Source organism: Pristiophorus japonicus, unplaced genomic scaffold (genome assembly GCF_044704955.1).
Source record: "Pristiophorus japonicus isolate sPriJap1 unplaced genomic scaffold, sPriJap1.hap1 HAP1_SCAFFOLD_477, whole genome shotgun sequence".
Taxonomy (NCBI): Eukaryota; Metazoa; Chordata; class Chondrichthyes; family Pristiophoridae; genus Pristiophorus; species Pristiophorus japonicus.
Genome location: NW_027254382.1, coordinates 156,061 through 300,239, shown reverse-complemented (window position 1 = coordinate 300,239; position 144,179 = coordinate 156,061). Strand labels below are relative to the sequence as shown.

General features: G+C 46.8%; 18 non-coding genes and 1 pseudogene across 18 annotated transcripts; 2 read left to right on the top strand and 17 right to left on the bottom strand.

Annotated features, from left to right (window-relative positions):
- Positions 1 to 16,924: 16,924 nt before the first annotated feature.
- Positions 16,925 to 17,007, top strand: trnal-uaa (transfer RNA leucine (anticodon UAA)). The gene has a single exon. It is a non-coding gene; the product is annotated as a tRNA-Leu (tRNA).
- A 45,983-nt stretch (positions 17,008 to 62,990) lies between these two features.
- Positions 62,991 to 143,704, top strand: LOC139252686 (zinc finger protein 239-like; annotated as a pseudogene).
- Positions 89,379 to 89,461, bottom strand: trnaf-gaa (transfer RNA phenylalanine (anticodon GAA)). Its single transcript has one exon. It is a non-coding gene; the product is annotated as a tRNA-Phe (tRNA).
- trnad-guc (transfer RNA aspartic acid (anticodon GUC)) lies at positions 93,345 to 93,416 on the bottom strand. The gene has a single exon. It is a non-coding gene; the product is annotated as a tRNA-Asp (tRNA).
- Positions 97,273 to 97,344, bottom strand: trnad-guc (transfer RNA aspartic acid (anticodon GUC)). Its single transcript has one exon. It is a non-coding gene; the product is annotated as a tRNA-Asp (tRNA).
- trnad-guc (transfer RNA aspartic acid (anticodon GUC)) lies at positions 99,237 to 99,308 on the bottom strand. Its single transcript has one exon. It is a non-coding gene; the product is annotated as a tRNA-Asp (tRNA).
- trnad-guc (transfer RNA aspartic acid (anticodon GUC)) lies at positions 100,208 to 100,279 on the bottom strand. Its single transcript has one exon. It is a non-coding gene; the product is annotated as a tRNA-Asp (tRNA).
- On the bottom strand, positions 101,875 to 101,955 carry trnas-aga (transfer RNA serine (anticodon AGA)). The gene has a single exon. It is a non-coding gene; the product is annotated as a tRNA-Ser (tRNA).
- On the bottom strand, positions 103,838 to 103,918 carry trnas-aga (transfer RNA serine (anticodon AGA)). The gene has a single exon. It is a non-coding gene; the product is annotated as a tRNA-Ser (tRNA).
- Positions 106,100 to 106,171, bottom strand: trnad-guc (transfer RNA aspartic acid (anticodon GUC)). The gene has a single exon. It is a non-coding gene; the product is annotated as a tRNA-Asp (tRNA).
- trnas-aga (transfer RNA serine (anticodon AGA)) lies at positions 107,758 to 107,838 on the bottom strand. Its single transcript has one exon. It is a non-coding gene; the product is annotated as a tRNA-Ser (tRNA).
- On the bottom strand, positions 113,658 to 113,738 carry trnas-aga (transfer RNA serine (anticodon AGA)). The gene has a single exon. It is a non-coding gene; the product is annotated as a tRNA-Ser (tRNA).
- On the bottom strand, positions 113,958 to 114,029 carry trnad-guc (transfer RNA aspartic acid (anticodon GUC)). The gene has a single exon. It is a non-coding gene; the product is annotated as a tRNA-Asp (tRNA).
- On the bottom strand, positions 114,927 to 114,998 carry trnad-guc (transfer RNA aspartic acid (anticodon GUC)). The gene has a single exon. It is a non-coding gene; the product is annotated as a tRNA-Asp (tRNA).
- trnas-aga (transfer RNA serine (anticodon AGA)) lies at positions 118,561 to 118,641 on the bottom strand. The gene has a single exon. It is a non-coding gene; the product is annotated as a tRNA-Ser (tRNA).
- trnad-guc (transfer RNA aspartic acid (anticodon GUC)) lies at positions 118,861 to 118,932 on the bottom strand. Its single transcript has one exon. It is a non-coding gene; the product is annotated as a tRNA-Asp (tRNA).
- Positions 119,830 to 119,901, bottom strand: trnad-guc (transfer RNA aspartic acid (anticodon GUC)). Its single transcript has one exon. It is a non-coding gene; the product is annotated as a tRNA-Asp (tRNA).
- trnas-aga (transfer RNA serine (anticodon AGA)) lies at positions 121,497 to 121,577 on the bottom strand. Its single transcript has one exon. It is a non-coding gene; the product is annotated as a tRNA-Ser (tRNA).
- Positions 121,797 to 121,868, bottom strand: trnad-guc (transfer RNA aspartic acid (anticodon GUC)). Its single transcript has one exon. It is a non-coding gene; the product is annotated as a tRNA-Asp (tRNA).
- Positions 143,705 to 144,179: the final 475 nt, after the last annotated feature.

Below are 144,179 nucleotides of genomic sequence, written 5' to 3'. Positions count from 1 at the left end.
AAAAACAAAGGTGACGTCACAGCCTAGGGGGTAAGTGATTGGCTGGTGATTGGTGAGTAGTTTTTCTTTTTCTTATATTGGTCAGTAACTTTTAACATTGTTATTACCAGTTTAAGTGTATCTAAGGGTTAAGTCATGGCAGGAGAGCTCGGTCGGGTGTTATGCTCCTCCTGTACCATGTGGGAACTCAGGGACACTTCCGGTGTCCCTGACGACTATGTGTGCGGGAAGTGTATCCGCCTCCAGCTCCTGACGGTCCGCGTTACGGAATTGGAGCTGAGGGTGGATTTACTCTGGAGCATCCACGATGCTGAGAATGACGTGAGTATCACGTGTAGTGAGTTGGTCTTACCGCAGGGAAAGGGTCCACAGCCAGATAGGGAATGGAAGACCAGCAGGAAGAGTAGAGCAAGGAAGGTAGTGCAGGGGTCCCCTGCGGTCATCCCCCTGCAAAACAGATACACCGCTTTGGGTACTGTTGAGGGGAATGACTCATCAGGGGAGGGCAGCAGCAGCCAAGTTCATGGCACCGTGGCTGGCTCTGCTGCACAGGAGGGCAAGAAAAAGAGTGGGAGAGCGATAGTGATAGGGGATTCAATTGTGAGGGGAATAGATAGGCGTTTCTGCGGCCGCAACCGAGACTCCAGGATGGTATGTTGCCTCCCTGGTGCAAGGGTCAAGGATGTCTCGGAGCGGGTGCAGGACATTCTGAAATGGGAGGGAGAACAGCCAGTTGTCGTGGTGCACATTGGTACCAACGACATAGGCAAAAAAAGGGATGAGGTCCTACGAAACGAATTTAAGGAGCTAGGAGCTAAATTAAAAAGTAGGACCTCAAAAGTAGTAATCTCGGGATTGCTACCAGTGCCACGTGATAGTCAGAGTAGGAATCGCAGAATAGCGCAGATGAATACGTGGCTTGAGCAGTGGTGCAGCAGGGAGGGATTCAAATTCCTGGGGCATTGGGACCGGTTCTGGGGGAGGTGGGACCAGTACAAACCGGACGGTCTGCACCTGGGCAGGACTGGAACCAATGTCCTCGGGGGAGTGTTTGCTAGTGCTGTTGGGGAGGATTTAAACTAATATGGCAGGGGGATGGGAACCAATGCAGGGAGACAGAGGGAAACAAAAAGGAGCCAAAAGCAAAAGACAGAAAGGAGATGAGGAAAAGTGTAGGGCAGAGAAACCCAAGGCAAAGAACAAAAAGGGCCACTGTACAGCAAAATTCTAAAAGGACAAAGGGTGTTAATAAAACAAGCCTGAAGGCTTTGTGTCTTAATGCAAGGAGTATCCGCAATAAGGTGGATGAATTAATTGTGCAAATAGATGTTAACAAATATGATTTAATTGGGATTACGGAGACGTGGCTCCAGGATGATCAGGGCTGGGAACTCAACATTCAGGGGTATTCAACATTCAGGAAGGATAGAATAAAAGGAAAAGGAGGTGGGGTAGCATTGCTGGTTAAAGAGGAGATTAATGCAATAGTTAGGAAAGACATTAGCTTGGATGATGTGGAATCTATATGGGTAGAGCTGCAGAACACCAAAGGGCAAAAAACGTTAGTAGGAGTTGTGTACAGACCTCCAAACAGTAATAGGGATGTTGGGGAGGGCATCAAACAGGAAATTAGGGGTGCATGCAATAAAGGTGTAGCAGTTATAATGGGTGACTTTAATATGCACATAGATTGGGCTAGCCAAACTGGAAGCAATACGGTGGAGGAGGATTTCCTGGAGTGCATAAGGGATGGTTTTCTAGACCAATATGTTGAGGAACCAACTAGGGGGGAGGCCATCTTAGACTGGGTGTTGTGTAATGAGAGAGGATTAATTAGCAATCTCATTGTGCGAGGCCCCTTGGGGAAGAGTGACCATAATATGGTGGAATTCTGCATTAGGATGGAGAATGAAACAGTAAATTCAGAGACCATGGTCCAAAACTTAAAGAAGGGTAACTTTGAAGGTATGAGGCGAGAATTGGCTAGGATAGATTGGCGAATGATACTTAGGGGGTTGACTGTGGATGGGCAATGGCAGACATTTAGAGACCGCATGGATGAAGTACAACAATTGTACATTCCTGTCTGGCGTAAAAATAAAAAGGGGAAGGTGGCTCAACCGTGGCTATCTAGGGAAATCAGGGATAGTATTAAAGCCAAGGAAGTGGCATACAAATTGGCCAGAAATAGCAGCGAACCTGGGGACTGGGAGAAATTTAGAACTCAGCAGAGGAGGACAAAGGGTTTGATTAGGACAGGGAAAATGGAGTACGAGAAGAAGCTTGCAGGGAACATTAAGGCGGATTGCAAAAGTTTCTATAGGTATGTAAAGAGAAAAAGGTTGGTGAAGACAAACGTAGGTCCCCTGCAGTCAGAATCAGGGGAAGTCATAACGGGGAACAAAGAAATGGCGGATCAATTGAACAAGTACTTTGGTTCGGTATTCACTAAGGAGGATACAAACAACCTTCCGGATATAAAAGGGGTCAGAGGGTCTAGTAAGGAAGAGGAACTGAGGGAAATCTTTATTAGTCGGGAAATTGTGTTGGGGAAATTGATGGGATTGAAGGCAGATAAATCCCCAGGGCCTGATGGCCTGCATCCTAGAGTACTTAAGGAGGTGGCCTTGGAAATAGCGGATGCATTGACAGTCATTTTCCAACATTCCATTGACTCTGGATCAGTTCCTATGGAGTGGAGGGTAGCCAATGTAACCCCACTTTTTAAAAAAGGAGGGAGAGAGAAAACAGGGAATTATAGACCGGTCAGCCTGACCTCAGTAGTGGGTAAAATGATGGAATCAATTATTAAGGATGTCATAGCAGTGCATCTGGAAAATGGTGACATGATAGGTCCAAGTCAGCATGGATTTGTGAAAGGGAAATCATGCTTGACAAATCTTCTGGAATTTTTTGAGGATGTTTCCAGTAAAGTGGACAAAGGAGAACCAGTTGATGTGGTATATTTGGACTTTCAGAAGGCTTTCGACAAGGTCCCACACAAGAGATTAATGTGCAAAGTTAAAGCACATGGGATTGGGGGTAGTGTGCTGACGTGGATTGAGAACTGGTTGTCAGACAGGAAGCAAAGAGTAGGAGTAAACGGGTACTTTTCAGAATGGCAGGCAGTGACTAGTGGAGTGCCGCAAGGTTCTGTGCTGGGGCCCCAGCTGTTTACATTGTACATTAATGATTTAGACGAGGGAATTAAATGCAGTATCTCCAAATTTGCGGATGATACTAAGTTGGGTGGCAGTGTGAGCTGCGAGGAGGATGCTATTAGGCTGCAGAGTGACTTGGATAGGTTAGGTGAGTGGGCAAATGCATGGCAGATGAAGTATAATGTGGATAAATGTGAGGTTATCCACTTTGGTGGTAAAAACAGAGAGACAGACTATTATCTGAATGGTGACAGATTAGGAAAAGGGAAGGTGCAACGAGACCTGGGTGTCATGGTACATCAGTCATTGAAGGTTGGCATGCAGGTACAGCAGGCGGTTAAGAAAGCAAATGGCATGTTGGCCTTCATAGCGAGGGGATTTGAATACAGGGGCAGGGAGGTGTTGCTACAGTTGTACAGGGCCTTGGTGAGGCCACACCTGGAGTATTGTGTACAGTTTTGGTCTCCTAACTTGAGGAAGGACATTCTTGCTATTGAGGGAGTGCAGCGAAGGTTCACCAGACTGATTCCCGGGATGGTGGGACTGACCTATCAAGAAAGATTGGATCAATTGGGCTTGTATTCACTGGAGTTCAGAAGAATGAGAGGGGACCTCATAGAAACGTTTAAAATTCTGACGGGTTTAGACAGGTTAGATGCAGAAAGAATGTTCCCAATGTTGGGGAAGTCCAGAACCAGGGGTCACAGTCTGAGGATAAGGGGTAAGCCATTTAGGACCGAGATGAGGAGAAACTTCTTCACCCAGAGAGTGGTGAACCTGTGGAATTCTCTACCACAGAAAGTAGTTGAGGCCAATTCACTAAATATATTCAAAAGGGAGTTAGATGAAGTCCTTACTACTCGGGGGATCAAGGGTTATGGCGAGAAAGCAGGAAGGGGGTACTGAAGTTTCATGTTCAGCCATGAACTCATTGAATGGCGGTGCAGGCTAGAAGGGCTGAATGGCCTGCTCCTGCACCTATTTTCTATGTTTCTATGTTTCTAAAGCGATCAAGGGGTATGGAGAGAAAGCAGGAAAGGGGTACTGAGGTTGAATGATCAGCCATGATCGAAGGGCCGAATGGCATATTCCTGCACCTAATTGCTCTGTCACTATCTTTCTATGTTGATACGTGTAAAGTTTTGGTTATTGTGTGTGCGTGTGTCTGTGTATGTCTATCTGTATGTATGTCTCTGTGTATGTGCAACTGTCTGTTGAAATCATCACCATGAATTTGGTATGTTTTGGAACTTTTTAAAAATCTTGGGGAAAATAATACGGTTGTGAACATTGGTATCGGTTTTGGTACAGTGGCTCCATTCTCGACTGAATCAGGAGGTTGTGTGTATAAGTCCCACTCCTGAGACTTGAACACATCATCTTGGATGACACTCAAATGCAGTATTTGGGGAATGTTGCATTGTTGAAGCTGTTGACCATCGGCTGAAATTTTAAATTGAAGCTCCATCTGCACCCTCGGGTGGATGTGAAAGTTCCCAGAGCCTTAGTCGAAAAAGCATCGGAGAGCTGCGCCCGTGTCAATATTACGAAAAATGTTCGTAAATGCTCCCTGAAATCCAATGTCTCTGTGTGTCGCTGTGGGGGTGGAGCTAAAGCCCAGATTCTCACGGAAGCAGAGTCCAACCACTGACAGGATCAAGACCAGGATGGCCGAATGGTAAAGGTGTTGGACTTGAGATGTAATGGGTTTATTGCCCCGTGGGTTCAAACCCAACTCCTGGTAATTCTTCAATTAAACAGAGTTTTTTCCCATCCTGCTCAGTGATACCCGATTTTCATCTGCTGAATCTCCAATTTTCTGTAACTCTGTGACACTCTGAGCCGATAATGAAATGAAATTGTCAAATGTATCAGTGTCGCTCTCTCTCTTTAGAGAGCTGTGTTTGTGTTTGTGTGTTTGAGTCTTTGTCTCTCTCAGTCTCCCTCTCTGACCCACTCTGTCTGTCCCTGTTTATCTGTTTGTCTATGTCTCTCAATCTGTCTCTTTCTCACGATGTCTAGTTCTGTTGCAATGGGATTCTCTCAGACTCTCTGTCTGACTGTCTCTCTCTGTGTCATTATCTCTGTCTGTCCATGTCTTTGCCTGTCTCTGTTCGTCCCTGTCTCTAACCTGATAAGTATTTCCATTATTTTCTGTTTTTGTCTCTATGTCTCTCTCTCTATCTGTCTTTCTCTCTATCTGTCGCCCTCTTTGTCTCTCTCTTTGTCCCTGTCCTTTTCTCTGTTTCTCAATGTGTCTGTCACTTTCTCACGGTGTCCAGTTCTGTTCGAATAGGATTCTCTCAGTCTCTCTGTCTGACTGTCTCTCTCTTTCCCATCATCTCTGTCTGTCTATGTTTCTGCCTATCTGTCTCTCTTTGCCTGTCGCTGGTAATTCCTGTCTCTAACCTGCTGAGTATTTCCATCATTTTCTGTTTATATATTTGCCTCTCTCTCGATCTGTCGCTCTCTCTCCATCTGTCTCTCTCCTTGTCACTGTCTTTATCACTGTCTTTCTTTCACTCTTTCCCTCTCTCTCTTTATTGATCACACACACACATCTCTGTAAATGGAGGTGTTTGAGTCTTTTTCTCAGAGTCTGCCTGACTTTTCAGTCTCACCCTTTCTGTCTCTCGTTGTCTCTCTCTCTCGCTATCTGTCTCTCCCTGTTTGTCTCTGTCTCTCAATGTGTCTGCAGACTTCTGTTCACAGCTCGATAACTGCTCTGACACAACCTGTACCCTCGTCCGTATAGTGGTGAGTATCGCCGCCTGTTACGTGGGAGAACTGGATTTAATTCCCCAACAGAAAAGCAGCTTTTTCAAAATGTCGAATTTTACTTCTGTTTCTTGGTATAGATTCATGTTAAAAAGTTTCAGAGCAATATAGAACAGTAAAGATACAGCAAGAGGAGATTGCCTCTGCCAGATTTTTTGCAAACGGAGACTTTTTCAGGATTCTGTGGCCGTCTGCTGCACAGAGATGGATGACTGAGTTTTATCTGAGTAACATTTAAAGTGCCAGAGACGCAGTAGTTGTGGCCGAGTGGTTAACGCGACGGTCGAGAAATCCTTTTGGTTTTCCCCGCGCTGGAACGAAACCTGCCGGCTCCGATTCTCAGCATTTTTCATTCCATTTTACAATTTAACCAGGTTTTTGCAAAACTGATCCTGAGAAAGGCAGAAGAACGTTCCACCCCTTTCAACACTGACCATCTATTTCACATTTTTATGCAATATCTCAATATCTGCAATATTCAAGATACATACGGATAGAAAAACGCAATAATCAGCCAAAGTAGCGACAGTGACCCTGCCTGTCTATCCATCTATTTGTCTAAGGCAACCTGTGTATATCTTCATCTGGGTGTCATGGTACATCAGTCATTGAAAGTTGGTGTGCTGGTGCAGAAGGCGATAAAGAAGGAAAATGGCATGTTCGCCTTCATAGCTAGGGGATTTGAGTATAGGAGCAGGGAGGTCTTACTGCAGTTGTACAGGGCCTTGGTGAGGCCACACCTGGAATATTGTGTTCAGTTTTGGTCTCCAAATCTGAGGAAGGACGTCCTTGCTATTGAGGGAGCACAGCGAAGGTTCACCAGCATGATTCCCGGAATGGCAGGACTGACATATGAGGAGAGACTGGATCAACTGTACTGGTATCCACTGGAGATAAGAAGAATGAGAGGGGATCTTATAGAAACATATAAAATTCTGACAAGATTGGACAGCTTAGAGGCTGGAAGAATGTTTCCGTTGCTCTGGTGTTCGAGACCAAGGATCATAGTGTAAGAATAAGGTGTAAGCGATTTAGGACCGAGATGAGGAGAAACTTCTTCACTCAGAGAGTGGATAACCTGTGAAATTTTCTACCGCAGAATGTCGTTGAGGCCAGTTCGTTAGATATATTCAAAGGGGCCCTTACGGCTAAAGGGATCAAGGGGTATGGAGAGAAAGCAGGAAAGCGGTACTTAGGTTGAATGATGAGCCATGATCTTATTGAATGGTGGTGCAGGCTCGAAGGGCCGAATGGCATATTCCTGCACAAAATGTCTATTTTTCTATGTGTCTATGTTGATATGTGTATATCTTTGGTTATTCTGCGTACGTGTGTCTGTGTTGTCTATATGTATGTATGTCTCTGTATGTGCAACTCTCTATGGAAATCATCACCATGAATTTGGTACGTCCTGGTACTTTTTAAAAAACTTGAGGAAAATAATACGGTTGTGATCTTTGATATCGGTTTTGGTTCAGTGGCTCCATTCTCGACTGAATCAGGAGGTTGTGTGTGTAAGTCCCATTCCTGAGACTTGAACACATCATCTTGCCTGACACTCAAATGCAGTACTTGGGGAATGTTGCATTGTTGACGCCAATGACCATCGGCTGAAATTTTAAATTGAAGCTCCATCTGCACCCTAGGGTGGATGTGAAAGTTCCCAGAGCCTTTGTCGAAAAAGAATAGGAGAGTTGCGCCCGTGTCAATATTAAAAAATATGTTCGTAAATGCTCCCTGAATTCCGATGTGTCTGTGTGTCGCTGTGGGGATGGAGCTGATGCCCAGATTCTCACAGGCAGAGTCCAACCTCTGACAGGATCAGGATCAGGAAGGCCGAGTGGTAAAGGCGTTGGATTTAAGATTTAATGGGTTTATACCCGCGTGGGTTTGAACCACACTCCTGGTAATTCCTTAATTAAACGTAGATTTTTGCCATCCTGCTCAGTGATACCCGATTCTCATCTGCTGAATCTGCAATTTTCTGTAACGATATGACACCCTGAGCCGATAATGAAATGAAATTGTGAAATGTATCTGTGTCGCTCGGTCTCTGCCGCTCTCTCTCTTCAGAGAGCTGTGTTTGTATTTGTGTGTTTGAGTCTTTGTCTCCCTCAGTCTGCCTCTCTCTGACACTCTCTGTCTGACTGTCTCTCTCTGTCACATTATCTCTGTCTGTCCATGATTTTGCCTGTCTCTGTTAGTCCCTGACTCTAATCTAATAAGTATTTCCATTATTTTCTGTTTTTGTCTCTATGTCACGCTCTATCTATCTGTCTTTCTCTCTATCTGTCTCCCTCTTTGTCCCTCTCTTTGTCCCTGTCCTTTTCTCTGTCATTCCATCGCTAATTGCCTCCCTCTCTTTATGGAGCACGCAAATACATCTCTGTGTATGTCTGTGTTAGAGTCTTTTTCTCATTCAGTCTGATCCTCCCTTTCAGACTCAAACTTTATGTTTCCCTTTGTCTCTATCTCACTGTCTGTCTCTCCCTGTTTCCCTGTTTGTCTCAGGTTCTCAATGTGTCTGTCTGTTTCTCACCGTGTCCAGTTCTGTTCGAATGAGATTCTCTCAGTCTCTTTGTCTGACTGTCTCACTCGTTCCCATCATCTCTGTCTCTCTATGTTTCTGCCTGTCTGTCTCTCTTTGCCTGTCGCTGGTAGTTCCTGTCTCTAACTTGCTGAGTATTTCCATCATTTTCTGTTTATATCTTTGTCTCTCTCTCTATCTGTCGCTCTCTCTCTATCTGTCTCTCAAATTGTCACTGTCTTTATCACTGTCTTTCTCTCACTCTTTCCCTCTGTTTTTATAGATCACACACACACATCTCTGTATATGTAGGTGTTTGAGTCTTTTTCTCGCTGTCTCTGACTGACTTTTCAGTCTCACCCTTTCTGTCTCTCGTTGTCTCTCTCTCACTGTCTGTCTATCCCTCTTTGTTGGTTTGTGTCTGTCGATCAATGTGTCTGTCGACTTCTGTTCACAGCTTGATTACTGCTCTGACGCAATCCGTTCCCTCGTCCGTATAATGGTGATTATGCCCTCCCTGGTACGCGGGAGAACCGGGTTCAATTTCCTGATGGAAAAGCAGCTTTATGAAATAATCGAATTGTTCTTCTGTTTCTTGGAAAAGATTAATATTAAAAAGTTCCAGAGCAATATAGAACAATAAAAATACGGCAAGAGGAGATTGCCTCTTCCAGATTTTTTGCAACGGAGACTTTTTCAGGATTTTGTGGCCGTCTGCTGCACAGAGATGGATGACTGAGTTTTTTCTGAGGAACACTTAAAGTGCCAGAGACGCAGTAGTTTTGCCGAGTGGTTAAAGAGATGGTCTGGAAATCCTTTCGGTTTTCTGCGCATTGGTTCGAAAACTGCCGACTACAATTCACAGCATTTTTCATTCCATTTTACAATTTAACCAGGTTTTTGCAAAATGGATCCTGAGATAGGCGGAATAATGTCCCACACATTTCAACACTGACACCTATTTCTCATTTTTATTAATCTGCAATATTCATGATGCATACGGATAGAAAAACGCAAAAATCAGCCAAAGTAGCGAAAGTGATTCAGCCTGTCTATCCCTCTGTATGTCTAAGGCATGTCTGTTGGTGCATGTATATTTTTGTTATGTGTGTGGGTGTTTTTGTCTCTGCGTCTGTCGTTCTGTATATATGTCTCTGTGTATGTGCAACTGTCTGTGCAAATCATCAGCATGAATTTGGTATGTGCTGAAACCTTTTAAAAAGACTTGGGGAAAATAATACGGTTGTGAACTTTGGTATCGGTTTTGGTTCAGTGGCAGTATCCTCGACTGAAAAACGCAAAAGACAGCCAAAGTTGCAACAGTGACCCTGCCTGTCTATCCATCTATTTGTCTCAGGCAATCTTTGTATTTCTTGATCTGGGTGTCATGATACATCAGTCATTGATTGTTGGTCTGCAGGTGCAACAAGCGGTGAAGAAGGCAAATGGCATGTTCCCCTTCATAGCTAGGGGATATGAGTACAGGAGCACGGAGGTCTTACTGCAGTTGTACAGGGCCTCCGTGAGGCCACAGCTGGAATATTGTGTTCAGTTTTGGTCTCCGAATCTGAGGAAGGATGTCCTTGCTATTGAGGGAGTACAGCGAAAGTTCACCAGCTTGAATCCCGGGATGGCAGGACTGACATATGAGGAGAGACTCGATGATTTGGGCTGGTATCCACTGGAGTTTCGAAGAATGAGAGGAGATTTCAAAGAAACATGTAAAATTCTGACGAGATTGGACAGCATAGAGGCTGGAAAAATGTTCTCGCTGCTGGGGAGTTCGAGTCCAAGGATCACAGTCTTTGAGTAAGGGGTAAACCATTTAGAAACGAGATGAGGAGAAACGTTTTCACTCAGAGAGTGGTTAACCTGTGAAATGTTCTACTGCAGAAAGTCGTTGTGGCCAGTTCGTTAGATATTTTCAAAAGGGAGTTAGATATTGCCCTTACGGCTAAAGGGATGAAGGGGTATGGATAGAAAGCAGGAAAGGGGTACTGAGGTTGAATGATCAGCCATGATGTTATTGAATGGTGGTGCAAGCTCGAAGGGCCGAATGGCATAATCCTGCACCTAATTTCTATGTTTCTATATTTCTATGTTGATGCGTGTATACTTTTGGTTATTTTATGTTTGTGTGTCTCTGTGTATGTCTATCTGTATGTTTATCTCTGTGTATGTGCAACTGTCTGTGGAAATCATCACCATGAATTTGGTGCGTCCTGGAACTTTTAAAACAACTTGGGGAAAATAATGCGGTTGTGAAATTGAAGCTCCGGATGTACACTCGGATGGATGTGAAAGGTCACAGAGCATGACTCGAAAAAGAATAGGAGAGTTGCCCCCGTGTCAATATCACTAAAAATGTTCGAAAATGCTCCCTGAAACCCTCTGTGTCTGTGTGTGTCTGTGGGGGTGGAGTTGAAGCCCAAATTCTGACAGAGACAATGCCCGTTTCTGCCAGGACCAGGATGACCGAGTGGTTAAGGTGTTGGACTTAAGATCCAATGGAATTATAACTGCGAGGGTTCGAACCCCACAACTGGTAATTGCTTAATTAAACAGAGATTACTTCCCATGCTGCTCAGTGATACCCGATTTTCATCTGTTGCATTTGCATGTTTCGGTGACACTCTGAGCAGATAATGAAATGTATCTGTGTCGCTCAGTCTCTGCCTCTCTCTCTCTATCTATCGAGAGCTGTGCATGTGTTTGAGTCTTTGTCTCTCTTGGTCTGCCACTTGTCCAGTTCTGTTCCAAAGGGATTCTCTCAGACTCTCTCTCTTTCCCATCATCTCTGTCTGTGTTGGTCCCTGTCTCTAACCTGATGAGTCATTCCATCATTTTCTGTTTTTGTTTCTATATCTCTCTCTCTATCTGTCTTTCTCTCTATCTGTCTCCCTTTTTGTTCTGTCTTTTTCTTGTCATTCCATCACTATTTGCCTCCCTCCCTTTATGGAGCACGCAAACACATCTCTGTGCATGTAAGTATTTGAGTGTGTGTCTCATTCAGTCTGACCCTCCCTCTGAGTCTAAAACTTTCTGTCTCTATCTCGCTGTCTCTCTCTCTCCCTGTTTCCCTGTTTGTCTCTGGTTCTCAACGTGTCTGTCTCTTTCTCACGGTGTCCAGTTCTGTTCGAATGGGATTCTCTCAATCTCATTTTCTGACTGTCTCTCTCTTTCTCATCATCTCTGTCTGTCTATGCCTCTGCCTATCTGTATCTCTTTGCCTATCGCGGTTAGTTCCTGTCTCTAACCTGCTGAGTATTTCCATCATTGTCTGTTTATATCTTTGTCTCTCTCTCTATCTGTCTCTCTCCTTGTCACTGTCATTAACACTGTCTTTGTCTCACTATGTCCCTCTCTCTCTTTATAGAGCACACACACATAACCCTGTATATGTATGTGTTTGAGTCTTTTTCTCACTGCATCTGCCTCTCCTTCTGAGTCTCACACTTTCTGTCTCTCGTTGTCTCTATCACGTTGTCTGTCTCTCCCTGTTTGTCGGTTTGCCTCTGTCTCTCAATGTGTCTCTCTACTTCTCATGGAGTCCAGTTCTCTTCACAGCTCGATTCCTCCTCTAACCAAACCCAAATTCGTTGGTTTAGTGCTCAGTATCCCGGCCTGTTATGCAGATGACAGGGTTTCAATTCCCCAACGGGCCGGAAGCTTTTTCAAAATGCAGGATTTTACTTCTGTTTCTTGGGAAAGATTCATCTTAAAAAGTTCCAGTGCAATACAGAACAGTAAAAATACAGGAAGAGGAGATTTTTTCAGAATTCTGTGTCATCTGCTGCAGATGGTGGATGACTGAGTTTTATCTGAGTAACATTTGAAAATATGACGAGTAGTCGTGGCCGAGAGGTTACAGCGATGGGCGAGAAAATCCATCGTATTTTCCCCCTGCAGGTCGAATCCTGCCGACAACGATTCTCAGCATTTTTCGTTCCATTTCACAATTTAACCAGGTCTCTGCAAAACTCATCCTGAGATAGATGGAATAAAGTCCCACACCTTTCAAAACTGTCATTTTTTAAATAATTTTTATTAAACTGCAATATTCACAATATTTACGAATAGAAAAACGCAAAAATAAGCCAAAGTTGCGACAGTGATTCAGCCTGTCTATCCCTCTATATGTCTAAGACATCTGTGCATGACCGTTGCTGCGAGTATATTTTTGCTTATGTGTGTGTGTGTCTGTGTCTGTCTATCTGTATATATATATATATATATATCTGTGTATGTGCAACTGTCTGTATAAATCATCACCATGAATTTGGTATGTCATGGAACTTTTTAAAAAACTTGAGGAAAATAATACGGTTGTGAATTTTGGTATCGGCTTTGGTTCAGTGGGGGTAATCTCGACTGAATCAAGAGTTTGTGTGTTTAAGTCGCACTCCTGAGACTTGAGCAGATAATCTTGGCAGACACTCAAGTGCAGTACTTGGGGAATTTTGCATTGTTGAAGCTGTTGACTTTCGGAAGAAATGTGAAATTAAAGCTCCATCTGCACCCTCGGGTGGATCACAGCATTACTCGAAAAAGAATAGGAGAGTTGCCACCTTGTCAATATTACTAAAAATGTTCATAAATGCTCACTGAAACCCGATGTGTATGTGTGTGTCTGTGAGGTGGAGTTGAAGCCCAGATTCTCACAGAGACAGAATCGAAACACTGGAAGGACCAGGATGGCCAAGTGGTTAAGGCGTTGGCCTTAAAATTCAATGGGATTTTCCCACGAGGGTTCGTACTCAAATCTCTTTAATTTATCACTGATTTCCTCCCATGCTGATCAGTGATACCCGATTTTTATCTGTTGAATCAACAATTTTCTGCAACTCTGTGACACTCTGAGCCAATCAGGAAATGAAATTGTGAAATGTATCTGTGTATCTCAGTCTCTGCCTTTCTGTCTTTAGAGAGCTGTGCATGTGTTTGTGTGCTTGAGTCCGAGTCTGACTCACTCTGTTTGTGCCTGTTTCTCTGTTTGTCTCTGTCTCTCAATCTGTCTCTGTCTCACGGTGCCCACGTCTGTTCCAATGGGATTCTCTCAGACGCTCTGTCTGACTGTCACTCTCTTTCCCATCATCTCTGCCCATGTCCTTGCCTGTCTCACTTTGTCCCTGTCTCTAACCTGATGAGTTTTTTCATCATTTTCTGTTTTAGCAACATTGAAACATGGAAAATATCTGCAGGAGTAGGCCATTAGGCCCTTCGAGCCTGCGCCGCCATTCAATATGTTCATGGCTGATCATTCCTTCAGTTCCCCTTTCATGCTTTCTCTCCATACCCCTTCACCCCCTTATTCGTAAGGGCCATATCTAACTCCCTCTTGAATATATCCAATGAACTGGCATCCACAACTCTCTGCGCAGGGAATTCCGCAGGTCAACAACTCTGTGAGTGAAGAAGTTTCTCCTCATCTCAGTGCTAAATGGCCTAACCCTTATCCTAAGACTATGTCCCGTGGTTCTGGACCTCCCCAATATCGAGAACATCCTTCCCGCATTTAACCTGTACAGTCCCGTCAGAATCTTATATATTTCTATGAGATCCCCTCTCATCATTCTAACCGCCAGTGAATAAAGGCCCAGTTGATCCAATCTCTCCTCATATGACAGTCCTGCCATCCCTGGAATCAGTCTGTTGACAATATCGGACCGAGTCAGCATGGATTTATGAAAGGGAAATCATGCTTGATGAATTTTCTGGAATTTTTTGAGGATGTAACGAGTAGAGTGGACAAGGGAGAAACAGTGGATGTCGTGTATTTGGACTTTCAATAGGCTTTTGAAAGGTCCCGCACAAGAGATTGGTGCACAAAGTCCAAGCGCATGGCATTGGGATTAATGTACTGACGTGAATAGAGAACTGTTTGGCAACTGGTTTGCTGCACTCCCTAAATAGCAAGAAGGTCCTTCCTCAAACTAAGAGACCAAAACTGAACACAATATACCAGTTCTGGCCTCACTAAGGCCTTGTACAACTGCAGTAAGGTCTCCCTGCTCCTATATTCAAATCCCCTAGCTATGAGGGCCAGCATACCATTTGCCTTCTTTACCGCCTGCTGTGCCTGCGTGCCCGCTTTCAGTGACTGATGTACCATGACACCCAGGTCTCGTTGCACCTCCCCTTTTTCTAGTCTGCCGCCATTCAGATAATATTCTGCCTTCGTGTTTTTGCCCCCAAAATGGATAACCTCACATTTATCCACATTATACTGCATCTACCATATATTTGCCCACTCACCTAATCTGTCCAAGTCACCCTGCAGCCTCTTAGCATCCTCCTCACAGCTCGCACCGCCACCCAGTTTAGTGTCATCCGCAAACTTGGAGATATTACACTCTATTCCTTCAACCAAATCGTTAATGTATATTTTAAAGAGCTGGGGTCCCAGCACTGAGCCGTGCGGCAACCCACTAGGAACTGCCTGCCATTCTGAAAAGGACCTGTTTATCCCGAGTCTCTGCTTCCTGTCTGCCAACCAGTTCTCTACCACGTCAGTACATTAATCCCAATACCATGCGCTTGGATTTTGTGCACCAATCTCTTGTGCGGGACCTTGTCAAAAGCCTACTGAAAGTCCAAATACACCACATCCGCTGGTTCTCCCTTGTCCACTCTACTCGTTACATCCTCAAGATTCGTCAAGCATGATTTCCCTTTCATAAATCTATGCTGAATCGGTCCGATCCTGTCACTGCTTTCCAAATGGGCTGCTATTTCATCCTTAATGATTGATTCCAACATTTTCCCCACTACTGATGTCAGGCTAACCGGTCTAGAATTACCCGCTTTCTCTCTCCCTCATTTTTTAAAAAGTGCCATCACATTAGCTACCCTCCAGTCCATAGGAACTGATCCAGAGTTGATAGATTGTTGGAAAATGATCACCAATGCATCCACTATTTCTAGGGCCACTTCCTTAAGTACTCTGGGATGCAGACTATCAGGACCCATGGATTTATCAGGCTTTAATTCCATCAATTTCCCGAACACAATTTCCCGCCAATAAGGATATATGTCAGTTCCTCATTCTCACTAGACTCACAGTCCTCTAGTACATTTGGAAGGTTTTTTGTATCTTCCTTTGTAAAGACAGAACCGAATTATTGTCTCTATCTCTCTCTATATCTGTCTTTCTCTCTATCTGTCTCCCTCTTTGTCTCTCTCTTTGTCCCTGTCTTTGTCTCTGTCATTCCATTAATATTTGCCTCCCTCTCTTTATGGAGCACACAAACACATCTCTGTGTATGTATGTGTTTGAGTCTTTCTGTCATTCAGTCTGACCCTCCCTCTCAGTCTCAAAGTTTCTGTCTCTCTTTGTCTCTATCTCGCTGTCTGTCTCTCCATGTTTCCTTGTCTCTCAACTTATCTGCCTCTTTCTCACGATGTCCAGTTCTGTTCCAATGGGATTCTCTCAGTCTCTCTGTCTGACAGTCTTTCTCATTCCCATCATCTCTGTATGTCCATGTCTCTACCTGTCTCTCTCTTTGCCTGTCTCTGTTAGTTCTTTCTCTAACCTGCTCAGTATTTCCATCATTTTCTGTTTATATCTCTGTCTATCTCTCTATCTGCCGCTCACTCTTTCTCTGTCTCTCTCTTTGTCACTGTCTTTGTCACTGTCTTTCTCTCACTCTTTCCCTCGCTCTCTTTATAGAGCACACACACACACATCTCTGTCTATCTCTCTATCTGCCGCTCACTCTTTCTCTGTCTCTCTCTTTGTCACTGTGTGTGTGTTTGAGTCTTTTTCTCACTCAGTCTGCCTCTCCTTCTCAGTCTCATACTTTCTGTCTCACGTTGTCTCTATTTCGCTGTCTCTCTCTCCCTGTTTGTCGGTTTGCCTCTGTCTCTCAATGTGCCTGTCGACTTCTCATGGTGTCTAGTTCTGTTCACAGCTCGATTCCTGCTCTGACAAAGCAAAAACCCGTCAGTTCCTCGTTAGTGTATTAGTTAGTATCCCTCCCTGTCATGTGCGAGGTCGGGCTTCAATTCCCCGACGAGGATGGAGCTTTTTTAAAATGTTGAATATTACTTCGATATGTCCTGGAACGTTGTAAAAAGACTTGGGGAAAGTAATACGGATGTGAGCTTTGGTATCGGCTTTGGTTCAGTGGCAGCATTCTCGATTGAATCAGGAGGTTGTGTGTGTAAGTCCCACTCCTGAGACTTGAGCATATCATCTTGGCTGACACTCAAATGCAGTACTTGGGAAATTTTGCATTGTTGAAGCTGTTGACTTTCGGATGAAATGTTAAATTGAAGCTCCGTCTGCACCCTCGGGTGGATGTGAAAGTTCCCAGAGCATTACTCGAAAAAGAATAGGAGAGTTGCCCCTGTGTCAATATTACTATAAATATTTGAAAATGCTCATTGAAAACCTGTGTCTGTGAGAGTGGAGCTGCAGCCCAGATTCTCACAGAGAAAAAATCCGAATACTGACAAAACCAGGATGGCCGAGTGGTTGAGGCGTTGGACGTAAAATCCAATGGGTGTATAGCTGCGTGGGTTCGAACCCCACTCCTGGTAAATCTTCAAATTCAAACCGATTTCTTCCCATCCTGTTCAGTTATACCTCAATATATTCTGTTGAATCTGCACATGTCGATAACTTTATAACGTTCTCAACTGACAAAGAAATGGGATTATGCAATGTTTCTGTGCCTCTCACTCTCTGTCTTAAGAGTGCTCTTTATGTGTTTGTGTTTGAGTCTGACTCACTCTGTCTGAGGAGTCACAAGCTGAATTTAGGGAGGTAAATTAACAAATTGGATCCCAAAGGTAGCAATTTCAGGATAGCTACCACTACCACCTGCTAGTCAGAGTAGGAATCGCAGGGTAGCTCAGATGAATGTGTGGTGCAGAAGGGAGGGATTAAATTTCCTGGGGGAGCTGGGACCAGTGCAAACCGGACGCTTTGCACCTGGGCAGAACCAATGTCCACAGGGGAGAGTTTTCTCGTGTTGTTGGGGAGGGGTTAAACTAATATGGCAGTGGGATGGGAAACTTTGCAGGGAGACAGAGGGAAGTAAAATGGGGGCTGAAAAGTAAAGGTGGAGGGCATAGAAACCCAAGGCAAAAACCAAAAAGGGCCACATTGCAGGCAAATTCTAAAGGGACAAGGTGTGTTAAGATAACAAGCCTGGAGGCACTGTGCCTCAATGCGAGGAGTATTCGTAATAAGGTGGACAAATTAACTGCACAGGCATCAATTAATGAATATGATGTAATTGACATCACGGAGAAATGGCTCCTGCGTGAGGAAGGCTAGGAACGCAACATCCACGGAGATTCACCATTCAGGAAGGATAGACAGAAAGGAAAAGGAGGTGGGGTGGCATTGCTGATTGAAGAGGAAATTAACGCAATAGTAAGGAAGGACATTTGCGTGGATTCTGTGTGGGTGGAGCTGCGGAATATCAAAGGGAAGAAAACGCTAGTGGGAGTTGTGTATCACCAAACAATCGTAGTGAGTTTGGGAACAGCATCAAACAAGAAAGTAGGGATGTGTGCAACATAGGTACAGAAGTTATCATGGGAGACTTTAATCTACATATAGATTGGGCTAACCAAACTGGTCGCAATACGGTGGACGAGGATTTGCTGGAGTGTATTCGGGATGGTTTACACGACCAATATGTCGAGGAGCCATCTAGAAGGCTGGCCATCCTCGACTGGTTGATGTGTAATGAGAAAAGACTAATTAGCAATCTTGTTGTGCGAGGCCCCTTGGGGAAGAGTAACCACAATAAGATAGAATTCTTTATTAAGGTGGAGAGTGAAACAATTAATTCTGAGACTGGGGTCCTGAACTTAAGGAAAGATAACTTCGATGGTATGAGACATGAATTGGCTAGAATAGACTGGGAAATGATACTTAAATTGTTGACGGCAGATAGGCAATGGAAAACATTTAAAATCACATGGATGAACTTCAACAATTGGACATCCCTGTCTGGAGTAAAAATAAAACGGGAAAGGTGGCTCAACCGTGACTAATAAGAGAAATTAAGAATAGCGTTAAATCCAAGGAAGAGGCATATAAATTGGTCAGAAAAAGTATCAACCCGAGGACGGGGAGAAATTTAGAATTCAGCAGAGGAGGATAAAGGGATTAATTCGGAGGGGGAAAATAGAGTATGAGAGGAAGCTTGCTGGGCACATAAAAGCTTCTATAGATATGTGAAGAGAAAAAGATTAGTGAAGGCAAACGTAGGTCCCTTGCAGTCAGATTCAGGTGAATTTATAATGGGGAACAAAGAAATGGTAGACCAGTTGAACAAATACTTTGGCTCTGCATTCACGAAGGGAGACACGCATAACCTTCTGGAAATAGTATGTGACCGAGGGGCTAGTGAGAAGGAGGAACTGAAGGAAATCCTTATTTGTGGGAAATTATGTTCGGAAAATTGATGGGACTAAAGGCCGATAAATCCCCGGGGCCTGATGGTCTGCATCCCAGAGTACTTAAGGAAGTGTCCAAGAAATAGTGGATGCATTGGTTATCATTTTCTAACAGTCCATCGACTCTAGATCAGTTCATATGGACTGGAGGGTAGCGAATGTAACACCACATTTTGAAAAATGAGGGAGAGAGAAAACAGGTAATTACAGACCAGTTAGCCTGACATCAGTGGTGGGGAAAATGTTGGAATGAATTATTAAAGATGACATAGCAGCACATTTGGAAAGCACAAACAGGATCGGTCCAAATCAGCATGGATTTATGAAAGGGAAATCATGCTTGACAAATCTTTGAGAATTTTGTGAGGATGTAACTAGTAGAGCGGACAAGGGAGAAGCAATGGATGTGGTCTAGTGTGACTTTCAAAAGACTTTTGACAAGGTCCCACACAAGAGGTTGGTGTGCAAAATTGAAGCACATGGCATTGGATGTAATGTATTGATGTGGATAGAGAACTGGTTGACAGAGTCGGGATAAACGGATCCTTTTCACAATGGCAGGCAGTGACTAGTTGGGTGCCGCAGGGCTCAGTGCTGGGACCCCAGCAATTTACAATATACATCAATGATTTAGATGAAGGAAGTGTGTATAATATCTCCAATTTTGAAGATGATAATATGCTGGATGGCGGTGTGACATGTGAGGAGGATGCTAAGAGGCTGCAGGGTGAATTAGACAGGTCAGGTGAGTGGACAATTGCGTGGCAGATGTCGTGTAATAACGATAAATGTGAGGTTATGCACTTTGGTGGCAAAAGCACGAAGGCAGAATATTATCTGAATCGCGGCAGATTAGGCAAAGGGGAAGTGCATCGAGATCTGGGTGTCATGCAACATCAGTCATTGAAGGTTGGCATGCAGGTGCAGCAGACAGAAAGAAGGCAAATAGCATGTTGGTCCCATATCTTGGGGATTTGAATATAGCAGCAGGGAGGTCTTGCTGCAGCTTTACAGGGCCTTGGTGAGGCCTCACCTGCAATACTGTGTTCAGTTTTGTTCTAATCTGAGGAAGGACGTTCTTGCTATTGAGGGAGTGCAGCGAAGGTTCACCAGACTGATTTCCGGGATGGCAGGACTGACATATGAGTATGATATGATCGATTGGGCCTGTATTCACTGGAGTTAAGAAGAATGAGAGGGAACCTCAGAAACACTCTGACGGGACTGGGAAAATAAGATGAAGGTAGAATGTTCCCGATATTGGGGAAGTCCAGAACCAGTGGTCACAGTCTAAGGACAAGGAATAAGCCATTTAGGACCGAGATGAGGAGAAACTTCTTCACTCAGAGAGTTGTTAACCTGTGGAATTCTATTCCGCAGAACGTTGTTGATGCCAGTTCATCAGATATATTCAAGAGGGAGTTGGATATGGCCCTTAAGGTAAAGGGATGAAAGGGTATGGAGCGAAAGCAGGAAAGGGGTACTGAGGTGAATGATCAGCCATGATCTTATTGAATGTTGGTGTAGGCTTGAAGGGGCGAATGGCCTATTACTGCAACCTTTTTCTATGTTTCTATGTTTCTATGTTTCAGGGTGAATGCATCTAATGGCCGAGTGTGCTGTGCCATTTCTTTCAATTGGGTACTATTTATTGAACCTGTAACTCGCCCGGTTTGTATCTGATCCATATTGTGACTCACCTGACCAATCATCCATCTCCCATAGGCGTGACATGTATCTATTTTCCTGTCCTCGGCATCGTCCTCTCAATTCCTGCTTATTTTGCTCGTTAATTGTTCGTGCATGGCCTTCCAATACGGATACACCCTGTAGCATTTTTTTGGATGTTTTAGATCCTAACTCTGAAGATTCTATCCCAATCCTGGCCTGTTTCCTGATTAGTACCTCCGTTGTTCCCCTCAAATTATCTACACGTGCCTGGATCGCCTGCATATATGGTGCATCTACTAGAGATGCCCCTGTAAAATTAATACGTCATTCGCTGTAAATCTCCTCTGTCTTCCTTCTTTGTGTCTCAGCTTCTTGTGTTACTCCCTTGCTCCTGATGTGTCACTAGCTATTCTCAGGATTGTGTCTAGCAATCGTATTTACAACGCTTTAGTCTTGTGGCTAATTTTTTCTGTCAGGTATAGGGCTGATTAATTTATGCTCACAGGTAACATTTCATGCTGCACATTGTCAAATAACAACATTACTTCTGTTCCAGGTTTAACTACCACGCAATTTCCCAAGGTTAATTCCCCTGGTTTACAATATTCAGGTAACATTTTTTACACACTTATCTTATGGCTTCAAGACAAACGCTTCTGACACTTAGATGCCGCCCTCTAGAGGCTGCTTTACGTAGTTGTTGTACCCTCCGCTGTGGTTAAATGCTTCTGGGCCCCCTAGGGGCGGCCTTGTAGCTTGTCCTTGTAGAATCGGAAGGACGGTGATGATCACGTTTACATTCTGTTGATAAAACACATCCTGGATATTCCAGGTTTTAATTAGAGTCCTACCATTTCCATTTCAACCGGATTTTCCTTTCACTAGCCACTGTATTGGTTCTGCAATTGCTGTGGTTAGGCACAAAATTCCGACAATAGCTAACGAACCCCAGTACCTTACAAACCCCTCAGACTGGTTTTGGTCGTGGCATAATCCTAATGTCCTCCTTCCTGTCATTGGACATGGTCCGAGTTCCTTGGGATATTTCGTGTCCCAGGTACTGTACCACAGCTTGTCCGATTTGTGCCTTTTTGGGATTTACTTTAAATCCTGCTTTCCGTTATCTCAAATGTATTTTTCATAACTAGAACAGAGTCTAGCACGGAGGCTTTGATAGCTGCTTTCCGTTATCTCAAATGTTCCAGTTTCAAAGCCTTTACGTCTCAGTTTCTATGGTTCTTCAACCACTGTATCTTAAGTCACAAGTTCAACTTATATTTTCCTTTGTTCTAAACTGTTAAGCCTGCCATTTTAACATTTAATTTTTTTCAAAATTCATTTTACACTTTCGCAGATAGCTCCCCACTTGCCCAGGAGTTTGACCTGATCCCTGAAGGTATTTCTACATTGTTTCCAAACATGATAGTTTTACTTATTTTTTTTAAGTGATCAGATTTAACTTTTTATTTTAAATGTATCTCATTTTGTTGTGTATTTTCTTAAACAGTGGTACTTGAAATCTTCACAACAAAATTAAGTCTTCACTGCTCCCATCCTAATTTCTGCTCCCCTTTTGTAGTATTTGTATTTATTGTTGGATTATGAAATGTCAAATATGGTAATACTGTTTTTTAATCAAACTTATCATTCATGCTTATAGTGATTCACAGATCACAGAATGCGAAGTACTTGTTTTATAATTATGTGCCTAACTTCTGTTTTAGAAGCTGAACGTCAAAAACTCTAATCTTTTGCGCTGTAACTTCAATTTTGTGCTACAGTATCTCATAAATTTAAACTTTTTAAGCTTCAGCTTCTGACGCAGTATGTTTACTTTTATTAAAAGTCTTTCAAACCCAAGATTTTCCAATACAACCAAAATGTTTATCAAGGAGAATCACCAGAAATATCTCAAAGTCCCAATTCAAATATGCCAATCTTTTATTTAAAAATCGTTTTACTGAGCTCGAAGCTTTTGCATCAAGATTTTACACAAATAAATATTTCCCAAGCCCGCAGCCTTGAGACACCCACGCAGGATTCTTTTTTTAAGGCATTACAATTTCCCTTCTCCGTTCTTTATCTCATTCCTAGACTAAATGTATTGTCTTTCAAACAAATGTAATCAATGATTACATGTTTTCTTTGAAAAGTGAGCGTGTCAAAATTTTTTTTTTAAAACCATCGGGACCACACATTTTTTATCTTTTGATCAACAAACCTATCATTTGTGCATTTTCAATCTCCATAACATATCATCTGAATAAATCCACATCTGGGTTTCTAAATTAAAATGTAATTCAATTCTAGGTTCAAACTTAATTAAAACTTCCTTCATACTGGACAACACTGCAAAGGGTTAAAAAAAATTCACTCTGACTGAAAAAGTGGGTGGGGCCATAACAACAGACAGCTCTACCACTTTCTGAAGCAGGCTTTCAGACACCTGAAACATTCATTAATTTCCACATCAAATATTCCGCAGTCAAAAATCACACAAGCACTTTCATTCAAAGACAGACATTCACAAAAATCTATTTTCATTCAACAAAGCTTATTGTTTGGCCGGCTCTATTTTTGTATCCATACTTCACTTCAGATAGTCACTAACAGTTTTTGTTATGGACTTCCGAAAAATATCTACTAAGCGAGCCTTCTGGCCCCCAATCAATACTTTATTTTCCTCAGGTCCTAATCATAACCCTGTTAGTGGGGGATACAAATTTGGGCCAAATTCCTCTGTCCATTCTCTTCTGTCATCTATATCTATTTTTATACTTACATCCTGTTGTCTTTTGTCACTTTCTCTGTCCATCTCACCTTCGGGTATCTTTCTATTCATCTTTCCGGCTGTTAAAATTAACTTTTTCCCTTCATCATATCCTGCCTTAACCATCTTCATGATCTTCTCAGATTTATCTTTCAGAAACTCTTCTGGTAGTTTATACATCAGCCCTCCAAGGGCCTTGGCAGATTCCTTTGCCATTTCATACATTGGGGCTTTTTCCCCAGTTCCCGTTTTACCATCTTTACTTAAGCAGAACTTTTTAAACCAAGGCTTTTTACCTAGTGCTGTGTTTCCGCCTTTACTTATGCGGAACTATTTACACTGAGGCTTTTTCCCCGATATCCCGTATACGTACTTATTGTCCCGACACTTACAGTATTTATTTACAGTGTCCTGACGCACCCTTCAACTGGATTTACTGGCTGCATGGACTCTACCTCAGATTCGTTGGATCTCTGGTTACTTTGCGAGGGGAATTTCTCAAGGTAATTCTCTACTCACTCGTTATTGAGTTGGTTTGGCTTTTTGAGTATAATCTGCCCGTCCAGTTGATCCTGCTGACTGCGCCACGTTGTTAGAGTTAACTTCAAACCACCACTCGGAGTCGTTCGCCTTAAAGTAAATGCAGTTTTATTAATAAAAGATACAAGGTGGCAGGTGAGCTATCCTTGACTGAATGCTCTGAGAAACTGCCAGAGACATCTTATTTTATACAGTTTCAGATTATAGCATTATGTAATTACGCAAGTTACAATTAATATGTGCTGATTAATTAATACATGATTATCTGGTAGGTTGCTTCCTCCAATCTGCCCTCTATATACTTTAATTGGTAATTCAGGATACATGTTGTTATGATTCTTTTTTATTTAACTTGTATCTTATAATAGAATTCAAATTCTATGTTATCTGTGTCTGTGCCCAGCTCCCAAGGCCTTTGGTCTATGCATTGGAACATCTGAGCCTCTGCGGAAGACATCCCACACATGCTTCCCACAGACTGAAAAACAGGCTGTGGGATCTATTTTAAAAATCTGCTAACTCCATTTTAAAACATCCCAATTATTATTATTAATTGTAATTACAATTTGTGATCTGCCCTTTCAGTCTATTATGGGGTATCTTATCGAAGGCCTTTGGAAATCTAGATAAATTACATCTACTACATTACGTTAGTTTACGCTATCTGTTACTTCTTCGAAAAATTCAAAGAATTTGGTCAATTCAAGACTTTCCCTTTTCTTATCCATGCTGACTATTCATTTTTGCATTCTAGTTGTTCTTCCACTTTCTCCTTTAGTAGGGAATCCATTATTTTTCCTCCCAACGACTTTACGTTGACTGGACTATAGTCACTCAGACACGTTTTACCTCACTTCTTATAAATAGGTATTATATTAGGTATCTGCCAATCCTCCGGCGCTGCACTTTATTCTAACGAAATATTAAATATGTTTATTAATGCCTCTGCTATCTCTTCCCTCGATGTAATTTGTCCGAAGCCGGCATTTTATCCATTTTCGGTTTGATTCGTTTTCTAATATTTTCTCTTGTTATTTTAAATGCAGTTATTTCATTTCTAATATCATCCAATGTCATGTCCACCTGTGTTTACTCCCTGATAAATACTGATGCAAAGTAATTGTTTAATATTTCTTCCTATCTCTACCTGTGGACAACCTTCTGAGCCACGTACCTTGGTATGTATTGTGGATGTCCTCCACGCAATCTTTATCCTTATCGTTGGGCAGGAGCAGTATTTCATTCTCAGCTCTCCTCTGATCTCGCTACACGGCACCCAATCAGCCACGGACTTTACTGAACCTGCGCTTTTCTGTGGGATGAGACTGTTTTCTGGATTAAATCACTTATCCTGTGTGCTTCAGAGTGTGTCGAACTCTCACTCCAGCCCAATTACCCTGAGCCAGAGCGAATAAAGCAGAGTCATTTCCTGCAGATGTGGGAATGTGGGACAGATTTGGTGTCCACAAACTCACACACATTACAGTCTCGACTCATTGCCTAACCTGCCATCTTTAGTTATTTTTTATAATTGTATTTGCTTATTTACGCACTGAATTAATTTAATTACTTAGTTTTATTCAATGGTTATTTATAATTATATTAATTAATTAGTAATTACAGTTAAATTATTAATTTAATGAAGTATTGTTATTGTTCCCAGGTCTTAGTGTGGACCAAGCTTCGAGAAAAAAGGTAATACTCACCAAACGTTCATCGACCTGCTGTATTTTGGAGGACAAAGCAGCACCTCCTTCAACCACTGTTCCCATTCAAACTCTCACCAAATTCCGTTTAATATCACTGTGCAGAACACACTGTGAATCAGCAGTTAGTGTTTAGTTTTATACCTTTGGAGCCACACACAAGTTACAAGTGCTGTCTCAGCTCCATGACCATTGCTCGCAGTAATTAGCACATATTTAAGACTAACACTTACAGCTGACTGATAGGTAACTACCACTAACAGGCAGTTTCTGCTAACTTCTGTTTTTAAAGTTCTAAGTTCAATTCAAAACGTTAATCTAAATTTCCCTTCTTAGAGCTAATACTCAGCCAGACTCACCCCGGACTTACCACTGAATCTCACCTTTCTCTACGTTCCCAAGTTTACCACTCTCTTTGTGCACTCCGTTTAAGATCAGGATGTGGTGATCGAGTAAGCTCTGACATGCTCTGCTGGGCCGAAAGAGTCGGGGTGGGGAAGGTCGCTCTGTAAATTTGCAGTCCACAGGCAGACGGGCTGCTAACTCCCAGCACCCCCAGGGAAACCTCAGGGGAACCGCCTCAGACCAGTTTGCAGCCGCGAGCACGGAATGGACTATTTCTTTGCTGCAGACATTAAGTAACTCTTTGTAAAGTGATGGGTGAAGGAGATGGGATGTCTGAAATGCGATTCTGAGTCAGCCACAGGCCAGGGCGTGGTCAAAGGTGCAGGTCTGTGATGTCACAATACTGAGGCACAGTGTCATGGGGGTTTCACCGCTTTATTACATCACACATACAGCAATACCTATTAACAAAGCTCGTTACCACCCTCCCTGAATGCTGCATATTATGGGCTATGTTTAGCACGGAGATTATTGAGAGAGTGAGGATGAGCTGAGTTTAATGTGTGTCGAGTGTGTGCGGGGAACACTTCATCCTGCAGATCACCGCATTGTTCAGGCAAACTTACAAAGGAACGTTATAGTGGTGAATGTCACTGGGATATACTCCGTCTGTAGGAGACCCTTTAATCCCAAAGGTAGATTATCTGAAACAAGGATACGTCGCTATCACCAGGCGCTGGGGCTGCTCAGGTTAAACCCCACTGGGAGAATAACACATGGAGCCTGCAAAGGGATGAAAGCACTGACCTTTGAGCCTTTGAAACCTTCCCTCTCTGGCTGTCGTTTGGTCCCAGGCCATTTCCCCCGAGCTTTCCCTGGGAGTGCTGGGGACTGAGCGGCCCTTCCGCCCGTGGACTGAAAAGTAACAGAGCCACCTTCCCCGTGCCGCTCCCTTTGGGTAAACACATCCGACACGAGCCTGGCGGTCGGGAGCTTTATAAACCCGTCCCAGGCCGCAGCAGACGTCTTAGCGGGGATAAAACCTGCAGGAGTCCAGCGGGACTGATCTCCGTGGACTTCCCCACCTCTATCATTTTTGTTAGTCGCTGAATCCGTGCGGTGAAAGATGAAAACAGGCCTCACTGTGTGTGTATCACAGAGATGAGCGGATTGGGCAGAATACACGCCCAAAACATTGTGTGATTCTTATTATTTAATACATTTAACAATTACAGTAAAGGGATATTTCACCACATTCTTCAACTCCTCTCTAAATTTCGTCTGGGTCACGGCATAAATACATGTGTTGGTGCAGCAACTCAGGAGCTGAAGCATGCATCCCATTTCCTGTACATATTGAGGTAGAGATACACGAATAACGTTTAACGAAAACAATCGTTCAACCACAGAATATAACATAAAAACTGCCCATAAGAGGATAAAATTTCCGGATATAACAAACAATAATATTATGGATTTCCTTCGCTTCTCCATCTCTGGGTCACTGGGACTCTCCCCACTGCTGTGGGTCCTGAGTCTCCTGCGGGCTCTGCTCGACACTAAAACGTGTCTGACAGTTAAAGTATTGAGCAGAAGGATCAGAACAAATGGAATAAACGGTGTTATAATATAATGAAGGAATACAATTACTGCCCATGATACTGACTCATAGACTTCCCATCGAACATAACAAAACCAGGGACTATTGGAAATCTGATACTTACCTCCATACATAAAGTACCAGAAAGTGTTCTTTACACAGAACAACGCACTCACTGTTCCCACAACCACAGTCGCCGTTTTCTCGGTGCAATATTTGGTTTTGATCTTCTGACAACAAATGGCTATACATCGATCAAAGGTAAAAGCAACTGTGAACCAGATGGAACAGTCTGTGACTGCGTAAAGCAGGATGGCATGGATATTACAAGCATTAGTCTTCCACATGAACTCAAACGCGGTTGAGTAATGAATAGGAATCTGCCTGGATATCAGGTCGAGGATAACGACCAGTAGATCCGCCGCTGCCATTGCCACCAGGTAACAGCTGACACACTTGGAGAGACCGCACCTTCCTCGAGACAGGATCATTATTGTCACTAAGTTCACTGCAAGAAAGAGAAAAACAGGGAATTTATATTTCAGATTGAGAGCATTAACAGCTGTCTCAAAGAATTATGTGTGAAATGAGTCAGGATTAAGTGAACCAACCAATGGGACTTGTGGTGTTTGGGTCAGGACTGATGAAATCATTGGATGGGACGTTTGCTGTTTGGGTCAGGACTGATTACACCAGCGGATGGGTCGTGTGATGTTTGGCACAGGTATTGAAAGAACCAATATATGGGACGTGTGGGTGTCGGGACAAGGACTGAATGTACCAATGGATGGGACGTGTGGGTGTTGGATCTGGACTGAATGTACCAGTGGATGGGGTGTTTGGGTGTTGTGACAGGGAGTGAGTGATGCGGTGGATGTGATGTGTGGTTGCTGGGTCATGACTGAAAGAATTAATGTGTTGGACTTTTTCCAGGTGTCTAAAGCTCCGAATGAGACTCTGATAGAACGCCATATCCAAGTCAGAGGAAGCAATAATTCAGCACAAGAAGCCGCGAGTTTGTGAATAACCTGTGTTCATTGAGGAGAATAAAGTCATTGTCCAGGGATGGGAATGTAGTATGGGGACAGCGAGGGGGATGAAATCTGTGTCCAGGGAGGAGAATGGAATTGGGGGCCAAGGGACGGAATGGAGTCTGTGGCCAAGGAAGGAATGGAGTCTGTGACAGGGAGGGGAATGGAGTATGTGGCCCATGAGAGGAATCGATTCTTTTTCCAGGAAGGGGAATCGAATCTGTGTACAGGGAGGGGAATGGAGTCTGTGGCCAAAGTGGGGAATGAAATCTGTGGCCAGAGAGGGGAATGGAGTCTTTGGCGAGATTACTGCGGTTGTGTCGTAGTCTGAAGAAGATGAATTGAATTGTATTATGTGTCGAAATCAGAACCTTTCCAACCATTGTTTTGAAAGTACACTTTGTAACTGGCTTAAGCTGACTTTCCAAGAATATTGCAAATAATCTTTAAAGAAGGGACTGTCGCTTTACAATAGACTAATGATAACTCATGTTTTAAGATGTCACAGAAAATTTTCGAACGTGTCTGTTTACAGCTGGAACTGTGTCAACCAACTTCCTTTCACCTGTTGTGAGAAAGTTACAGACGTCCAGTTGACAGAGAGAGTTTGAGACTGGAAATATCAAAATATTTCACAATATAGTGCTCCATTTTGAATAGTTGCTACCGTGCGGCCCACACCGAGCTCTCCTGAACTGTGGCTGAACAAGGGAAATAAATCAATTCAAACACAACTGAATAAACATTTTACTGGAAGACGTATTGCAGTTTTAACCCTGTCCTGACCATCTGGAATTAGTGACTGTGAGGCAGAGCGGGAGGCAGTGGAAATTACGACAACTGTCTATAGCTGAATCATTAGTGAATAATGTCTCATATCTCAGTGTATTCGTGAAGGATCTCTCAACGCTGATTTCCACTGGTCAGTGTCATTTACAATAACCAGAGGTCCTTAAAACACTTGTTACCGCTGAACACATATTTATTATCCAACACTGGGCATCAGTGCAGAAAGCTGACTGCAAGCTGTTCAATAATATAATCGTTCACTAACATATCTGTGTCAATAAAGTCACATTTCTGTCAAATCCTGTGAACCACTATCACTGGAAGCAAGTTGTGGAAACAACATACTTTTCATTGAACTGGGAGCAGCTAATTAACAAATGATCACACATTACATGACAGAAACCTATTTGCATTGCCAGACACAGAACAAGAGGTTTAATTGAATACAATTAATAACTAGAACTAAAGGACAAGGACAGCAAATACAGAGAAACATGGGTTACATAATTAATTGCAGATGAAGGACTCACCAGGAACACCAACAGCAGCGAGGAGCGGGTAATAAATACGTTCCACATTGAAAAGTGCCCACAGGATCCAAAGCTGAGTTGGAATCTCCCAGAACATGACTTGACTTTCTGTGAGCTACAATGAGCGCTGTTCGTTTTAGACAACAACTTCCGTCAAACATTGCTGTACAGACTGAAAAAAAATCCCTATTTATAGCCTGAGGGAACTCTCCAGTGAGACAATTAAACTAAACACTGAAGGATATTAATCACAGTCACTGAATAAACAAGTTGTCCAAACCTGTTCTTTGCATCACTTTCAATTGCAAAATATTTTAAAAGCAACGTGGCTTTCAGATCAAATAACTTTATCCAAAACCAAGCACTATTGGTCAAAGCAGAAATAGTTAATTCCACAGAATCACAGCATACATGTGAAGGGAGCAACTTTCATTTCGGCAGTTTCTGTTATTACTGAAATGTAAAATAATTCTGTCATTTCAGATTTTCAGTTCACTTCTCGGGGTAACACAAGTGAAATAAAACAAATGGAAGGATAGAGGCAGGCTAAGTAAATGTCAGTAACATACACGGGGACTGACAGTACAGTGCAAATTAAGGATACATGGGCACTGATAATACAGTGGTTATTAAGGGTACATGGGGCAGATAATATATTGGTCAGTAAGGGTACATGAGGACTGATAATACAATTGTCAGTAAGGGTACATGGGGACTGATAATACAGTGGTCAGTAAGGCTACATAAGAACTGATTATACAATCGTCAGTAAGGGTACATGGTGACTGTTAATATAATTGTGAGTAAGGATACATGGGTACAGATAATACAGAGGTCAGCAAGGATACATGGGGACAGATAATACAGTGGTCAGTAAGGGGACATGGGGCAGATAATATATTGGTCAGTAACGGTTCATGGGGACAGATAATAGAGTGGTCAGTCAGGGAACATGGGGACAGATAACATATTGGTCAGTAAGGATACGTGTGTGCTATTATTACAATGGTCAGTCCGGATTCATGGCAACCGATGCCATACTGACAGTCACACGCCATCAAATCGTTTATTCTCCTCAGAGCAGGGAATGTAGAGACTGGAGGTGAGGAATGGAGATGAAAGGAGCAGAGAGGTGAGGAGGGGAGAAGAGAGAGGACAGGAGGTGGGAGGGGAGTAGACGAGAGGAGATGAGTGTGGAGGAGAGGAGAGGAGGGGAATAGGAGAGCAGAGGTGAGGAGAGGAGATGCGTTGAGTGGAGAATACAGCAGAACAGAGTAGAGGATAGGAGGTGAGAGGAGAGGGTGGGAGAAGGAAAGAGTGAAGATGAACAGGAAGGGGAGGAGAGGTTAGTGGAGGATAGGATAGATGAGAGGGGGAGTAGAGAGGAGAGCAGAGGAGAGCAGAGCAGAGATGAGTAGAGGAAAGCAGAGGAGAGTTTATAAGATGAAAGGAGAGGAGAAGAGAGGTGAAAAGAGGGGAGAAGAGAAGATAGGAGAGGGGAAGAGAGGAGAGGAGGGGAAAGGAGATGATAGTGTAGGGGAGATGGAAGGAGAGGAGAGTGGAATAGAGGTGAGGAAAAGGTAGGGGAGAGGAGTGGGATGAGGGGAGTGGAGAGGCGAGGGGAGTGGAGATGAGAGTGTAGGGGAGAGGGGTGGAGAGGAGAGTGGAGTAGAGATGGGGAGAAGGTAGGGGACAGAAGAGAGATGAGAGGAGCGGGGAGAGGAGGAGAGGAGCGTAGCAGAGAAGGGAGGAATGGAGAGAAGTGGAGAGGTGAGAGGATGAGAGAGAAGGAGAGTAGAGCAGAGGAGAGGGGAAGGGCAGTGGGAGAGCAGAGGAGAGACCATCAGAGGAGAGGAGAGGAAGAGAGCGGGGAGAGCAGGGGCGAGAAGAGATGAGAAGGGAGGGGAGGAGAGGGGAGAAGAGAGGGGAAGTGGAGAGGAGAGTGGAGAAGAGAAGAGCTATGGAGTTTCGAGCAATGGAGAGGAGAATAGAAGAGATGAGAGGATAGCAGAGAAAAGATGAAAGCAGAGTAGAGAGAGGAGGTAGTAGATTAGAGGAGAGGAGAGGACAAGAGAGGGGACAAGGGAGGAGATTAGAAGAGAGTGCAGGAGAGGATAGAAGAGTGGGTAACGGAGAGAGGAGTAGAGGTGAGTGGAGAAGAGGGGGGGAAGTTAGGGGAGAGAAGAGGAGAGAGAAGACAGTGCATGAGAGGAGGAGGTGAAAAGAGGGTAGAGGAAAGGAGAGCAGAGGGGAGGAGAGGGTAGGAGGGGGAGGAGAGGAGTGGAGAAAAGAGGACTGGAGAGGGTACAGGAGAGCAGAGGGAAGGAGAGGAGCGGGGAGGAGAGGAGAGGGGAGAACATCAGACGACACAAGTGAGGAGAGGAGTTAAAATGAAAAGGGAGAAGAGGTGAGGTGGAGAGGAGAGGGGTGAGGAGAGGAGGGGAGAATTTATGGGAGAGGAGTCGAGATGATTGGAGTGGAGACGAGTGGAGAGGAGAGAGGAGAGTGGAGTGAGAAGCGACCTGAAAACAGGAGAGAGGAGAGGATAGGAGTGGATCGGGGAAGACGGGAGATGAGTGGAGATGAGACAGCAGAGGAGATGAGAGGAGAATGGAGGAGAGGGAAAGGGAGGAGAATAGTGTAGGGGAGAGGAGAGAATGGAGTAGAGGCGTGGAAAAGGTAGGCAAGACGGCGGAAAATGAGGCACAACAGAGTTGATGAGAACAGCTAAAAGGGGAGGAGAGTTGAGGAGAGGGGAGAGGAGAGAGGAGAGCAGACAGGAGAGAACGGGAAGACAGGTGAGAAGAGAAGTGGAGAGGAGAGAGGACGAGATGGGAGAAGGGATGAGCCGAGTGGAGAGGATGGGGGAGGAGAGGGGAGAGGAGAGATGATGAAAGGATAAGGAGGTGAGCAGAGGGGAGAGGAGAGGAGTGTGAAGGAGAGGAGAGGTGAAAGGAGGAGAGTAGTGGAGAGGCGAGGAAAAGAGAGACGAGGGGAGAGAGGAGGGTAGAGATGAGCAGGGAGGGGACGAGTGTGTAGGGGAGGAGAGGGGAGAAGAAAGCAGAGCAGGGGAGAGTAGTGGAACGGAGAGTGGATGTGTTGAGAGGAGAGGAGAGGAAAGCGGAGTGAAGAGGGGAGGGGATTAGAGGAGAGGACTGGGGAGAGGAGAGGGTAGAGGCTAGGGTGGGAGAGGAGAATAGAGTAGAGGAGGGTAGAATGTAGGGGAGAGGAGAGGAGATGAGCATTGGAGAGAGGTGAGGAGAGGAGGGGTGAGGAGGGAAGGTGTTGTGGTAAAAAGGAGGCTTCTCTCCTTCAAGGTGGACTAACTGATGTAGTTAATCGACACCTGCCCTTCCGTTGGGATAAAACTAGGCTTCTCTCCCTCGGGGTGTACTAACTGATATAGTTAATCGACACCTCGTCCAGCTTCCCACTGTTTGACGAACACGGAAGTAAACAAACGAAACCTCAGGTTTATCGTTTTTTTTACGAGCAATGCACGGGAAGGTTCAGTATTGGAACCTCCGAAATAGGAGAGTTTTGAAGCATAATTTATACAGGTGTTGGAGAGGAGCTATCCTCCTACAAAATCATCGATAGGTCTATTGCTATCACCGAAGTTACAGTGATTTGTCGACTCTTATCAGACGGGCTCCGAGTGGTACATGAAACTGTCCATCTCTCATCATTGTTTTATTCCATTTTGCCCTCTACCCCAGTCTATCCGACGCCTGGTGTGGTTGTCCTGGCTTCTTTATCTCTTGATCAGCGACTTTTAAACAAAACTGCTGACTTTGGCTGTTTAAGTGTTACTCAGGTTAAGCTATGATATAATGCGTATAAGTGTGTCATACCTATATAAGCAAGTGTTACATACATCGACAATTGATAAGTTCACTACCTTCGGCATAATTCTGACCCCCTATCTAGAACCTTACTATTTATCCCTTACAATTACCCACTAATGGCCCTTGACTATATGCCCAAGATAGGCCATTTCACAATTAATTCCACATGGGTGAGATTCCAGGGTTGTCCTTTCACTTGGGTAGTGCTACTTCCCGAGCTCCTGGAGCTATCTGTTGGCTTTCCCATCAAGATTATACTATGTATGTCCTTTCTGCCGGACTATCTGATTTCCCTTTCTTCAATGTTTTAACTATAGTACGGGCTCGGGCTTGCCTCTTACGTCGGTTACAGCTTTCTGAAGGATAATACTAGCAAGGTGAGCACCCTTGCACCACAACCAGTACATTGAGTCTAGCTTAGTTCATGTATAAGTCCTTTGTAGCCAACATTTTCTCGGTGTTTGAATTATGCCACGCCTGGAGTATCTGCTGTTTCATCTATCTTCCCTCCACTTGGGGTCTTCACTGTTCTGCCGAATTTCTGCCCCGCCTGGAGTATCCTATATGTTGTCGAATGGTGTCCAATTCAGTCGAGTTTGTTTCTCTTTCAATTCGAGTATCAGTTTTAATTTTGGCCCGCTGGTCTTCGCATAATCTCCTCAGGCAATGTCCATCATTGTCCCATCGATCATTCCTCCTTTAGCTCAGGGGTTATAATAAACCCATTTATATCTGTCTCATCAAGTGGAGTAAAGCAGAAGTCAATATCCATAATGGTGCATGAGGTGTTGCTTTCTTCATTTCAGTTGCCATGGTGGTCACACATCAATCTCCATATCCTCGTGAAACAGCGATAATTTTGTAGTCCTGTGTTAGTGGAGGTGATGCTCAAGGTTAACGCGTCCACGTGGTTATATCCACAGTCATCTTTGATCATTCGTCGTGGATCTCGACATAAAGCAACTTGGTTATTTTTATAACAATCTACATATGCTGAGATTCTTAGTACTGTTGTTCTCCTCAGTTACATTTCTGGTTTGTCATCATACCACACGCGAGTTTGATTCCTTATTTCTCCTGCATTGTTTAGTATAGAGGATCTCCTGTTGTCACATCATACTGTGGTAGAGATAATAAAAAATCTATTTCAATGTCCGGTAACACAGCTGGCCTTTGAAACCCAATCATGACTGTTTCTCTGCACCTCGCAGGCATGAGTCATGTTTTTTCTAAGGTCCACTTGGTAAATATATCGAGTGTTATCCAATCCGGCACCTTTCTATTCTGAAGCTACTCCATGTTATGTTGTATTCCATTGAGCAACCATGCTCCATATCCTGCACGTACTAGTTCTGTCTGTATGGTTTTACTTAAGTTGCGTTATGCTCTATTCATTTATAGTTCTGCTGTGGTCTCGCAATGTGTGCGCCACTGTAATAATTCGCTTTCTGCGCCATTACCCAGCTGTGCCTGTATCTTTTCATTATCCTTATCTCTTTACAGCAATCCCTGTCAGGTTCATGCGAAGGCGTTAACTCAATCATCTATCGTGTGCAGGTCTATAGTTTCGCAACTCCCGCCACATACACGTATCCCGCCGTGTATTCTGCAGTGTATCCTGCCACGTATCCTGCCGTGTATCCTGCCTCGTACCATTTCTAGTATCCCTCTTTTTCCCCTGACCCGTTTTTTTTTTACCTGACCCTCTTTCCACATTAAACTTCATGGTTTTGGATTCAGCGCCTTTAAGTGCTCGAAGGATCATGTTTCTATACAGGCTTATACTGTTTAACCCGCAGATGTTGGGGTAGCTTTATTTTTTAAATTTAGGAATACAGTAATTATTCGCTGACGTACCCTGAAGTGTATCTTATCCTTGGTCTGCCTTATCAATTTCTCTTTTGCCCCAGTGTTCACAGTTGGACAGGTTTGTGGCGCTGGGGGTGTGATGGTCGAGGCCCTGGTCATGCTCACTGTTGCGAAACGAGTGGATGGGGCCGTGTTGGTGGGTCTATCTCTGGAGATATCCCTCCACCACCATTCATAGATGTTAGTGAAATCTGCACCCCCTTCCCCGGGTGCAGTATGTTTGTCCCTCCTGATTAAAAACACACCGCGGTCTTATTCCCACTAATTATGGTTCTATATTATTGACTCATCCCCAATGTTGTTTTGTTTCCTTGTAACGTTGTTTTATGCCCGTTATTTAACTCGACTATTGTTCCGTCCGTCACAATCAGTGTTTTTGATGTTTTATTAAACTAATGTCGCCCAAGTCCCTGTAGTACTGGCCTTGCCATCCCTCAGTCTGTTGTCCCTGATATGAGGCTGCCTTACTCCACGTTATTTCCACGAGCTCTCGAGTCCTGCAAAAAGCAATATTTTCCGGTCGTCACTGGTTAGTTAGTGACCATGCTTTTTTAACTGGATCCAGTGTTTCCACTTGCCGATACTCCTTATAAGTACCATAACTTACCATGATTACCTGATAGAGACCGATCCATTTGGATGCGATACCGAACCTCTCTGGGGTAATCTCTTGACTGCCTATTTGGGGTGTTTGGAACTTCTGTTTCTTAGTGTCGTTCTCTAAATCCTTGATTTGCTGATCTCGAACCTTTGACTCTAAATCATGTAACTGCTTACAGAGTTCCATTACAGATTTCCATATTTTTTTCGTTCAAAGGTATCATTCCTGTCGTTCGACTAGGGGTTGCCTTGAGCTTTATTTATACTCGGGGTATCCTGTCTACCCATAACTTTCCAGTCTCGTTGATGTGGGATAGTTTTTGCCTAATCCCTAAGCGCACGCCTGTTTCATTATCTTCTCTGTGAAGTGTGTACCTTGATATGAGTTCAGCTGCAATGCCATTATTTTGTTTGCTAGGATCCTGGCCATGGTTTCTACTGAACAATTCCAAGTGGCGAAAGCTTCTACCCACTTCATAAACGTGTCTATTATGACTAAGCAGTATGTTTTCCCCTTGTTGCTGGATAAAGGTCCAATAAAATCTACCTGCAAATTTTCCCAGAGTCCCTTCGGTCGGGGCTGATGTCCCATTCTGACCTTTACTTTCCCCCCTGGGTTGTATTTTGCGCATATCACGCACCTTCTGCAGAGGTCCTTTATATCTCTAGATATTCCCTTCCACCACCAGCATCTGGACATCAAGCTTATCATGTTGGTTCGACCTGTATGCACATACCCGTGGTATAAATTTAATAGGCTCCCCTGGATGCATTCCGGGGCCACAACATTCCCATCTTTTCTCCATATCCCGTTGGTCCCTTGTTTGGCCCATCTCTGCTTCCACTCCTCCTGTTCCTGCGGAGTGGCCTCTCCCTGTACCTCAAGCATATTTACTTCCTCAGGCCCAATTGTACATGCTCTGCCTTGGGCTTCCCCGGTCAGTGTACCTGCCACTCGCTTGGCTGCTTCATCTGTCCATGCATTCCCCTGTTCATACTGATCATTATTTTTTACGTGTGCTTTGATCTTTATTATCGCACACTCCTGGGGTAGGAAGGAGGCTTCCACTAGATGTTTCCCAATCTCCTCATGTTTAATCGGTCCTCCTCCTGAGGTCGTGTATCACCGTCTGCTCCAGGCTATCATATAATCATGCTCTACTCCGAAAGCATATCGACTGTCTGTATAGATATTTACTCATTTTCCCCTCGCAAGCCTCAGAGCCTCAGTGAGAACCACAAATTCAACCACTTGAGCTGATAGATTCTCTTCTAACCGTCCTTCCCCTTTGACCTGACCGCTGCTATCTACCACGGCCCATCCCGTCTGTGGTGTCCCATTGATATAGCGCCGAAACTCATCTACATATAGATCCATGTCTGCCTCCTCAAGCAGGGTTTCACTTGCCTGACTACTTCCCTCATCTTCTGTTGTGCTACAATGATGCTCCTCTCCCTTTGTAATGATCCACCCTGCAGGCGTCTTTTATTATTGTTACCGTCCCGTTGAGTGGGGCGGGGGGCGGGGTGGGGTGGTGGGGGGGGAGGAGGGGGGAGAACATTATTTACCTCCTCGCCATTTGTGCATCGAATACATTTTTAGCCTTCCAGTGTTAAGTAATTCTACTAAGGTACGCTGGGTTTGTAGAATAATGCACCCTGACATTATTATTGGTTCGTTAACTCTGATGGCCCAAGCCGCACAGTCGAGGGCAGCAACGCACCTGGACAGTCCTGCAGCTACAGGTTGCGGTTTGTCTGAGTAATATGCCACGGTCTATGCCTGTCTCCATGTAATTGAATCATCACCGCGTTATAATGATGGTTAATGTGGTAGGTATAGACGTGAAAGGGCCTATTCTGGTCTGGTAGTCCCAGGGCTGGAGCACTTGTGAGAGTTTGTTTTAACCGCACACATGCAGTTTCTTGATCTAGGCCCCAGTTTACTGGCTCTTAGGAGGGTTCCCACCCTTTGACCTGTTTCTGTAGAGGTTAGTCCACCTTGGCATATTCGGGAATAACATTTCTGCAGTAGTTGAATAGCCCTAGTACCTGCCTGACCCCTTTCACGGTTCCTGGTCTGGGGATTGATTGAATTGCTTCCTTACTGTCCTCGGGCATCTGTCTCTTCCCTTACGATATTATGTATCCCAGATATGTTACTTCGCTCCATCTTTCTCCTAAGTCTACTGGTTCCAAACTCCCTGACAATATTCGATGAAATATGCTCCAGCTGTTATTGAATCCCAGTGGTACCTTCGCCCATGTGTTTTGTTATCCATTTACCGTGAAGACAAATTTTCCTTGAGACTCTTTGGCTAAGGGAATGGTCCAAGTTCCATTCACTATATCCAGCATGGTGAATATCTTATGATCTGGATCCAGGCCATTAAAAATTGTGGCTGGACTTGCCACTATTGGGTGTTCTCCGGAAGTCACCTTATTCAGGGTGGTATAATCGATAGTCAATCGGTAAGACCTGTCGGGTTTCTTCATCAGCCACACAGGTGAATTAATGGAGGCTATTACATGTTTAAATATACTTTGCTCCTCTAATTCATGCACTATCTGACAGACCGCTACCTCAGCTTCGGGTGTTAATTGGAACTGTCGGTGAGCTTTGTGTTAGGGTCCAGGAATTTTGATGGGTGATATCTCTGCTAATCCATAATCTTGTTTGCATTGTGCCCACAGAGTCGGGTATAATTGGCACACGCTACCCCATACACCCTTTGTTTCCCACTCGGGTTGGATTATGGTTGTTCCTATCACTCGTTGCTGCTGGTGTCCCGGGTTTTCGAACTTAATTCGGTTTTCGTGCTTATCCCCCAAAATTATCCGATTACGCTGAAGAGCTATCAGTACCCTTATCTCCCTTAATGTATCGCTGCCTTCTGTATGCCTTCTTTATGTTGTCTTCTGTATTCTGACAGCACCAAAACTGAACAGGTAGCATTACCCCTGTACTTCGACAACACCATCTCACTTCGGGTTGCTTTCTGATATCCCCCACTCTCTCCTTGTATGTTGATGGTCCTATGGGTCAGGGGCAAATCTAAGTTGGCTATTGGGTGTTCTCTGGTTGGGGCGGTGGTGGCCGTGGTACTGATACCTGTCTGAGCATGTCCATCAGATCTTCCCTGATTAATGGTATTCCCTTCTTTGCCTGTTTGTGGTCTCGCCATCCAGCGCCTTCCTCATAACTCCAGCAATATTTGGCCAAATGTCCAAGTTTACCACAATTATGACATTTCCCTTTAGAATTGCCGTAATGTCTGCTTTTCTGCAGGCAATCCCTACTGAAGTTGCCTTCCTGATTGCAGTTTAAACATATCAGTGGAGATGCGCGGGAGTCTGTCTCTTCCTCCTTCATCTCTGCTGCTAACGCTGTTGCTGCTATTTTTGCTCTTTTATCCCTTGTTCTAACTTTAACCCCTCTTCATGTTCTGACCATTCCAAAGTTTCATCATAATCATCTCCTAACTTAAATACTCACGTAATTATCTGTTGATGTGCCTTTCCTAGTCCATCCTTAAACATTTTCAAGAATGCTGCATCATTTCTGTTGCGGTCATCAGCCCCAGAGTGGTTTTTGTATTCAATCCACTTTCGTTCCCCGTACTCCCCACCCCTTTTCCCTGCCTTTTGAGTGACAGTATTCTACTCCAGTCTTTTGTCAAAGATCTGTATCTCTACTATTTTGCTTTAGCGGGTGGTAACTTATTCATTAGAATTTGTCTCCTGTGGGCTGAGGGACACCTCCTGCATGGTAATGTGGGCTGCTCTACATCCGCTGGAGCGAATGGTGGTCGTGCGTATCAGTGCCACTGATAAATAGCCATTATCAGGTGCTGGGGCCACCTCTACTCCAAACTCATTATCCCTCTCTGGTTGACTGTTAGGTTGGGGTTGTGGACTGCACTTACCCACCTTGGGGTACATTATCTCTATTACCGTAGGTGATGGTGCTATGGCTGTGCTCTGCACTATCCATCTGGTCCTGTCTTTTTCTCTGCCAGCTTATTTATCTTAGCTTCTAACTCTTGAATTTGATGTGTTTAAGTATCTATCTGTCCTCTGTAGGAGGTGAGTAAACATAGAAATATAGAAACAGAGAAACATAGAAAATAGGTGCAGGAGTAGGCCATTCGGCCCTTCTAGCCTTCACCGCCATTCAATGAGTTCATGGCTGAACATGCAACTTCAGTACCCCATTCCTGCTTTCTCACCATACCCCTTGATTCCCGTTAGTAGTAAGGACTTCATCCAACTCCTTTTTGAATATATTTCGTGAATTGGCCTCAACAACTTTTTGTGGTAGAGAATTCCACAGGTTCACCACTCTCTGGGTGAAGAAATTCCTCCTCATCTCGGTCCTAAATGGCTTCCCCCTTATCCTTAGACTGTGTCCCCTGGTTCTGGACTTCCCCAACATTGGGAACATTCTTCCTGTATCTAACCTGTCTAACCCCGTCAGAATTTTAAACGTTTCTATGAGGTCCCCTCTCATTCTTCTGAACTCCAGTGAATACAAGCTCAGTTGATCCAGTCTTTCTTCATAGGTCAGTCCCGCCATCCCGGGAATCAGTCTGGTGAACATTCGCTGCACTCCCTCAATAGCAAGAATGTCCTTCCTCAGGGTAGGAGACAAAAATTGTACACAATACTCCAGGTGTGGCCTCACCAAGGCCCTGTACAATTGTAACAACACCTCCCTGACCCTGTACTCAAATCCCCACGCTATGAAGGCCAACATGCCTTATTACATAGGCTTTCTTCGTTTTGTTTTCATTCTGAATATCCCCACATTTCTTCTGTCTGTCAGGTGAGTCTTTTTTCTTTTATTAAGAAATCCAAACTAATAATGTCCAGTATAAAACATCTTTCAATGGAAAGGGTTAACTCCACTACAGGTTTGTAAGAAGGTCTGGCGTCATTACGTGACTTCGGGTATCCATCTGAAAATATTTCCCCAAGTCTTTGTGCTTTCAAAACTTGATAAGAAATTAGGAATCCGTTCAAATAGCAGAAATTATTGGTAAAGTTGTCAAAATAAAACCTTCTCAGCGGGAAAGGCAGCATTTTAGATAAAACTCCAATTTCTCTACACACCCAATTCAAATACGTGCCAACGAGTTTTTCATTGATTTAAAGCGAGACCACACATTTTAATTGCTATTTTGTTTACAGAAATCCAATTTCCACGCAAGCTATATACATTCCAGTATTTTGTTTTTTTATGGTCCCGTTCACTGAGCAAATCTTGTGTTTTATTTTCTCTCGGCACAAAATCTAAACTTCGGTGCCGGTCCATCTTTTTAAGAATCCTGTAATTCCCAGTTTTTTCTTTCTGTGCTGAGTTCACATAGCTGAGATCTTTTCCCCCTTTTGAATCTGAACTTAATCATTTTTTGATGACCTTACTCCAGTCCATAGTTAAACATCTTTGTTTCTCTTCCTCGGCACAAAGCGCTGTCGGGTTTAACTCATAAGTTTTTATATTTCAACCAATATCCTTTTCACAGCCAATTTAAATCTCGTTTCTTCAAATTAGGTTTAGTATTTTGATGATCTTCCTCCAGTCCATTTTGCTCAACATCTTTGTTTCTCTGCAGCTTTCAAGGTCAAATTTCTATCTTTTGATAAAAACAAACTGTCCTTTGTAAATTCAATTTGATATCCAACATTTTTCTTTTCTTTTATTAATTTTCCATTTATCTCAGCGAGCATTTTATCCCACTGGCCAGTTTTCCTAGGATCCTGGGGTCCCATCCCACAGTTTAGGTTGTATCCCTTCTTGTTTGCACCGCACACGATCAATACCAGCTTCACTGTGTTATTACCACGTCATGCTTCAGGACATATGCCTTATATTTCCCATAACGATCGCTGGGGTCCACTCCCCATGCGGTTGCATTCCTTCTTTCTCAGGCATACACCTATCCCACCCTTGGTTTTCAGCCATCTGTGGTTCGTTATAAGTTGTCCTACAGCTGACCCCTTCTAATTCTTTATACAAATTAGCTCCTTCCCCGTCAATGCTACAGCTGCATGTGGTAAAAAAACATGCTCACTCCCATTTAGCTGTCACGTGATCCAGGTCGGAAGGTCTGCATCCGGTTCATGACGCCAAACGTTGGGGTTAAATGGAGGCTTCTCTTCTTCGACGTGGACTAACTGATATAGTTCATCGACACCTCTCCTTTCTCCCACTGTATAACGACCACGGATGTGAACACACGAAATCCCAGGATCAACTGGCTTTTATTACGAGCAATTGCAAGGGAAGGTTCAGTTGTGGAACCTCCGAAATACAAGAGTTTCCAAGCATAACTTATACAGGTTTTGGAGAGGAGCTATCCTCCTGCAAAATCATTGATACGTCTATTGATATCAGCGAAGTTACATTGATTTGTCGAATCATATCCGACGGGCTCTGAGTGGTAAATGCAACAGTCCATCTCTCATCATTGTTTTGTTCCATTTTTCCCTCTACCCCAGTCTATCCGACGGTTAGAGTGGCTGTACTTGCTTATTTATCTCTTCCTCAGGGACGTAAAAAAACTACTGACCGGCTGTTTAAGTATTACAGAGGTTACGGATTCAGTTCAATGCGTTATACATTTGCGCTGTACCTAAATAAGCAAGTGTTACCTACGTAGCAATTATAAGTTCAAGACCTTCATCATAATTCTGAGCTCCTATTTGCACCTTATAATTTATCCCTTGAAGGGGTCGATGCAAAGCCTCCATCATTGTTCCCCATGAGTCCTCTAATTGTTTGGTGAGACGTTTATTCTCTCTGCTTAGATCTTCTTTTTAAATCTCAAGATTTCCTAATTGTTTACATTGCAGCCCCTACGTGAATTGCATTGATACTCTGCTGTTGCATTACTGCAGTAGCTGAGGCAAATTGACTGCAAATTCACAATTTTCTGTTTCATGTCTGAATCTATTTTCTGCAATTCTTCATTCTTAGCCGAATTTTTTTTCCAGTTCTGATATTTTATCCTCTAATTCTTTCTTGACCTTTGATTGACGTCCTGCGAAGTACGAAGCTGCACAGGTGACTAGACTCATCGCCTTACCCAGCTTCCATTACTTAGCTTTAATCTGTTCATCAATAAAAGTGACCATATCCTTAAGGGATACATTCGGATTCTTCCCTAGGCAATCTAGCAACAGTGTCTGCACTTGAGTTTCGTCACATCTTTTTTCTAACTTTTTCTGATACTCTTCCAAGAGACACTCCTCCGGCATCTGAAAATTAATTATTTTTAAGTAAGCTTCATTAATGAAGATAACAGTCACTAGCAGTTGACGTAAATCAACCTTACACAAGATTTGATCGGTGATCAAATGAAATGCCTTGCATCTGCTGGTGATACACAACAAATTGTTTTCAAATAGACAGAAAGTATTACAAGAGTTCCCAATTAACTTGATTATTGAGTATATTGCATTTTGTTCAATATCTCTTTGTTTTGTTCCTTCGTGGTCGCCAGATGTAGTTTTTAACCAATGAGCAGCTTTTTGCCGCTTTGCTAACTGTAGCAATTCAGCTATTTCCAGGGTATATATTTAATTCAAACTGGGAGACTCTTGTTCAGATCATACCAAATACTTTTAATACAGGTATAGTGAGTAAAACAGTGTTTTATCAAGTAAATTACATTCTGTTACAAAAAGTAATACTTAACAAATTATAGTCACAGTCTAATTCTCGATAGCGTCCTCTCGAGCTGACCGTGGTGCGGACTCCTTATCTCCTGTTCGCTTGATTCGCACTGCCTTCTGAGTAGAAGAGCTGTTACTTTATTACATTTTTCTCCCATTCAAAAACTGTGAAAATTTACAGCTGTTGTAGCCTTACAGTAGAGCATATTATCTACTGCCTTTGACTTTCTATTTTATCTCTATCTCCCTCCCTCTCTGTGGCAGGAATCACTTCTCTGAGAACAATTATACAGACCATGGTCGCACAGAATTAATTACTGAGCTTGGCTTTACAAAAATATGACAAGAACTGGTACGCAATGTATAACTTTATGTTATTGATTAATAATTTTGGCCTTGATCGTTCTATTTCTAAATGAAGCTTTATCAGCAGTTAAAAAAAGGATAAAATAATAATGACTCAATTTTAAAATGATGCTTTGTTCATGTGTGTAAATGTGTATGTATGGTTATGTCGAAATGTTTGTTTATGTTGAGGTGTAAGTGTGTGTGAGTTTTCGTGTAACATTGTGTTCACATGTAAGTGTGTGTGTGTGTGTTTTGTGTTAGTTTGTGTTTGGATTTATAGGCATGTTCATGCTTGTGTAAGTGTGTTGAGGTGTGTGTTTTCCTGTAAGTGTATGGTTATGTCTCAATGTTGTCCATATTTAGGTGTAAGTCTGTGTGTGTTTGTGTGTGTATGTTTCGTGTAAGTGTGTGTTTTGATTGATGTGTGTGTATAAGTGCAATAGTGTGTTTGCATGTAAGCGTGTGTGTGTTTTGTGTAAATCTGTATTTGGATTGATGCGTTTGTTTACGAGTGTGTGTGTGTTTTATGCAAGTCTGTGTGTGGATTGACGTGTGTATTTACCTGTGTGTAAGTCTGTTTGTGTGTTTTGTGTAAGTGTGTGTGTGGATTGATGTGTGTGTTTATGTGTGTGTAAGTGTGTTTTTGCAAGTGTGTGTGTGGATAGATGTGTGTGTTTATGTGTGTGTAAGTGTGTATAAGTGTGTTTTGTGTAAGTGTGTGTGTGTGGATTGATGCGTGTGTTTATGTGTGTGTAAGTGTGTGTGTGCTTTGTGTAAATGTGTGTGTGGATTGATGTATGTGTTGATATGTGTGTAAATGTGTGTAAGTGTGTTTTGTGTAAGTGTGTGTCTGGATTGATATGTGTGTCTATGTTTGTGTAAGTGGGTATAAGTTTCCGTTGTGTTAGTGTACGTTTCGAATGACGTGTATTATTGTTTTGTTCAAAGTTTCAGAGAGTACCAATAACTGGATTTGACAATGATGGTTTTCATTATATTCTAGTTATGTATAATATTATGTTTCAGGTTGTTAGTATGTCTTTATATGTAAGTCTTTGTGTGTTCATGAGTAATTGTGCACTTACACAAAAACACAAACTTATACAAAATCATCAAAACACTTACATGTGAACACACACAAACTCACTTTCACATGTATTCTCCTCCGCTCTGTGTAAATGTGTTCTGTGTGAGGCGCAATGTGACATCAGCCGAACGATTGCAACAATTCAACCGATGGGCTTCAGCAACATCAGGGACACAACTGTGAGAAACCCGCAGAGGATTCAGTCACCAGTTTAGACATGGCCCATTAGAATTCAACATGTTAGTTTACAATTAACAGGGACTGTTGCACCCCCAACTCTATTTAAAAATATTATGTGGAATAAATAGTTATTTCAGAATATAATACTCATATGGCAAGTTTAAAATCTTTAGATCATGGGTTAGAATGTACGATGGCAACGTAGTGCATTTAAAAGAGGGTAGTTCACTTCCCATTGCCTGCGGGTGCGTGTGAGAGGTACAGTGAGTTAAAATTACCCTTTACTCCCTCTCAGCTGAAGTTACCTTCAGGAATCCTGTAATGAGAGAACTCCACCCAGTTTCTAACTCATGCTGTATCTGAGCTGGGAGCGCTGGCTGTACAAGCCTTGGGACCGAGATCCGCAAACACCCTACTTCAGATAAAAAGCCCTCACATTGGTCAAAATACGCAACATAATTAATTGAGTGGCTGTGTGTTCAACTCACGATGGCAGAAAAGCCCTTTATTGTTTTTTATTTAAGAACTGAAATGCAATCGAGACATTCTCATCGACAAGAATGACTAAGAAAGCTGTAAAGAAAGGAAAGATACATTTCAAAGGTAAACTTGCGCAAAACATGAAAAAGGATAGTAAAAGCTTTTACAGATATGTAAAACGGATAAGAGTGACTAAAATAAATGTTGGTCCCATAGAGATGAGAAGGGGGATTTAATAATGGGAAATGTGGAAATTGCTGAGAGCTTAAACAATTATTTTGCTTCGGTCTTCACAATGGAAGACACAAAAACCATGCCAGAAATTGCTGGTCAAAGGAATGTGGGAAGGGAGGACCTTGAGACAATCACTATCACTTGGGGGGTCGTGCTGGACAGGCTAATGGGACTCAAGGTAGAGAAGTCCCCCGGTCCTGATGAAATGCATCCCAGGGTATTAAAAGAGATGGCGGAAGTTATAGCAGATGCATTCGTTATAATCCACCAAAACTCTCTGGACTCTGGGGAGGTACCAGCGGATTGGAAAGTAGCTAATGTAAGGCCTCTGTTTAAAAAAGAGGGCAGATAAAAGGCAGGTAACTATAGGCCGGTTAGTTTAACATCTGTAGTGGGGAAAATGCTTGAAACTATCATTAAGGAAGAAAGTGCGGAACATCTAGATTGGAATAGTGCAATCAAGCAGACGCAGCATGGATTCATGAAGGGGAAATCATGTTTAACTAATTTACTGGAATTCTTTGAGGATATAACGAGCATGGTGGATACAGGTGTACCGATGGATGTGCTATATTTAGATTTTCAAAAGGCATTCGATTAGGTGCCACACAAAAGGTTACTGCAGAAGATAAAGGTACGCGGAGTCAGAGGAAATGTATTAGCATGGATAGAGAATTGGCTGGCTAACAGAAAGCAGAGTCGCGATAAATGGGTCCTTTTTGGGTTGGAAATCGGTGGTTAGTGGTGTGCCACAGGGATCGGTGCTGGGACTACAACTGTTTACAATATATATAGATGACCTGGAAGAGGGGACAGAGTGTAGTGTAACAAAATTTGCAGATGAAACAAAGTTTAGTGGAAAAGCGGGTTGTGCAGAGAACACAGAGAGGCTGCAAAGAGATTTAGATAGGTTAGAGAATGGGCTAATATTTGGCAAATGGAATACAATGTCGGAAAGTGTGAGGTCATCCACCTTGAGGGAAAAAAAACAGTAAAAGGGAATATTATTTGAATGGGGAGAAATTATAACATGCTGCGATGCAGAGGGACCTGGGGGTCCTTGTGCATGAAACTCTTTTAGGAGCAAACAAAAAACATTAAACCGTGCCCCCCGATCTGGGGGAAACACCAACATTTACAAGGTTTTTTTTTGGCACAAAAACATATTTTTTCTCCAAGTGCCCCCTATAAAAAGGGAGGGGGACACTAAAAGCACCGGCAATTAAAACAAATTAACTTAAAAACATAAAATCAAATTAAAATATGGTTGCCGGGCGTGATGATGCACTCCAGTCCCTCCGGTGCCCATCTCTTGCGGAAGGCCGCGAGCGTACCGGTGGACACCGCGTGCTCCATCTCCAAGGATACCCTGGACCGGATGTATACGCGGAAGAGAGGCAGGCAGTCTGGCTGAACGACCCGCTCGACCGCCCGCTGCCTGGACCGGCTGATGGCCCCCTTGGTCGTGCCCAGGAGCAGTCCTTCGAGGAGGCCCTCGGACCCAGCCGCTCCCCTCCGCACAGGGTGCCCGAAGATCAGGAGTGTGGGACTGAAGTGCAGCCAGAATTTCAGTAGCAGCCCCATTAAATAACAAAACAGGGGCTGCAACCTCGTGCACTCAATAAAAACATGGAACACGGACTGTTCGAGACCACAGAAATTGCAGGCGGCCTGGGAGCCCGTGAACCGGCTTAAAAATTTATTCAACGGCACTGCTCAGTGCACCACCCTCCAGGCCAAGTCCCCGACAAATAGTGGGAGGACCCCTGCGTAGAGTGCCCTCCATCGAGGACCCCCGCCTCCTCCGGACGGCAAGATGGTATGCCATGACGTGTCCGGATTGCAGGCGAGGATGGCAAAGTTGAGAGTGTGCAGGAGCAGCCCGTATAGGAAAACCCTCCACGCAGAACTGAAAGGCACGGAGGGGATTTCTCCGAGTCGGCTCAAGTTGTGAGGCGCCGGCCCCCGAGGGAGGTTCCGGGGTTTGGCGCCGATGAGGAATTCCGTCCCGACGGGATCTCCCCGCGTGCTTGAGCCTCCTCAATGCACCTAATGGAGTCGGGGCCCAGAGCTGTTTTTAGCGACTCGATGGCATCGGCCGCGAGGTGGACGTTGGCGGAAATTAAGCGCCGCGCCAGCGTGTCTGGCGCCATCCAGCCCGCTCCTCCGCCATCGAGCAGGTCCCTGGCCCTGGTCACCTCACCAGCCACAGCCTTCTCGTCCGACCGCCACCTAAAACCTCGGTCGTGGAGGTACGGATTCCCGAGCAGCGGCTCCTGCAGGACAGCCGCCACTCCAGTCGGTGGAGAGCTGCGCTTGGTGGAGACTTTGTTCCAGACCCTGGTGAGTTCCTTGTAAAAGACAGGCAGCTCCTGAAAGGCGGTCCTGACGCCCGCCACACTCACAAACAGGAGCTGCGTGTCGTAGTTGAGGCCGGGCTGCAGGCGGAAGAAGTACATCGCCAGAGCACGCCACCTAGGAGGGGGTTCGACGTAAAGGTATCTCTGCAGGGTCTGAAGACGGAAAGTCACGAGCTGGGTGCTGACGCACACCAACGACTGACCGCCCTCCCCAAGCGGGAGACTCAAGACCGCGGCAGAGATCCAGTGCTTCCTGTTGTTCCAGAAGAAGTCCACCAGCTTCTTCTGTATCTTGGTTAAAAACGCAGGGGGAGGGGTCAAAGTGACCAGCCGGTACCACAACATTGCGGCCACCAGCTGGTTTATGACTAGCGCTCGACCCCTGTAGGACAGCATTCGGAGCAGTCCTGTCCAGCGCCCAAGGCGAGCGGCGACCTTGGCCTCCAGCTCGTGCCAGTTCGCCGGCCAGGCTTCCTCGTCGGGGCTAAGGTAGACTCCCAGATAGAGGATATGGGTCGTGCTCCAGGCAAAAGGCCTGAGCTCCTCCGGCAGGGACTCCACCCGCCACTGACCCACCAGGAGTCCGGAACATTTCTCCCAGTTGATCCTGGCGGAGGATGCGGCCGAGTAAATCAACTGGCACTCACGCATCCTCCGCAGGTCAGTGGGATCCTCTACCGCGAGGAGCACGTCATAGGCGTAAGACGAGAGGACGACCTCCACGCCCGGCCCTTGCAGAGCCAGTCGCGTCAACCTCGTCCGCAGGAGGCGCAGGAAGGGCTCCACGCAACCAGCATATAACTGGCCGGACATGGGGCATTCCTGGCGCAGCCCTCTCCCAAAGCGAAGGGGCGCTGTCAAGGACCCGTTAACCGTAATCTGACACTCCGCGGTGGCGTACAAACGTCGGATCCGGGATACGAAATGCGTCCCAAACCCGAAAGCGCGCAGAGTTCCGAACAGATAGTCGTGATCCACCCTGTCGAACGCTTTCTCTTGGTCGAGGGATAGGAAGGCGACCGAAAGACCAGCCTCCTGGGAATAATGGATGAGGTCCCGGACCAGATGGATGTTATCGTGGATTGTCCGGTCCGGGACCGTGTAGGACTGGTCGGGGTGGATCATGTGGTCCAGCACGGCACCAAGGCGAGCAGACATCGCCCTTGCTAAGATTTTGTAGTCCGTGCTGAGGAGGGAGACCGGGCGCCAGTTCTTAAGGAGGCGGAGATCGCCCTTCTTATGCAGCAGGACAATGACTGCCCTGCGCCAACAGAGCGGCATCTCCCCGGTCACCAGACTTTCCCACAGGACCCACGCCTAGTCGCCCCCCAGGACTTCCCAGAATGCCCTGTGGAACTCAACGGTCAGGCCGTCCAGCCCTGGGGCTTTTCCCCTCGAGAGCCGGTCGAGGGCGCCGGTCAGCTCTGCAAGGCTAAGCGGAGCTTCCAGATTATCGGCGCCCTCCGGGCTGACCTTCGGCAGGTCCTCCCACAAAACTCTACGCGCTTCCTCGCTGGACGACTCCGGAGAGAACAGGGCCCCGTAATATTCACGGGCCCTGTTGTTGACGCCCTCCGGATCCGAGACTAGAGAACCGTCGTCGGCCAGCAGTGTCAAGAGCTGCTTATGGACACTCTGTCTTTTTTCCAGCGAGTAGAAGAAGGGGGAGCCGTGGTCCAGATCCCGCAGGAACCGGATCCGCAACCTCACTAACGCGCCTCGGGACCCGGCGAGCTGTAGGTCTTTCAGCGTGGCCTTATTCGCTTCGTACACCGTCCGCAGGGCCGGGTCCCCGATGACTTCACCGAGATGGGATTCCAGGTCGAGCACCTCTTTTTCTAGGCGCCCGACCCTTGCCGCCCGCCTCTTGGTCGACCCCCTCGCGTACTCTTGACAGAAGACGTGGACGTGAGCCTTGCCAACATCCCACCATAGCCTCAAGGAGGGGAAGCCCCCCTGCTTCCTTCTCCAGTCGGCCCAGAAATGACGGAACGAGTCCTGGAACCGTACATCTTCCAGCAGCCGGTTGTTAAAATGCCAGTACGTGGACCCCGTCCTCGTGCGGAGCAAAGCGAGCTCCGCTCACACAAGGTGGTGGTCCGAACACGGCAACGGTCGCATGGAGGCCGCCGGGACGCAGGAAACGTACGCCCGAGACACGTAAAGGTGGTCGACTCTGGACCATCCTACTCCAGGCCTCACCCAAGTAAAGGCGCTGGAGTCGGGACGAAGATTTCACCAGACGTCCACCAAGTCGAAGGACCCGACCAGGTCCCTCAACTTCTCCATCGCCGTCATGCTCTGCGGGGCACCGGAGCGGTCCCTCGCCTCGAGGGTGCAGTTAAAATCCCCCCCGAGGACAATGCAGTCGCCGACGTCGACGGAGCGAAGAAGAGCGGACACATCTTCGAAGAAGCGCGATTGCTGCGGGCCGGGCTGAGGGGCATACACGTTCACGAGATGGAGCGGCACGTCCCCCAGGCGAACCGTTACGTGAAGCAAGCGGCCTGGCACAGGCTCCTCGACCCCCAAGATCTCCGGCTGAAAATGCGGGGCCAGCATGATGGCCACCCCACTAGAAGTGGCGGTGAAGTGGCTCATGCGGACCTCTCCTTGCCATTCCAGGCGCCACGTGGCTTCATCTCCCGGGACGGTGTGGGTTTCTTGCAGGAAGCACACCACATATTTCCCCTCCCGCAGGAGCGAAAAATTGTTAAATCTACGGCGTGCCCCTCTGCCGCCGTTGATGTTGAGGCTGGCTATGGTTATCTTCATGACTAGAGCATAGTGCAACCTCTACCTAACCTATTGTGATGGGGGGAGTGGAGTCGTTTGTTGACCTCCACTCTTTCAGCAGCCCAGCGAGGAACTTTTTGAGCCGACGCAGCTCAAGGCCTTGCACCTTTGATAAGGGCCCGCCCGCAGCCATGGTTTTAGCGGCGGCGTGGATGGAAGCGACGAGCAACACCGGCTCAGATCATCTTTCCAGGGCCAGACGGGCTTGGTCGCAGCGACCCCGGCACTGGACCAAAAAGGCCCCCACACACACTTCCACACACACACACACACCCCGCGATGTTCCGGCCCTCGAAAAATCTTCTTTCCTCCCCCCACCGATACAACAATGTCTTTCGGGGAAATGCACCAACACCCACCTGTAGAATGGTAGAGTCTCCCTCCTTCCACACTGGATGTTGTTGTTGGTCTCTCTCTCCTTCCACACTGGATGTTGTTTTTGGTCTTTCCCCCTCTCTCCAACTCTTTGTAGAAATGGTAAAGTTGTTCAAGTTTTCTGCTTTCCTCCTCTCCCTCTGGGTGAATGTTGGTGGTGACGCCCCTTCCTTCCTTCTCTTCCTGGGCTGATTCATAGGCCCAGCCAGGAGCTACAACAGGAGCTGCTCTCCTCACTGCTCACTCAGCCAACTGAGCAGGACACGCCTCCAAAGCTCCACGATTGGTCCTTGTGCATGAAACTCTTTTTGGAGTTTATGTGCAAAACAAAAAACATTAAACCGTGCCACCCGACCTGGATGACACACCAGATATTTATAAGGCCCTCTTTTTTTTCTTTTTTTGGTTTTTTTTTGGGCACTAAATCACTTTCTTTTTCCAGTGCCCCCTATAAAAGGGGAGGGGGACAATAAAAGCACCAGCAGTTAAAACGAATTAAACTTTAAAACGTAAAATCAAATTAAAATTTGGTTGCCGGGCGTGATGATGCACTCCAGTCCCTCCGTTGCCCACCTATCACGGAAGGCCGCGAGCGTACCGGCGGACACCGCGTCCTCCATCTCCAAGGACACGCTGGACCGGATGTAAGAGCGGAAGAGAGGCAGGCAGTCAGGTTGAACGACCCCCTCGACCGCCCGCTGCCTGGACTGGCTGATGGCACCCTTGGCCGTGCCCAGGAGCAGTCCTACGAGGAGGCCCTCGGACCTACCCGCTCCCCTTCGCACAGGGTGCCCAAAGATCAGGAGAGTGGGACTGAAGTGCAGCCAGAATTTCAGGAGCAGCCCCTTCAGATAATGGAACAGGGGCTGCAACCTTGTGCACTCAATAAAAACATGGAACACGGACTCCTCCAGACCACAGAAATTGCAGGCGGCCTGGGAGTCCGTGAACCGTCTTAAAAATTTATTGCACGGCACTGCTCCGTGCACCACCCTCTAGGCCAAGTCCCCGACAAATAGTGGGAGGACCCCTGCGTAGAGCGCCCTCCATCGGTGATCCTCGCCTCCTCCGGACGGCAAGATGGTATGCCATGGCGTGTCCGGACGGCCGGCGAGGATGGCAAAGTTGAGAGTGAGCAGGAGCAGCCCGTACAGGAAACCCCTCCGCGTGGAACTGAAAGGCACGGAGGGGATTTCCTCGAGGCTGCTCAAGTTGTGAGGCGCCGGCCCCCGATGGAGATTCCGGGGTTTGGCGCCGATGAGGAATCCCGTCCGGACGGGGGTCAGTTCGGACGGGATCTCCCCACGTGATTGAGCCTCCTCGATGAACCTAACGGAGGCGGGGCCCAGAGCTCTTTTCAGCGACTCGATGGCATCGGCCGCGTGGCGGACGTTGACAGAATTTAGGCGCCGCGCCAGCGTGTCTGGCACCATCCAGCCCGCTCCTCCGCCATCGAGCAGGTCACTGACGCTGGTCACCTCACCAGCCACAGCCCTCTCGTCCGACCGCCACAACAAACCTCGGTCGTGGAGGTACGGATTCCCGAGCAGCGGCTCCTGCAGGACAGCCGCCAATCCAGCCGGTGGAGAGCTGCGCTTGGTGGAGACTTTATTCCAGAACTTGATGAGTTCCTTGTAAAAGACAGGCAGCTCCTGGAGGGCGGTCCTGGCGCCCCCCACACTCACAAAAAGAAGCTGCGTGTCGTAGTGGAGGCCATGCTGCTGGCGGAAGAAATACATCGCCAGAGCACACCACCGAGGAGGTGGCTCAACGTAAAGGTATCTCTGCAGTGTCTGAAGTCGGAAAGTCGCGAGCTGGGCGCTGACGCACACCAACGACTGACCGCCCTCCCCAAGCGGGAGGCTAAAGACCGCGGCAGAGACCCAGTGCTTCCTGTTGTTCCAGAAGAAGTCCACCAGCTTCTTCTGTATCTTGGCGACAAACGCAGGGGGAGGGGTCAAAGTGACCAGCCGGTACCACAACATGGCGGCCACCAGCTGGTTTATGACTAGAGCTCGACCCCTGTAGGACCGCACTCGGAGCAGTCCTGTCCAGCGCCCTAGGCGAGCGGCGACCTTGGCCTCCAGCTCCTGCCAGTTCGCCGGCCAGGCTTCCTCTTCGGGGCTAAGGTAGACTCCCAGATAGAGGAGATGGGTCGTGCTCCAGGCAAAAGGCCTGAGCTCCTCGGGCAGGGAATCCACCCGCCACTGACCCACCAGGAATCCGGAACATTTCTCCCAGTTGATTCTGGCGGAGGATGCGGCCGAGTAAATCTCCTGGCACTCACGCACCCTCCGCAGGTCAGCGGGATCCTCAACTGCGAGGAGCACGTCATCGGCGTAAGCCGAGAGGACGACCTCCACGCCCGGCCCTTGCAGAGCCAGTCCCGTCAACCACGTCCGCAGGAGGCGCATGAAAGGCTCCACGCAGACGGCATATAACTGGCCAGACATGGGGCATCCCTGGCGCACCCCTCTCCCAAAACGAAGGGGCGCCATCAAGGACCTGTTAACGTTAATCAGACACTCCGCAGCGGCGTACAGAAGTCGGATCCGCACGACGAAATGCGTCCCGAACCCAAAAGCGTGCAGAGTTCCGAGCAGATAGTCGTGATCCACCCTGTCGAACGCCTTCTCTTGGTCGAGGGATAGGAAGGCGACCGAAAGACCAGCCTCCTGGGAATGATGGATGAGGTCCCGGACCAGATGGATGTTGTCGTAGATTGTCCGGCCCGGGACCGTGTAGGACTGGTCGGGGTGGATCATGTGGTCCAGCACGGCACCAAGGCAAGCAGACATCGCCCTGGCGATGCTTTTGTAGTCCGTGCTGAGGAGGGAGACCGGGCGCCAGTTCTTAAGAAGGCGGAGATCGCCCTTCTTAGGCAGCAGGACGATGACTGCCCTGCGCCAAGAGAGGGGCATCTCCCCGGTCGCCAGACTTTCCCCCAGGACCCGCGAATAGTCGCCTCCCGGGACGTCCCAGAACGCCCTGTGGAACTCCACGGTCATCCCGTCCAGCCCCGGGGTTTTTCCCCTCGAGAGCCGGTCGAGGGCGCCGGTCAGCTCCGCCAGGCTTAGCGGAGCTTCCAGATTTTCGTTGCCCTCCGGGCTGACCTTCGGCAGGTCCTCCCACAAAACGCTACGCGCTTCCTCGCTGGACGGCGCCGGAGAGAACAGAGCCCCGTAATATTCACGGGCCCTGTTGTTGACGCCCTCCGGATCCGAGAGAGAGCCGTCGTCGGCCAGCAGTGTCAACAGCTGCTTACGGACACTCTGCCTTTTTTCCAGCGAGTAGAAGAAGGGGGAGCCACGGTCCAGATCCCGCAGGAACCGGATCCGTGACCTCACGAACGCGCCTCGGGACCCGACGAACTGCAGGTCCTTCAGCGCGGCCTTCTTCGCTTCGTACACCGTCTGCAGTGCCGGGTCCCCAACGACTTGACCGAGACGGGACTCCAGGTCGAGCACCCCTTTTTCTAGGCGCCCGACACTGGTCGCCCGCCTCTTGGTCGACCCTCTCGCGTACTCTTGACAGAAGACGCGGACGTGAGCCTTGCCCACATCCCACCATAGCCTCAAGGAGGGGATGCCCCCTGCTTCCATCTCCAGTCAGCCCAGAAACGACGGAACGAGTCCTGGAACCGCTCGTCCTCCAGCAGCCGGTTGTTAAAATGCCAGTACGTGGACCCCGTCCTCGCGCGGAGCGAGGCGAGCTCCGCCCGCACCAGGTGTTGGTCCGAACACGGCACTGGCCGCATGGAGGCCGCCGGGACACAGGAAATATACGCCCGAGACACGTAAAGGTGGTCGATTCTGGACCATCCCTCCTCAGGCCTCACCCATGTAAAGGTGCTGGAGTCGGGATGGAGATTTGGCCAGACGTCCACCAAGTCGAACGACCCGACCAGGTCCCTCAACTTCTCCATCGCCGTCAAGCACTGCGGGGCACCGGAGCGGTCCCTCGCCTCGAGGGTGCAGTTAAAATACCCCCCCGAGGACAATGCAGTCACCGACGTCGACGGAGCCAAGAAGAGCGGATACCTCTTCGAAGAAGCACGTTTGCTGCGGGCCGGGCTCAGGGGCGTACACGTTCACGAGATGGAGCGGCACGTCCCCCACACGAACCGTGATGTGCAGCAAGCGGCCTGGCACGGGCTCCTCGACCCCCAAAATCTCCGGCTGAAAATGCGGGGCCAGCATGATGGCCACCGCACAAGAAGTGGCGGTGAGGTGGCTCATGCGGACCTCTCCTTGCCTTTCCAGGAGCCACGTGGCTTCGTCTCCCGGAACGGTGTGGGTTTCTTGCAGGAAGCACACCGAATATTTCCCCTCCCGCTGTAGCGAAAAATTGTTAAATCTACGGTGTGCCTCTCTGCTGCCGTTGATGTTGAGGCTGGCTATGGTTATCTTCATGACAAAAGCATAGTGCAACCTCTACCTAACCTATTGTGGGGGAGGGGGGAGTGGAGTCATTTGTTGACCTCCACTCCTTCAGCAGTCCAGCGAGGAACTTTTTGTGCCAGCGCAGCTCAAGGCCTTGCGCCTTTGATAAGGGCCCGCCCGCAGCCATGGTTTTAGCAGTTGGCGCGGACGGACGCGACGAGCAGCCCCGGCTCGGACCATTTTTCCCTGGCCAGATGGGCTCGGTTGCTGCGACCCTGGCTCTGGGCCAAAATGTCCCGGAGTTCCTTTACAGGAATGAGGGGGGACTCAGCGGCGGGCACGAGGAGATCCACCACCTCACTGGTGATGGACTCAAGATCTTCTCCCTCGTCCCCCACCGAATCCACATCCCCCTCCGGGAGGTCACTGCCAGCAGCCGGCCCGTCGACCACACAAGGTACGGCAAATGACCCGGCCGCTCCAACCGGCCCTGGCTCTGCCCCGATTCCACCCCCAGGATCGTCGGCAGAGGAGTCCCCACTGGGCTCTTTTAAAATTGGTGCTGTGTCAGGAAGCGACAGCGGAAGGGCTTCCTCCTCCGCCCCAGGAACCGGGGAACACGGAGAGACCTGGCCAAAGTAGTTCTCCAGGTCCTCCAAGTACCCCTGCTCCAAAGTAGGGGACGAGGGTTGGTGGTCTTCCCACTCCCCGCCGCCACCCCCCTGCCCAGCGTGTGGATGTTCTGTAAAATTATTAAAATTTTCAGTTTCTGCCGAGTCGAGCAAATCCCGGGGGCAGTTGACTAAAGGCTGGGTGGGTTCAGGTTCGGACTTTTCGGCCCCGCCCGCCTCAGTCCCCGGGACGCTCGACCCGGCGGCAACGCATTCCTCCGCTGGCCCCACGCCCCCCACGACAGGCAGATCTTCCACGCCACCCCTGGGAGGCAGAGGCTGGGCAGCCTCGACTGCCTCACCCTCCCCGGGGACAGATTCCTCCTGCCTACGGCGCAGTTTTGGGGGCGCCGGTGGGGGACGCCGGACACGCGGCGGGCACCGACTCCTCCGCAGAGGGATGTTGTTCCCCCTCCGCCTCATTGGAGCGGCGCCTCCTTTTGTTCCTGGGGGGGCGCGGAGGCAGGGAGACCTCCATGTCTGCCGAGGCCTCCCGCTCCACTCCCCCCTTTTTCTTATGTTGCCCGCACCTGAACCCCTCTGCGGTATTGTTCAAGAGCTCGGGCACGGGCTCAGGGCACCCCGCGCTCGCCGGTGACGGGGTTGGGCTGAGCGCGGTAAACAAATTGTCTGGCGCACTGAGGGGACCCGCCTCAAGATGTTTCGCCGCCTTCCGCGCCTTCCTTCCGATCGGACGCTCTCCCTCCCCCCCGCCGGATGCCGTGAAAACAAAGGCCCCCGACGATGCCCACGCACCTACGGCTCCCGGCACGCAGACGCAACAACAGGGAGGGGTGGTGGCGGTGCCAGCCTTGGTCGCCTTCGGTGGTTTGGCGGCCTTGGAGGCTGGGCAGTTCTTACGAACATGCCCCACCTCCCTACATGCATGGCACCGCACGCCGTCCGACGTCCAGAAGATGTGGTAGGCAGTCCCCTCGTGCACCACAGTAAAATTGCCCTCTGTCATCTCCTCCCGCGCCAGCCGGATAAAAAGCTGGCGGCGGAAGGAGAACCCATGGCGCAGGCTGTTCTCCCTGAGGCCGAGCGGTATGGGGTTGATCCCTGACCCTACCTCCCCCAATTGTTGTAGGTGAGGGAGGAGGAGTCCAGCGGGAACAAAGGGCGGAACGTTTGAAATGATGACCCTCTGCGCGGTGGCCTCGAGAGGGTTCACCGGCAGGAACGTCCCGCCCATAGTGAGCCACTTTTCGAGGGCCAGGGACACCGCCTGCTCCGACCCCAGGAAGAATACAGCCTTCCCAGACATCCTAGAGTCCGCGACAATGGCCGAGGGGCCGACTACCCCAGCCATCGCCCGCACGCACTCCTCGATGCTTATTGTGGGGTGAGTGTTGCTCTTGACCCCGTGTTTTTTTGTTATAAGTCTAAATGGTGGCAGGGCAGCAGGAAGCGCAGGAGGCGCCGTGAATGTGGATGCCGCCTGCGCGTACGTCTTAGCTGGCCCTGCCACCGGCGTGGATGGGGTCGCCATCACGGGGTCCCTTTAAGGGCTACACCCACACCAAAGTCAGAGGCCTTAATCGTCTTTAATTGGCCTCGTTGGTGTTTTGAGCAGAGGGAGCTCTTAATGCGGCACACCTCTCCCTTAGTTAACGAATGGGGAGGGGCCTTGCTCCCTCTGCTCAGTAGTCTTAATTAACTTTAATTTAAGGAGGAAAGGGGCTCTCAGAGATAGAGGGGAGAGACAGATGGAGTGACAGAGAGAGAGAAAGGGGGGTGGGAAAGAGCGAAGCTGCGAGGGCAGGTCTCCCCTCACAGCGATGGGTGCGCGTTTTTCTGGGGTGCACTCCCCAGATGATGGAAAAAAAACAAGATACAGTCCTTGTAGATGGTCTTCGGGTTGGGGGAGAAGATGTCTTCAACTGGGGCAGCTGGAGCCACCAAGGCACACACTCCCAACGATGTTAAATAGGGTGATTAGTAATACTTCAGCCAGGTAGCTCCAGCTATCCAAGGCTAGGCAATGGGGGAGGGGTGCTTCAGTGGTGTGTGGGGCCTACCTGTAAGCAAGACCCCCACACACACTTCCACACACACACACACCCCGCGATGTTCCGGCCCTCGAGATGGTCTTCTCTCCTCCCCCCACCGATACAACAAAGTCTTTCAGGGAAGGCACCAAAACAAACCCACTTGTCGAAGATTGTAGAAATGTCTCTTAGTCCTTCCACACTGGCTGGTGTTTTCTCAGGATGTTCTTTTCCCCCTCTCTCCAACTCTCTGTAGTAGTAATAAGTGATACATTTTCTGCTCTCCTCCTCTCCCTCTGGACGTTGAATTGTAGTAAGCCAGCCCCCTCCTCCTCTTCCTGGGCTGGTCTCAGGGTTCACTCTCGGCCTTCCAGGCAGGAGCAAAGCAGCAAGCTCCTTCTTTCACCACAGCACAGCTCCAACTGAATAGGCCACGCCTCCAAAGCTCCACCATTTGTCCACAGAACTCTTTTGGGAGGAAACAAAAACATTAAATCGTGGCCCCCCGATCTGGGGGCCGCACCAAACATTTACAAGGCTCTTTTTTTTGTTTTTTATTGTATTTTCTTTTGTGCACTAAAATCATATATGTTCTCCAAGTGCCCCCGATAAAAGGAGAGGGGGACACTAAAAACATCGGCAATTAAAAGAAATTAAACTTTAAAACATAAAATCAAATTAAAATTTGGTTGCCGGGTGTGACGATGCACTCCAGTCCCTCCGGTGCCCACCTCTCGTGGAAGGCCGCGAGCGTACCGGTGGACACCACGTGCTCCATCTACAAGGATACCCTGGGGCGGATGTACGCACGGAAGAGAGGCAGACAGTCCGGTTGAACTACCCCCTCGACCGCCCACTGCCTGGACCGGCTGATGGCACCTTTGGCCGTGCCAAGGAACAGTCCTACGAGGAGGCCCTCGGACCTACCAGCTCCCCTCCGCACAGGGTGCCCAAAGATCAGGAGTGTGGGACTGAAGTGCAGACAGAATTTCAGGAGCAGCCCCTTTAAATAATAAAACACGGGCTGCAACCTTGTGCATTCGATAAAAACATGGAACACGGACTCTTCCAGAACGCAGAAATTGCAGGCAACCTGCGAGTCCATGAACCGGCTTAAAAATTTATTGCACAGCACTGCTCCGTGCACCAACCCTCTAGGACAAGTCCCCAATAAATACTGGGAGGACTCCCGCGTAGAGTGCCCTCCATCGGGGACCCCCACCTCCTCCGGAAGGCAAGATGGTACGCTATGGCGTGTCCGGACGGCAGGCGAGGATAGCAAAATTGAGGGTGCGCAGGAGCAGCCCGTACAGAAAAACCCTCTGCGCGGAACTGAAAGGCACAGAGGGGATTTCCTCGAGGCGGCTCAAGTTGTGATGCGCTGGCTCCCGAGGGCGGTTCCGGGGTTTGGCGCCGATGAGGAATTCTGTCCGGACGGGGGTCAGTTCGGACGGGATCAACCACGTCCTTGAGCCTCCTCGATGCACCTAACGGAGTCGGGGCCCAGAGCTCTTTATAGCGACTCGATGGCATCGGCCACGTGGCGGACGTTGGCAGAATTTAGGTGCCGCGCCAGCGTGTCTGGCGCTATCCAGCCCGCTCCTCCGCCATCGAGCAGGTCCCTGACCCTGCTCACCTCACCAGCCACAGCCCTCTCGTCCGACCGCCACAAAAAACCTTGGTCGTGGAGGTAAGGATTCCCGAGCAGCGGCTACTGCAGGACGGCCGCCACTCCAGCTGGTGGAGAGCTGCGCTTGGTGGAGACTTTGTTCCAGACCCTGATGAGCTCCTTGTAAAAGAGAGGCAGCTCCCGGATAGCGGTCCTGACGCCCCCCACACTCACAAACAGGAGCTGCATGTCGTAATTGAGGTCGCGCTGCTGGCGGAAGAAATACATCGCCAGAGCACGCCACCTAGGAGGGGGATCGACATAAAGGTATCTCTGCAGTGTCTGAAGATGGAAAGTCGCAAGCTGGGTGCTGACGCACACCAACGACTGACCGCCCTCCCCAAGCGGGAGTCTCAAGACCGCAGCAGAGACCCAGTGCTTCCTGTTGTTCCAGAAGAAGTCCAGAAGCTTCTTCTGTACCTTGGCGACAAACGCAGGGGGAGGGGTCAAAGTGACCCGCCGGTACCACAACATGGCGGCCACCAGCTGGTTTATGACTAGCGCTCGACCCCTATAGGACAGCACTCGGAGCAGTCCTGTCCAGCGCCCTAGGCGAGCGGCGACCTTGGCCTCCAGCTCTTGCCAGTTCGCCGGCCAGGCTTCCTCGTCGGGGCTAAGGTCGACTCCCAGATAGAGGAGATGGGTCGTGCTCAAGGCAAAAGGCCTGAGCTCCTCCGGCAGGGAGTCCACCTGCCACTGACCCACCAGGAGTCCGGAACATTTATCCCAGTTGATTCTGGCGGAGGATGCGGCCGAGTAAATCTCCTGGCACTCACGCATCCTCCGCAGGTCAGTGGGATCCTCTACCGCGAGGAGCACGTCATCGGCGTAAGCCGAGAGGACGACCTCCACGCCCGGCCCTTGCAGAGCCAGTCCCGTCAACCTCGTCCGCAAGATGCGCAGGAAAGGCTCCACGCAAACGGTGTATAACTGGCCGGACATGGGGCATCCCTGGCACACCCCTCTCCCAAACCGAAGGGGCGCCATCAAGGACCTGTTAACGTTAATCAGACACTCCGCGGCGGTGTACAAAAGTCAGATCCGGGCGACGAAATGCGTCCCGAACCCAAAAGCGCGCAGAGTTCCGAGCAGATAGTCGTGATCCACCCTGTGGAACGCCTTCTCTTGGTCGAGGGATCGGAAGGCGACCGACAGACCAGCCTCCTGGGAATAATGGAAGAGGTCCCGGACCAGATGGATGTTATCGTGGATAGTCCGGCCCGGGACCGTGTAGGACTGGTCGGGGTGGATCATGTGGTCCAGCACTGCACCAAGGCAAGCAGACATCGCCCTGGCGAAGATTTTGTAGTCCGTGCTGACGAGGGAGACCGGGCGCCAGTTCTTAAGGAGGCGGAGATCGCCCTTCTTAGGCAGCAGGACGATGACTGCCCTGCGCCAAGAGAGGGGCATCTCCCCAGTCACCAGACTTTCCCCCAGAACCCTCGAGTAGTCGCCCCCCAGGACGTCCCAGAACGCCCTGTGGAACTCCATGGTCAGCCCGTCCAACCCCGGGGCTTTTCCCCTCGAGAGCCGGTCGAGGGCGCCGGTCAGCTGCGCCAGGCTTAGCGGAGCTTCCAGATTTTCGGCGCTCTCCGGGCTGACCTTCGGCAGGTCCTCCCACAAAACTCTACGCGCTTCCTCGCTGGATGGCTCTGGAGAGAACAGAGCCCCGTAATATTCACGGGCCGTGTTGGTGACGCCCTCCGGATCTGAGACGAGAGAGCCGTCGTTGGCCAGCAGCGTCAAGAGCTGCTTACGGACACTCTGTCTTTTTTCCAGCGAGTAGAAGAAGGGGGAGCCGCGAACCAGATCCCGCAGGAACCGGATCCGCGACCTCACGAACGCGCGTCGCGACCCGACGAGCTGCAGGTCCTTCAGTGCGGCCGTCTTCACTTCGTACACCGTACGCAGGGCTGGGTCCCCGATGACTTCACCGAGACGGGACTCCAGGTCGAGCACCTCTTTTTCTAGGCGTCCGAACTTGGCCGCCCGCCTCTTGGTCGACCCCCTCGCGTACTCTTGAAAGAAGACGCGGATGTGAGCCTTGCCCACGTCCCACCATAGCCTCAAGGAGGGGAAGCTCCCCTGCTTCCTTGTCCAGTCGGCCCAGAATCGACGGAACGAGTCCTGGAACCGCTCGTCCTCCAGCAGCCGGTTGTTAAAGTGCCAGTACGCGGACCCCATCCTCGTGCGGAGAGAAGCGAGCTCCGCCCACACCAGGTGGTGGTCCGAACACGGCACCGGCCGCATGGAGGCCGCCGGGACGCAGGAAACGTACGGCCGAGACACGTAAAGGCGGTCGACTCTGGACCATCCTACTCCAGGCCTCACCCAAGTAAAGGAGTCGGGACGGAGATTTTGCCAGACGTCCACCAACTCGAAGGACCCGACCAGGTCCCTCAACTTCTCCATCGCCGTCATGCTCTGCGGGGCACCGGAGCGGTCCCACGCCACGAGGGTGCAGTTAAAATCCCCCCCGAGGACAATGCAGTCACCGACCTCGACGGAGCCAAGAAGAGCGGACACCTCTTCAAAGAAGCGCGTTTGCTGCGGGCCGGGATGAGGGACGTACACGTTCACGAGATGGAGCAGCACGTCCCCCAGGCGAACCGTTATGTGCAGCAAGCTGCCTGGCACGGGCTTCTCGACCCCCAAGATCTCCGGCTGAAAATGCGGTGCCAGCAAGATGGCCACCCTACTAGAAGTGGCAGTGAGGTGGCTCATGCTGACCTCTCCTTGCTATTCCAGGAGCCACGTGGTTTCGTCTCCTGGAATGGTGTGGGTTTCTTGCAGGAAGCACGCCACATATTTCCCCTCCCGCAGGAGCGAAAAATTGTTAAATCTACGGCGTGCCTCTCTGCTGCCGTTGATGTTGAGGCTGGCTATGGTTATCTTCATGACAAAAGCATAGTGCAACCTCTACCTAACCTATTGTGGGGGGGGGGGGCGGGGAGTAGAGTCGTTTGTTGACCTCCACTCCTTCAGCAGACCAGCGAGGAACTTTTTGAGCCGGTGCAGCTCAAGGCCTTGCGCCTTTGATAAGGGCCCGCCCACGGCCATGGCTTTAGTGGCGGCGCGGACGGAAGCAATGAGCAACACCGCCTCAGACCATCTTTCCCGGGCCAAATGGGTTCAGTTGCAGCGACCCTGGCTCTCGACCAAAATGTTCCCGGAGTTCCTCTACGGGAATGACGGGGGAATCAGCGGCGGGCACGAGGAGATCCACCGCCTCACTGGCGATGGACTCGAGATCTTCACCCGCGTCCTCCACCGAGTCCCCGTCCTCCTCCGGGAGGTCGCCGTCAGCAGCCGGCCCGTCGACCGCACGAGGTATGGCAAACGGCCCGGCCGCTCCATCTGGCACTGGCGCTGCCCCAATCCCACCCCCAGGATCATCGGCAGAGGAGTCCCCACTGGGCTCTATTAAAATTGGTGCTGGGACGGGAAGCGACAGCGGAAGGGGTTCCTCCTCCGCCCCAGGAACCGGGGAACACGGAGAGACCTGGTCAAAGTAATGTTCCAGGTCCACCAAGTCCCTCAGCTCCAAAGTAGGGGGCGAGGGTTGTTGTTCTTCCCCCTCCCCGCTGCCACCCCGCGGCCCAGTGTTTACAGAATCTTTAAAATTATTCATAATTTCGGTTTCTGCCAGGTCGAGCGACTCTCGGGGAAAGTTGGTTAATAGCTGGGCGGGCTCAGGTTCGGCCTTTTCGGCCCCGCCCGCCTCAGTCCCCGGGACGCTCGGCCCGGCGGCAATGCATTCCTCCGCTGGCCCCACGCCCCCCACCACAGGCTGATCTTCCACGCCATCCCCGGGAGGCAGCGGCTGGGCAGCCTCGACTGCCCCTCCCTCCCCGGGGATTGATTCCTCCCGTCTACGGCGCAGTTTGGGGGCGCTGGTGGGGGACACGGGACACGCGGCGGGCACCGACTCCTCCACGGAGGGATGTTGTTCCCCCTCCGCCTCATTGTAGCGGCGCCTCCTTTTTCTCCTGGGGGTGTGCGGAGGCAGGGAGACCTCAATGTCTGCCGAGGCCTCCCGCTCCACCCCCTCATTATTTCCTGCCCGCGCCCGAGACTCTCTGTGCTACTGGTCAAGGGCTCGGGCACGGGCTCAGGGCACCCCGTGCTCGCCGGTGACGGGGTTGGGCCGAGCGCGGTAAACAGATTGTCTGGCGCACCGAGGGGACCCGCCTCTAGATGTCTCGTCTTCTTCCGCCCTTTCCTTCCGGTCGGACGCTCTTCCTCCCCCCCGCCGGAGGCCGTGAAAACAATGGCCTCCGACGATTCCCGCGCACCTGCGGCTCCCGGCACGTGGACGCTACTAGGGGGAGGAGTGGCGGCGGCACCAGCCTTTGCCGCCTTCAGTGGTTTGGCGGCTTTGGAGGCGGGGCAGTTCTTGCGAACGTGCCCCACCTCCCTATAGGCATGGCACCGCACGCAGTCCGACGTCCAGAAGTCGCGGTAGGCAGTCCCCTCGTGCACCACATTAAAATTTCCCTCCGTCGTCTCCTCCCGCGCCAGCCGGACAAAGAGCTGGCGGCGGAAGGAGAACACATGGCGCAGGCTGTTCTCCCTGAGGCCGAGCGGCATGGGGTTGATCCCCGACCTTACCTCCCCCAGTTGGTATAGGTGAGGGAGGAGGAGCTCAGCGGCAACAAAGGGCGGGACGTTCGATAGAATGACCCTGTGCGCGGTGGCCTCGAGAGGGTCCACCGGAAGGAACGCCCCGCCCATCGTGAGCCCCCTTTTCAATGGCCAGGGACACCGCTCGCTTCGACCCCAGGAAGAACACGGCCTTCCCAGACATCTTGGAGGCTGTGACAATGGCCGAGGGGCCGACTACCCCAGCCATCGCCCGCACGCACTCCTCAATTCTCATTGTGGGGTGAGTGTAGCTCTTGACCCCGTGTTTCTTGGTAATTAGTCTGAATGTGGGCAGGGCAGCAGGAGGCGCAGGAGGCGCCGTGGATGTTGACGCCGCCTGCGCATATGTCTTAGCTGGCCCTGCCACCGGCGTGGATGGGAATGCCATCACGGGGTCCCTTTAAGGACTACACCCACCCCAAAGTCACAGGCCTTAATGGTCTTAAATTGGCCTCGTTTGAATGTATGAGCAGAGGAGCTCTGAAAGAGGGACACCTCTCCCCTAGTTGGCAATTGGGGAGGGGCCTTGCTCCCTCTGCTCAGTTGTCTTGATTGTGTTTTTTTTTTAAGAAATTAGGAAGAATGGGCTCTCAGAGAGAGAGGGGAGAGACAGAGAGAGAGAGGGAGATAGAAGGAGGGGTTGAGAAGGAGGGAAGCTGCGAGGGCAGGTCTCCCCTCACAGCGGTAGGTGGGTGTTTTTTGGGGTGCACTCCCCAGATGGCAAAAAACAGTCTTTGTAGAGTTGTCTTCGGGTGGGGGGAGAAGATGTCTTCACCTGGGGTAGCTGGAGACACCCAGACACACACTCCCAACGATGTTTAATAGGGTGAATAAAGATGCTTCAGCCAGGTAGCTCCAGCTATCCCAGGCTAGGCAATGGGGGAGGGGTGCTTCAGTGTTGTGTGGGGCCCAGCTGTAAGCAAGACCCCCACACACACTTCCACACACACACACACCCCACGATGTTCCGGCCCTCAAGTTGTCTTCTTTCCTCCCCCCACCGATACAACAAAGTCTTTTGGGGAATGCACCAAAACACACCCACCAGTCAAACATGTGGAAATGACTCTCCCTCCTTCCACACTGGATGGTGTTTCCTCAGGTTGTTATTTTCCCCCTCTCTCCAACTCTCTGTAGTTGTAGTAAAATTTTTCAGCTCTCCTGCTCTCCCTCCGGATGTTGTATTGTAGCAAGCCAGCCCTATCCTCCTCTTCCTGGGCTGGTCTTAGGGCTCACTCCAGGCCTTCCAGACAGGCCTTCCTTCTCTCACTGCTCCAGGCTCCAAGTGCATAGGCCACGCCTCCAAAGCTCCACCATTGATCCTTGTGCATGAAACTCTTTTCGGACTAAATTTTGAAACAACTGCCTCCCCGTCGGGGAATTGAACACCGGTCTCCCGCGTGACAGGCGGGGATACTCACCACTATATAATCGAGGAACTGACCGGTCCCAAAAAGTTAGTTTGCAGGTGCAGCAGGTAATCAGGAAGGCAAATGGAATGTTGGCCTTCATTGCGAGAGGGATGGAGTACAAAAGCAGGGAGGTCCTGCTGCAACTGTACAGGGTATTGGTGAGGCCGCACCTGGAGTACTGCGTGCAGTTTTGGTCATCTTACTTAAGGAAGGATAGACTGGCTTTGGAGGGGGTACAGAGTCGATTCACGAGGCTGATTCCCGAGATGAGGGGGTTAACTTATGATGATAGATTGAGTAGACTGGGTCTTTACTCGTTGGAGTTCAGAAGGATGAGGGGTGATCTTATAGAAACATTTAAAATAATAAAGTAATAGACAAGATAGAGGCAGAGAGGTTGTTTCCACTGGTCGGGGAGACTAGAACGAGAGGGCACAGCGTCAAAATACGGGGGAGCCAATTTAAAACCGAGTTGAGAAGGAATTTCTTCTCCAAGACATTGGTGAATCTGTGGAATTCTCTGCCCAAGGAAGCAGTTGAGGCTAGCTCATTGAATGTATTCAAATCACAGATATATAGATTTTTAACCAATAAGGGAATTAAGGGTTATGGGGAGCGGGCGGGTAAGTGGAGCTGAGTCCACGGCCAGATCAGCCGTGATCTTTTTGAATGGAAGATCAGGCTCGAGGGGCTAGATGGCCTACTCCTGTTCCTAATTCAAATGTTATGAAACAGCCTTCCAGTCACAAATACACCCATGTACCATTACCTTTTGCTTCCAGCCTGAGCCAATTTTGGATCCAACTTGCCACTTAGCCCTGGATCCCATGGGCTTTTACTTTTGTGACCATTCTGCCATGTGGGACTTTATCCAAAGCATTGCTAAAATCCATATACACTACATCATACACACTAGCCTCATCGACCCTCACGGTTACCTCCTCTCAAAATTCAATCAATTTAGTCAGACATGACCTTCACTTAACTAATCCATGCTGACTCTCCTTAATTAATCCATGTCTTTCCAAATGAAGATTTATCCTGTCCCTCAGGATTTGTTTCCAATAATTTTCCCACCACTGAGGTTCCGGGGTGATGTCAGGAAGCACTTCCTCACACAAATGGTGAGAATCTGTTTCTCTTGGCTCGAGAGTCGAGAACGAAGGGTTATTGTCTCAGGATACGGGCTCGGCCATTTAGGACTGAGCTGATGAGAAATTTCTGCACTCAGAGGGTCGTGAGTCTTTAGAATTCTCTCCCCCAGAGGACAGTGAATGCTGAGTCATTGAGTATATTCAGAGCTGAGATAGAAAGCTGTTTGGACACTAAAGGAATGGAGGGATACGGGGATAGTGCGGGAAAGTGGAGCTGAAGTACAAGATCATCCTGAATCTTATTGAATGGTGCAGCAGGCTCAAGGGGCCATATTGCCTACTCCTGCTCCTGTTTCTTATGTTCTTAAAGGTTGTGGAAATCTGGAACTCTGTTCCCCATAAAACTCAGGCTGGGGCCCAATTGAAAATTCCAAAACTGTGCTTGATAGATTCTTCTTGGGCAAGGGTATTAAGAGTAATGCAACCAAGGCAGGTAGACGGAGTTAAGATACTGATCAGTCACGATCTAATTGAATGGTGGAACTATGACTCAGTCACACTGGGTGGTGCCTGTGAGAGATTCGGTAAACCATCACCAACAGTTCTTGACTTCAGGATTTATAAGAACAAAATACACTCGGCACAGGGTTTTGGCTCAACCTTAAACTTGTATGTTTATTGAACTTGCGTTATTCCCCAGCACACAACCTCCCTGAGATTCTGACCGGAATAACACCGAACCCATAATACAAACCCCCTCCACAAGGTTACCTGAAACCTAACAGGAAATATCACAGTTTAACACCCTTCCACGATTCGACTGCGATTATAAAACGACTGGGACAAATTCCCCGACGGTTTGACTGAAACTTATAATCACCCACACAGCTGGTGGTTGTGGTGTGGATTGTAGGCCGGGACCAGGTGACCACCCTGCATCCTCCTTCACTGCACTGTCCTCGCTCCGAAGTGGTCCTCTTTTTATGGGGCTTCATAATCACAGCATCAAACATATTTCCTGCTGTTCCCCTGTCGACTCTTCCGATGGTTAATAACCTCTTGATCATCAGTGTATTCCACTCCCTGGCCCAGACAGGGGCACGATCAGCTCTCCTGCTGTGTAGTACAATGCAAACCTTCCTTGGGAACAGGTCTGGCTCCACAGTTGAGGAATGTATGAATGTCCCTCTTCCTTCTTGACAGGGACCAGGGACCATTGAAGGTGTGCATGGCCGGCGTCTGGTGCTATTGTCTGTGTTGATTAGATCGATGGCAGGTGTCCTGTATCATTGTCAATGAATCATCATTTCGCTGCAATGTTTGAATGAACCCCTTACTGTATAGCCCACCCTTTGGGTGTTTGTACTGAGGTTTGTTTTTTATTAACCCGTCCCACCGCCCGTGGGTTTTATATTCCATTCGACAATCCATTTTACAGTTGGGGTGAGGGTGGGTGGGGAACAGATCCGACAAGCCTTTATCCACTGAGCCATTGGGAGGAGGGTCCGGTGGCCCTACTGGAAAATGCACGTGTGAGGCCTCAGGTGAGAACAGTGGAATAGCCAGTCGACACTCACTGTCGAGGTTCACACATGGAGTTTGGGCACATGGGTCACATATTGGAGAGAAACTGGTGAGTGTAGAACTGAACCCAGCCAGAGTCAGCACCTTCAGGGGAGGGGAACCAGTGAGTGTAGAACTGAACCCAGCCAGAGTCAGTACCTTCAGGGGAGGAGAGGGAAGGGAACCAGTGAGTGTAGAACTGAACCCAGCCAGAGTCAGCACCTTCAGGGGAGGAGAAGGAGGGGAACCAGTGAGTGTGGAGCTAAACCCAGCATAGGATATTAAGGGAATCAAGGGATATGGGGATAGTGCTGGAAAGTAGAGTTGTGGTAGAAAATCAGCCGTGATCTTATTGAATGGCGGAGCAGGCTCGAGGGGCCGTATGACCTACTCCTGCTCCTGCTTGTTATGTGTGTTCTTGTGTTCATTCACGACTGGATGTGGGAGGACTGCAGAGCTTTGATCTGATTCATTGATTGTGGGATTGCTTAGCCCTGTTTATACCATGCTGCTCTCGCTGCTTAGTATACATGTAGTCCTGTGTTGCAGCTTCCCCAGGCTGGCACCTCATTTCTCAGTACGCCTGGTGCTGCTCCTGGCATGCTCTTCTGCACTTCTAATTGAACCAGGCTTGATGGTAATGTTAGAGTGAGGGATATGCCAGACCATGAGGTTACAGATTGTGGTGGAATACAATGCTGCTGCTGCTGATGGCCCACAGTACCCTGAGGATGCCCCGTTTTCAGCTGCTAGATCTGTTCTGCATCTATCCCGTTTAGCACGGTGATGGTGCCACACAACACATTTGAGAGTGTGTTCGGTGTGACTTTGTCTCCACAATGACTGTGTGCGGTGGTCACTGCTACCAATGCTGTCATAGACAGAGGCAGCTCCATGTGGGACAGGCTGGATGTACCCGATGGTCTTTACCTGTCCGTCATTGTTCGTATCTGTGACAGGTAGATTGGTGAGGATCAGGTCAAGTAGGTTTTTTCCTCGTGTTGGTTCTCTCACCATCTGCTGCAGGCCTAGTCTGGCAGATATGTCCTTCAGGACTCGACCAGCTCAGTCAGTAGTGGTACTACCGAGTCACTCTTGGTGATGGACATTGAAGTTCGCCACCCAGAGTACATTCTGTGCCCTTGCTCCCCTCAGTGCTTCTTCCAAGCTTAAACCAGTGTGAGTAATAGAATAGATTAGATTATAATGTGAGATGTTTCCAACTATAATTGTGAAACTATAAGAACTAACAGCAGGCAGGGTAGTTTAGGCATAATGAGAAAATTACTGAAGAAAAGTAAGTGCTGGGAACCAGGGAAAGTGTCCTTGTAAATCACATATTAGAGAAGTTCCAGCTGTCATTTCCTCACTTCCTGACCAAACACAGCAGAGAAGACAAAGAAGAGTCCGGTGCCAGAGGTGGATCAGTGCCGGGTATAAAAGTGAGGGGAGACTGATGTAAGGGGGCAGTGGGTACTGGAGACACTGGAGATCAAGCTCAGGGCACCCGAGGTTCCATCCAGCGGGCTGACCTGGTGTCAGTTACTGTGGACACGCGGGACTTGCATCTTTACTCTGATTGGTGGATCAGTATAAGATACGGTGGATGACGGAGAAACTGCTCATCTTATAGAAACATAGAAAATAGGTGCAGGAGCAGACCATTCAGCCCTTCTAGCCTGCACCGCCATTCAATGAGTTCATGGCTGAACATGAAACTTCAGTACCCTCTTCCTGCTTTCTCGCCATACCCCTTGATCCCCCGAGTAGTAAGGACTTCATCTAACTCCATTTTGAATATATTTAGTGAATTGGCCTCAACTACTTTCTGTGGTAGAGAATTCCACAGGTTCACCACTCTCTGGGTGAAGAGGTTTCTCCTCATCTCGGTCCGAAATGGCTTACCCCTTTTCCTTAGACTGTGACCCCTGGTTCTGGACTTCCCCAACATTGGGAACATTCTTCCTCCATCTAACCTGTCTAAACCCGTCAGAATGTTGAACGTTTCTATGAGGTACCCTCTCATTCTTCTGAACTCCAGTGAATACGAGCCCAGTTGATCCAGTCTTTCTTGATAGGTCAGTCCTACCATCCCGGGAATCAGTCTGGTGAATCTTCGCTGCACTCCCTCAATAGCAAGAATGTCCTTCCTCAAGTTAGGAGACCAAAACTGTACACAATACTCCAGGTGTGGCGTCACCAAGGCCCTGTACAACTGTAGCAACACGTCCCTGCCCCTGTACTCAAATTCCCTCGCTATGAAGGCCAACATGCCATTTGCTTTCTTAACCGCCTGCTGTACCTGCATGCCAACCTTCAATGACTGATGTACCATGACACCCTGGTCTCGTTGCACCTCCCCTTTTCCTAATCTGTCACCATTCAGATAATAGTCTGTCTCTCTGTTTTTACCACCAAAGTGGATAACCTCACATTTATCCACATTATACTTCATCTGCCATGCATTTGCCCACTCACCTAACCTATCCAATTCACTCTGCAGCCTCATAACATCCTCCTCGCAGCTCACACTGCCACCTAACTTAGTGTCATCCGAAATTTTGGAGATACTACATTTAATCACCTCGTCTAAATCATTAATGTACAGTGTAAACAGCTGGGGCCCCAGCAGAGAACCTTGCGGTACCCCACTAGTCACTGCCTGCCATTCTGAAAAGCACCCATTTACTGCTACTCTTTGCTTCCTGTCTGACAACCAGTTCTCAATCCACGTCAGCACACTACCCCGAATCCCATGTGCTTTAACTTTGCACATTAATCTCTTGTGTGGGACCTTCTCGAAAGCCTTCTGAAAGTCCAAATATACCACATCAACTGGTTCTCCTTTGTCCACTTTACTGGAAACATCCTCAAAAAATTCCAGAAGATTTGTCAAGCATGATTTCCCTTTCACTAATCCATGCTGACTTGGACCTATCATGTCACCATTTTCCAAATGCGCTACTATGACTTGCTTAATAATTGATTCCATCATTTTACCAACTACTGAGGTCAGGCTGACCGGTCTATAATTCGCTGTTTTCTCTCTCCCTCCTTTTTTAAATATTGGGGTGACAATAGGAACTGATCCAGAGTCAATGGAATGTTGGAAATTGACTGTCAATGCATCCGCTATTAACAAGGCCACCTCCTTAAGTACTCTGGGATGCAGTCCATCAGGCCCTGGGGAATTATCGGCCTTCAATCCCATCAATTTCCCCAACACAATTTCCCGACTAATAAAGATTTCCCTCAATTCCTCCTGCTTACTGGACCCTCTGACCCCTTTTATATCCGGAAGGTTGTTTGTGTCCTCCTTAGTGAATACCGAACCAAAGTACTTGTTCAATTGGTCTGCCATTTCTTTGTTCCCCGTTATGACTTCCCCTGATTCTGACTGCAGGAAACCTACGTTTGTCTTTACTAACCTTTTTCTCTTTACATACCTATAGAAACTTTTGCAATCCAGCTTAATGTTCCTTGCAAGCTTCTTCTCCCACTCTATTTTCCCTTCCCTATTCAAACCCTTTGTTCTCCTCTGCTGCGTTCTAAATTTCTCCCAGTCCCCGGGTTCGCTGCTATTTCTGGCCAATTTGTATGCCACTTCATTGGCTTTAATACTATCCCTGATTTCCCTAGATAGCCACGGTTGAGCCACCTTCCCTTTTTTTATTTTTACGCCAGACAGGAATGTTCATCCATGCGGTCTCTAAATGTCTGCCATTGCCCATCCACAGTCAACCCCTTAAGTATCATTCGCCAATCTATCCAAGCCAATTCACGCCTCATACCTTCAAAGTTACCCTTCTTTAAGTTCTGGACCATGGTCTCTGAATTAACTGTTTCATTCTCCATCCTAATGCAGAAATCCACCATATTATGTTCACTCTTTCCCAAGGGGCCTCGCACAACGAGATTGCTAATTAATCCTCTCTCATTACACAACACCCAGTCTAAGCGGGCCTCCCTCCTAGTTGGTTCCTCGACATATTGGTCTAGAAAACCATCCCTTATGCACTCCAGGAAATCCTCCTCCACCGTATTGCTTCCAGTTTGGCAAGCCCAATCTATGTGCATATTAAAGTCACCCATTATAACTGCTGCACCTTTATTGCATACACCCCTAATTTCCTGTTTGATGCCCTCCCCAACATCACTACTACTGTTTGGAGGTCTGTACACAACTCCCACTAACGTTTTTTGCCCTTTGGTGTTCTGCAGCTCTACCCATATAGATTCCACATCATCCAAGCTAATGTCTTTCCTAACTATTGCATTAATCTCCTCTTTAACCAGCAATGCTACCCCACCTCCTTTTCCTTTTATTCTATCCTTCCTTGTTTCTTATTAAGGTATTAAAGTTGCTGACACTGGACTCTGGAACTTGCTAATTAATAAGGAAAGGGACTTTTACATCCCCAAATCTCTCTACCCCTCCACTCCTTTTAAAATGTTACCATTTAATGTACATTTCCTCCATTTTTCTTCCAAAATGTTTTGCATCAGATTTCTCTGCACTAAATTTCATCTGCCATTCATCCAGCCCATTTACAAACCTATGCATTCAGACTGAGCTCACTTACAGTCCTCTTCACAGAGCCCCACGCTCCCCAATTTTGGCGTCAGCTGGAGATTTTGATCATACTGCAGGTCTGATCACCGATTTTTAAAATAATGTATTTATTATTATTTATTGTCCCTCTGGCCCCAATCTCGATAGCATGACAAAATAAGATTCAGTTACCCCAGTTTGGACTTTCAATTATTGGAAAAAATTCTGAGGGACAGGATAAATCTTCATTCAGGAAGACCGGGATTAATCAGGGACATTCAGTACGGATTTGTTGATGGAAGGTCGTGTCTGACTAACCTGATTGCATTTTTTGAGGAGGTCACACGGAGGGTCGATGACGGTGTTGTGTTTGACGTTATGTATATGGATTTTAACAAGGCTTTTGATAAGATCCCACATGGCAGACTGGTCATGAAAGTAATAGCCCATGTGATACAAGGCAAAGTGGCAACTTGGATCCAAAATTGGCTGAGGTCGGAAGCAAAGGTTAATGGTCAATGGGTGTTTTTGTGACTGGAAGGATGTTTCTGGTATACATCAATGATTTAGACTTGAATGTCAGGGTTATGACTACGAAGTTTGCAGATGAGACGAAAATTGTCCGTGTGGTTGATAATGAAGAAGAAAGCTGTAGACTGCAGGAAGGTATTAATGGACCTGTCAGGTGGGCAGAGCAGGGGCAAATGGAATTCAATCTGCAGAAGTGTGAGGTAATGCATTTGGTGAGGGCGAACAAGGAAAATGAATACACAATAAATAGTCGGACACTGAGAAGTGTAGAGGAACAGGGGGACCTTGGAGTGTTTGTCCACTGATCCCTGAAGGTAGCAGAACAGGTCGATAAGGTGGTTAAGAAGGCGTACGGGGTACTAGACTTTATTAGCCGAGGCATAGAATACAAGAGCTTGAACTGTATAAAACACTAGTTAGGCTACAGCTAGAATACTGCGTGCAATTCTGGTCATCACATTACAGAAAAGACAAGGTATAGAAGAGTTTACCAGGGTGATGCCGGGACTGGAGAATTTTAGGTATGAGGAAAGATTGGATCGGCTGGGGTTATTTTCTTTGGAACAGAGGAGGCTGAGGGGAGAACTTATTGAGGTTTCTAAAATTATGAGGGGCCGAGATGGAGTCGTTAGGAGGGACCTATTCCTCTTAGCAGATGGGTCAATAACTAGGGGCATAGATTTAAAGTAATTGGTAGAAACTTAGAAATTTACAGCGCAGGAGGCCATTTCGGCCCATCGTGTCCACGGCGACCGATAAAGAGCCGCACGGTCCTCGGTCAGCAGCCCTGAAGGTTACATATAAACCTGCGAGCAATGAGCAATGGTGGAAAGGTAAAGAGCACCGAGCCAACCAGTCCGCCTCACACAACTGCGACACCCCTTACACTGAAACATTCTACACTCCACCCCAACCGGAGCCATGTGATCTCCTGGGAGACGCAAAAACCAGATAAAAACCCAGGCCAATTGGGGGAAAAAATCTGTGAAAATTCCTCTCTGACCCATCCAGGCGATCGAAACGAGCCCAGGAGATCACTCTGGCCATATTCGATTTGCTGCAGTACTTACCATCGTATCTGCGCCAGCCAACAGGAGGTTATCCAGTCTAATCCTAATTACCAGCTCTAGGTCCGTAACCCTGCAGATTACACCACTTCAAGTGCCCATCCAAGCACCTTTTAAATGTGGTGAGCGCTTTTGCATCCACCATCCTTCCAGGCAGTGAGTTCCAGATCCCCACAACCCTCTGCGTGAAGAAGCCTCCCCTCAAATCCCCTCTGAGCCTTCCACCAACCACCTTAAAACCATGCCCCCTCGTAATTGATCCTTCCACCAAGGGAAATAGACCCTTGCTATCCACTATATCCATGCCTCTCAAAATGTTGTCACCTCAATGAGGTCTCCTCTCAGCCTCCACTGTTCCAATGAGAGCAAACCCAGCCTATCCAATCTGCCCTCACAGCTAAGATGCTGCATTCCAGCCAGCATCCAAGTAAATCTCTGTACCCTCTCTCGTGTAATCACATCCTTCCTATAATACTTCAACCAGAACTCCAGCTGTGGCCTAACCAGAGTGTTATACAATTGAAGCATAACCTGTGTGCTCTTGTATTCTATGCTTCGGCCAGTAAAGGCAAGCATTCTGTATGCCTTCTTAACCACCTGATCCACCTGACCTGCTACCTTCAGGGATCTGTGGACCAATGGTGGAGCTTTGGAGGCGTGGCCTATTCAGTTGGAGCTGTGCTGCTGAGAGAGAAGGAACTCCCTGCTGAAGCTCCTGTCTGGAAGGCCGAGAGTGAGCCCTGAGACCAGCCCAGGAGTAGGAGCAAAGGGCTGGCTTGCTACAATACAACGTCCGGAGGGAGAGGAGGAGAGCTGAAAATTTCAACAACTTTATTTACTTCTACAGAGAGTTGGAGAGAGTGGGAAAAGAGCAACAACCTGTGTGGAAGGAGGGAGATTCTACAACATTCTACAGGTGGGTGTTGGTGCATTCCCCGAAATACATTGTTTTATTGGTGGGGGGAGAAAAGAAGATTTTCTTCGAGGCCCGGAACATCGCGGGGGCTGTGTGTGTGGAAGTGTGTGGGGGTCTTGCTCACAGCTAGGCCCCACACACCACTGAAGCACCCCTCCCCCATTGCCTAGCCTGGGATAGCTGGAGCAACCTTGCTGAAGATTTACTAATCACCCTATTAAACATCGTTGGGCGTGTGTGCCTGGGTGGCTCCAGCTGTCCTAGATGAAGACATCTTCTCCTCCCACCCGAAGACCATCCCATAAGACTGTGCCTTGCTTTGTTTTCCATCATCTAGGGAGTGAGCCCCAGAAAAACACCCACCAATCACTGTGAGGGGAGACCTGCCCTCTTTCCCACCCCCCACTCTCTCTCTGTCTCTCCCGTCTCTCTCTGAGAGCTCCTTTCCTCCTTAATTGGAAAAACAATTAAGACAACTGAGCAGAGGGAGCAAGGCCCCTCCCCAATTGTCAACTAGGGGAGAGGTGTACCTCATTGAGAGCTCCTCTGCTCATAAATTCAAACGAGGCCAATTTAAGACCATTAAGGCCTGTGACTCTGGGGTGGGTGTTGCCATTAAAGGGACCCCGTGATGGCGACTCCATCCACGCCGGTGGCAGGGCCAGCTAAGACTTATGCGCAGGTGGCGTCCACATTCACGGCGCCTCCTGCGCCACCTGCTGCCCTGCCACCATTCAGACTAATTTCTAAGAAAAACGGGGTCAAGAGCTACACCCACCCCACAATGAGCATTGAGGAGTGCGTGCGTGTGATGGCTGGGGTAGTCGGCCCCTCGGCCATTGTCGCAGCCTCCAAGATGACTGGGAAGGCCGTATTCTTCCTGGGGTCGGAGTTGGCGGTGTCCCTGGCCCTTGAAAAGGGGCTCACTATGGGCGGGACATTCCTGCCGGTGGACCCTCTCGAGGCCACCGCGCACAGGGTCATCATTTCAAACGTCCCGCCCTTTGTTCCCGCTGAGCTCCTCCTCCCTCACCTGCACCAACTGGGGGAGGAAAGGTCAGGGCTCAACCCCATACCGCTCGGCCTCAGGGAGAACAGTCTGCGCCATGTGTTCTCCTTCCGCCATCAGCTCTTTGTCCGGCTGGCGCGGGAGGAGACAACAGAGGGCAATTTTAATGTGGTGCACGAGGGGACTGCCTACCGCGTCTTCTGGACGTCGGATGGCGTGCGGTGCCATGCCTGTAGGGAGATGGGGCACGTTCGCAAGAACTGCCCCGCCTCCAAGACAACCAAACGACCGAAGGCAGCCAAGGCTGGCGCCGCCGCCACCCCTCCCCCTAGTAGCGTCCGCGTGCCGGGAGCCATAGGTGCGCGGGCATCGTCGGAGGCCTTTGTTTTCACGGCCTCTGGCGGGGGGGAGGGAGAGCGTTCGACCGGAAAGAAGGCGCGGAGGAAGGCGAAACATCTCGAGGCGGGTCCCCTCGGTGCGCCAGAAAGTTTGACCACGGCGCTCAGCCCAACCCCGTCACCGGCGAGCGCGGGGTGCCCTGAGCCCTTGCATGAGCCCTTGACCAATACCGCAGAGGGGCTCGGGCGCGGGCAAGATAAGAAAAAGGGGGGGGCGGAGCGGGAGGCCTCGGCAGACACGGAGGTCTCCCTGCCTCCGCGCACCCCCAGGAACAAAAGGAGGCGCCGCTCCAATGAGGCGGAGGGGGAACAACATCCCTCCGCGGAGGAGTCGGTGCCCGCCGCCTGTCCCGCGTCCCCCACCAGCGCCCCCAAACTGCGCCGTAGACGGGAGGAATCTGTCCCCGGGGAGGGAGGGGCAATCGAGGCTGCCCAGCCTCTGCCTCCCGTGGATGGCGTGGAAGATCTGCCTGTCGTGGGGGGCGTGGGGCCAGCGGAGGAATACGATGCCGCCGGGTCGAGCGTCCCGGGGACTGAGGCGGGTGGGGCCGAAAAGGCCGAACCTGAGCCCGCCCAGCTATTAACCAACTTCCCCGGGATTTTCTCGACTCAGCAGAAATACACAGTATTAACAATTTTAATCAATCTGTAGACGCTGACCGGAGGGTGGCGTCGGGGAGGAGGAAGAACAACAATCCTCGCCCCCTACTTTGGAGCTGGGGTACTTGGAGGACCTGGAACATTTCTTTGACCAGGTCTCTCCGTGTTGCCCGGTTCCTGGGGCGGAGGAGGAACCCCTTCTGCTGTCGCTTCCTGACCCAGCACCACTTTTAAAAGAGCCCAGTGCGGACTGCTCGGCCGACGATCCTGGGGGTGGGGTCGGGGCAGAGCCAGGGTCGGATGGAGCGGCCGGGCCGTTTGCTGTACCTCGTGCGGTCGACGGGTCGGCTGCTGGCAGCGACCTCCGGAGGGGGACGGGGACTCGATGGGGGACTCGGGAGAAGATCTAGAGTCCATCGCCAGTGAGGCGGTGGATCTCCTCGTGCCCGCCGCTGAGACCCTCCTCATTCCTGCAAAGGAACTCCGGGACTTTTTGGTCGAGAGCCAGGGTCGCCGCAACCGAACCCATCTGTCCCGGGAAAGATGGTCCGAGCCGGGGCTGCTCGTCGCGTCCATCCGCGCCGCCACTAAAACCATGGCCGCAGGCGGGCCCTTATCAAAAGCGCAAGGCCTTGAGCTGCGCCGGCTCAAAGGGTTCCCCGCTGGGCTGCTGAAGGAGTGGAGGTCAACAAAAGACTCCACTCCCCCCCCCAAAATAGGTTAGGTAGAGGTTACACTATGCTTTTGTCATGAAGATAACCATAGCCAGCCTCAACATCAACGGCGGCAGAGAAGCACACCGTAGATTTTACAATTTTTCACTCCTGCGGGAGGGGAAATATGCGGTGTGCTTCCTGCAAGAAACCCACACCGTTCCGGGAGACGAAGCCACGTGTCTCCTGGAATGGCAAGGAGAGGTCCGCATGAGCCACCTCACCGCCACTTCTAGTGGGGTGGCCATCTTGTTGGCCCCGCATTTTCAGCCGGAGATCTTGGGGGTCGAGGAGCCCGTGCCAGCCGCTTGCTGCACGTCACGGTTTGCCTGGGGGACGTGCAGCTCCATCTCGTGAACGTGTACGCCCCTCAGCCCGGCCTGCAGCAAATGCGCTTCTTTGAAGAGGTGTCCGCTCTTCTTGGCTCCGTCGACGTCGGCGACTGCATTGTCCTCGGGGGAGATTTTAACTGCACCCTCGAGGCGAGGGACCGCTCCGGTGCCCCGCAGAGCATGACGGCGATGGAGAAGTTGAGGGACTTCTTGAGGCTATGGTGGGACGTGGGCAAGGCTCACTTCCACGTCTTCTTGTGCTGAAGTATTGCTTCCTCTGACTTGGATATGGCGTTATATTAGAGTCTCATTCAGCGCTTTACCCACCCGGCAAAAGTCCAATCCATTAAATATTTCGGTCATGACCCAGCACCCTCACATAAGATCCACCGCTTCACTCACTCCCTGTCACAACACCCAAACATCCCTTCCACTGGTACATTCAGTTCCTGTCCCACCATCCACACGTCCCATACATTGGTTCTTTCTGTACCTGTGCCAAACAGCACACGTCCCATCCGATGATTTCATCAGTCCTGACCCACACACCACAAGTCCCATTGGCTAGTTCATTTCATCCTGACACATTTCACACGTAATTGTTTGAGACAGCTGTTATTGCTCTCAATCTGAAATATAAATTCCCTGTTTTTCTCTTCCCTGCAGTGAACTTAGTGACAATAATGATCCTGTCTCGACGAAGGTGCGGTCTCTCCAAGTGTGTCTGCCGTTACCTGGTGGCAATGGCAGCGGTGGATCTACTGGTCGTTATTCTCGACCTGATATCCAGGCAGATTCCTATTGGTTATTCAACCGCTTTTGAGTTCATGTGGGCCATTAAAGTGTGTAATATCCATGCCATCCTGCTTTACGCAGTCACAGACTGTTCCGTCTGGTTCACAGTTGATTTTACCTTTGATCGATGTATAGCCATTTGTTGTCAGAAGCTCAAACCCAAATATTGCACCGAGAAAACGGTGACTGGGGTTGTGGGAACAGTGAGTGCGCTGTTCTGTGCACAGAACACTTTCTGGTAGTTTATGTTTGGAGGTATGTATCAGATTTCCAATAATCCCTGGTTTTGTTTTGTTATATGGGATGTCTATGCGTCACTAGCATGGGCAGTAATTGAATTCCTTCATTATATTATTACACCGTTTTTCCATTTGTTCTGATTCTTCTGCTCAATGCTTTAGCTGTCAAACACTTTTAGTATCGAGCAGAGCTCGTAGGCGACTCCGGGCCCACATTAGTGGGGAGGGTCCCAGTGACCCAGAGATGGAGATGCGAAGGAAATCCATCATTTTACTCTTTGTTATATCCGGCAATTTTATCCTCTTGTGGGCAGTGTTTCTGTGCTCTTCTGTGGTTAATCGATTGTATTCGTTAAAATTTCTTTCTGCATATCTACCTGATTATATACAAGAATTGGGATTTATGCTTCAGCTCCTGAGTTGATGCATCAACACATGTATTTATGCTGTGAAATTCAGAGAGGAGTTGAAGAATGTGGTGAAATATCCCTTTACTGTAATTTTTAAATGTATTAATTAATAAGAATCACACAATGTGTTGGGCGGGTGTTCTGCTCAATCCGCTCATCTCTGTGATACACACACAGTGAGGCCTGTTTTCATCTTTCACCGCCCGGATTCAGCGACTAACAGAAATGATAGAGGTGGGGAAGTCCACGGGGATCAGTGCAGCTGGGCCCCTGCAGGTTTTAACGCCGCTATGACCTCTGGTGCGGCCTGGGACAGGTTTATAAAGCTCCCAACCGCCAGGCTCGGGTCTGATGTGGTTACCCAAAGGCGTGGGGAATGTGTCTCTGTTACTGTACCGTCCACGGGCGGAAGGGCCGCTCAGTCCCAGCACTCCCAGGGAAACCACGGTGGAAATGGCCTGGGACCAAACAACAGCCAGGGAGGGAGGCTTTCAAAGGCTCAAAGCTCAGTGCTTTCAGCCTTTTACAGGCTCCTTATGTTTTTCTCCCAGTGGGGTTTAACCTGAGCAGCCCCAGCGCCTGCTGATAGCGACGAATCCTTCTTTCAGATAATCTACCTTTGGGATTAAAGGGTCTCCTGCAGACGGAGTATGTCCCAGTGACATTCACCACTGTAACGTTCCTTTGTAAATCTGCCTGAACAATGCAGTGATCTGCAGGATGAAGTGATGCCCGCAAATTGAACTCAGCTCCTCCTCACTCTCTGTAAATTCTCCTTGCTAAACATAGCCCATAATATACAGTGTTCAAAGAGGGTGGAAACGAGTTTGTTGCTAGGTATTGCTGTACCTGTGAAGTAATACAGCGGTGAAACCCCCATGACACTGTGCCTGAGCATTGTGACATCACAGACCTGCCCTTCTGACCAAGCCCTGGTCTGTTGTTGACCCACAATCGGATTTCAGACATCCCTTCTCCTTCACCCATCACCTTACATAGAGTTACATAACGTCTGCAACATAGAAAGAGGTCATTTGGTGGCCACCGCTGCACGTTGGTCTGAGCCTGTTTCTTGTGGTTTCCCTGGGGGCTCGTGGAGTCAGCAGCCCGACTGCCTGTAGACGGCAAATTTACAGAGCGACCTTCCCCACCCCGTCCCCTTTCGGCCCAGCACACCATGCCAGAGTTTACTGTATCACCACATCCTGATCTTAAACGGAGGGCACAAAGAGAGTGTTAAACTTGGGAATGGGGAGCGAGTGGGATTCAATGGTAAGTCCTGGGTGAGTCTGGCTGATTATTAGCTGTAAGAAGGGAAATTTAGTTTAAGGTTTTGAATTGAACTTAGAACTTTAACAAATGTAGTTAGCAGAAACTGCCTGTTAGTGGTAGTTAAATATCAGTCAGCATGTAAGTGTTAGTCCTCAATATGTGCTAATTCCTGCGAGCAATGGGCATGGAGCTGAGACAACTTGTGTGTGGCTCCAAAGGTAAGAATAAACACTAACTGCTGATGCACAATGTGTTCAGCACAGTGATATTAAACGGAATTTGGAGAGAATTGGAATGGGAACAGTGGTGGAAGGAGGTGCTGCTTTGGTCTCCAAAATACAGCAGGTAGATGAATGTTTGGTGAGTATTGCCTTTTTCTCGAAGCTTGGTCTAAACTAAGACCTGGGAGCAATAACAACACTTAATTAAAATAATAATTTAACTATATAACCTAATTAATTAATAGAATTATAAATAACCGTTTGAATAAAAACTAACTATTTAAATTAATTCAGTGTGTAAATAAGCAAATACATTTTAAAAAAATAACTAAAGATGGCAGGGTAGGCAATGAGTCAAGACTGCAGTGTGTGAGAGTTTGTGGACAGCAAATCTGTCCCGCATTTCCACATCTGCAGGAAATGTCTCTGCTTTATTCTCTCTGGCTCAGGGTAATTGGGCTGGAGTGCGAGTTCGACACATTCTGAAACACACAGGAGAAGTGATTTCTGGATAGTTTAATCCAGAAAACATTCACACCCCACAGAAAAGCGCAGGTTCAGGAAAGTCCGTGGCTGGATGGGTGCCATGTAGCGAGAACTGAGGAGAGGCTGAGAATGAGACACTGCTCCTGTCCAACAGGTAAGATAGACTCGTTACCTTTAACGAGAAGGATACAGATTGAGTGGAGGACAGCCACAATACATACCAAGGTACGTGGCTCAGAAGGTTGTCCACAGGCAGAGATAGGTAGAAATATTAAACAATTACTTTGCATCAGTATTTATCGGGGAGACAAAAAGGTGGACATGACATCGGATGATATTAGAAATGAAATAACTGCATTTAATAAGAACAAAAGGAAAATATTATTTAAACTAATCAAACCGAAAAAGGATAAAATGCTTGCTTCGGACGAATTACATCTTGGGAAGAGATAGCAGAGGCATTAATAAACATATTTAATATTTCGTTAGAATAAGGTGCAGTGCCGGAGGATTGGCAGATACCTAATGTAATACCTATTTTTAAGAAGGGAGATGGAACGTGTCTGAGGAACTATAGCCCAGTCAACTTAACATCCTTGGTAGGAAAAATAATGGAATCCCTACTAAAGGAGAAAGTGGAAGAACAACTAGAAACCAAAAATGAATAGTCAGCATGGATTATAAAAGGGAAAGTCTTGAATTGACCAAATTCTTTGAATTTTTCGAAGAAGTAACAGATAGCGTAAACTAACGTAATGTAGTAGATGTAATTTATCTAGATTTTCCAAAGGCCTTCGATAGGATACCCCATAATCGACTGAAAGGGCAGATCACAAATCGTAATTACAATTAATAATAATAATTGGGATGTTTTGAAATGGAGTTAACAGATTTTTAAATGGATTCCACAGCCTGATTATCAGACTGTGAAAAGCATGTGTGGGAAGCCTTCCGCACAGGGTCAGATGTTCCAATTCATAGACCAAAGGCCTTGGGAGCTGGGCACAGACACAGATAACATAGGATTTGAATTCTATAACAAAATACAAGTTAAATAAAAAGAATCATAACAACATGTATCCTGAATTACCAATTAAACATATAGAGGCCAGATTGGAGGAAGCAACCTACCAGATAATCATGTATTAATTAATCAGCACGTATTAATTGTAACTTGCATAATTATGTAATGCTATAATCTGAAACTGTATAAAATAAGATGTCTCTGGCAGTTTCTCTGAGCATTCCTTCAAGGATAGCTCCCCTGTTGGCTTGTATCTTTTATTAATAAAAATTGCATTTACTTTAAGGCTAACGGACTCCGAGTGGTGATTTGAAGTTAACCCTAACAACTTGACGCAGTCAGCAGGATCTACTGGACGGGCAGATTAGACTCAAAAAGCCCACCAACCTAACAACGAATGAGTAGAGAATTACCTTGAGGAATTCTCCTCGCAAAGTAACCAGATCCAACGAATCTGAAGCAGAGTCTGTGCAGCCAGTAAATCCAGTTGAGGGGTGCGTCAGGACAAAATAAGTAAATACATGTGTCGGGAGAATAAGTACGTATACGGGATATCGGGGTAAAAGCCTCGGTGTAAATGGTTCCGCTTAAGTAAAGATGTTAAAACAGGAACTGGGGAAAAAGCCCCTGTGTAAGAAATGGCAAAGGAATCTGCTAAGGCATTTGGAGGGGTGATGTATAAACCACCAGAAGAGTTTCTGAGAGATAAATCTGAAAAGCTTAAGAAGATGGTTAAGGCAGGATATGATGAAGCGAAAAAGAGCAGTTTAACAGCCGGAAAGATGAATAGAAAGATACCCGAAGGTGAGATGGACAGAAAAAGTGACAAAAGACAAGAGGATGTAAGTATAAAAATAGATATAGATGACAGAAGGGAATGGACAGAGGAATTTGCCCCAAATTTGTATCCCCACACTAACAGGGTTATGATTAGGAGCAGAGGAAAATAAAGGATTCATTGGGGCCAGAAGACTAGCTTAGTAGATATTTTTCCGAAGACCATAATAAAAACTGTTACTGACTACCTTAAGTGAAGTATTGATCCGAAATTAGAGCCGGCCAAACAATAAGCTTTGTTGAATGAAGAGAGAACTTTGTGAATGTCTGTCTTTGAATGAAAGTGATTGAGTGATTTTTGACTGCGGAATATTTGAGGTGGGAATTAATGAATTTTTCATGTGTCTGAAAGCCTGCTTCAGAAAGTGGTGGAGCTGTCTGTTGTTTTGGCTCCACCCACTTTTTCAGACAGAGTGAAAGTTTTTTTTAACCCTGTGCAGTGTTGTCCTGTATGAGGGAAGTTTTAAGAAAGTATGAACCTAGAATTGAATTACATTTTAATTTAGAAACCCACTTGTGTATTTATTCGGAAGATATGTTCTGGAGCTCGGAAATGCACAAAGGACAGATTTGTCAAGCAAAAGATAAAAAATGCATGTTGGTTTAAAAAAAAATTACTGGGGAAGTACGCCCCATATTCCTTTGTGTAAACACTTGATGAAAAAGCTTCTAGCTCAGTAAAAATATTTTTAAATAAATTGTGTAAAAAATGTTACCTGAATATTGTAAACCAGGGGAATAAACCTTGGGAAATTGCGTGGTAGTTAAACCTGGAACAGAAGTAATGTTGTTATTTGACAATGTCCAGCATGAAATGTGACCTGTGAGCATAAATTGAACAGCCAGAAAAAATTAGCCACAAGACGAAAGCATTGTAAACATGATTGCTAGACCCAATCCTGAGAATAGCTAGTGACACATCAGGAGCAAGGGAGTAACACAAGCAGCTGAGACACAAAGAAGGAAGAAAGAGGAGATCTATAGCAAATGACGTATTAACTGTACAGGGACATCTCGAGTAGGTGCACCAGATATACAGGTGATCCAGGCAAGTGTAGATAGTTTGAGGGGAACAACGGATTTACTAATCAGGAAACAGACCAGGATTGGGATAGAATCTTCACAGTTAGAATCCAAAACATCCAAAAAAATGCTACAGGGTGTATCCGTATTGGAAGGCCATGCACGAACAATTAACGAGCTAAATAAGCAGGAATTGAGAGGACGATGCCGAGGACAGGAAAAGAGACACATGTCATGCCTATGGGAGGTGGATGATTGGTCAGGTGAGACACAATGTGGATCAGATACAAACCGGGCAAGTTACAGATTCAATAAATAGCACCCAGTTAAAAGAAATGGCACAGCACACTGGGCCATTAGATGCATGCACCCTGAAACATAGAAACATAGAAACATCGAAAAAGTTTGCAAGAATAGACCATTCGCCCCTTCAAGCCTGCACCAACATTCAATAAGATCATGGCTGATCATTCACCTCAGTACCCCTTGACAGCTTTCGCACCACACCCCTTGATCCCATTAACTTAACGGCCATATCCAACTCCCTCTTGAATATATCTAATGAACTGGCATCAACAACGTTCTGCGGAAGAGAATTCCACATGTTAACAACTCTCTGAGTGAAGAAGTTTCTCCTCATCTCGGTCCTAAATGGCTTATCCCTTGTCCTCAGACTATGACCACTGGTTCTGGACTTCCCCAACATCGGGAACATTCTTCGTGCATCTAACCTGCCCAGTCCCGTCAGAATGTTTCTGAGGTCCCCTCTCATTCTTCTAAACACCAGTGAATACAGACTCAGTCGATCCTATCTCTCCTCATATGTCAGTCCTCCCATCCCGGAAATCAGTCTGGTGAACCTTTGCTGCACTCCCTCAATAGCATGAACGTCCTTCCTCAGATTAGAACAAAACTGAACACAGTATTCCAGGTGAGGTTTCACCAAGGCCCAGTACAGCTGCTCTATTAAAATCCCCAAGATATGGGGCCAACATGCTATTTGCCTTCTTTCTGTCTCCTGCACCTGCATGACAATCTTCAATGACTGATGTACCATGACACCCGGATCTCGTTGCACTTCCCCTTTTCCTCTTCTGCCGCCATTCAAATAATATTCTGCCTTCGTGTTTCTGCCACCAAAGTGCATAACCTCACATCTATCCACATTACACTACATCTGCCATGCAATTGCCCACTCACCTAACCTGTCCAAATCACCCTGCAGCCTCTTAGCATCCTCCTCACATTTCACACCGCCATCCAGCATATTGTCATCTGCAAACTTGGAGATATTATTCAAAATTTCTTCATCTAAATCATTGATGTATATTGTAAATTGCTGGCGTCCCAGCACTGAGCCCTGCGGCACCCAACTAGTCACTGTCTGCCATTATGAAAATTACCCGTTTATCCCGACTCTCTGCTTCCTGTCTGCCAATGAGTTCTCTATCCACGTCAATACATTACCCCCAATACCATGTGCTTTAATTTTGCACACCAACCTCTTGTGTGGGACCTTGTCAAAATTATTTTGCTAGTCCCACTACACCATATCCACTGGTTCTCCCTTGTCGGCTCTACTAGTTACATCCTCACACAATTCTAGAAGATTTGTCATGCTTGATTTTCCATTCATAAATCCATGCTGACTTGGACCAATCCTGTCACTGCTTTCCAAATGGGCTGCTATTTCATCTTTAAAAATTAATTACGACATTTTCCCCACCACTGATGTCAGGCTAACTGGTCTATAATTACCCGTTTTCTCTCTCCCTCCTTTTTCAAAATGTGCTGTTAGATTAGCTACCCTCCAGTCCATACAAACTGATCGAGAATCGATGGACTGTTGGAAAATAATCACCAATGCATCCACTATTTCTAGGGCCACTTCCTTAAGTACTCTGGGATGCAGACCATCAGGCCCCGGGGATTTATTGGCCTTTAGTCCCATCAATTTCCCTAACACAATTTCCCACAAATAAGGATTTTCTTCAGTTTCTCCTTCTCACTAGCCCCTCGGTCACGTACCATTTCCAAAAGATTATGCGCGTCTTCCTTCGTGAAGGCAGAACCAAAGTATTTGTTCAACTGGTCTACCATTTCTTTGTTCCCTATTATAAATTCACCTGAATCTGACTGCAAGGGACCTACGTTTGCCTTCACTACTCTTTTTCTCTTCAAATATTTATAGAAGTGTTTATGTTCCCAGCAAGCTTCCTCTCATACTCTATTTTCCCCCTCCTAATTAAACCCTTTGTCCTCCTCTGCTGTATTCTAAATTTCTCCCCGTCCTCGGATTGATGCTTTTTCTGACCAATTTATATGCCTCTTCCTTGGATTTAACGCTATCCTTAATTTACCTTGTTAGCCACGGTTGAGCCACCTTTCCCATTTTATTTTTACTCCAGACAGGGATGTCCAATTGTTGAAGTTCATCCATGTGATCTTTATATGTTTTCCATTGCCTATCTGCCGTCAACCCTTTATGTATCATTTCCCAGTCTATGCTAGCCAATTCATGTCTCATACCATCGAAGTTACCTTTCCTTAAGTTCACGACCCCAGTCTCAGAATTAATTTTTCACTCTCCACCTTAACAAAGAATTCTACCTTATTGTGGTTACTCTTCCCCAAGGGGCCTCGCACAACAAGATTGCTAATTAGTCCTTTCTCATTACACATCAAGCAGTCGAGGATGGCCAGCCCTCTAGATGGTCCCTCGACATATTGGTCGAGAAAACCATCCCTAATACACTCCAGAAAATCCTTCTCCACCGTATTACTACCAGTTTGGTTAGCCCAATCTATGTGTAGATTAAAGTCGCCCATGATAACTGATGTACCTTTATTGCACACATCCCTACTTTCTTGTTGGATGCTGTCAGCAAACTCACTACGATAGTTTGGTGGTACACAACGCCCACTAGCGTTTTTTCCCCTTTGATATTCCACAGATCCACCCACGTGGAATCCACACGAATGTCCTTCCTGACTATTGCATTCATTTCCTCTTCAACCAGCAATGCCACCCACCTCCTTTTCCTTTGTGTCTATCCTTCCTGACTGGTGAATACCCCTGGATGTTGCATTCCCGGCCTTCGTCAACCTGGAGCCATTTCTCCATGATGCCAATTGCATCATATTCATTAATTGCTGCCTGTGCAGTTAATTTGTCCACCTTATTACGAATACTCCTCGCATTGAGGCACAGTGCCTTCAGGCTTGTTATCTTAACACACCTTGTCCCTTAGAAGTTTGCTGCAATATGGCCCTTTTTGATTTTTTCCTTTGGGTTTATCTGCCCTCCACCCTTACATTTCTGCCCCCAACGGTTCCATCCCGCTGCCATATCAGTTTAACCCCTCCCCAACAACATGAGCAAACTCTCCCTCGTGGACATTGGTTCTGCTGAGGTGCAGACCGTCCGGTTTGCACAGGTCCCAGCTCCCACAGAACGGTTCCAATGTCCCAAGAAATTGAATCCCTCCCTTCTGCAAAACACAGTCATCTGAACTATCCTGCGATTCCTACTCTGAAAAGTGGTAGCTCTCCCTGAGATTGCTACCTTTGAGGTCCGATTTTTTAATTTAGCTCCCAGCTCCCTAAATTCAGCTTCTAATTCCTCAGACACAGAGAGTCAGACTCAAACACATAAAGAGCACTCTAAAGACAGAGAGTGAGAGGCACAGATACATTGCACAATTCCATTTGTTTGAATGTTACAAAGTTAACGACAAATGCAGATTCAACAGAATAGATTTTGGTATAACTGAGCAGGATGGCAGGAAATCGGTTTGAATTTAAAGATTTACCAGGAGTGGGGTTCGAACCCATGCAGGTATAAACCCTTTGGATTTTCCGTCCAACGCCTTAACAACTCGGCCATCCTGGTTTCGTCAGTATTCGGATTTTGTCTTTGTGAGAATCTGGGCTGCAGCTCCACTCTCACAGACACAGGTTTTCAATGAGCATTTTCGAATATTTATAGTAATATTGACACAGGGGCAACTCTCCTGTTCTTTTTCGAGTAATGCTCTGGGAGCTTTCACATCCACCCGAGGGTGCAGACAGAACTTCAATTTAACATTTTATCCGAAAGTCAACAGCTTCAACAATGCAAAATCCCCCAAGTACTGCATTTGAATGTCAGCCAAGATTATATGTTCAAGTCTCAGGAGTGGGACTTACACACACAACCTCCTTATTCAGTCGAGAATGCTGCCACTGAACCAAAGCCGATACCAAAGTTCACATCCGTATTATTTTCCCCAAGTCTTTTTATAAAGTTTCAGGACATACAGAAGTAATATTCAACATTTTAAAAAAGCTTCATTGTCGTCGGGGTATTGAACGCCTACCTCGCGCGTGAAAGAGAGGGATATTAACTAAGACACGAATGAGGAGCTGACGGGTGTGGATTCTGTCAGTGCAGGAATCGAGCTGAGAACAGAAATGGACACCATGAGAAGTAGACAGACACATTGAGAGACAGAGACAAACCGACAAACAGGGAGAGACAGACAGCGAGATAGAGACAACGTGAGACAGAAAGTGTGAGACTGAGAAGGAGAGGCAGACTGAGTGAGAAAAAGACACAAACACACACACATACAGATATAAAGAGAGAGAGGGAAACAGTGAGAGAAAGACAGTGATAAAGACAGTAACAAGGAGAGAGACAGATGAAGAGTGAGCGACAGATAGAGAGATATAGAGAGATATAAACAGAAAATGATGGAAATACTCAGCAGGTTAGAGACAGGAACTAACAGAGACAGGCAAATAGAGACAGACAGGTCGAGACATAGACAGACAGAGATGATGGGAATGAGAGAGACAGTCAGACAGAGAGACTGAGAGAATCCCACTGGAACAGAACTGGACATCGTGAGAAAGAGACAGACACGTTGAGAGACAGACAAAGAGGGAAACAGGAAGAGACAGACAGCGAGATAGAGGCAAAGAGAGACAGAATGTTTGAGATTGAGAGGGAGGGTCAGTCTGAATGAGAAAACGACTCAAACACATACATACAGAGAGATGTGTTTGTGTGCTCCATAAAGAGAAGGAGGCAAATATGATGCAATGACAGAGACAAAGACAGGGACAATGAAAGAGACAAAGAGGGAGACAGATAGAGAGAAAGACAGATAGAGACAATAATTCGGTTCTGTCTTTACAAAGGAAGATACAAAAAACCTTCCGAATGTACGAGGGGACTGTGCATCTCGTGAGAATGAGGAACTGAGAGATATCCTTATTGGCGGGAAATTGTGTTGGAGAAATTGTTGGGATTAAAAGCCGATAAATCCCCGGCTCCTGATAGTCTACATCCCAGAGAACTTAAGGAAGTGGCCCTAGAAATAGTGGATGCATTGTTGATCATTTTCCAACAATCTATCGACTCTGGATCAGTTCCTATGGACTGGAGGGTAGCTAAGGTGATGGCACTTTTTAAAAAAGGAGGGAGAGAGAAAGCAGCTAATTATAGACCAGTTAGCCTGGCATCAGTCGTGGGGAAAATATTGGAATCAATCATTAAGGATGAAATAGCAGCCCATTTGGAAAGCAGTGACAGGATCGGACCGAGTCAGCATGGATTTATGAAAGTGAAATCACGCTTGACGAATCTTCTGGAATTTTTTGAGGATGTAATGAGTAGAGTGGAAAAGGGAGAACCAGTGGATGTGGTGTATTTGGACTTTCAATAGGCTTTTGACAAGGTCCCGCACTAGAGATTGGTGCACAAAATCATAGCGCATGGTATTGGGATTAATGTACTGACATGGATAGAGAACTGGTTGGCAGACAGGATGCAGAGAATCGGGATAAACGGGTCCTTTTCAAACTGGCAGGAAGTGACTAGTGGGGTGCCGCAGGGCTCAGTGCTGGGACTCCAGCTCTTTACAATATACATGAACGATTTGGTTGAAGGAATAGAGTGTAATTTCTCCAAGTTTGCGGATGACACTAAACTGGGTGGCGGTCCGAGCTGTGAAGAGGATGCTAAGAGGCTGCAGGGTGAATTGGACAGATTAGGTGAGTGGGCAAATACATGGCAGATGCTGTATAATGTGGATAAATGTGAGGTTATCCATTTTGGGGGCAACAACACGAAGGCAGAATATTATCTGAATGGCGGAAAACTAGAAAAAGGGGAGGTGCAGTGAGACCTTGGTGTTATGGTTCATCAGTCACTGAAAATGGGCATGCAGGTACAGCAGGCGGAAAAGAAGGCAAATGGTATGTTGGCCTTCGTAGCTAGAGGATTTGAATATAGGAGCCAGGAGATCTTTCTGCAGTTGTACAAGGCCTTAGTGAGGACACACCTGGAATATTGTGTTCAGTTTTCGTCTCCTAGTCTGAGGAAGGACGTTCCTGCTGTTGAGGGAGTGCAGCGAAGGTTCACCAGACTGATTCCAGGGATGGCAGGACTGTCATATGAGGAGAGATTGGATCAACTAGGCCTTTAATCACTGGCGTTTAGAATGATGAGAGGGGATCTCATAGAATCATATAAGATTCTGACGGGAATGCACAGGTTAGATTCGGGAAGAATGTTCTCGATGTTGGGGAAGCCAGAACCAGGGGACATAGTCTTAGGATAAGATGCAGGCCATTTAGCAGTGAGATGAGTAGAAACTTCTTCACTCAGAGAGTTGTTGACCGGTGGAATTCCCTGCCACAGAGAGCTGTTGAAGCCAGTTTATTGGATATATTCAAGAGAGAGTTAGATATGGTCCTTACGGTTAAGTGGATGAAGTGGGATGGAGAGGAAAACAGGAAAGGGTAACTGAAAGAATGATCAGCCATGATAATATTGAATGGCGGTGCAGGGTCGAAGGGCCTAATGGCCTACTCCTGCAGCTTTTTTCTATGTTTCTATGTTTCAAAAACAGAAAATGATGGAAATGTTCATCAGATTAGATACAGGGACAACATGAGACAGCAAAGACACGGACAGGGAGTGCTGCACTTGAGTGTTTGCCAAGATGATAATGCTCAAGTCTCAGAAGTGCGACTTGAACACACAAACTCCCGATTCAGTCGAGAATGCTGCCACTGAAACAAAGCCAATACAAAAGTTCACAACCTTATTATTTCCCCCAAGTCTGTTTTATAAGTTCCAGGACATACCAAATTCATGGTGATGATTTCCACAGACAGGTGAACATACACAGAGACATATATAGAGATAGACAGACACAGAGACACAGATAACCAAACATGTGCACGCACCAACGGGCATGCACAGATGCCTTCTTCATCTCGAGGGATAGACAGGCTGAATCACTGTCGCAACTTTGACTGATGTTTGCGATTTTTGAAACGGATGTATCGTGAATATTGCAGATTAATAAAAATGAGAAAAAAATGTCAGTGTTGAAAGGTGTGGGACGTTATTCCATCGATCTTAGGAGCAGTTTGGCAGAGAACCGGTTAAATTGTGAAATGGAATGAAAAATGCTGAGAATGGTAGTCGGCAGGATTCGAACATGCGCGGGATAACCCAATGGATTTCTAGGCCATCGCCTTAACCACTCGGCCACGACTACTGTGTCACTGCCTTTTCAAACGTTACTCAGAAAAAACTCAGTCATCCATCTCTGTGCAGCAGACGGCCAAAGACGCCTGAAAGATTCTCCGTTTGCTAAAAATCTGGACCAGGCAATCTCCTCTATCTGTATTTTTACAGTTCGATATTGCTCTGGAACTTTTTAATCTGAATCTCTTCCAAGAAACAGAAGTAAAATTCTACATTTTGAAACAACTGCCTCCCCGTCGGGGAATTGAACCCCGGTCTCCCGCGTGACAGGCGGGGATACTCACCACTATACTAACGAGGAACTGACGTGTACTAGTTCTGCCAGAGCAGTAATCGAGCCACTGTGAACAGAATTGGACACCATGAGAAGTCAACAGACACATTGAGAGACAGAGACAAACCGACAAACAGGGAGAGACAGACAGCGAGATAGAGACAACGAGAGACAGAAAGTGTGAGACTGAGAAGGAGAGGCAGACTGAGTGAGAAAAAGACTCAAACATATACATATACAGAGATATGTGTGTGTTTGATCTATCAAGAGAGAGAGAGGGAAAGAGTGATAGAAAGACAATGATAAAGACAGTTACAAGGAAAGAGACAGATGGAGAGAGAGCGATAGAGACTGAAACAGAAAATGATGGACATACTTCTCAGCTTACAGGCAGGGACTAACAGAGACAGGCAAAGACATGGACAGACCGAAATGATGGGAAAGAGAGAGCCAGTCAGACAAACAATCTGAGAGAATCCCATTGGAACAGACGTGGCACCGTGAGAAAGAGACAGATTGAGAGACAGAGACAAACAGAGAAACAGGGACATCCAGAGTGAGTCAGACTGAGAGAGACAAAGACTCAAACATACAAACACATACACAACTCTCTGAAGAGAGAGAGAGGGAGAGACCGAGCGACGCAGATACATTTCACAATTTCATTTCATTATCGGTTCAGAGTGTCACATTGTTACAGAAAATTGCTGATTCAACCGATGAAAATCCGGTCTCACTGATCAGAATGGGAGGAAATCCGTGTTAAATTAAAGAGATACCAGGAGTGGTGTGCGAACCCACGCGGGAAAAATCCATTAAAATTCAAGGCCAACGCCTCAACCACTCGGCGATCCTCGTCCTATGAGAACCTGCATTCCGTCTCTGTGAGAATCTGGGCTTCAACCCCGACCCCACATACAAACACATACACATCGGCTTTCAGTGAGCATTTAGGAACATTTTTAGAAATATTGAGACGGGGGCAACTCTCCTATTCTTTTTCGAGTAATGCACTGGGAACTTTCATATCCACCCGAGGGTGCAGACGGAGATTCAATTTAACATTTCATCCGAAAGTCAACAGCTTCAACATTGCAAATTCCCCAAGTGCTGCACTTGAGTGTTTGCCAGGATGATAATGCTCAAGTCTCAGAAGTGCGACTTGAACACACAAACTCCCGATTCAGTCGAGAATGCTGCCACTGAACCAAAGCCGATACAAAAGTTCACAACCTTATTATTTCCCCCAAGTCTTTTTTATAAATTCCAGGACATACCAAATTCATGGTGATGATTTCCACAGACAGTTGCACATACACAGAGACATATAGAGAGATAGACAGAAACAAAGACACGCACACACATAACCAAAAATGTGCACGCACCAACGGGCATGCACAGATGCCTTCGTCATCTCGAGGGATAGACAGGCTGAATCACTGTCGCAACTTTGACTGATGTTTGCGATTTTTGAAACGGATGTATCGTGAATATTGCAGATGAATAAAAATGAGAAAAAAATGTCAGTGTTGAAAGGTGTGGGACGTTATTCCATCTATCTCAGGATCAGTTTGGCAGAGAACCGGTTAAATTGTGAAATGGAATGAAAAATGCTGAGAATGGTATTCGGCAGGATTCGAACATGCGCGGGATAACCCAATGGATTTCTAGTCCATCGCCTTAACCACTCGGCCACGACTACTGTGTCGCTGCCTTTTCAAACGTTACTCAGAAAAAACTCAGTCATCAATCTCTGTGCAGCAGACGGCCAAAGACTCCTGAAAAATTCTCCGTTTGCTAAAAATCTGGACGAGGCAATCTCCTCTATCTGTATTTTTACAGTTCGATATTGCTCTGGAACTTTTTAATATTAATCTCTTCCAAGAAACAGAAGTAAAACTCTACGATTTGAAATAACTGCCTCCCCGTCGGGGAATTGAACCACAGTCTCCCGCATGACAGGCGGGGATACTCACCACTATACTAACGAGGAACTGACGTGCACCACTTCTGTCAGAGCAGTAATCGAGCCACTGTGAACAGAACTGGGCACCATGAGAAGTCGACAGACTCATTGAGAGACAGAGACAAACCGACAAACAGGGAGAGACAGACAGCGAGATAGAGACAACGAGAGTCAGAAAGTGTGAGACTGAGAAGGAGAGGCAGACTGAGTGAGAAAAAGACTCAAACATTTCCATATACAGAGATGTGTGTGTGTGATCTATTATGAGAGAGAGAGGGAAAGAGTGATAGAAAGACAATGATAAAGACAGTTACAAGGAGAGAGACAGATGGAGAGAGAGCGATAGAGACTAAAACAGAAAATGATGGAAATACTTCTCAGCTTACAGGCAGGGACTCACAGAGACAGGCAAAGACATGGACAGACCGAAATGATGGGAAGGAGAGAGCCAGTCAGACAAAGATTCTGAGAGAATCCCATTGGAACAGACGTGGCACCGTGAGAAAGAGTCAGATTGAGAGACAGAGACAAACAGAGAAACAGGGACAGCCAGAGTAGTCAGACTGAGAGAGACAAAGACTCAAACACACAAACACATGCACAAATCTCTGAAGAGAGAGAGAGGTGGAGACCGAGCGAACGCAGATGCATTTCACAATTTCATTTCATTATCGGTTCAGAGTGTCACATTGTTACAGAAAATTGCTGATTCAACCGATGAAAATCCGGTTCACTGATCAGAATGGGAGGAAATCCGTGTTAAATTAATGAGATACCAGGAGTGGGGTACGAACCCACGCGGTAAACAACCATTAAAATTCAAGGCCAACGCCTCAACCATTCGGCTATCCTGGTCCTGTGAGAGCCTGCATTCTGTCTCTGTGAGAATCTGGGCTTCAACCCCAACCCCACATACAAACACATACACATCGGCTTTCAGTGAGCATTTACGTACATTTTTAGTGATATTGAGACGGGGGCAACTCTCTAATTCTTTTTCGAGTAATGCACTGGGAACTTTCATATCCACGCGAGGGTGCAGACGGAGCTTCAATTTAACATTTCATCCGAAAGACAACAGCTTCAACATTGCAAAATTCCCCAAGTGCTGCACTTGAGTGTTAGCCAAGATGATAATGCTCACGTCTCAGAAGTGCGACTTGAACACACAAACTCCCGATTCAGTCGAGAATGCTGCCACTGAAACAAAGCCGATACAAAAGTTCACAACCTTATAATTTCCACCAAGTCTGTTTTATAAGTTCCAGGACATACCAAATTCATGGTGATGATTTCCACAGACAGGTGCACATACACAGAGACATATATAGAGATAGACAGACACAGAGACACACACACACATAACCAAAAATTTGCACTCACCAACGGGCATGCACAAATGCCTTCGTCATCTCGAGGGATAGACAGGCTGAATCACTGTCGCAGCTTTGACTGTTTGCGATTTTTGAAACGGATGTATCGCGAATATTGCAGATTAATAAAAATGAGAAAAAAATGTCAGTGTTGAAAGGTGTGGGACGTTATTCAATCTATCTCAGGATCAGTTTGGCAGAGAACCGGTTAAATTGTGAGATGGAATGAAAAATGCTGAGAATCGTAGTCGGCAGGATTCGAACCTGCGCAGGATAACCCAATGCATTTCTAGTCCATCGCCTTAACCACTCGGCCACGACTACTATGTTGCTTCCTTTTTTTAACGTTACTCAGAAAAAACTCAGTCATCCATCTCTGTGCAGCAGACGGCCAAAGACTCCTGAAAAATTCTCCGTTTGCTAAAAATCTGGACGAGGCAATCTCCTCTACCTGTATTTTTACAGTTCGATATTGCTCTGGAACTTTTTAATATTCTTCTCTTCCAAGAAACAGAAGTAAAACTCTACGATTTGAAATAACTGCCTCCCCGTCGGGGAATTGAACCCCGGGCTCCCGCGTGACAGGCAGGGATACTTCCCACTATACTAACGAGGAACTGACGTGCACCAGTTCTGCCAGAGCAGTAATCGAGCCACTGTGAACAGAACTGGACACCATGAGAAGTCGACAGACACATTGAGAGACAGAGACAAACCGACAAACAGGGAGAGACAGGCAGCGAGATAGAGACAACGAGAGACAGAATGTGTGAGACTGAGAAGGAGAGGCAGACTGAATGAGAAAAAGACTCAAACATATACATATACAGAGATGTGTGTGTGTTTGATCTATTAAGAGAGAGAGAGGGAAAGAGTGATAGAAAGACAATGATAAAGACAGTTACAAGGAAAGAGACAGATGGAGAGAGAGCGATAGAGACTAAAACAGAAAATGATGGAAATACTTCTCAGCTAACAGGCAGGGACTAACAGAGACAGGCAAAGACATGGACAGACCGAAATGATGGGAAAGAGAGAGCCAGTCAGACTAAGAATCTGAGAGAATCCCATCGGAACAGACGTGACACCGTGAGAAAGAGACAGATTGAGAGACAGAGACAAACAGAGAAACAGGGACAGCCAGAGTGAGTCAGACTGAGAGAGACAAAGACACATACATACAAACACATACACAACTCTCTGAAGAGAGAGAGAGGGAGAGACCGAGCGACGCAGATACATTTCACAATTTCATTTCATTATCGGTTCAGAGTGTCACATTGTTACAGAAAATTGCTGATTCAACCGATGAAAATCCGGTCTCACTGATCAGAATGGGAGGAAATCCGTGTTAAATTAAAGAGATACCAGGAGTGGTGTGCGAACCCACGCGGGAAAAATCCATTAAAATTCAAGGCCAACGCCTCAACCACTCGGCTATCCTCGTCCTGTGAGAACCTGCATTCCGTCTCTGTGAGAATCTGGGCTTCAACCCCAACCCCACATACAAACACATACACATCGGCTTTCAGTGAGCATTTACGAACATTTTTAGGAATATTGAGACGGGGGCAAATCTCCTATTCTTTTTCGAGTAATGCACTGGGAACTTTCATATCCACCCGAGGGTGCAGACGGAGCTTCAATTTAACATTTCATCCGAAGGTCAACAGCTTCAACATTGCAAAATTCCCCAAGTGCTGCACTTGAGTGTTTGACAGGATGATAAAGCTCAAGTCTCAGAAGTGCGACTTGAACACACAAACTCCCGATTCAGTCGAGAGTGCTGCCACTGAACCAAAGCCGATACAAATGTTCACAATCTTATTATTTCCCCCAAGTCTTTTTTATAAGTTCCAGGACATACTAAATTCATGGTGATGATTTCCACAGACAGTTGCACATACACAGAGACATATATAGAGATAGACAGACACAAAGACACGCACACACATAACCAACAATGTGCACGCACCAACGGGCATGCACAGATGCCTTCGTCATCTCGAAGGATAGACAGGCTGAATCACTGTCGCAACTTTGACTGATGTTTGCGATTTTTGAAACGGATGTATCGTGAATATTGCAGATTAATAAAAATGAGAAAAAAATGTCAGTGTTGAAAGGTGTGGGACGTTATTCCATCTATCTCAGGATCAGTTTGGCAGAGAACCGGTTAAATTGTGAGATGGAATGAAAAATGCTGAGAATCGTAGTCGGCAGGATTCGAACATCCGCGGGATAACCCAATGGATTTCTAGTCCATCGCCTTAACCACTCGGCCACGACTACTGTGCCGCTGCCCTTTCAAACGTTACTCAGAAAAAACTCAGTCATCCATCTCTGTGCAGCAGACGGCCAAAGACGGCTGAAAAATTCTCCGTTTGCTAAAAATCTGGACGAGGCAATCTCCTCTGTCTGTATTTTTACAGTTCGATATTGCTCTGGAACCTTTTATGAATCTCTTCCAAGAAACAGAAGTAAAATTTTACAATTTGAAACACCTGCCTCCCCGTCGGGGAATTGAACCCCGGGCTCCCGCGTGACAGGCAGGGATACTTCCCACTATACTAACGAGGAACTGACGTGCACCAGTTCTGCCAGAGCAGTAATCGAGCCACTGTGAACAGAACTGGACACCATGAGAAGTCGACAGACACATTGAGAGACAGAGACAAGCCGACAAACAGGGAGAGACAGACAGCGAGATAGAGACAACGAGAGACAGAAAGTGTGAGACTGAGAAGGAGAGGCAGACTGAGTGAGAAAAAGAATCAAACATATACATATACAGAGATGTGTGTGTGTGTTTGATCTCTTAAGAGAGAGAGAGGGAAAGAGTGATAGAAAGACAATGATAAAGACAGTTACAAGGAAAGAGGCAGATGGAGAGAGAGCGATAGAGACTGAAATAGAAAATGATGGACATACTTCTCAGCTTACAGGCAGGGACTAACAGAGACAGGCAAAGACATGGACAGACCGAAATGATGGGGAAGAGAGAGCCAGTCAGACAAAGAATCTGAGAGAATCCCATTGGAACAGACGTGGCACCGTGAGAAAGAGACAGATTGAGAGACAGAGACAAACAGAGAAACAGGGACAGCCAGAATGAGTCAGACTGAGAGAGACAAAGACTCAAACATACAAACACATACACAACTCTCTGAAGAGAGAGAGAGAGGGAGAGACCGAGCGACGCTGATACATTTCACAATTTCATTTCATTATCGGTTCAGAGTGTCACATTGTTACAGAAAATTGCTGATTCAACCGATGAAAATCCGGTCTCACTGATCAGTCATCCATCTCTGTGCAGCAGACGGCCAAAGACGGCTGAAAAATTCTCCGTTTGCTAAAAATCTGGACGAGGCAATCTCCTCTGTCTGTATTTTTACAGTTCGATATTGCTCTGGAACTTTTTAATATGAATCTCTTCCAAGAAACAGAAGTAAAATTCAACATTTTGAAACACCTGCCTCCCCGTCGGGGAATTGAACCCCGGGCTCCCGCGTGACAGGCAGGGATACTTCCCACTATACTAACGAGGAACTGACGTGCACCAGTTCTGCCAGAGCAGTAATCGAGCCACTGTGAACAGAACTGGACACCATGAGACGTCGACAGACACATTGAGAGACAGAGACAAACCGACAAACAGGGAGAGACAGACAGCGAGATAGAGACAACGAGAGACAGAATGTGTGAGACTGAGAAGGAGAGGCAGACTGAGTGAGAAAAAGACTCAAACATATACATATACAGAGATGTGTGTGTGTTTGATCTATTAAGAGAGAGAGAGGGAAAGAGTGATAGAAAGACAATGATAAAGACAGTTACAAGGAAAGAGACAGATGGAGAGAGAGCGATAGAGACTAAAACAGAAAATGATGGAAATACTTCTCAGCTAACAGGCAGGGACTAACAGAGACAGGCAAAGACATGGACAGACCGAAATGATGGGAAAGAGAGAGCCAGTCAGACAAAGAATCTGAGAGAATCCCATTGGAACAGACGTGACACCGTGAGAAAGAGACAGATTGAGAGACAGAGACAAACAGAGAAACAGGGACAGCCAGAGTGAGTCAGACTGAGAGAGACAAAGACACATACATACAAACACATACACAACTCTCTGAAGAGAGAGAGAGGGAGAGACCGAGCGACGCAGATACATTTCACAATTTCATTTCATTATCGGTTCAGAGTGTCACATTGTTACAGAAAATTGCTGATTCAACCGATGAAAATCCGGTCTCACTGATCAGAATGGGAGGAAATCCGTGTTAAATAAAAGAGATACCAGGAGTGGTGTGCGAACCCACGCGGGAAAAATCCATTAAAATTCAAGGCCAACGCCTCAACCACTCGGCGATCCTCGTCCTGTGAGAACCTGCATTCCGTCTCTGTGAGAATCTGGGCTTCAACCCCAACCCCACATACAAACACATACACATCGGCTTTCAGTGAGCATTTACGAACATTTTTAGGAATATTGAGACGGGGGCAAATCTCCTATTCTTTTTCGAGTAATGCACTGGGAACTTTCATATCCACCCGAGGTTGCAGACGGAGCTTCAATTTAACATTTCATCCGAAAGTCAACAGCTTCAACATTGCAAAATTCCCCAAGTGCTGCACTTGAGTGTTAGCCAAGATGATAAAGCTCAAGTCTCAGAAGTGCGACTTGAACACACAAACTCCCGATTCAGTCGAGAGTGCTGCCACTGAACCAAAGCCGATACAAATGTTCACAATCTTATTATTTCCCCCAAGTCTTTTTTATAAGTTCCAGGACATACTAAATTCATGGTGATGATTTCCACAGACAGTTGCACATACACAGAGACATATATAGAGATAGACAGACACAAAGACACGCACACACATAACCAAAAATGTGCACGCACCAACGGGCATGCACAGATGCCTTCGTCATCTCGAAGGATAGACAGGCTGAATCACTGTCGCAACTTTGACTGATGTTTGCGATTTTTGAAACGGATGTATCGTGAATATTGCAGATTAATAAAAATGAGAAAAAAATGTCAGTGTTGAAAGGTGTGGGACGTTATTCCATCTATCTCAGGATCAGTTTGGCAGAGAACCGGTTAAATTGTGAGATGGAATGAAAAATGCTGAGAATCGTAGTCGGCAGGATTCGAACATGCGCGGGATAACCCAATGGATTTCTAGTCCATCGCCTTAACCACTCGGCCACGACTACTGTGCCGCTGCCCTTTCAAACGTTACTCAGAAAAAACTCAGTCATCCATCTCTGTGCAGCAGACGGCCAAAGACGGCTGAAAAATTCTCCGTTTGCTAAAAATCTGGACGAGGCAATCTCCTCTATCTGTATTTTTACAGTTCGATATTGCTCTGGAACTTTTTAATATTAATCTCTTCCAAGAAACAGAAGTAAAACTCTACGATTTGAAATAACTGCCTCCCCGTCGGGGAATTGAACCACAGTCTCCCGCATGACAGGCGGGGATACTAACCACTATACTAACGAGGAACTGACGTGCACCTATTCTGTCAGAGCAGTAATCGAGCCACTGTGAACAGAACTGGGCACCATGAGAAGTCGACAGACTCATTGAGAGACAGAGACAAACCGACAAACAGGGAGAGACAGACAGCGAGATAGAGACAACGAGAGATAGAAAGTGTGAGACTGAGAAGGAGAGGCAGACTGAGTGAGAAAAAGACTCAAACATTTCCATATACAGAGATGTGTGTGTGTGATCTATTATGAGAGAGAGAGGGAAAGAGTGATAGAAAGACAATGATAAAGACAGTTACAAGGAGAGAGACAGATGGAGAGAGAGCGATAGAGACTAAAACAGAAAATGATGGAAATACTTCTCAGCTTACAGGCAGGGACTCACAGAGACAGGCAAAGACATGGACAGACCGAAATGATGGGAAGGAGAGAGCCAGTCAGACAAAGAGTCTGAGAGATTCCCATTGGAACAGACGTGGCACCGTGAGAAAGAGTCAGATTGAGAGACAGAGACAAACAGAGAAACAGGGACAGCCAGAGTAGTCAGACTGAGAGAGACAAAGACTCAAACACACAAACACATGCACAAATCTCTGAAGAGAGAGAGAGGTGGAGACCGAGCGAACGCAGATGCATTTCACAATTTCATTTCATTATCGGTTCAGAGTGTCACATTGTTACAGAAAATTGCTGATTCAACCGATGAAAATCCGGTTCACTGATCAGAATGGGAGGAAATCCGTGTTAAATTAATGAGATACCAGGAGTGGGGTACGAACCCACGCGGTAAACAACCATTAAAATTCAAGGCCAACGCCTCAACCATTCGGCTATCCTGGTCCTGTGAGAGCCTGCATTCTGTCTCTGTGAGAATCTGGGCTTCAACCCCAACCCCACATACAAACACATACACATCGGCTTTCAGTGAGCATTTACGTACATTTTTAGTGATATTGAGACGGGGGCAACTCTCCTATTCTTTTTCGAGTAATGCACTGGGAACTTTCATATCCACCCGAGGTTGCAGACGGAGCTTCAATTTAACATTTCATCCGAAAGTCAACAGCTTCAACATTGCAAAATTCCCCAAGTGCTGCACTTGAGTGTTAGCCAAGATGATAAAGCTCAAGTCTCAGAAATGCGACTTGAACACACAAACTCCCGATTCAGTCGAGAGTGCTGCCACTGAACCAAAGCCGATACAAATGTTCACAATCTTATTATTTCCCCCAAGTCTTTTTTTAAGTTCCAGGACATACTAAATTCATGGTGATGATTTCCACAGACAGTTTCACATACACAGAGACATATATAGAGATAGACAGACACAAAGACACGCACACACATAACCAAAAATGTGCACGCACCAACGGGCATGCACAGATGCCTTCGTCATCTCGAAGGATAGACAGGCTGAATCACTGTCGCAACTTTGACTGATGTTTGCGATTTTTGAAACGGATGTATCGTGAATATTGCAGATTAATAAAAATGAGAAAAAAATGTCAGTGTTGAAAGGTGTGGGACGTTATTCCTTCTATCTCAGGATCAGTTTGGCAGAGAACCGGTTAAATTGTGAGATGGAATGAAAAATGCTGAGAATCGTAGTCGGCAGGATTCGAACATGCGCGGGATAACCCAATGGATTTCTAGTCCATCGCCTTAACCACTCGGCCACGACTACTGTGCCGCTGCCCTTTCAAACGTTACTCAGAAAAAACTCAGTCATCCATCTCTGTGCAGCAGACGGCCAAAGACGGCTGAAAAATTCTCCGTTTGCTAAAAATCTGGACGAGGCAATCTCCTCTATCTGTATTTTTACAGTTCGATATTGCTCTGGAACTTTTTAATATTAATCTCTTCCAAGAAACAGAAGTAAAACTCTACGATTTGAAATAACTGCCTCCCCGTCGGGGAATTGAACCACAGTCTCCCGCATGACAGGCGGGGATACTCACCACTATACTAACGAGGAACTGACGTGCACCAATTCTGTCAGAGCAGTAATCGAGCCACTGTGAACAGAACTGGGCACCATGAGAAGTCGACAGACTCATTGAGAGACAGAGACAAACCGACAAACAGGGAGAGACAGACAGCGAGATAGAGACAACGAGAGACAGAAAGTGTGAGACTGAGAAGGAGAGGCAGACTGAGTGAGAAAAAGACTCAAACATTTCCATATACAGAGATGTGTGTGTGTGATCTATTATGAGAGAGAGAGGGAAAGAGTGATAGAAAGACAATGATAAAGACAGTTACAAGGAGAGAGACAGATAGAGAGAGAGCGATAGAGACTAAAACAGAAAATGATGGAAATACTTCTCAGCTTACAGGCAGGGACTCACAGAGACAGGCAAAGACATGGACAGACCGAAATGATGGGAAGGAGAGAGCCAGTCAGACAAAGAGTCTGAGAGATTCCCATTGGAACAGACGTGGCACCGTGAGAAAGAGTCAGATTGAGAGACAGAGACAAACAGAGAAACAGGGACAGCCAGAGTAGTCAGACTGAGAGAGACAAAGACTCAAACACACAAACACATGCACAAATCTCTGAAGAGAGAGAGAGGTGGAGACCGAGCGAACGCAGATGCATTTCACAATTTCATTTCATTATCGGTTCAGAGTGTCACATTGTTACAGAAAATTGCTGATTCAACCGATGAAAATCCGGTTCACTGATCAGAATGGGAGGAAATCCGTGTTAAATTAATGAGATACCAGGAGTGGGGTACGAACCCACGCGGTAAACAACCATTAAAATTCAAGGCCAACGCCTCAACCATTCGGCTATCCTGGTCCTGTGAGAGCCTGCATTCTGTCTCTGTGAGAATTTGGGCTTCAACCCCAACCCCACATACAAACACATACACATCGGCTTTCAGTGAGCATTTACGTACATTTTTAGTGATATTGAGACGGGGGCAACTCTCCTATTCTTTTTCGAGTAATGCACTGGGAACTTTCATATCCACCCGAGGGTGCAGACGGAGCTTCAATTTAACATTTCATCCGAAAGACAACAGCTTCAACATTGCAAAATTCCCCAAGTGCTGCACTTGAGTGTTAGCCAAGATGATAATGCTCACGTCTCAGAAGTGCGACTTGAACACACAAACTCCCGATTCAGTCGAGAATGCTGCCACTGAAACAAAGCCGATACAAAAGTTCACAACCTTATAATTTCCACCAAGTCTGTTTTATAAGTTCCAGGACATACCAAATTCATGGTGATGATTTCCACAGACAGGTGCACATACACAGAGACATATATAGAGATAGACAGACACAGAGACACACACACACATAACCAAAAATTTGCACTCACCAACGGGCATGCACAAATGCCTTCGTCATCTCGAGGGATAGACAGGCTGAATCACTGTCGCAGCTTTGACTGTTTGCGATTTTTGAAACGGATGTATCGCGAATATTGCAGATTAATAAAAATGAGAAAAAAATGTCAGTGTTGAAAGGTGTGGGACGTTATTCAATCTATCTCAGGATCAGTTTGGCAGAGAACCGGTTAAATTGTGAAATGGAATGAAAAATGCTGAGAATCGTAGTCGGCAGGATTCGAACCTGCGCAGGATAACCCAATGCATTTCTAGTCCATCGCCTTAACCACTCGGCCACGACTACTATGTTACTTCCTTTTTTTAACGTTACTCAGAAAAAACTCAGTCATCCATCTCTGTGCAGCAGACGGCCAAAGACTCCTGAAAAATTCTCCGTTTGCTAAAAATCTGCACGAGGCAATCTCCTCTACCTGTATTTTTACAGTTCGATATTGCTCTGGAACTTTTTAATATTCTTCTCTTCCAAGAAACAGAAGTAAAACTCTACAATATGAAATAACTGCCTCCCCGTCGGGGAATTGAACCCCAGTCTCCCGCATGACAGGCGGGGATACTCACCACTATACTAACGAGGAACTGACGTGTACCAATTCTGTCAGAGCAGTAATCGAGCCACTGTTAACAGAACTGGGCACCATGAGAAGTCGACAGACACATTGAGAGACAGAGACAAACCGACAAACAGGGAGAGACAGACAGCGAGATAGAGACAACGAGAGACAGAAAGTGTGAGACTGAGAAGGGGAGGCAGACTGAGTGAGAAAAAGACTCAAACATTTCCATATACAGAGATGTGTGTGTGTGATCTATTATGAGAGAGAGAGGGAAAGAGTGATAGAAAGACAATGATAAAGACAGTTACAAGGAGAGAGACAGATGGAGAGAGAGCGATAGAGACTAAAACAGAAAATGATGGAAATACTTCTCAGCTTGCAGGCAGGGACTCACAGAGACAGGCAAAGACATGGACAGACCGAAATGATGGGAAAGAGAGAGACAGTCAGACAAAGAGTCTGAGAGAATCCCATTGGAGCAGACGTGGCACCGTGAGAAAGAGACAGATTGAGAAACAGAGACAAACAGAGAAACAGAGACAGACAGAGTAGTCAGACTGAGAGAGACAAAGACTCAAACACATGCACAAATCTCTGAAGAGAGAGAGAGAGAGGTGGAGACCGAGCGACGCAGATGCATTTCACAATTTCATTTCATTATCGGTTCAGAGTGTCACATTGTTACAGAAATTTGCTGATTCAACTGATGAAAATCCGGTCTCACTGATCAGAATTGGAGGAAATCCGTGTTAAATTAAAGAGGTACCAGGAGTGGGGTACGAACCCACGCGGTAAACAACCATTAAAATTCAAGGCCAACGCCTCAACCACTCGGCTATCCTGGTCCTGTGAAAACCTGCATTCTGTCTCTGTGAGAATCTGGGCTTCAACCCCAACCCCACATACAAACACAGACACATCGACTTTCAGTGAGCATTTACGAACATTTTTAGTGATATTGAGACGGGGGCAACTCTCCTATTCTTTTTCGAGTAATGCACTGGGAACTTTCATTTCCACCCGAGGGTACAGACGGAGCTTCAATTTAACATTTCATCCGAAAGACAACAGCTTCAACATTGCAAAATTCCCCAAGTACTGCACTTGAGTGTTCGCCAAGATGATATGCTCAAGTCTCAGAAATGCGACTTGAACACACAAACTCCCGATTCAGTCGAGAGTGCTGCCACTGAACCAAAGCCGATACAAAAGTTCACAACGTTATAATTTCCCCCAGTCTGTTTTATAAGTTCCAGGACATACCAAATTCATGGTGATGATTTCCACAGACAGGTGCACATACACAGAGACATATATAGAGATAGACAGACACAGAGACACACACACACATAACCAAAAATTAGCACGCACCAACGGGCATGCACAGATGCCTTCGTCATCTCGAGGGATAGACAGGCTGAATCACTGTCGCAGCTTTGACTGATGTTTGCGATTTTTGAAACGGATGTATCGTGAATATTGCAGATTAATAAAAATGAGAAAAAAATGTCAGTGTTGAAAGGTGTGGGACGTTATTCCATCGATCTCAGGATCAGTTTGGCAGAGAACCGGTTAAATTGTGAAATGGAATGAAAAATGCTGCGAATCGTAGTCGGCAGGATTCGAACATGCGCGGGATAACCCAATGGATTTCTAGTCCATCGCCTTAACCACTCGGCCACGACTACTGTGCTGCTGCCTTTCTAACGTTACTCAGAAAAAATTCAGTCATCAATCTCTGTGCAGCAGACGGCCAAAGACGGCTGAAAAATTCTCCGTTTGCTAAAAATCTGGACGAGGCAATCTCCTCTGTCTGTATTTTTACAGTTCGATATTGCTCTGGAATTTTTAATATGAATCTCTTCCAAGAAACAGAAGTAAAATTCTACATTTTGAAACACCTGCCTCACTGTCGGGGAATTGAACCCCGGGCTCCCGCGTGACAGGCAGGGATACTTCCCACTATACTAACGAGGAACTGACGTGCACCAGTTCTTCCAGAGCAGCAATCGAGCCACTTTGAACAGAACTGGACACCATGAGAAGTCGACAGACACATTGAGAGACAGAGACAAACCGACAAACAGGGAGAGACAGACAGCGAGATAGAGACAACGAGAGACAGAAAGTGTGAGACTGAGAAGGAGAGGCAGACTGAGTGAGAAAAAGACTCAAACATATACATATACAGAGATGTGTGTGTGTTTGATCTCTTAAAAGAGAGAGAGGGAAAGAGTGATAGAAAGACAATCATAAAGACAGTTACAAGGAAAGAGGCAGATGGAGAGAGAGCGATAGAGACTGAAATAGAAAATGATGGACATACTTCTCAGCTAACAGGCAGGGACTAACAGAGACAGGCAAAGACATGGACAGACCGAAATGATGGGAAAGAGAGAGCCAGTCAGACAAAGAATCTGAGAGAATCCCATTGGAACAGACGTGGCACCGTGAGAAAGAGACAGATTGAGAGACAGAGACAAACAGAGAAACAGGGACAGACAGAATGAGTCAGACTGAGAGAGACAAAGACTCAAACATACAAACACATACACAACTCTCTGAAGAGAGAGAGAGGGAGAGACCGAGCGACGCTGATACATTTCACAATTTCATTTCATTATCGGTTCAGAGTGTCACATTGTTACAGAAAATTGCTGATTCAACCGATGAAAATCCGGTCTCACTGATCAGAATGGGAGGAAATCCGTGTTAAATTAAAGAGATACCAGGAGTGGTGTGCGAACCCACGCGGGAAAAATCCATTAAAATTCAAGGCCAACGCCTCAACCACTCGGCGATCCTCGTCCTGTGAGAGCCTGCATTCCGTCTCTGTGATAATCTGGGCTTCAACCCCGACCCCACATACAAACACATACACATCGGCTTTCAGTGAGCATTTAGGAACATTTTTAGGAATATTGAGACGGGGGCAACTCTCCTATTCTTTTTCGAGTAATGCACTGGGAACTTTCATATCCACCCGAGGGTGCAGACGGAGATTCAATTTAACATTTCATCCGAAAGTCAACAGCTTCAACATTGCAAAATTCCCCAAGTGCTGCACTTGAGTGTTAGCCAAGATGATAATGCTCAAGTCTCAGAAGTGCGACTTGAACACACAAACTCCCGATTCAGTCGAGAGCGCTGCCACTGAACCAAAGCCGATACAAAAGTTCACAACCTTATTATTTCCCCCAATTCTTTTTTATAAGTTCCAGGACATACCAAATTCATGGTGATGATTTCCACAGACAGTTGCACATACACAGAGACATATATAGAGATAGACAGACACAAAGACACGCACATACATAACCAGAAATGTGCACGCACCAACGGGCATGCACAGATGCCTTCGTCATCTCGAGGGATAGACAGGCTGAATCACTGTCGCAACTTTGACTGATGTTTGCGATTTTTGAAACGGATGTATCGTGAATATTGCAGATTAATAAAAATGAGAAAAAAATGTCAGTGTTGAAAGGTGTGGGACGTTATTCCATCTGTCTCAGGATCAGTTTGGCAGAGAACCGGTCAAATTGTGACATGGAATGAAAAATGCTGAGAATCGTAGTGGGCAGGATTCGAAAATGCGCGGGATAACCCAATGGATTTCTAGGCCATCGCATTAACTACTCGGCCACGACTACTGTGCCGCTGTCCTTTTCAAACGTTACTCAGAAAAAACTCAGTCATCAATCTCTGTGCAGCAGACGGCCAAAGACGGCTGAAAAATTCTCCGTTTGCTAAAAATCTGGACGAGGCAATCTCCTCTGTCTGTATTTTTACAGTTCGATATTGCTCTGGAACTTTTTAATATGAATCTCTTCCAAGAAACAGAAGTAAAATTCAACATTTTGAAACACCTGCCTCCCCGTCGGGGAATTGAACCCCGGGCTCCCGCGTGACAGGCAGGGATACTTCCCACTATACTAACGAGAAACTGACGTGCACCAGTTCTGCCAGAGCAGTAATCGAGCCACTGTGAACAGAACTGGACACCATGAGAAGTCGACAGACACATTGAGAGACAGAGACAAACCGACAAACAGGGAGAGACAGGCAGCGAGATAGAGACAACGAGAGACAGAATGTGTGAGACTGAGAAGGAGAGGCAGACTGAATGAGAAAAAGACTCAAACATATACATATACAGAGATGTGTGTGTGTTTGATCTATTAAGAGAGAGAGAGGGAAAGAGTGATAGAAAGACAATGATAAAGACAGTTACAAGGAAAGAGACAGATGGAGAGAGAGCGATAGAGACTAAAACAGAAAATGATGGAAATACTTCTCAGCTAATAGGCAGGGACTAACAGAGACAGGCAAAGACATGGACAGACCGAAATGATGGGAAAGAGAGAGCCAGTCAGACTAAGAATCTGAGAGAATCCCATTGGAACAGACGTGACACCGTGAGAAAGAGACAGATTGAGAGACAGAGACAAACAGAGAAACAGGGACAGCCAGAGTGAGTCAGACTGAGAGAGACAAAGACACATACATACAAACACATACACAACTCTCTGAAGAGAGAGAGAGGGAGAGACCGAGCGACGCAGATACATTTCACAATTTCATTTCATTATCGGTTCAGAGTGTCACATTGTTACAGAAAATTGCTGATTCAACCGATGAAAATCCGGTCTCACTGATCAGAATGGGATGAAATCCGTGTTAAATTAAAGAGATACCAGGAGTGGTGTGCGAACCCACGCGGGAAAAATCCATTAAAATTCAAGGCCAACGCCTCAACCACTCGGCTATCCTCGTCCTGTGAGAACCTGCATTCCGTCTCTGTGAGAATCTGGGCTTCAACCCCAACCCCACATACAAACACATACACATCGGCTTTCAGTGAGCATTTACGAACATTTTTAGGAATATTGAGACGGGGGCAAATCTCCGATTCTTTTTCGAGTAATGCACTGGGAACTTTCATATCCACCCGAGGGTGCAGACGGAGATTCAATTTAACATTTCATCCGAAAGTCAACAGCTTCAACATTGCAAAATTCCCCAAGTGCTGCACTTGAGTGTTAGCCAAGATGATCATGCTCAAGTCTCAGAAGTGCGACTTGAATACACAAACTCCCGATTCAGTCGAGAGCGCTGCCACTGAACCAAAGCCGATACAAAAGTTCACAACCTTATTATTTCCCCCAATTCTTTTTTATAAGTTCCAGGACATACCAAATTCATGGTGATGATTTCCACAGACAGTTGCACATACACAGAGACATATATAGAGATAGACAGACACAAAGACACGCACACACATGACCAAAAATGTGCACGCACCAACGGGCATGCACAGATGCCTTCGTCATCTCGAAGGATAGACAGGCTGAATCACTGTCGCAACTTTGACTGATGTTTGCGATTTTTGAAACGGATGTATCGTGAATATTGCAGATTAATAAAAATGAGAAAAAAATGTCAGTGTTGAAAGGTGTGGGACGTTATTCCATCTGTCTCAGGATCAGTTTGGCAGAGAACCGGTCAAATTGTGACATGGAATGAAAAATGCTGAGAATCGTAGTGGGCAGGATTCGAAAATGCGCGGGATAACCCAATGGATTCCTAGGCCATCGCATTAACTACTCGGCCACGACTACTGTGCCGCTGCCTTTTCAAACGTTACTCAGAAAAAACTCAGTCATCAATCTCTGTGCAGCAGACGGCCAAAGACGGCTGAAAAATTCTCCGTTTGCTGAAAATCTGGACGAGGCAATCTCCTCTGTCTGTATTTTTACAGTTCGATATTGCTCTGGAACTTTTTAATATGAATCTCTTCCAAGAAACAGAAGTAAAATTCAACATTTTGAAACACCTGCCTCCCCGTCGGGGAATTGAACCCCGGGCTCCCGCGTGACAGGCAGGGATACTTCCCACTATACTAACGAGAAACTGACGTGCACCAGTTCTGCCAGAGCAGTAATCGAGCCACTGTGAACAGAACTGGACACCATGAGAAGTCGACAGACACATTGAGAGACAGAGACAAACCGACAAACAGGGAGAGACAGGCAGCGAGATAGAGACAACGAGAGACAGAATGTGTGAGACTGAGAAGGAGAGGCAGACTGAATGAGAAAAAGACTCAAACATATACATATACAGAGATGTGTGTGTGTTTGATCTATTAAGAGAGAGAGAGGGAAAGAGTGATAGAAAGACAATGATAAAGACAGTTACAAGGAAAGAGACAGATGGAGAGAGAGCGATAGAGACTAAAACAGAAAATGATGGAAATACTTCTCAGCTAATAGGCAGGGACTAACAGAGACAGGCAAAGACATGGACAGACCGAAATGATGGGAAAGAGAGAGCCAGTCAGACTAAGAATCTGAGAGAATCCCATTGGAACAGACGTGACACCGTGAGAAAGAGACAGATTGAGAGACAGAGACAAACAGAGAAACAGGGACAGCCAGAGTGAGTCAGACTGAGAGAGACAAAGACACATACATACAAACACATACACAACTCTCTGAAGAGAGAGAGAGGGAGAGACCGAGCGACGCAGATACATTTCACAATTTCATTTCATTATCGGTTCAGAGTGTCACATTGTTACAGAAAATTGCTGATTCAACCGATGAAAATCCGGTCTCACTGATCAGAATGGGAGGAAATCCGTGTTAAATTAAAGAGATACCAGGAGTGGTGTGCGAACCCACGCGGGAAAAATCCATTAAAATTCAAGGCCAACGCCTCAACCACTCGGCTATCCTCGTCCTGTGAGAACCTGCATTCCGTCTCTGTGAGAATCTGGGCTTCAACCCCAACCCCACATACAAACACATACACATCGGCTTTCAGTGAGCATTTACGAACATTTTTAGGAATATTGAGACGGGGGCAAATCTCCGATTCTTTTTCGAGTAATGCACTGGGAACTTTCATATCCACCCGAGGGTGCAGACGGAGATTCAATTTAACATTTCATCCGAAAGTCAACAGCTTCAACATTGCAAAATTCCCCAAGTGCTGCACTTGAGTGTTAGCCAAGATGATAATGCTCAAGTCTCAGAAGTGCGACTTGAATACACAAACTCCCGATTCAGTCGAGAGCGCTGCCACTGAACCAAAGCCGATACAAAAGTTCACAACCTTATTATTTCCCCCAATTCTTTTTTATAAGTTCCAGGACATACCAAATTCATGGTGATGATTTCCACAGACAGTTGCACATACACAGAGACATATATAGAGATAGACAGACACAAAGACACGCACATACATAACCAGAAATGTGCACGCACCAACGGGCATGCACAGATGCCTTCGTCATCTCGAGGGATAGACAGGCTGAATCACTGTCGCAACTTTGACTGATGTTTGCGATTTTTGAAACGGATGTATCGTGAATATTGCAGATTAATAAAAATGAGAAAAAAATGTCAGTGTTGAAAGGTGTGGGACGTTATTCCATCTATCTCAGGATCAGTTTGGCAGAGAACCGGTTAAATTGTGAGATGGAATGAAAAATGCTGAGAATCGTAGTCGGCAGGATTCGAACATGCGCGGGATAACCCAATGGATTTCTAGTCCATCGCCTTAACCACTCGGCCACGACTACTGTGCCGCTGCCCTTTCAAACGTTACTCAGAAAAAACTCAGTCATCCATCTCTGTGCAGCAGACGGCCAAAGACGGCTGAAAAATTCTCCGTTTGCTAAAAATCTGGACGAGGCAATCTCCTCTGTCTGTATTTTTACAGTTCGATATTGCTCTGGAACTTTTTAATATGAATCTCTTCCAAGAAACAGAAGTAAAATTCAACATTTTGAAACACCTGCCTCCCCGTCGGGGAATTGAACCCCGGGCTCCCGCGTGACAGGCAGGGATACTTCCCACTATACTAACGAGGAACTGACGTGCACCAGTTCTGCCAGAGCAGTAATCGAGCCACTGTGAACAGAACTGGACACCATGAGAAGTCGACAGACACATTGAGAGACAGAGACAAGCCGACAAACAGGGAGAGACAGACAGCGAGATAGAGACAACGAGAGACAGAAAGTGTGAGACTGAGAAGGAGAGGCAGACTGAGTGAGAAAAAGAATCAAACATATACATATACAGAGATGTGTGTGTGTGTTTGATCTCTTAAGAGAGAGAGAGGGAAAGAGTGATAGAAAGACAATGATAAAGACAGTTACAAGGAAAGAGGCAGATGGAGAGAGAGCGATAGAGACTGAAATAGAAAATGATGGACATACTTCTCAGCTTACAGGCAGGGACTAACAGAGACAGGCAAAGACATGGACAGACCGAAATGATGGGAAAGAGAGAGCCAGTCAGACAAAGAATCTGAGAGAATCCCATTGGAACAGACGTGGCACCGTGAGAAAGAGACAAATTGAGAGACAGAGACAAACAGAGAAACAGGGACAGCCAGAATGAGTCAGACTGAAAGAGACAAAGACTCAAACATACAAACACATACACAACTCTCTGAAGAGAGAGAGAGGGAGAGACCGAGCGACGCTGATACATTTCACAATTTCATTTCATTATCGGTTCAGAGTGTCACATTGTTACAGAAAATTGCTGATTCAACCGATGAAAATCCGGTCTCACTGATCAGTCATCCATCTCTGTGCAGCAGACGGCCAAAGACGGCTGAAAAATTCTCCGTTTGCTAAAAATCTGGACGAGGCAATCTCCTCTGTCTGTATTTTTACAGTTCGATATTGCTCTGGAACTTTTTAATATGAATCTCTTCCAAGAAACAGAAGTAAAATTCAACATTTTGAAACACCTGCCTCCCCGTCGGGGAATTGAACCCCGGGCTCCCGCGTGACAGGCAGGGATACTTCCCACTATACTAACGAGGAACTGACGTGCACCAGTTCTGCCAGAGCAGTAATCGAGCCACTGTGAACAGAACTGGACACCATGAGACGTCGACAGACACATTGAGAGACAAAGATAAACCGACAAACAGGGAGAGACAGACAGCGAGATAGAGACAACGAGAGACAGAATGTGTGAGACTGAGAAGGAGAGGCAGACTGAGTGAGAAAAAGACTCAAACATATACATATACAGAGATGTGTGTGTGTTTGATCTATTAAGAGAGAGAGAGGGAAAGAGTGATAGAAAGACAATGATAAAGACAGTTACAAGGAAAGAGACAGATGGAGAGAGAGCGATAGAGACTAAAACAGAAAATGATGGAAATACTTCTCAGCTAACAGGCAGGGACTAACAGAGACAGGCAAAGACATGGACAGACCGAAATGATGGGAAAGAGAGAGCCAGTCAGACAAAGAATCTGAGAGAATCCCATTGGAACAGACGTGACACCGTGAGAAAGAGACAGATTGAGAGACAGAGACAAACAGAGAAACAGGGACAGCCAGAGTGAGTCAGACTGAGAGAGACAAAGACACATACACACAAACACATACACAACTCTCTGAAGAGAGAGAGAGGGAGAGACCGAGCGACGCAGATACATTTCACAATTTCATTTCATTATCGGTTCAGAGTGTCACATTGTTACAGAAAATTGCTGATTCAACCGATGAAAATCCGGTCTCACTGATCAGAATGGGAGGAAATCCGTGTTAAATAAAAGAGATACCAGGAGTGGTGTGCGAACCCACGCGGGAAAAATCCATTAAAATTCAAGGCCAACGCCTCAACCACTCGGCGATCCTCGTCCTGTGAGAACCTGCATTCCGTCTCTGTGAGAATCTGGGCTTCAACCCCAACCCCACATACAAACACATACACATCGGCTTTCAGTGAGCATTTACGAACATTTTTAGGAATATTGAGACGGGGGCAAATCTCCTATTCTTTTTCGAGTAATGCACTGGGAACTTTCATATCCACCCGAGGTTGCAGACGGAGCTTCAATTTAACATTTCATCCGAAAGTCAACAGCTTCAACATTGCAAAATTCCCCAAGTGCTGCACTTGAGTGTTAGCCAAGATGATAAAGCTCAAGTCTCAGAAGTGCGACTTGAACACACAAACTCCCGATTCAGTCGAGAGTGCTGCCACTGAACCAAAGCCGATACAAATGTTCACAATCTTATTATTTCCCCCAAGTCTTTTTTATAAGTTCCAGGACATACTAAATTCATGGTGATGATTTCCACAGACAGTTGCACATACACAGAGACATATATAGAGATAGACAGACACAAAGACACGCACACACATGACCAAAAATGTGCACGCACCAACGGGCATGCACAGATGCCTTCGTCATCTCGAAGGATAGACAGGCTGAATCACTGTCGCAACTTTGACTGATGTTTGCGATTTTTGAAACGGATGTATCGTGAATATTGCAGATTAATAAAAATGAGAAAAAAATGTCAGTGTTGAAAGGTGTGGGACGTTATTCCATCTGTCTCAGGATCAGTTTGGCAGAGAACCGGTCAAATTGTGACATGGAATGAAAAATGCTGAGAATCGTAGTGGGCAGGATTCGAAAATGCGCGGGATAACCCAATGGATTCCTAGGCCATCGCATTAACTACTCGGCCACGACTACTGTGCCGCTGCCTTTTCAAACGTTACTCAGAAAAAACTCAGTCATCAATCTCTGTGCAGCAGACGGCCAAAGACGGCTGAAAAATTCTCCGTTTGCTGAAAATCTGGACGAGGCAATCTCCTCTGTCTGTATTTTTACAGTTCGATATTGCTCTGGAACTTTTTAATATGAATCTCTTCCAAGAAACAGAAGTAAAATTCAACATTTTGAAACACCTGCCTCCCCGTCGGGGAATTGAACCCCGGGCTCCCGCGTGACAGGCAGGGATACTTCCCACTATACTAACGAGAAACTGACGTGCACCAGTTCTGCCAGAGCAGTAATCGAGCCACTGTGAACAGAACTGGACACCATGAGAAGTCGACAGACACATTGAGAGACAGAGACAAACCGACAAACAGGGAGAGACAGGCAGCGAGATAGAGACAACGAGAGACAGAATGTGTGAGACTGAGAAGGAGAGGCAGACTGAATGAGAAAAAGACTCAAACATATACATATACAGAGATGTGTGTGTGTTTGATCTATTAAGAGAGAGAGAGGGAAAGAGTGATAGAAAGACAATGATAAAGACAGTTACAAGGAAAGAGACAGATGGAGAGAGAGCGATAGAGACTAAAACAGAAAATGATGGAAATACTTCTCAGCTAATAGGCAGGGACTAACAGAGACAGGCAAAGACATGGACAGACCGAAATGATGGGAAAGAGAGAGCCAGTCAGACTAAGAATCTGAGAGAATCCCATTGGAACAGACGTGACACCGTGAGAAAGAGACAGATTGAGAGACAGAGACAAACAGAGAAACAGGGACAGCCAGAGTGAGTCAGACTGAGAGAGACAAAGACACATACATACAAACACATACACAACTCTCTGAAGAGAGAGAGAGGGAGAGACCGAGCGACGCAGATACATTTCACAATTTCATTTCATTATCGGTTCAGAGTGTCACATTGTTACAGAAAATTGCTGATTCAACCGATGAAAATCCGGTCTCACTGATCAGAATGGGAGGAAATCCGTGTTAAATTAAAGAGATACCAGGAGTGGTGTGCGAACCCACGCGGGAAAAATCCATTAAAATTCAAGGCCAACGCCTCAACCACTCGGCTATCCTCGTCCTGTGAGAACCTGCATTCCGTCTCTGTGAGAATCTGGGCTTCAACCCCAACCCCACATACAAACACATACACATCGGCTTTCAGTGAGCATTTACGAACATTTTTAGGAATATTGAGACGGGGGCAAATCTCCGATTCTTTTTCGAGTAATGCACTGGGAACTTTCATATCCACCCGAGGGTGCAGACGGAGATTCAATTTAACATTTCATCCGAAAGTCAACAGCTTCAACATTGCAAAATTCCCCAAGTGCTGCACTTGAGTGTTAGCCAAGATGATAATGCTCAAGTCTCAGAAGTGCGACTTGAATACACAAACTCCCGATTCAGTCGAGAGCGCTGCCACTGAACCAAAGCCGATACAAAAGTTCACAACCTTATTATTTCCCCCAATTCTTTTTTATAAGTTCCAGGACATACCAAATTCATGGTGATGATTTCCACAGACAGTTGCACATACACAGAGACATATATAGAGATAGACAGACACAAAGACACGCACATACATAACCAGAAATGTGCACGCACCAACGGGCATGCACAGATGCCTTCGTCATCTCGAGGGATAGACAGGCTGAATCACTGTCGCAACTTTGACTGATGTTTGCGATTTTTGAAACGGATGTATTGTGAATATTGCAGATTAATAAAAATGAGAAAAAAATGTCAGTGTTGAAAGGTGTGGGACGTTATTCCATCTATCTCAGGATCAGTTTGACAGAGAACCGGTTAAATTGTGAGATGGAATGAAAAATGCTGAGAATCGTAGTCGGCAGGATTCGAACATGCGCGGGATAACCCAATGGATTTCTAGTCCATCGCCTTAACCACTCGGCCACGACTACTGTGCCGCTGCCCTTTCAAACGTTACTCAGAAAAAACTCAGTCATCCATCTCTGTGCAGCAGACGGCCAAAGACGGCTGAAAAATTCTCCGTTTGCTAAAAATCTGGACGAGGCAATCTCCTCTGTCTGTATTTTTACAGTTCGATATTGCTCTGGAACTTTTTAATATGAATCTCTTCCAAGAAACAGAAGTAAAATTTTACAATTTGAAACACCTGCCTCCCCGTCGGGGAATTGAACCCCGGGCTCCCGCGTGACAGGCAGGGATACTTCCCACTATACTAACGAGGAACTGACGTGCACCAGTTCTGCCAGAGCAGTAATCGAGCCACTGTGAACAGAACTGGACACCATGAGAAGTCGACAGACACATTGAGAGACAGAGACAAGCCGACAAACAGGGAGAGACAGACAGCGAGATAGAGACAACGAGAGACAGAAAGTGTGAGACTGATAAGGAGAGGCAGACTGAGTGAGAAAAAGAATCAAACATATACATATACAGAGATGTGTGTGTGTGTTTGATCTCTTAAGAGAGAGAGAGGGAAAGAGTGATAGAAAGACAATGATAAAGACAGTTACAAGGAAAGAGGCAGATGGAGAGAGAGCGATAGAGACTGAAATAGAAAATGATGGACATACTTCTCAGCTTACAGGCAGGGACTAACAGAGACAGGCAAAGACATGGACAGACCGAAATGATGGGAAAGAGAGAGCCAGTCAGACAAAGAATCTGAGAGAATCCCATTGGAACAGACGTGGCACCGTGAGAAAGAGACAAATTGAGAGACAGAGACAAACAGAGAAACAGGGACAGCCAGAATGAGTCAGACTGAGAGAGACAAAGACTCAAACATACAAACACATACACAACTCTCTGAAGAGAGAGAGAGGGAGAGACCGAGCGACGCTGATACATTTCACAATTTCATTTCATTATCGGTTCAGAGTGTCACATTGTTACAGAAAATTGCTGATTCAACCGATGAAAATCCGGTCTCACTGATCAGTCATCCATCTCTGTGCAGCAGACGGCCAAAGACGGCTGAAAAATTCTCCGTTTGCTAAAAATCTGGACGAGGCAATCTCCTCTGTCTGTATTTTTACAGTTCGATATTGCTCTGGAACTTTTTAATATGAATCTCTTCCAAGAAACAGAAGTAAAATTCTACATTTTGAAACACCTGCCTCCCCGTCGGGGAATTGAACCCCGGGCTCCCGCGTGACAGGCAGGGATACTTCCCACTATACTAACGAGGAACTGACGTGCACCAGTTCTGCCAGAGCAGTAATCGAGCCACTGTGAACAGAACTGGACACCATGAGACGTCGACAGACACATTGAGAGACAAAGATAAACCGACAAACAGGGAGAGACAGACAGCGAGATAGAGACAACGAGAGACAGAATGTGTGAGACTGAGAAGGAGAGGCAGACTGAGTGAGAAAAAGACTCAAACATATACATATACAGAGATGTGTGTGTGTTTGATCTATTAAGAGAGAGAGAGGGAAAGAGTGATAGAAAGACAATGATAAAGACAGTTACAAGGAAAGAGACAGATGGAGAGAGAGCGATAGAGACTAAAACAGAAAATGATGGAAATACTTCTCAGCTAACAGGCAGGGACTAACAGAGACAGGCAAAGACATGGACAGACCGAAATGATGGGAAAGAGAGAGCCAGTCAGACAAAGAATCTGAGAGAATCCCATTGGAACAGACGTGACACCGTGAGAAAGAGACAGATTGAGAGACAGAGACAAACAGAGAAACAGGGACAGCCAGAGTGAGTCAGACTGAGAGAGACAAAGACACATACACACAAACACATACACAACTCTCTGAAGAGAGAGTGAGGGAGAGACCGAGCGACGCAGATACATTTCACAATTTCATTTCATTATCGGTTCAGAGTGTCACATTGTTACAGAAAATTGCTGATTCAACCGATGAAAATCCGGTCTCACTGATCAGAATGGGAGGAAATCCGTGTTAAATAAAAGAGATACCAGGAGTGGTGTGCGAACCCACGCGGGAAAAATCCATTAAAATTCAAGGCCAACGCCTCAACCACTCGGCGATCCTCGTCCTGTGAGAACCTGCATTCCGTCTCTGTGAGAATCTGGGCTTCAACCCCAACCCCACATACAAACACATACACATCGGCTTTCAGTGAGCATTTACGAACATTTTTAGGAATATTGAGACGGGGGCAAATCTCCTACTCTGTTTCGAGTAATGCACTGGGAACTTTCATATCCACCCGAGGTTGCAGACGGAGCTTCAATTTAACATTTCATCCGAAAGTCAACAGCTTCAACATTGCAAAATTCCCCAAGTGCTGCACTTGAGTGTTAGCCAAGATGATAAAGCTCAAGTCTCAGAAGTGCGACTTGAACACACAAACTCCCGATTCAGTCGAGAGTGCTGCCACTGAACCAAAGCCGATACAAATGTTCACAATCTTATTATTTCCCCCAAGTCTTTTTTATAAGTTCCAGGACATACTAAATGCATGGTGATGATTTCCACAGACAGTTGCACATACACAGAGACATATATAGAGATAGACAGACACAAAGACACGCACACACATAACCAAAAATGTGCACGCACCAACGGGCATGCACAGATGCCTTCGTCATCTCGAAGGATAGACAGGCTGAATCACTGTCGCAACTTTGACTGATGTTTGCGATTTTTGAAACGGATATATCGTGAATATTGCAGATTAATAAAAATGAGAAAAAAATGTCAGTGTTGAAAGGTGTGGGACGTTATTCCATCTATCTCAGGATCAGTTTGGCAGAGAACCGGTTAAATTGTGAGATGGAATGAAAAATGCTGAGAATCGTAGTCGGCAGGATTCGAACATGCGCGGGATAACCCAATGGATTTCTAGTCCATCGCCTTAACCACTCGGCCACGACTACTGTGCCGCTGCCCTTTCAAACGTTACTCAGAAAAAACTCAGTCATCCATCTCTGTGCAGCAGACGGCCAAAGACGGCTGAAAAATTCTCCGTTTGCTAAAAATCTGGACGAGGCAATCTCCTCTGTCTGTATTTTTACAGTTCGATATTGCTCTGGAACTTTTTAATATGAATCTCTTCCAAGAAACAGAAGTAAAATTCTACATTTTGAAACAACTGCCTCCCCGTCGGGGAATTGAACCCCGGGCTCCCGCGTGACAGGCAGGGATACTTCCCACTATACTAACGAGGAACTGACGTGCACCAGCTCTGCCAGAGCAGTAATCGAGCCACTGTGAACAGAACTGGACACCATGAGAAGTCGACAGACACATTGAGAGACAGAGACAAGCCGACAAACAGGGAGAGACAGACAGCGAGATAGAGACAACGAGAGACAACGAGGTGGACAAGTCCCTGGACCTGATGACATGCATCCCAGGGTCTTCAGAGAAGTGGCTGCAGAGATAGTGGATGCACTGGTTGTTATCTACCAATATTCCCTGAACTCTGGAGAAGTCCCAGTGGACTGGAAAACAGCAAATGTAACACCCCTATTTCAGAAAGGAGGGAGACAGAAAGCAGGAAACTATAGACCAGTTAGTCTACCATCTGTCAGTGGGATAATACTGGAGTCCATCATTAAGGAAAAGTAGCAGGACATTTTGAAAATCATATTGCAGTCAAGCAGATTCAACATGGTTTTATGAAAGGGAAATCATGTTTGACAAATTTGCTGGAGTTGATTGAGGATGTAACAAGCAGAGTGGATGAAGTAGAACCAGTTGATGTCGTATATGTGGATTTCCAGAAAGCATTTGATAAGTTGCCACACAAAGGTTTACTGCAGAAGCTAAGAGCTCATGGAGGTAATATATTAGCATGGATAGAGCATTGGCTAACTAACATAAAACAGAAAGTCAGGATAAATGGGTCATTTTTAGATTTGCCAAACTGTAACTAATGGGGTGACACAGGGATCAGTGCTGGGGCCTCAACTAATTACAATTTATATTAATGACTTGAATGAAGGGACCGACAGTAACGCAGCCACATTTGCTGATGATACAAAGATAGGTGGGAAAGCAAGTTGTGAGGAGGAGGCAACAAATCTACAAAGGGATATAGACAGGCTCAGTGAGTGGGCAAAAATCTGGCAGATGGACTATAATGTGGCAAAAGTCAGGTTATCCCCTTTGGTAGGAAAAATAAAAACGTGAATTATTATTTAAATGGGGTTGATTACAAAATGCTGTAGTACAGAGGGATCTGGGTGTTCTTGTACAAGAATCTCAATAGGTTAACATGCAGGTACAGCAAATAATCAGGAAAGCAAATGGAATGCTGGGCTTTATTGCAAGGGGGTGGAGTATAAAAGTCGGTAAGTCCTGCTACAACTGTACAGGCCATTGGTAAGACCACAGCTGGAGTACTGCACACAGTTTTGGTCTGGACTTGTCTCCATTCCCGTGCCGAGGGGATTGTTACACCAGACGGGAGGGGCAACTATGGGGACACTGATTCCGCACCAATTCCCATTCTCCTCCTTTCTGGTGGATAATGGAGGGGCCACTGTCTGTAATGTGCAAGTCAGTAAGCATTGTCAGCAAGCTCTTTTTAGAGATTATATTCAGTGGAAAGTTTGACACTATTGTAGATTTTGTACCAAAGATCAATGTAGGATTCAAGTAAAAATGCATAATTTTATTGCAAACTAAATTTCTGTTGAGAGTCGCTGAATTAAGCGGGAAGATAACACACAGCGTTTCTTAAATGGACACTGCAGCCTCGAGAACACAATCAGCAATATATCCAGAGTATTAAAGTCCAGCCCAGTTATAGGGTTATTATCAGCAGAAACAAACCCCAACTGTCAGAATGAACATGGTTCAGTCGGGATGTGATTAACAGCAGATTCCAACACCTGCAGTCACTTGTGAACTGCTGGTGTTTCAGCAGGTGGGATGACCCTGAGAATCCCTGCACACACATGGGGCAGGTGAACGGCCTCTGCCCAGTGTGAATGCGTCGATGAATTTCCAGCACAGACGGCGATCTGAATACCTTCCCATAGTCCCCACAGTTTCTCCATGGTGCTGGTATCCTTGTGACTCTGGATGGTTGGACGATCAGTTGAAGCCTCGCCCACACTCACAACACGTTTACAGTTTCACCCCGCTGTTAATGGTGCGATGTTTCTTCAGGCTGTGTGATTGGTTAAAGCTTTTTCCACAGGCAGAGCACTGGATCAATCACTCGGGTGTGTGTGTCTCTGTGCTTTTCCAGTCACACTGATGTTTGAAATCTTTTCCCACAGGCAGGACAGACAAACATTTCTCCTTCCACTTTCAAAGGACGATGATATTCGGGTCCTGATGAATCGATTGAGTCCGTCAGATCTTGACATGATGTTTGGTTTGTGTTTCCTGTCTGAAAATCTCCCCTTCTAATACGCTGTAAAAGGAGATAACAAAACTCATCACTGTCAGTACAAGACAGAAATTCAGGATAGACACATCTAGTTTCCATGGAACATTCTTTCCTCTCTTGTTCTTCCAAAGCTTTAAATCCCTGTCCAACACATTGTCCCTCCTGCTGTGCTGAAATCCAAATCAACACACATTTCTAAACTGTTGCTCCTCCACTCCCAGTTTTCAACACCAATTCTGGTTGGGTTCAGTTCGACACTCACTGGTTCTCCTCCCCTTAAGGTACTGACTCTGGCTGGGTTCAGTTCTACACTCACTGGTTCTCCTCCCCTTAAGGTACTGACTCTGGCTGGGTTCAGTTCTATACTCACTGGTTCCCCTCCCCTTAGAGTACTGACTCTGGCTGGGTTCAGTTCTACATTCACTGGTTCCCTTCCCCTGAAGGTACTGATTCTGGCTGGGTTCAGTTCTACACTCACTGGTTCCCCTCCCCTGAAGGTACTGACTCTGGCTGGGTTCAGTTCTACAATCACTGGTTCCCCTCCCCTGAAGCTACTGACTCTGGCTGGGTTCAGTTTTACACTCACTGGTTCCCTTCCCTTGAAGGTACTGACTCTGGCTGGATTCAGTTCTACACTCACTGGTTCCCCTCCCCTGAAGGTACTGACTCTGGCTGGGTTCAGTTCTACACTCACTGGTTCCCCTCCCCTGAAATTACTGACTCTGGCTGGGTTCAGTTCTACACTCACTGGTTCCCCTCCCCTGAAGGTACTGACTCTGGCTGGGTTCAGTTCTACACTCACTGGTTCCCCTCCCCTGAAGGTACTGACTCTGGCTGGGTTCAGTTCTACACTGACTGGTTCCCTTCCCCTGAAGGTACTGACACTGGCTGGGTTCAGTTCTACACTCACTGGTTCCCCTCCCCTGAAGGTACTGACTCTGGCTGGGTTCAGTTCTACACTGACTGGTTCCCTTCCCCTGAAGGTACTGACACTGGCTGGGTTCAGTTCTACACTCACTGATTCCCCTCCCCTGAAGGTACTGACTCTGGCTGGGTTCAGTTCTATACTCACTGGTTCGCCTCCCCTTAAGGTACTGACTCTGGCTGGGTTCAGTTCTACACTGACTGGTTCCCTTCCCCTGAAGGTACTGACTCTGGCTGGGTTCAGTTCTACACACACTGGTTCCCCTCCCCTGAAGGTACTGACTCTGGCTGGGTTCAGTTCTGCACTCACTGGTTCCCCTCCCCTGAAGGTACTGACTCTGGCTGGGTTCAGTTCTACACTCACTGTTTCCCTTCCACTGAAGGTACTGACTCTGTCTGGGTTCAGTTCTATACTCACTGGTTCCCCTCCCCTTAAGTACTGACTCTGGCTGGGTTCAGGTCTACACTCACTGGTTCCCCTCCCCTGAAGGTACTGACTCTGGCTGGCTTCAGTTCTACACTCACTGTTTCCCTTCCACTGAAGGTACTGACTCTGGCTGGGTTCAGTTCTATACTCACTGGTTCCCCTCCCCTTAAGTACTGACTCTGGCTGGGTTCAGTTCCACACTCACTGGTCCCCTTCCCCTGAAGGTACTGACTCTGGCTGGGTTCAGTTCTGCACTCACTGGTTCCCTTCCGCTGAAGGTGCTGACTCTGACTGGGTTCAGTTCTACACTCACTGGTTCCCCTCCCCTGAGGTTATGACTCTGGTTGGGTTCAGTTCTACACTCACTGGTTCCCTTCCCCTAAAGGTGCTGACTCTCGTTGGGTTGTGTTCTACACTCACTGGTTCCCCTCCCCTGAAGGTGCTTACTCTGACTGGGTTCAGTTCTACACTCACTGGTTCCCCTCCCCTGAAGGTACTGACTCTGGTTCGGTTCAGTTCTGCACTTACTGGTTCCCTTCCCCTGAAGGTGCTGACTCTGGCTGGGTTCAGTTCTACAATCACTGGTTCCCCTCCCCTGAAGGTGCTGATTCTGGTTGGGTTCAGATCCGCACTCATTGGTTCCCCTCCCCTGAAGGTGCTGATTCTTGTTGGGTTCAGTTCCACACTCACTGGTTCCCCTCTCTCTCCTCCCCTGAAGTTTTTTTTTTCTGTTAAGTTAGTATTTAGTCTTTAAATAAAGGTTAATTAAATCAGCGGATTGCTGAGTCGTTGCTGGGTATATTTCTCTAAGATTTAGAGTTTAGTTCTACTTGATAATTGCGAGTGTAACTGGAGGGATGACAGGACAGCTCAGTTCCGTGGATTACACATCCTGTGGCATGTGAGCAATCCTGGAAGCTTCACATAGCCGGGACGACCACATGTGCAGGAGGTGTCTCCAGCTGCACCAACTCCAGCTCCGCGGTTTGGAGCTTGAGCGGCGGCTGGAGTCACTGCGGTGCATCCATGAGACTGAGAGCTACGGGGATCTCACGTTTCTAGAGGTGGTCACCCCGCAGCTTAAGAATGTGCAGGCAGAGGGGGATTGGGTGACCCCTGGACAGAAGAGGAGGACCAGACAGGTAGTGCTGGAGTCCCCTGAGTCCATCTCGCTCTCCAACCGGTTCTCTGTTCTGAGTACTGGTGAGGGCGATGGTGGCTCTGGGAGTGAGCCAGAGCCACATTCACAGCACCTTGGGTGTCTCAGCTGTGCGGGGGGGAGGAAGAAGAATGGAAGAGCTCTAGTGATAGGGGATTCAATAGTCAGGGGAGCAGACAGGCGTTTCTGCAGCCGCAGACGTGACTCCAGGATGGTATGTTGCCTCCCTGGTGCCAGGATGTCACTGAGCGGCTGCAGGGCATTCTGGGGGGAGAGGGTGAACAGCCGGAGGTTGTGGTCCACATCGGGACCAATGACACAGGTAGAAGGAGGGGTGAGGTCCTGCAGGCAGCATTTAAGGAGCTAGGAGAGAGATTAAAAAGCAGGCTCTCAAAGCTAGTAATCTCCGGATGACTCCCGATGCCACGAGCTCGTGAGTACAGAAATAGGAGGATAGAACAGATGAATACGTGGCTGGAGAGATGGTGCAGGCGGGAGGGCTTTAGTTTACGGAGGCATTGGGACCGTTTCTGGGGGAGGTGGGACCGGTACAAGCTGAACAGATTGCACCTCAACAGAGCCGGGACCAATATCCTCACGGGGGGGTTGCTAGTGCTGTTGGAGAGAGTTTAAACTCGCTTGGCAGGGCGACGGGAACCTGAAAATAGATTCAGTAGGGAGGGGAGTAAAGCTGGAATTAGAAAGCAAAATAAAATTAAAGAAAGTGAGTTTGAAGGAGAGAGGAAATAAGCAGGAAAAAAGTGTAAAAAAAACAAACTTAAAGCCACTTTGTCTAAATGCACGTATCATTTATAACAAAATAGATGAGTTGACGGCACAAATAGATACAAATGGGTATGATCTGATAGGCATTACAGAGACATGGTTGCAAGGTGACCAGGTCTGGGAATGAAATATTCAGGGGTATTTCACAATCCAGAAGGACAGACAGAAAGGAAAAGGAGGTGGGGTAGCTCTATTGATAAAGGATGGAATCACTGCAATAAGAAGAAACAATATTGGCTCAAATGATCAGGATGTTGAACCAGTTTGGGTGGAGATAAGGAATAATAAAGGGAAAAAGTCACTGGTGGACATAGTCTACAGGCCACCTAACAGTAGCAACTGTGTTGGTCGGAGCATAAACCAGGAAATAGTGGGGGCTTGTAAAAAGGGAACAGCAATAATCATTAGTGATTTTAACCTCCATATTGATTAGACATATCAAATTGGTCAGGGTAGGCTTGAGTAGGAGTTCATAGAGTACATAAGGGGCGGGTTCATTCAGCAGTATGTAACGGAACCAACCAGGGGGCAGGCTAACTCAGATCTGGTCCTGTGTAATGAGATAGGATTAAAAAACAATCTCCAAAGTAAAGGATCTCCTTGGAATGAGTGATCATAGCATGGTTGAATTTCAAATTCAGATGGTGGGTGAGAAAGTTAGCTCTCTAACCAGCGTACTAAGCTTAAATGAAGGAGACTATGTAGGTATGAGGGCAGAGTTGGCTCAAGTGGACTGGGAAAATAGATTAAAGTGTAGGACGGTTGTTGAACAGTGGTGTACATTTAAGGAGATATTGCACAACTCTCGAGAGGAATATATTCCAGTGAGGAGAAAAGGGTGTAAAAGAAAAGATAGCCATCCATGGCTAACTAACGAAATAAAGGACGGTGTCCAATTTAAAAACGAGGTGAGACAAAGTGGCCAAAACTAGTGGGAGGACAGAAGATTGGGAATCTTTTAAAAGCCAGCAAAGAAAGACTAAAAAAATGAAGAAAGGGAAGTTAGACTATGAAAGTAAACTAGCACAAAATATAAAAACAGATAGCAAGAGTTTCTATAGGTATCTTAAAAGAAAAAGAGTGGCTAAAGTAAATGTTGCTCCCTTGGAGGACGAGACCGGGAATTAGTAATGGGGAACATGGAGATGGCAGAAACTCTACAAATATTTTGTATCTGTCTTTACGGTAGAGGACACAAACAATATCCCAACAGTGGATAGTCAAGGGGCGATACGGGGGGGAGGGGGGGCGGAGGAACCTAACACAATCACTAAGAAGGTGTTACTCAGTAAGGTAATGGGACTAAAGGCAGATAAATCCCCTGGACCTGGTGGCTTGCATCCTAGGGTCTTCAGAGAAGTAACGGCAGGGATAGTGAATGCATTGATTGTAAATTTAACATAATTCCCTGGATTCAGATTGGAAACCTGCAAATGTAACACCTCTATTTAAAAAAGGAGGCAGACAAAAAACAGGAAACTATAGACCAATTAGCCTAACATCGGTGGTTGGGAAAATGTTGGAGTCCATTATTAAAGAAGCAGTAGCAGGACATTTGGAAAAGCACTTTTTGTGTCAGGCAGAGTCACCACGGATTTATGAAGGGGAAGTCATGTTTGACAAATTTGTTGGAATTCTTTGAGGATGCAACAGACAGGGTGGATAAAGGGGAACCATTGGATGTGGTATATTTGGACTTCCAGAAGGCATTTGACAAGGTGCCACATAAAAGGTTACTGCATAAGATAAAATATCATGGGGTTGGGGGTAATATATTAGCATGGATAAAGGATTGATTAGTAAAAGAAAACAGAGTCAGGATAAATGGTTCATTCTCGGGTTGGCAATCAGTAACTAGTGGGGTGTCGCAGGGATCAGTGCTGGGACCCCTACTATTTACAATCTATATTAACGATGTGGAAGAAAGGGCCGAGGGTAACGTAGCCACATTTGCTGACGATGCAAAGATAGGAGGAAAATCAATGTGTGAGGAGGACACAAAAAATCTGCAAAAGGACATAGACAGGCTAAATGAGTGTGCAAAAATTTGGTAGATGGAGTATAATGTTGGAAAGTGTGAGGTCATGTGCTTTGGCAGAAAAATTCAAAGAGCAAGTTATTAATTAAATGGAGAAAAATTGCAGAGGTTAGTATGCAGGTTCTGCAAGTGATCAGGAAGGCCAATGAAATCTTGGCCTTTATTGCAAAGGGGATGGAGTATAAAAGCAGGGAAGTCTTGCTACAGTTATACAGGGTATTGGTGAGGGCACACCTGGAATACTGTGTACAGTTTTGGTTTCCATATTTACGAAAGGATATACTTGCTTTGGTGGCAGTTTCTTGTCTTGGAGGGTTGTAGTAAATCTGTGGAATTCGCTGCCTCAGAGAGCTGTGGAAGCTGGGTCATTGAATAAATTTAAGACAGAGATAGGCAGGTTTTTAACCAATAAGGGGTTATGGGGCGAAGACAGGGAAGTGGTCCAGAGTCCATGATCGGATCAGCCATGATCGTGTTGCGTTGTGAAGTAGGCTCGAGTATGGCTGCTCCTGCTCCTATTCCTTATGTCTATTTGTTCTTATGTTTACCACTCCCTCATCAGACACTTCCAGGGCAAGTACAGCAAGGGTTAGATACAGAGTAAAGCTCCCTCTGCACTGTCCCATCAAATGCTAAACCTTGCCCATAATGAGCAGGGCTCAGGGAGGTTGGTTGCTGGGCACTGCAGTGATGTCATTAAGCTAGTTTGAATAGCTAATAGTTACTCCAAACTAACTTAGGCCAGCATATCTGGCCACACAGAAAGACAGGAAAGCACCAAGCACTTAACAAAGCACAAAAATAAGAATTCAATAACAAATAAAAAATACAAGGAAGCTGAGAGAACCTGCATCAAGCACCAAGATTTACAAAGCACGAAACAAAACACAAAAAGTAACAAGCAATTAATTAACAAATAAAAAATAAAAGGAACCCTGCATCGAAAGCACCAAGACCAAAGTAATTGATGGGATTGAAGGCCAATAAACCCCCGGGGCCTGATAGTCTGCATCCCAGATTACTTAAGGAAGTGGCCCTAGAAAGAGTGGATGCATTGGTGATCATTTTCCAACAGTCTATCGACTCTGGATCAGTTCCTATGGCCTGGAGGGTAGCTAATGTAGCACCACTTTTTAAAAAATGAGAGAGAAAACGGGTAATTATAGACCAGTTAGCCTGACATCAGTAGTGAGGAAAATGTTGGAATCAATCATTAAGGTTGAGAGAGCAATGGCAGGATCGGACCAAATCAACATGGATTTATGAAAGGGAAATCATGCTTGACAAATCTTCTAGAATTTTATGAGGATGTAACTAGTAGAGTGGACAAGGGAGAACCAGTGGATGTGGTGTATTTGGACTTTGAAAAGGCTTTTGACAAGGTCCCACACAAGAGATTCGTGTGCAAAATTAAAGCACATGGTACTGGGGCTAATGTACTGACGTGGATAGAGAACTGGTTGGCAGACAGGAAGCAGTGAGTCGGGAAAGACGAGTCCTTTTCAGAAAGGCAAGCAGTGACTAGTGGGGTGCCGAAGAGCTCAGTGCTGGGACCCCAGCTATTTACATTATACATTAATGATTTAGATGGAGGAATTGTTGTAATATCTCCAAGTCTGCAGATGAAACTAGACTGGGTGGCGGTGTGAGCTGTGTGGAGGACGCTAAGAGGCTGAAGGGTGACTTAGACAGGTAGGGTGATTGGGCAAACGCATGGCAGATGCAGCATAATGTGGATAAATGTGAGGTTATTCACTTTAGTGGCAAAAACACAAATGCAGAATATTATCTGAATGGCAGCAGATAAGGAAAAGAGAAAGTGCAACGAGATGGTGTCATGGTACATCAGTCATTGAAAGATAGCATGCAGGTACAGCAGGCGGTGAAGTAGGCAAATGGTATGTTGGCCTTCACAGCAAGGGGATTTGAGTAGAGGGGCAGGGAGGTCTTACTGAAGTTGTAGAGGTCCTTAGTGAGGTCTCACCTGGAATATTGTGTTCAGTTTTTATCTCCTAATCTGAGGAAGGACATTCTTGTTATTTAGGGAGTGCAGCGGAGGTTCACCAGACTGATTCCCAGGATGGCAGGACTGACATATGAGGAGAGACTGGATCGACTGGGCCTGTATTCACTGAAGTTAAGAAGGATGAGAGGGAATCTCATCGAAACATATATACAATTCTGACGGGTCTGGACAGGTTTGATGCAGGAAGAATGTTCCCGATGTTGGGGAAGTCCAGAAATAGGGGACATAGTTTAAGGATAAGGGGTAAGCCAGTTAGGACTGAGATGAGGAGAAACTTCTTCATTCAGAGTTGTTAAGCTGTGGAATTCCCTGCCTCAGAGAGTTGTTGATGCTAGTTCATTGGATATATTCAAGAGGGAGTTAGATATGGCCCTTACGGCTAAAGGAATCAAAGGTTATGGAGAGAAACGAGGAAAGGGGTACTGAGGTGAATGATCAGCCATGATCTTATTGAATGGTGGTGCAGGCTCGAAGGGCCGAATGGCCTACTCCTGCATCTATTTTCTATGTTTCTATGTAATAATCAATCAATAACAAATAAAAAGGTCGGCGAATCGGTTCTTTCTCACTGTGCAGATCTGCTCCTGGTGATATACCCTCAACCTCCTACTGACTGCAACTCAACTTGCATGTATGTGCAGTAAAAACTCAGAGAAAGCTCAGAATCTCTTCAGTCAACTTAAACTGGGGTCTCGAGATCTCTTGCAACCCAAAAAGCAAAATGAAAAATGGACCACAATCAATTAATAAATAAATAAACACACAAAAAGTAGAAGTCCTACCTTCAGCGGGCCGCCGATGAGGGAGCCCATTGGGCTGCAGAGCACACACAGAGATTCTGGGGGCGAGGAGCTACTGCACATGCGTGCACACTCTAGCGCGCATGTGCAGAGGTCCCGGCACTGTTTTCAGCCCCGGGACCTGGCTGCGCCTCCATCGAGGCGAGGCTGGGGAGCGGCCAAACTCGGCCTGAAGACTTTTGGTGCCCTAATCGGTATAGAAAAGCGTCGCACCTCTGGTGAGTTCGTCAGAAACCTCCACTGGTCAAATTTGGGCCCCAAGAGTGGGACTGTTTCAAATTTACCAATTTAGCACTTTGTTCTCACCAATGTGCGCGGTCCCTTTAAATCTGCTGCACGGTGTCTCTTCTAGCGGTGGGTGCTGGTGAGTGGTCCCTTTAAATCTGCTGCACGGTGTCTCTTCCAGCGGTGGGAGCTGGTGAGCGGTCCCTTTAAATCTGCTGCACGGTGTCTCTTCCAGCGGTGGAATGAACATGGTTCAGTTCTGGATGTAACTAACAGCAGAATCCAAACCCTGCAGTCACTTGTGAACTCGCTGGTGTCTCAGCAGGCTGAATGATCGAGTGGACCCCTTCCCACACATGGAGCAAGTGAACGGCCTCTCCCCGGTATGATCTCGCTGGTGTCTCGGAAGGTGCTAATTGTTGTGCATGTATACACCCTGTACACTCAATGTACAGTTACATAAGATCTATGAATGTACCTTTACACTGTATAAAATATGCCTGTACCACCAGAGGGTGCAACAGGTGGAGACCTATAGGTCACCTGCACACCGCAGGTATAAAAGGGAGCCCACCTTACTGTCACATCATTCAGGAGCTGCAATAAAAGGACTAAGGTCACAACAGTGCAAGTGCAATACCTTACCTCGTGGAGTCATTACTCGAGTGCTGGCAAACACGACAGTAATTACTGTTGAATGTGTTTCCACACACGGAGCAGGTGAACGGCCACATCCCATTGTGAGTGCGCTGGTGTGTCAGCAGTTCCTTTTTGCTATTAAAGCTCTTCTCACAGGCAGAACATTTAAACGGTCTCACATTGGTGTGAACAAGTTGGTGTCTCAGTCGGTGGGTTGAAGAAATGAATCCTGACCCACACACGGAGAAGGTGAAGGTCTCTCCCGAGTGTGAGCTCGCTGGTGTGTTAGCAGCTCACATGACCGAGTGAATCTCTTCCCACACACGGAGCAGCTGAACAGCCTCACCCCAGTGTGGGTGTGTTGATGAGTTTCCAGCTCAGATGGGTAATTGAATCCTTTCCCACAGGCCCCGCATTTTCATGGTATCTCCCCAGTGTGGCTGCGTTTGTGTTTCGCCAGGCCACAGGATCAGCTGAATCCTCGTCTACACACACAACACGTGTACGGTTTCTCCCCGCTGTCAACTCTGCTTTTTGCTTCCATGTTATGTTTGATGATATTCAGGTCCCGATGAATAGACTGATCGATCTTGATGTGACATTGGAGTTAAATCTCCCGTGTACAAGTCCTCCCCTTCAAATACATTGAATATAAAACAGATAAAAGGGAGTGAGAGAGAACCCAGAAAAACACACAGGCTGATTGTAAAATTGAGCTTAATAAATCGGGGAATTTGTGGTGCGGGCTCTAGAAAAACAGTCACCATGAAAGCTGCCGGATTGTCACTAAAATCCCAACTGGCACACTAATGTCCTCCAGCGATATGGGGATCGGGCGGGAGAGTCAAGTTGAGATCGAAGATCAGCCATGGTCGTATTGACTGGTGCAGAAGGCTCGAAGGACCATATGGCTGACTCCTACTCCTAATCCTTATGTTCTGATGGAAGGGAACCTGCCACCCAACCTGTCCCACGGCTTTTACCACCCAGAAGGAAAAGGGCAGCAGGTGAATGGGAACACCATCATCTGCAAGTTCCCCTCCAAGTCACACACCATCCGGATTGGTCATATACCGCCGTTCCTTCATCGTCACTGGGTCAAAATCCTGGAACTGGCTCCCTAACAGCACTGTGGGAGCACCTTCACCACACGGACTGCAGCGGTTCAAGTAGGTGACTCCCCACCACGTTCTCCAGTGTAATTAGGAATGGCCAATAAATGCCGGCCTTGGCAGCGACGGCCACAGCCCGGAACACATTTAAAAATCTGTAAATGTTCAATGGATTAAAAGTCTCTCCAGAAATACTTGTTCCTCAAACACTTTTCCATTGTGTGGACAGGGGGTGCTTAACAATCTAATCTCCCCTAGAGCCCAGCTCCCCGGGAGCCCCGCACGGGCCCAGAGCCCACCTCCCCGGGAACCCCGCACGGGCCCAGAGCCCACCTCCCTGCACGGGCCCAGAGCCCACCTCCCCGGAGGCCCCGCACGGGCCCAGTGCCTACCTCCCCGGGGGCCCCGCATGGGCCCAGAGCCCACCTCCCCGGGGGCCCCGCACGGGCCCAGAGCCCACCTCCCCAGGGGCCCCGCACGGGCCCAGAGCCCACCTTCCCGGGGGCCCCGCACGGGCCCAGAGCCCACCTCCCCAGGGGCCCTGCACGGGCCCAGAGCCCACCTCCTCGGGGGCCCCGCTCGGGGAAAGGCCGGAGCCGCAGGTTGTTGTTCGGGTCCTGAGGCCCACAGTGGGTGTGTGTGAAGCGGATAATGCGGAGTGTTGTCTCTCGGGCAGGCGGGGCCTGTCCCCGCACTCGGTGTGTGTGAAGCCCGCGCCCCCTGGCGTTTATTAACCCGCTCCCTCCCTCCGCCCATCTCTCAGCCGCTGCGTCAGACACAGCCGCCCTACCGCGCATGCTCAGCTCACACTGCCCGGGTGATTGACGGCAGCTCCGGGCCAATAGGAAGAGCGGGGGCGGGGCCGGAGGACCGAGTGGGCAATGGGTCATCCAACGAATCAGACTGTGCTCGGGGCGGGGCTGGAGGACCGAGCGGGCGGAGGGTCCTCCAACCAATCGGAGTGTGCGAGAGGCAGGGCTGAGCCCGGATCTCCCGCACTGAGCATGTGCGGACGGCGGCGGCGACAGTTGGTGGAGCCCGGATGATGTCGGTTGTCGGCGCGGGGCTGGAAGTGGAGCCGTGTGTGGAGCTGGTGAGCGTCATAAACACCTGGTGTCGGGCCCAGGGCCAATCACAGCCCAGAGGCTGACCCCGGGCTTGACCCGCGGTGACAGGCCCGGGGTCAGCGGGGTCACCGGCCGCCAGCTGGGATTTGGGAAAGAGGAAAAATGGGAGATATTCTAAAGCAAATGGTGCAATTTGCAGGTGAACACAAAGCTGTGAAGGGCAGGGTCCGCTGATCAATCTGTTCCAGCATTAATAGCAGTATAGAGTACAACAAGCAAGTTATGGTCAACCTTTATCACTCACGAGTTCGACTCAGATATTGAGGGTTGGCCTCAATTCTGGGACATCAATAATAACTTTCAAAACCAGCAATGTTCAAAGGGAACATTTTCTGGTGTTTTGGGGCAGGTGCAGAGAGTGGGTCTTTCAGTGAATTGGACAGGCTCGATGGGCCGAATGGTCTCATTCTGTGCTGTGTGATTCCCTGAAATGGTGAGAGTCAGGGAGCGAGTGGTCAGGGAGAGCCCATCACCAAAACAGGGAGATATTACAGATATATAGGGAGGGTCAGAGTGTATAAAGAGGTGACGAGAGCACAGACACCCAGAGTCAGTACCTTCAGGGGAGGGGAATCAGTGAGTGCAGAACTGAACCCAGCCAGAGTCAGTGCTTTCAGGGGAGGGAAACCAGTGAGGGTCGAACTGAACAAAGCCAGAGTCAGTACTTTCAGGGAGGAGGTACAGAGGTTTCGTGAGAGTGTTCCAGAGCTTGGGGCCTCGGCAACAGAAGACAAAGCCACCAATAGTTGAGCGATTATAATCAGGGATGCTCAGCAGTGAGTCACATTCTGCACTGGGGGAGTCGGGTGGTGGCTTCAGGCTTTAAAATTCTCATCCTCTTGTTCAAATCCCTCCAAGGCCTCGCCCCTCCCTATCTCTGTAACCTCCTCCAGCCCGCCAATCCTCTTAATAAGGAGAAACAATTTTCAGTGTCAGAAAGTTCAGTAACCAGAGGCACAGATTGAATGTGATTGGTAAATGAACCAGATGCTACATGAGGGGACTAATGAAGCAGCGAGATGTTCTGGCCTGGAACGCACTGCTTGTTCGGGTGGTGGAAGCAGATTCACTTGTAACTTTCGAAAGAGATAAACATGACTTGAAAAAATTTTCAGCGTTATGGGGCAAGAGTAGGACAGGAGTCCCCTGAGTGCATCTCACTCGCTAACCGGTTTCCAGTTCTGGATACTGATGAGGGCGATGATTTATCTGGGGAGTACAGCCAGAAACATGTCCACGACACCGTGGGTGGCTCAGCTGCACAGGGCGGGGAGGAAGAAGAGTGGAAGAGCATTAGTGCTGGTGCATTTGATAGTTAGGGGAACAAAAAAGCGCTTCTGCAGGCACAGACATGATTCCAGGATGGTATGTTGCCTCCCTGGTGCCAGGGTCAAGGATGTCACTGAGCAGCTGCAGGACATTGTTGAGGGGGGAGGATGAACATCCAGAGGTTGTGGTCCATATCGGGACCAATGACATCGGTAGAAAGAGGGATGAGATCCTGCAGGCAGATTTTAGGGAGCTAGGAAAGAGATTAAAAAACAGGACCTCAAAGGTAATAATGTCCGGATTACTCCCGGTGCCACGTGCTGGTGAGTACAGAAATAAGAGGATGGAGCAGATGAATGTATGGCTGGAGTTTGGTGCAGGAGGGAGGGCTTTAGAATCCTGAGGCATTGAGAGCGTTTCTGGGGGAGGTGGGACCAGTACAAGCCGGACAGGTTGCACCTCAACAGGACCGGACAATATCCTCACTGGGGCTTTTGCTAATTTTTGGAAGGCAGAGGAAACAAAGGCTAGAAAATAGACAATAAGGGAGTTTTGCAGGGCTAAATGCCAGTGCCAGTGTGTTTCAATGAGATCACCTTTCATTCGTCTAAACTCCGGAAGAGTATAGGCCCATTCTACACAAACTCTCATCATAAGACAGTCCTCTCATCACAGGAATCAATCTAGAAATACTTCAATGCCAGTGCAAGGAGTCTGGGGATTGAGGCAGATAAGCTGAGGGCACAGGCAGACATATGGGGGTATGATATTGTAACTATTCGTGAAACACGGCTAAAAGAACTGCAGGAATGGCAGCTCAACATTCCTGGTCACAGGGTTTTAAGACAAGATAGAGACGGGATAAAAAAAAAGGCGGGCACATCGCAGTGTTGATTAAAGAAACAATTCCAGCTGTGGGGAGGGATGATATGTTTGAAGGATCATCAAATGAGGCCACATGGGAGAAGTGAAGAACAAAAAAGGGGCGATCACACTGCTGGGGATGTACTATAGACCCCCAAACAGTCAGAGGGAGACAAAAGAGCAAATATGTCGGCACATTTCTGATACGTGCAAAAATAATAGGGCAGTAATAGTCGGGGATTTCAACTACCCAAATATTAACTGTGATAGAATTAGTATGAATGATATAGAAGGAGCAGAATTCATAAAATGCATTCAGGAGAACATTTTTAGCCATTACGTAGCAAGCCCAACAAGAGAGGGGGTGGTTTTGGACTTGGGTTTAATGAATGAAGCTTGGGCAGGTGGAAGGGGTGTCAGTGGGAGAGAATTTTGGTGCTGGTGATCACAATTCAGTTAGATTCAGGGTCGTTATGGAAAAGGACAAAGATGGACCAGAAATAAAAGTTCTCAATTGGCATAAAGCTAATTTTACTAAGCAGAGATGTGATTTAACCAAAGTGGACTGGAAACAGCTACTTGAAGGTAAATTAGTGTCAGAGCAGTAGGAGACATTCAAGGAGGAGATAGCGAGGATTCAGAGCTAGTATGTTCCCTTAAGATAAAGGGTGGGACTAATAAATCTAGAGCCCCTTACATGTCAATATTAGAATATCAGAGATAGGAGCAGGAGTAGGTCATACGGCCTCTCGAGCCTGCTCCGATATTCAATAAGATCATTGCCCTCAACTCCACTTTCCCACCTGATCTCCATATCCCTTGATTCCTCGAGAGTCCAAAAATCTATCTATCTCAGCCTTGAATAGACGGAGCATCCACAGCCCTCCAAAGAATTCCATAGATTCACAAACCTCTGAGTGAAGACATTTCTCATCTCTGTCTTAAATGGCCTCCCCCTTATCTTGAGCCCCCGAGTTCTAGTCACTCCAGGCCGGGGGAATCGAGCTCTCAGCATCTACCCTGTCAATACCCTTCAGAATCTTGTATGTTTCAATGGGATCCCCTCTCATTCTTCTAAACTCCAGAGAGTATAGGTCCATTCTACACAATATCTCATCGTAAGACAGCTCTCTCATCCCAGGAATCAATCTTGTGAACCTCCATTGCACCGTCTTCAAGGCAAGTGTATCTTTCCTTAGATAAGGAGACCGAAACTGCTCAGTACTCCAGGTGTGGTCTCACCAAGGCCCTGTACAATTGTAGCAATAGATCCTTACTCTTATACTCCACCCCCTTACTGCTTGCTGTACCTGCATGCTCGCTTTCTGTGTTTCTTGCACAAGGACACCCAAATCTCTCTCAACACCAAGATTTAAAGTTTCTCACCATTTAAAAGATATTCTGTTTTTCTATTCTTCCTACCAAGGTGAATAACCTCACATTTCCCGACATTATGCTCAATCTGCCACCTTACTGCCCATTCACATCGTCTGTCTATATATCTTTGCACTCTTGTGTTCTACTCACAGCTTACTGTCTCACCTAGCTTTGTATCGTCAGCAAATATTACACTCGGTCCCTTTATCTAGGTCATTAATATAGATTGTAAATAGCTGAGGACCCAGCACTGATCCTTGCTTCACGGTAGAAGACACTAAAAACCTCTCCTTTTTTAAATAGGGGCGTTACATTTGCGGTTTTCCAATCTGGTGGGACTGCCCCAGAATCCAGGGAATTTTGGGAGATTAAAACCAATGCATCCACTATCTCTGCAGCCATTTCTCTTAAGACCCTGGGATGTAAGGCATCAGGTCCAGGGGAGTTGTCCGCCTTTAGTCCCATTATTTTACCTAGTACCACTTCATTACTGACAGTGATTGTATTAAGTTCCTCCCTACCTATAGCCCCTTGATTATCCACTTTTGGGATGTTTTTAGTGTCTTCTACCGTGAAGACCGATACAAAATATTTGTTCAACGTCTCTGCCATTTCCCTGTTCTCCATTATTAATTCCGCAGTCTCATCCTCCAGGAGACCAACATTTACTTTAGCCACTCTTTTCCTTTTTAACACTCTTTAAAATGTGCCTCTTTGACCCCCGGTGTCAAATTCTATCTGATAATGCTCCTGTGAAGCACCAGGGGCCATTTTACAGAGTTATTTCAAGGCTGAGATAGATACATTTTTGGTGTTTGGGGAATCGATGGATATGGAGATCGGGCGGGAAAGTGGAGTTGAGGTTGGTGATCAGTCATGATGTTATTGAATGGTGGAGCAGGCTCGAGGGGCCGTATGGCCTACTCCTGCTCATAACTCTTATGTTCTTAAAGGTGCTATATAAATGAAAGTTGTTGTTGTTTATAAAGGAAGGATAAATGGTGGTGGGTCAGGGAGAGCATTTGATCAGAACTGGGAGATATGGCAGATGGACAGCTTATAGGGAGCGATAGAGTGAGCGAAAGGAGAGAGAGAGAGAGACCATGTACACAAGAAATGAACTGTAAAGTTGGGTGGGGAAGAGGAGGTGGGGAAGTGACAGCAGACAAAAGGAGGCACAATAGGAGAAGGGAGAGTAATAAAAGACATATAGAAAATAAAAACACTTGCATTTATTTCGCACCTTTCACCACCACCAGATGCTCCAAAGCCCTTTACAGTCAATTAAGTTATTTTTGAAGCGTAGTCACTATCGTAATGTAGGAAACGCAGCAACCAATTTACAATGTGATAATGACCAGATAATCTGCTTCACTGATGCTAAGGGAAAATATTGGCCAGGACATCGGGGATAACTCCCCTGTTCTGCTTGAAATATTGCAATGGGACCTTTTACGTCCACCTGAGGGAGCAGACGGGGCCTCGGTTCAACATCTTATCCAAAGGACAGCACCTCCGACAGTACAGCAGTCCCTCAGCACTGCACTGGATCATCAGCCGAGATTTTTGTGTTCATGTCTCTGGAGTGCGACATCAACCCACAACCTTGTGACCCAGAGGCAAGTGTGTTACGCACTGAGTCACAGCTGACACAAATACTGACATAGTTAGAGCAGGTTAGCTCAGTTGGAGATGTGAGATGATGCATTTATCAATGCTTAGATATTTTGTCTATTCCTCAAAATCAGTAACATTTTGGAATGTTCAGGTCAAGGTTCACAGATTAACAATAAGAAATAGGAGCAGAAGTAGGCCATTGTATCCCTCGAGCCTGCTCTGCCATTCAATAAAATCATGGTTGATGTGATCTTGACCTCAACTCCACTTTCCTGCCTGCTCGCCATAACTCTTGACTCCCCTATTATGCAAAAATCTGTCTATCTCCGCTTTAAATATATTGACTGACTCAGCCTCCACAGCTCTCTGGGGTAGAGAATTCCAAAGATTCACGACCCTCAGGGAAGAAATTCCTCCGCATCTCCGTTTTAAATGGGCGACACCTTATTCTAAAACTATGCACCCTAGTTCTAGATTCCCCCACGAGGTGAAACATCCTCTCTGCATCTACCCTGTCAAGCCCCCTCAGAATCTTACACGTTTCAATAAGTTCACCTCTCATTCTTCGAAACTGCAATGAGTACAAGCCCAACATGCTCAATCTTACTTCATAAGACAACCCCTTCATCTCAGGAATCAACCTCGTGAGCTTCTCTGAACTGCCTCCAATGCAAGTATATCCTCCTTAAATAAGGAAACCAAAACTGTACGCAGTACTCCAGGTGTGGTCTCAGGAACACCCTGTACAGTTGTAGCAAGACTTCTCTACTTTTATACTCCATTCCTCTTCAATAAATGCCAACATTCCATTTGCCTTCCTGATTACTTGCTGTACCTGCATGCTAACTTTTTGTGTTTCATGCACAAGGACCCCCAGATCCCCTCTGTCCCGCAGCATTTTGTAGTCGCCATTTAAATAATAATTTGCTTTTTTATTCTTCCAACCAAAGTGCATAACCTCACATTTTCCCTCATTATACTCCATCTGCCAAATTTTTGCCCACTCACTGAGCCTGTCCATAATCCTTTGCTGAATCTTTGTGTCCTCCTCACAACTTGCTTTCCCACCTATCTTTGTATCAGAGGCATATTTGGCTGCAGTGCACTCCGTCCCTTCATCCAAGTCATTAATATAGGTTGTAATTAGTTGAGGCCCCAACACTGATCCCTGTGGCACCCCACTAGTTACAGTTTGCCAACCTGAAAATGACACATTTTTCCGACTCTCTGTTTTCTGTTAGTTAGCCAATCCAAAATTTATGCTAATATATTACCCCCAACCCCGTGAGCTCTTATATTGTGCAGTAACCTTTTATCTGGCACCTTATCGAATGCCTTCTGGAAATGCAAATACACCACTGCTACTGGCTCCTCTTCATCCACCGTGCTCGTTACATCCTCAAAGAACTCGAGCAAGTTTGTCAAACGTGATTTCCCTTTCATAAAACCATGCCGTCTCTGCTTGACTATTATGATTTTCTTAATGTCCTGCTACTATTTCCTTCATAATGGACTCCAGCATTTTCCCAATGATAGATGTTAGTCTAACTGCTCTATAGTTTCCTGCTTTCTGTCTCCCTCCCTCCCTTGTTGAATTGGGGTGTTGCATTTGAGGTTTTCCAATCCACTGGGACCTTGCCAGAATCCAGGGAATTTTGGTCGATTACAACCAATCCATCCACTTTCTCTGCAGCCACTTCTTTTAAGACCCCAGGATGCAGGCCATCAAGTCCAGGGGACGTCCAACTTTAGTCACAATAGTTTGTCTGGTACTTTTTCTCTTGTGATAGTGATTGTTTTAAGTTCCTCGCTCCCTGTGACCCCTTGATTATCTATTATTATTGGGATGCTTTTAGTGTCTTCCACCGTGAAGACCATACAAAATATTTGTTTAAAGTCTCCGTCATTTCCCTGTTTCTCATTATTAATTCCCCGTCTCATCCTCTAAGGGACTAAAGTTTATTTTACCTATCTCTTCCTTTTTATATATCTGTAGAAGCTTTGACTGTTTTTATATTTCTTGCCAGTTTACTCTCAATCTACCTTCTCCCTCTTTATTATTTTTATTAAGACAATACTTAAAACCACACGGCCGAAGGAAAGAATGTTCCATAGAAACTAGAATTGTCTCTTCTGAATTTCGATTCTGTACTTACTTTTGTAAACTCCTTTTGCAGGGTGTTAGAAGGGGAGGATTTGAAGGAGGGAAACTCAAACTAAACGTCACGTCAAGATCAGATAGAGTCACTCGATTCATCAGGACTTGAATATCATCAGCCTTTAAATGTGGAAGTAGAAATGTTTTTTTGTTTTGTCTGTGGGTAAAGATTACAAACATCAATGTGACTAAAAAAGCAGAGACCCACACACCCGAGGGAGAGTGTATCAGTGCACTGATTGTGGAAAGAGCTTTAACCAGTTACACAGCCTGAAAAACCATTGCACCATTCACAGCGGGGAGAAACAGTAAACGTGTTGTGTGTGGAGGAGGCTTCAACTGATCGTCCAACCTGGAGAGACGGAAGCACACCCGCACCACGGAGAAACCGTGGAAATGTGGGGACTGTGGGAAGGGATTCAGCTGCCCGTCAGCGCTGCAAGTTCATCAACACAGTCACACTGGGGAGAGGCCGTTCACCTGCCCAATGTGGGGGAAGCCATTCACTCAGTCATCCAGCCTGGTGAAACACCAGCTTGTTCACACTGGGGAGAGGCCTTTCACCTGCTTTGAATGTGGGAAGGGATTCACTCAGTCATCCATCCTGCTGATACACTAGCGAGTTCACATTGGGGAGAGGCCATTCACCTGCTCTGAGTGTGGGAAGGGATTCAGTGTGTCATCCCACCTGCTGACAAACCAGCGGGTTCACACTGGCGAGATGCCGTTCACCTGCTCAGAGTGTGGGAAGCGATTCACTCAGTCATCCAGCCTGGTGATACACCAGCGAGTTCACACCGGGGAGAGGCCTTTCACCTGCTCAGAGTGTGGGAAGCGATTTACTCATTCATCCAGCCTGATGATACACCAGCGAGTTCACACTGGGGAGAGGCCGTTCACCTGCTCGGAGTGTGGGAAGCGATTCACTGTGTCATCCCACCTGCTGAGACACCTGCAAGTTCACAAGTGGCTGCAGGGGTTGGATTCTGCTATCATTGCAGCTGTTAATCACATCCCGACTGAATCGTGTCCATTACGACAGTTGAAGTTAGTTTCTGCTGATAATAACCCTATAATTGGGCTGGAATATAATATTTTGATGTTTCAGTAACAGAGTGTGTCGATATTTAATGTTCCAAGATAAGAGGAGACTAATTGATGTCCTGTTACTGACTGCACCATTTTGGCGCCTTTTCTCCTTTCTAACTCTGAATTATTTCACTTCTCATACCTTCGGTTACTCTCGTGGAAAAATGCCAGTTCCCCTTCCCTTCCAGTGTGCCTCTCCTAGCCTTGGCATTGAGGAAATGTGTCGGTTACATGCCTGGGATCACTGAACACAAAACCCAGTCTGTGAATCACTTTCAGATACTGGACTTAGTGTCTGTCCAACAGCATCTCTCTCACCTTCGATGTGTGAATGGAGCATCACGCCTGCAAACCTGGGTTTAATTTAAATTTGAATCCACTCAGGAAATGTATTTAAGAGAATACAGATCACATCAAATAATTGCCAACGGTTTCGAGTCAACAAGATGAACAAGTAAATACATCCCGGCCCAATATTCCAGCTCCACATTCACAGG